The following is a 144,179-nucleotide window of genomic DNA, read 5'->3' on the forward strand; positions in this document are numbered from 1 at the left end:
AAGACCAAAAAAGAAGAGAAAATAAAAAACGTATGCAACAAATATTTTAAAATTAGCATAAGTGTATATTTTAATCCATACATCTCATTACTGATATGTAAATGGCATAAACCTAGCAATTGAAAGATGGAGACTTTCTTAAATTTTTCTTAAATTAAACATATGAGTGAAATCATATGCTATTTGTCTTTCTCCGACTGACTTCAGTCAAACATACCCTCTAGGTTCATCCATATTGTGGCAAATGGCAAGATTTCATTCTTTTTTTTTTTTTTAATTTTTTTAACGTTTATTTATTTTTGAGACACAGAGAGACAGAGAATGAACAGGGGAGGGGCAGAGAGAGAGGGAGACACAGAATCCGAAACAGGCTCCAGGCTCTGAGCTGTCAGCACAGAGCCCGACGCGGGGCTTGAACTCACCGACCGTGAGATCATGACCTGAGCCGAATTCGGACGCTTAACCGACCAAGCCACCCAAGCACCCCTGATTTCATTCTTTTTTATGGCCGAGTAATAACTCCATTGTACATATTTACCACCTCTTCTTTATTCATTCATCTATGGATGGGCACTTGTGTTGCTTCTATATCTTGGCTATTGTAAATAATGTGTAATAAGCATAGGGGTGCATATTTCTTTTCAAACTAGTGTTTTTGGGGGTTTTTGGGGGGGGGTAAATACCCAGTAGTAGAATTAGTGGATCATATGCTAATTCTGTCTTTAATAATTTTGAGGAAACTCCATACTGTTTCCCACAGTGGCTGTACCAATTTGCATTTGTACCAATAGTGTACGAAGGTTCCTTTTCCTTCACATCCTCAACAATACTTGTTATTTCTTGTGTTTTTGATTTTAGACATTCTGACAGGTATAAAATGATATCTCATTGTGGTTTTGATTTTTATTTCCCTGATGATTAGTGATAAAACAAAACAAATGAACAAAGAAAAAAAAAAGAAGAAAAATCAGACTCTTAAATACAGAGAACAAACTGGTGGTTGCCAGAGGGGAACCGGCCAGAGAGGGGTGGGGGGCTGGGTGAACTAGATAAAGGGGATTAAGAGTACTCTTATCTTGATGAGTATTGAGAAATGTATACAATTTTTGGCTCACTATATTCTACAGCTGAAACTAGTATAACATTACATGTTAATTATACTTAAATTTAAAAAAAGATGGAGATTATTCGATTGAATAAGAAAATAATGCTCAATGATATGCTATCTGTAGGAAAGTCATTTTAAATATAAATATGCAGATACATTAGATAGAAAATTAGAAAAGTAAAAACATAGAGAAATACATGCCATGTAAACATTAGTTATAAGAAAGCTGGGGTGGCTACATTAATGGCAACAAGACTTCAGAAAAAGAGTATTACTGGGGTGCCTAGGTGGCTCAGTCAGGTAAGTGTCTGACTCATGATTTTGGCTCAGGTTACAATCTCAAAGTTCATGAGTTCGAGCCCTGCATCAGGCCCTGTGCTGGCAGCATGGAGCCTGCTTGTGATATTCTTTCTCTCTCTCTCTCTCTCTCTCAAAATAAATAAATGTTAAAAAATTTTTAAAAAGAACAAAGAATAATTACCAGGGGAAAATAAGGGTGTTTGAAATGTTAATGTCAAAATGTTAATGTATATACCTTAATCCTAAAGATATACACACTTAACAATAATCTTAACAATAATACTTTAAAAGACATGCAGCAAAAGGATAAGCAAATCCACAATTATACTTGATGACCTCAACACTTCTCACAGTAATTGATAAAATAGAAATACTGTAAGAACATGGAATTTCCTTGGCATTGGATGAAAGCCATTCTCAACCAACTTGACCTTTGCGATGTTTATAGAATACCTCACCCAAAGTACCTGAATACATATTCTTTTCAAGGACACATGAAACAGTCACCAAAATAGACCATATTCTGCTGAATAAAATAAATCTCTACAACTCAAAAGATTTGAAGTCATACAGGTACATTTTTTTACCATAATGGAATCAACTAGAAATCAATAACAAAAAGATGCCTGGAAATGGCTAACAAAGCATGTTTAAATAATTCATAAGTCAAAGAAAAAGTCTTTGATATTTTGAACTGAATGAATGAGAAATCACCATATATCAAAATCTGTGGGAAGCAGCTAAAGCAAGGCTTAGAGAGAAATTTATATTATATATTTATATTTGAAAAGAAGAATGGTGTTAAAGATTTAAACTTCCACCTTATGAAACTATAAAGAGAAAAGCAAATTAAACCCAAAGCAAGCTGGGAAGAAAATAATGATGGTAAGAGCAGCAAACAATTAAAATGGAAAAAAATATATATATACATATATATGTGTGTATATATATATATATATATAGAGAGAGAGAGAGAGAGAGAGAGAGAAATTAATAAAGCCAAAAGTTTGCTCTTTGAAAATATAAGTAAATTTGATAAAACTTTAAATGATGAAGAGCAATATTTCTTCAAAGTTATTTCTGGGTAGAGCTTTTTCCTATGTGTATAACAGTACCATAATTTCAATCATTTGTTAATTTAACAAATATTTATTTATCACCTCTTATGTGCCAGGCACTAATCATTGTTCAAAACAAAACAAAAATTCCTGCTGACAGCCCAACCAACGAAATTTTAATTAGAGGCTACTTTATGAGAAGCTATACATAAGCTGTGCTTTTTGTAGAATTCTTGTGGAAGTTCTAGACAAACAAAATTGAATGTTTTCAAAATGTTTTGCACTGTACACATGTGGCCAATTCGACTTTTGTGGTAACTGGGTTTATATGATCTCCCCAAAAATAGAAACCTTGACAATTACCATCCCCTCAACACACACACACACACACACACACACACACGCACATGCCCTTTTCTATTGTAGAAAACAATTTGATTCTAAGGTGAGGTCTACAAGCCCAATAGGATTATCTATTCCTTGCATTTCAGTTTGGGAAGTTTCTACTGACATATCATCAGGCTCAATGATCCTCTCCACGGTGTTGTCCAGTCTACAATAAGCTTGTCAAAGGCATTCCTCATTTGTTACAGTGTTTCTTATTTCTAAAATTTTCTTTGGATTCTTTGAGTTTCCATTTATCTGATTACATCACCCATCTATTCTTGTATGTTGTCAATATTTTCCATCAGCTCCTTTAGCATATTAATCATAGTTATATTACTGTTTAATAATCTCCCAATCTGTTCTGTTTCTCCCAATCTGGTTGAGTCTAGTTCTGATGCTTACTTTGCCTTTCAAACTGACTGTTTCCTTGCCTTTAGCCTTGTTGTTTTTTGTTGAAACTGGCTGTGCTATATTGGGTAACAGGAATTGAGGTAAATAGCGCTTAATGTGAGTTTTTTATTACATGGCTAGGAGTTGGGCTGTGCTTCATGTTTGCTGTAGCTGTTTGTTCTAGAGGTTTCAAATACCTCTAGTATTTTTGTTTCTGTCTCCTGTTGTCTTTGGATTTCCCTAAGAATTCCTTGTTAGTATGTGATTTTGCAGTGCTTTCATCTGTACTCAATGTTAAGTGTGGGAAGAATTCCATAATTTTATATTTAAGCCTCTTTAAACCTCTTTGGGTTGTGACCTTCACAAGTGTTTCTTAGCTTCCTCATCTCTACTTAGGAGAGACTGGCAGGCTGGAGGAAGCTATAGTCAGAGAACTGTCCTTGCCTTGGGTGGGATATAGCTTTGGTACAATCTTTTCTTCTGGGAAGTAGGCCTTTATTAAGGAGAAGGCTCTAGATATATTTGATAATAATTATTAATCTTATCTGCTTCCTGGAGCCACAAGATATCTTTCTTGGTTTTTCATGGTGAGAACTTGCTGGAGTTCGTCAAAGCAAAACCCATGCAAGTGTTGGGGCTACCAAGACTGCAAACCCCGGGTAGTTTAACTCACGCCAGTCTGTGCTCAGTTTCCAACAATTAATCAAAATTAGTATTCAAGTATTCCTTGTTTATGGCTTCAGAGGCTCCTGCTCTAGATAAGTAGGTCTTGGCTGTTACCCCCTGGACTCACCTCTCCAGATTTCAGGGTTGTAGGTTGCCCTGTGACCTCAGTTCTTTGATGAGTCCAAGAAAAATCATTAGTTTTTAGTTTGTTGAAATTTTTCTGATAGTAAGGACAAGTGATAACTTCCAAGCTTTTACATTTTGGAGCTAGAACTGGAAGTCCTTTTGGTTATTAATCTTTAAGTACAATATTGCTGCACATGATGGGCTTCAAATTAGCTAGCACAAACTAAGTCGAGTTCCCACACTACGTTTAATTTTTTTTTTTAGTATTATTTTTGAGAGAGATAGAGAGGGAGAGAGTGAGAGGGAGAGCGCAAGTAGGGGAGGGGCAGAGTGGGAGGGAGACACGGAATCTGAAGCAGGCTCCAGGCTCTGAGCTATCAGCTCAAACTCACAAACCCCAAGATCATGACCTGAGCTTAAGTCAGATGCCTAACCCACTGAGTCACCCAGGCGCCTCATTTTTTTTAGGGACTTCTCTGTCATCTCTATAATCTTTGACTAATTTTTCTGACCCATTCTTGTTCTTAAATTCTTCCATTTAAAATGGACTGTAGTGTGTAACTGCCAGTAAAATAAACCTGATCACATCCTGCCATCATCTGTATGCTGGCTCATCGATACCTGGACCAGGTATTCCACAGCGGAGAAAGCTCTGTGTGGCCCATGCATTTTATTACCACAGTTTACCAACAGCGTCTGCGGGGTGTGAGGTGAAGGGCGCTGGAAGGACATGCCACCCGCAGTGCCTCACAGTTACCCAGCTAGGGAGACGGTGGCCGTGCCTCCCACTGCTAAAGGTGAAGGCAGTCATCAACTCAGGCAGAACGGGCTTTGAGGGCACAGTATGTTCTATGCATGGAAAGTGACTTTGGCCCCATGGAATAGGAGTTTGCGTATTTCTGTGTAAAGTTTCCACAGCTTCCCCTTGGCTCCCAAACCCACCCAAATCACACAATTTAGCCGCTTGAGGGAAATCGTGAGCGCCCTAAAAGACTACAAAGAGCTCGCGCCTGGATACAGAATCTGAACTTCCCGCCTGTTAATTAGAGCTGGAGAAGTAGCCCCTCTGCCAGCCTTCCAAGAAGCTCAATGCCCATTGGCTCTTCCTGCGTCCAATGAGAGACTGCGCCCTGCGCCGGTAGGTGGGACCCTCTTTGGCGGCAGTTGCCAGGAAACCGCATCAACATCAGAGAGCTGAGCCTCTGCTTTGGAAGCGGGAGGTGGTGGCCGCTGGAGCACGAGAGGGGGATTTTCATCTGCCAAGATGGTAAGCCGGTTGGGGGTCTGGAAACTACTTGTTTATCTATTGGTTTAATTGTAGTTTAGAGCCAGCTTGCACCTAAAAAGGATTTGAAGTGCCTAATCTGAGAATTAAAGTGGGAAACTCGTACAATTTGCTTTCAGAGGCCTCTTGTGCTATTGTTTAAGCAACGAACACGGTGGCTTCCAGCCTTTTCCCAAATTTCTGGCTGTTATTAGATCTGCCCAGTAAATATCTTTTTTCTCATATTGTGGAAATTTGGGAAAAGATTAAGAACGTTGAACGAATAACTGGGGGAAGAGAACTCCAGGAGAGAGTGAATGAATTAAGTAGCAGCGGCCCGACCTGTTAAATCTATATTAGGAAAACCTGACCAGTTTCTCAACGGAACTTGATGGCCAAGGGGTAAGGGAGAGGGGGTGGAATGGGGAAGGAGGAATTCCCTGTATTGCGCTAAAAGCTAGTTCTACAGAGCTTGACTACGGGTCTTTGAATCTTAGTACTGCGGCATATTTAAGCTGAGGAATCCTGGGTAAAGTTGCTTTTACTTTTTATTCTTCATCTATAAAATGGGGAGTAATAAAAGTTTACTGATATATCAATATATTAGCTACCACGCGTACTTTTTTTTATTTCTCTGAATTTAGGAAGGGGGCCAAAGGTCCTTTGTTTTTATTAGTGTTCCCTATTTTTGTAATGGGAGCTTACATCAGTATACTTTTAAAGTTTATTTATTTATTGTGAGAGCGAGGGAGCACAAGTGGGGGAGGGGCAGAAAGAAAGGGAGAGAGAGAACCCCAAGCAGGCTCCACGCTCAGCCGGCCTCAATTCCTTAGCGGGGCTCGATCCCAGGACTGGGAGATAATGACCTGAGCGGAAATCAAGAGTGGTGCATAACCCTCTGAGCCACCCAGGCACTCCACAGCAGTATTCTTTTAAAAATTAGATTTTGGAATATCAAAGTATGCATACTTTTCTTTTTTTTCATTATAGGCTTCTAAAAGGAGAGCTATGAACTTCAGTGAAAGACATCAGAAATTAGTAGATGTAAACTACTGCAAGAAATTGCATGTCCAATCACTAAGAAAGATACAGAATCAAGTCAGGGACCAAATGGTGCAGAACGAAAATGATGACCGTGTGGAGCGCAGGAGATTCCTCAGATTATTACAGAATGAACAATTTGAGTTGGATATGGAAGAGGCCATTCAAAAGGTACATTTTACTATTCATTCTTACATCATTTTTTTCCCTTCATTTTCTCCTTGGAAATGATAAAAATCAACTACTGATACTGGAATTGAATAGATAACAGCATCAGATAAAGTATGCCTCATTGTATGTCAGTCCAGTGTAGTGGTAAAGAACTGGGTTTTTGGAGTTAGACTGTTATGTCTTTAAATCCTAGTATTGCTGTATATAAGCTGTTGAACCATGATTTTACTTGCTGCCTCATCTATAAAACAGGAATTATAATAGTACCCACTTTGTAGGATTGTTTTAATAGTTAATGATTTAATACATGCAAAGCACTTGGAAAAGTACCTGGAACAGAGTAAGACACAGGTTTTCTCGTTTTTTTCATAAACATGAAATCCATAATTACTGAGTTTTGCTCATATAAGTAAAATTCAGTTGCATTCCATAAAATTCAAAAGAAAAAATTTCAGATTACCTTTTTTGAATTTACTGATATTAAACATGTTCATTGTTCAGTGGTAGAAAATGAACATGTATGTATTAAATTTGAATTTACTTGTATTTTTGATTTTTGAAATACTGACTTGAATTCAGGTACAGTACATATATATAACTCCTAAAATATGGAGATAATTTTTCAATGGAAACTTCTAAATATTTTACAGGGTGAAGGTGGTAAAAAAGGGAAACCAATAAGAAACAAGTTCTCATAAATGTGAAAAAGGTGTTCTGATATTTCACTATTTTTTGAGTTCCTGCTTTATGTTCAACATTTTGCAGGATACTGTGGGGAATGGCAAAAGCAACTTTTAAAAATGATATCCATCCCTCTGAATTTCAATTTCATAAAGCTTAGACATGATTTTCAACTCTGAGCAATAAGATCCTAGGGATTAGATTTTTTTTCCTATTTTTATTCTTATTTTTTTCTTTAATTTTAAAGAAAATCCTAGATATCAGATGCATCTTACAAAATACAGATATTTTCTAACATAGTAGCAGAACAATGCCATTATCTCACGTAATAGAATTAACAGTAAATTCTAGGTATCATTTAATGCCATCCCATAATCAAGTTTTGGGGATTATGTCAAAGTCTGCTTTTATAGTTGGTTTGTTTTAATCAGGATCCGAACAAGGTTCATATAGTATATTTGGTTGTTATGTCTGTTAGGTACCTCTAATCTAAAATAGTCTCTCCCTCATCCTTTATTTATTTAAAAAGAAATTTTTCTTTAACGTTTATTTATTTTTGAGAGACAGTGAGAGACAGAACATGAGTGGAGGAGAGACAGAGAGAGGGAGACACAGAATCCAAAGCAGGCTCCAGGTTCTGAGCTGTCAGCACAGAGCCCGATGCGGGGCTCAAACCCATGAACTGTGAGATCATGACCTGAGCCAAAGTTGGATGCTTAACCGACTGAGCCACCCAGGCCTCTCTGGGTCTCTGGCTTTCTACTCTCAGATCTTAGGAATCACTTGAGCTGATTCATTATCCTATTTGTTCTTTTCCTCTGGTGAATACAAGACTCATCTTGTAAATTTCTGGCTTCACACCCGGAATCAGCCATTGTACCAAAGAGCACTGTTATCATCTAATGGAAATAATATTTAGAGACAATTTTTGAGATAAATTTAGATATATAAGAGTTGCAAAAAATAGTAAAGAGAATTCCTGTATACCCTTTACTGATTTCTCTTTAAGTTAACATCTTAAATAATCATGGAACAATTATCAAAATGAAGAAATTAGCCTTGGTACAATATGTTAACTATAGTATTTATTCAGATCACATGAGTTTTTTCCATTAACATGTTTTCTGTTTCAGGAATACAAACTGCATTTAGTTGTTATGTTTCCTTAATCTCCTCCAATCTGTAACAGTTTTTCACTTTTCCTGTCTTTCATGACCTTGACAATTTTAAAGACTACTGCTCATTTATTATATTAGTTTTCTGTTGCTATGTAACAAATTACCACAAATTTAGTGGCTAAAAACATCTGTTGATTACCTCACGGTTTCTGTTGGTCAGAAATCCAAACATGGTTTATAGCTGGATTGACTGCTTGGTCTCACAAGGCTGAAATCCAGGTGTTGTCTGGAATATATTCTCATCTGAATCTTGGGGTCCTCTTCTAAGCTCATTTAAGTTGGTAGAGTGCATGTTCTCATAGTTCGAAGACTAATGCTCATATCTCTCAGAGATTGCTGACATTCCCTGCCACTTGATCCTTTCCACAACATAGCAGTCTGTTTCCCTGATATCCACAGAACAGTGGCTTCAACTGCTCTTTGTCATTTTGGGGCTCACCTGATTAGGTCAGGCCTACCCAAGAGAATCTCCCTTCTGATTAGCACAGTGGTTATTCTAGCCTTTCTCCTTTCCTTGTTCATAATTGCTTTCTCCAACAAAAAGAAACCTGGTTCTCATTATCTATAGTATATTTACTTATTCTTTCAACCCTAGTATACAAATAAAGTAGTCTCAGAATTGTTAACCTGCACCCCTGTGAACAACACATTTACTTACTACAGTACGGATTTGGATATAAATATTTTTTGTCCTTAGCCTTATAATATCTAGTCAGACGCTGTTTCCTAAAATTACTTATGTCTATTTCTACTGCATTTATGTGATTGTCTTTTTAAAAATTTTATTGAGGTATAATTGACATACATTATGATATTAGTTTCGGGTGCACAACATAGCAATTTGACCTTTGTATACATTGTGAAATGATGACCTCAATAAGTCTAGTTACTATCTATTTACCATACAAAGTTAATACGCTATTATTGACTATATTCCCCATCCTGTATGTAAATCCCCATTACTTATTTTATTACTGGAAGTTTGTACTTCTTGATCTTCTTCACTCATTTCACACCTCCACTCCTTCTCCCCTCTCATCTGGCAACCACCAATTGGTTCTCTATATCTATGAATTTGGGTTTTGTTTTGTTTATTTGTTTTGTTTTTGAGATTCCACATATAAGTGAAATCAAAGATAATGGTCTTTCTCTGACTTATTTCAGTTAGTGTAATACCCTCAAGGTCCATCCAAATTGTCACAAATGGCAAGATTATCTTTATGGCTGAGCAACATTCTTTTGTACTTACATACCACATTTTCTCTATCCACTCATCCATTGATGGACATAGGTTATTTCCATATCTTGATTATTATAAATAATGCTACATTTATATATCTTTTCAAATTAGTGCTTTTGTTTTCTTTGGTTGATACCCAGAAGTGAAACTGCTGGATCATGTGATTTTTTAAAAATTTTTGAGAGCTTCCATACTGTTTTCCATTGTGGCTGCACCAATTTATATTCTCACCACCACTGCATGAGGATTCCCTTTTGTCCACACACCAACACTTATTTCTTTCTGCTAATAGCCATTCTGACAGGTGTAAGGTAATAATCACATTATAGTTTTGATTTGCATTTCTCTGATGATGAGTGATGTTAAATATCTTTTCCTGTGCTGGTGGGCATCTGTATGTCATTTTTAAAAAGAATCTATTTAGGTCCTCTGCTTATTCTTTAATCAGACTGTTTATATTTTGTTTGTTTTTGGGTTTTATGACTTTATATATCTTGGATATTAACCCCATATAGGATATATGATTTGCAAATACTTCTGTCATTCAGTAGGTTGTCTTTTCATTTTGTTGATGGTTTCCTTTGCTGTGCAGAAGCTTTTTAGTTTGTGGTAGTCTCATTTGATTTTGCTTTTTTATTGCAGTTACCTCTGGAATCAGCTTTAAAAAAAAACATTGTTAAGATTAATGTCAGGGAGCTTACTGCCTATGTTTTCCTTTCAGACTTTTATGGTTTCAGGTCTTAGCATTCAAATTTCTGATCCATTTTGAGTTAATTTTTGTATATGTTGTATGATAGTGGTCCAGTTTCATTTTTTTGCATGTTGCTATCCAGTTTTCCCAGCAGCACTTGAAGAGTTTCAACACCACTTTTCCCCGTTGTATATTCTTGCCTCCTTTGTTCTAAATTAATTGACATATATGTGTGGGTTTTCCTGGGCTGTCTGTCCTGTTATATTGATCTATGTGTCTGTTTTTATTTTAAAATTTTTTTTAATGTTTATTTATTTTTGAGAGAGAGACAGAGCATGAATGGGGGAGGGTCAGAGACAGAGGGAGACACAGAATCTGAAGCAGGCTCCAGGCTCTGAGCTGTCAGCACAGAGATGGACGCGGGGCTCGAACTCATGAACAGTGAGATCATGACCTGACCAGAAGTCAGACACTCAACCGACTGAGTCACCCAGGAGTCCCTCTATGTGTCTGTTTTTAATGCCAATACTATACTGATTTGATTACTATAGCTTTGTGATAATAGTTTGAAATTTGGGAGCATTACACTTCTGACTTTGTTCTTTTTCAAGATTGCTTTGGTTATCTTAATTCTTTTGTGCTTTTATATGAATTTTAGAATTATTTGTTCAAATTCTGTGAAAATGGTGTTGATATTTCGGTAGGAATTACATTGACCCTGTAGATTGCTTTGAAAAGTACAGACATTTTATACCACTACTCCATGAGCACAGAATATCTTTCCATTTACTTGTGTTTTCTTCAGTTTCTTTCATGAGTATCTTATAGTTTTCAGTATATAGTCACCTTGGTTAAATTTAGTCCTAGGTATTTTGTACTCTTTGATGCAGTTGTAAATGGGATTGTTTTCTGATTTTTCTTTCTGATCTTTTGGTATTGATGTGTAGAAATTCAACAGGTTTTTATGTATTTTTTGTGTCTTATCACTACTGAATTGATTTATTTTAATAGTTTTTTGGTGTAGTCTTTAGTATTGTGTTATTTGCAAATAGTGACAAGTTTGCCTCTTCCTTTCCAATTTGGATGTCTTTTATTTCTTTTTCTTGCCTAATTACTATGGCTAGGACTTCCAGTGCTATGTTGTATAAAAGTGGGGATGGAGTGAGCATTCTTGTCTTGTTCCTGATCTTAGAGCTTGTCACCAATGAGTATGAAACTAACTGTGGGTTTGTCATAAGGGTATTAATTATGTTGAGGCACATTCTCTCCATAATCTGCTTTTCCTGAATCAAAATGATCAATGATTTTTATCTTTCATTTTGTTAATGTGTATAATAGTGATTGATTTGGGGTGTTGAATCATCCTTGCATCCCTGGAATGTCACATTAATCATGGTGTATGGTCCTTTTAATATGTTGTTGAATTTGGTTTGCTTAATATCTTGTTGAGGAATGTTGCATTTATGTTCATCAAGAATATTAGCTTGTAATTTTATTTTTGTATGGCATCCTTGTCTGGTTTTGGTATTAGGATAATGATGGCCTCATGACATGCAGTGAGAGTGTTCCCTCCTCTTCAGTTTTTTGAGAGTTTGAGAAGGGGAAATATTAATTCTTTGAATGTTTGATAGAGTTAACCAGTAAAGCCACATAGTCCTGGACTTTTGTTTTTTGGGAGGTTTTATTGATTCAGTCTCCTTACTAGTAATCTCCCTACTAGTATGTTGATTTTATTCTTGATTCAAGAATTCTTCTTGATTCAGTCTTGGAAGATCGTGTGTTAGGAATTTATCCACTTCTTCTAGTTTGTCTAATTTTTGGCATATAATTGTTTATATTACTCTCTTATGATCCTTTGCATTTCTTTAGTATTAGTTGTAACTCCTTTTTCACTTCTCATTTTTATGTATTTGAGCCCTCTCTCTTTTTTCCTTGGTAAGTCTAGTGTCGCGACTGGCGCGACAAACACCGAGGTCAGGGTCCTGAGGGTAGGGGAATGCAAGAAAAAAGAGAGAGAAGAGAAAGTTTGGGAACAGGAGGGTCCCCTGGGCTGATGGCCCAAGTGATGGCTTTATTGTTGCTGTACACAATCTTTTATATCCAGACTCTTATGGGTCAGTCCATTCTAAGAATAAACAGGTTTCACATAATCGCTGCCAACCAAAACATTTAGTTCTGTGTTTCTTGTGCATTTTCTAGACGGGTCACAACAAGACCTTGTTGATAAGATTGCTAGCAAAACACAATTCCCATGTTTGTTTCTATCTGACTCGGGGTAGAAAAAGGGAGGTAGCATTACTGCCAACACCTGCAGACCACAGGCTTCAGGAATTAACTTTCTCAGCCTTGACAAGGCTTTGGTATGCCCTTGAAAGTGGGGAAATGGGAGGGGGAACCACCGGGTTGGCTAAGTCAACAGGGAACATTGCTCGACCGGGTCTCAGCCTGGCACTGGGGCCCAGCCCCCCACAGTCTAGCTGAAAGTTTGTCAATTTTATTTATATTTTCTTTTTTAAGTTTATTTTTGAGAGAGAGATAGAATGAATGGGGGTGGGGGCAGAGAGAGAGGGAAAGAGAGAATCCCAAGCAGGCTCTGCACTGTCAGCATGGAGCCCAATCTGGGCCTCGAACTCACAAACTGTGAGATCATGACCTGAGCTAAAACCAGTAGTTGAATGCTTAACTGACTGAGCCACCCAGGCACCCCATTTTTATTTATATTTTCAAAGAAGTAGTTCATAGTTTCATTGATGTTTCCTATTGTCTTTTTTTGTCCGTATTTCATTTATTTCCACTCTGATCTTTATTATTTTCCTCCTACTAACCTTAGGCTTCATTTATTCTTACTATAGTTCCTTTTGGTGCAAAGTTAGACTGTTTAATTGAGGGTTTTGTTGTTTCTTCAGAAAGATCTGTACTGCTGTGTACCTCCCTCTTAGAACTGCTTTTGCTGCATTTTGATGTTATTTTCCTGTTTTCATTTGTCTCCAAATTTTTAAAATTTTATTCTTTAATTAAAATTTTTTCTCAATGTTTATTTTTATTTTTGAGAGAGAGACAGACAGAGCATGAGTGGGAGGAAGGGTAGAGAGGGAGAGGGAGACACAGAATCCGAAACAGGCCTAGGCTCTGAGCTGTTAGCACAGAGTCTGACAAAGAGCTTGAACTTGGAAATGGTGAGATCATGACCTAAGCCAAAGTCTGATTCTTAATTGACTGAGCTACCCAGGTGCCCCTGTCTGTAGATTTTTTAAACATTTCTTCTAGGTATTTATTTCTTCGATGCTCTTGTGGTTGCTTTGTAGCATGCTGGTTAATTCTCACATTTTTGTTGTTTTCTTCTTGATAATTGGTAATTCCATACCATTATGGTTGGAAAAGGTGCTTGATATAATATCAATTTTGAATTTATTTAGATTTTCTTTTTTATGTGGCCTAACATTGATCTGGTCTGGAGAATGTTTTATATGCACTTGAGAAGCATGTGTATTCTGCTATTTTTGTACTGAATGTTCTGTATATATCTATTAAGTCCACCTGGTTTAAGGTGTTGTTTAAGGCTGATGTTTCCTTATTGATTTTCTTATTTCTCTCAGATGATATAAGTAGGGTGTTAAAATCCCCTACCATTATTGTATTGTTGATTTCCCCTTTTTGGTGTGTTAATATTTGCTTTATATATTTTGGTGCTTCTATATTAGATACATATATATTTGTAAATTTTATATTTTCTTGCTTGATTGACCTCTTTATCATGAAATGCCCTTCCTTGTCTTTTATTACAGTGTTGGTTTTAAAGCTTATTTTGTCTGATATGAGTATAGCTATACCAGCTTTCTTTTCATTTCCATGGAATATTGTTTCCATTCCTTCACTTACAGCTCGTGTGTGTCCCTACTTCTGAAGTAACTCTCTTGCAGGCAATATATAGATGAGTCTTGTTTGTTTTTTGTTTGTTTGTTTATAATCCATTTGGCCAGCTGTCTTTTGAGTGGAACATTTGGTCCATTTATATTTAAAATATTACTGTTAGATCTGTACTTATTGCCATTTGGTTAATTGTTTTCTGGCTGTTTTTGTAGTTCCTCTCTGTTCCATTTTCTTTCTCTCTTTCCTTGTGTTTCATTGTCTTTCTTTAGTGTTGTGTTTAGTTTTTTTATTTACTTATTTACTGTAAGGTTTTGCTTTGTGGTTACTGTGAGATAATTTATGTATACAACATATATAACATCCTATCAACCTTTTAGGTTGATATCAACTTGAACTTAGTCCAAAATAGTACACTTTTACCATCTCCCCCATTTTATGTTTTTGATGTCACATTTTATCTCCTATTTTATGTATCACTTAATTATTGTAGTTTTCTTTTACTGTTTTTGTCTTTTAACCTTCATACTAACTTTATGAGTTAACTTATATACTACCTTCACTACATATTAAATCTTACAGAGAGATTTTTACTTTCAAATGTTTTCTGGTTGTTAATTAGTGCCATTTCTTTTCAACTTAAAAGATCCCTTTAACATTTCTTGAAAAACCAGTTTAGTGGTGATGAACTCCTTTAGCTTTTGCTTATCTGAAAAACTATCTCTCCTTCAATTCTGAGTGATAAACTTACTGGGTAGAGTGTTCTTGGTTGGAAGTTTTTTCCTTTTAGCACTTTGAATATGTCATGCCACTCCCTTCTGGCCTGCACAGCTTGGGCTGAGCAATCTGCTGATAGCCTTGTGGGGTTTTCTTTGCAACAAGTTGCTTGTACTGCTTTTAGATTTTCTTTTTTTTTTTTAATTTCTAAAAATTTTTTTAAAATTTATTTTTGAGAGAGAGAGAGACAGACAGAGTGCAAGCAGGGGAGGGACAGAGAGAGAGGGAGACACAGAATCCAAAGCAGGCTTCAGGCTCTGAGCTGTCAGCACAAAGCCCGATGCAGGGCTCAAACTCATGAACTGCAAGATCATGACCTGAGCCAAAGTTGGACACTTAACCAACTGAGCCACCTAGGGCACCCTAAGATTTTCTCTTTAATTTTTGACATATTAATAATAATGTGTGTTGGCATGGATCTCTTTGGGTTTATTTTACTTGGAACTCTCTGGGTTTCTGGATCTGGGTGTCTGTTTCCTTCCCTAGGTGAGGGAAGTTTTCAGCCATTATTTCTTCAAATAAGTTTTCTGCCTCTTTCCTTTCTCATCTCCTTTGGTATCCCTATAATGTAGATATTATTTCACTTGATTTTGTCCCATAGATCTCTTAATTTATCATCTTTTTTTTAAGAATTCCTTTTTCTTTTTGCTGCTCTGTCTGGGTGATTTCCAGTGCTTTGTTTTCCAGTTCTCTGATCCATTCTTCTGTTCTATCCAATCTGCTGTATAACCCTCTTCGTGTATTTTTCAGTTCAGTTATTATATTCTTCAGCTCTGATTTCGGTTTCATACTTTCTTATATCTTATATCTCTTTGTTGAAGTTCTCACTGTGTTCATTCATTCTTCTCCTAAGCTTGGTGAGCATCTTTATGCCTATTACTTTGAATTCTTTATCTGGTAAATTACTTATCTCGGGATCAGTAAGGTCTTTTTCTGATGTTTTGTCTTATTCTCTCATTTGGAACATACTTCTCTGTATCCTCATTTTGTTTGGCTGTGTTTGTTTCCCTCTGTTAGGCAAAACAAGTACTTCTTTCAGTCTTGAAGAAGTGGCTTTGTGTAGATGATGAAACTTCTCATTCACCATTGATTAGTTCTTGGTTGAATGTTTGTGATCGTCTGTGAACAGCCTGATTTTTATTCTTGATATGTCTGTGTTGTTGATGGTATGCCAAGACCTGTCTGTGTTCCAAGGAGAGGAATCTTATTCAGCACCTAGTTTCAGGCTGAATGGAAGCCAGACCCTCAGGCAGCAGCTTTTAATATATGCAAATATATGCAGTCCTGTGGGGCTACAATGGTAAACTCTGTTGGCCTCCAGATCTAGAGATGGAGGTGTTCTCTGGGCAACAGTTGTAAAAACAGGGCTGCAGATGAGTATATAAGCTTTCTGGGAGGTCTTGTTGAGCTGCAGTGAGGCCAACAGGATGGGCAAGAATAATGTCTCCCTACTTATGTTCCCTGGGAGTGCCTTTGTAGCTACTGTTTGTGTGGGAAACCTGAAGACTCTTTCATAGGCTGGAGCTCCAGGATAAATAGGCCTTTTTCAAGGAAGACTGGGCGTGCAGTGCCCTGGGGGGTTGGCCTGCCAAGAACTGTCTTCTGATGGTAAGAGTCCCTTGGAGCTCAGGACTTTCAGCCCTCTTGGCCACCAAGGCCAAGTGAACAAAGGGCATTCCCTGTGTGGTTTGCACACACCTGCTCCGAAAGGTGCGCTCACCAGGTTCAGAAAGGCAGGGGGGAAATGTCTTGACTGCATGTGACTGAAGGCTTCTGTGATACTGTGGGAGAGTGCCCTGTCTCTGTGCCTGTATGGCCCCAGGTTGGTGGCAGGAGAATGTCACAACTGCTCCCACTTGCCAGTCCAAGCAGGGTATGGGGGATTGCTATGACCGCTCCCACTGCCCAGCTGCAGGTAAGCAGCAGGATGTCACTGAGGCCACCTGTCCCACCAGCCCCAGGGAGGCAGTGAGAGGGTGCAGCATCCAGTGTGCTACCCTGGCAGGTTAGGTAGAGAGCACACAAAAGGAGTTAGCCTTGCCTCTGTCTCTGGCAGAGTCCCAACTGTCCCTTACTTCTGCAGCAGATTCCCCCAGATCAGCAAATGAATTCCCTTCAAATTGGTGCTTTTGTGCTTGATCCTGGGATGAGTGAGACTGTAGGTGAGCCTTTAAAATGAGAATCTCAGTTTCCTATAGTACTTTGGGTCCCTTGGATGTCAGCCCTGTTGGTTTTCTAAGCCAGACATTTTTGGTGCAGCTCTGAAGTGTTGGAGTGCCTAATGTGGGGCACCAACCCCTCACACATCTGGCAGAGGTGCTGGACTGGTGAGATCCCTCTCTGTTGTGTCTCCCTGCCTATTGGATGTAGGGTTTTTTGGCAAGACAGTGTCTCTACCCCTCTCAGTGTGGTCCTTTTATCCTTTGTTGTAGAGAAGCAGTTCATCTAGTTTTCAGATCCTTTTCAGAGAGAAATTGTTAGAAGGTGCAGGAGAGACATGAAGTATCCCCCAAACTGAGAAGGCACTTGGAGACCGGAAAATGAAGTAGGCCACTCCATACAGTTTACACAGTGTTTTACTTCAGGTAACTTACTGACAGGGGGATTGGGTGGAAGACTGACTATTCACAGCAACTGCATAGTTATTCTCTGCCAAATCCAGACCTTAGTCCACAAACCTTATAGAGCAAAGGGACGCATAGAAGGGCACTATACTGAGATCAAAAGGTTCACACACACCGCAGAGAGCTTGAATGTGTCTAATTGACAGCTAACTTTTAATTAGATCTTACAGCCTCACCTGTGCATCAGGAAGGGGAAAGACTATTATTTCTAAAAGATTAATGGGAGACCAAAACAACCTTCTCCCTATTTTGGTCTTGGTGGGCATTTCTAAGGTATGATTATTCATTTCCATGGAATGGCTACATGGAACCTGTAGCCCCAAGAAAGGTCATTGAGCAGCCATGAACAAGATGGAGGGCTAAAGATGGAGTCGGTATTGTCAGCATTCCTACACAAATGATCTACATGTAGCTGTAGATTTTGTGTGTCCATGGGAGGAGATGAGTTCAGGATCTTCCTATGCTGCCATCTTGGACCCCCTGATTTTTAATACAGTTAATTTGACATAGTCTGCATTCCATTATTCCCCCCACATGTGGTCGATTTCTTTAAAAATTTTTTTTATGTTGAAATAGTTACAAATTCTTGGGAAATTGCAAAAATCTTATGGAGAGGTCCATTGGGCACCATACAGAAGATTCCCCCGGTGGTTACATCTTGCATAACTGCAATATAATATCAAACTCTAGAAAATGATATTGGTACAATATGCATATATACCCATATGTCATTTTTTTCAAATGTGTAGTAGATTTACACAGCCACCACCTAATTCAAGGTACAGAACTGTTGTATCACCACCAAGACCTTATTCATGCTACCCCATTATAGTCATATATTTTCTTCACCACCACTGCCCTCCCCTCCCCCCCCACCCCGCTGCTGCCACCGACTATGCCTGGCAACCATTGATTTGTTCTCCATCTCTGTAATTTTGTTCTTTCAGGAATGTTATATAAATGTAATTGTGTGTGATTCCATATATATGTAGAGTTATATGTGACCTTTAGAGTAGATTTTTTCACTCAGTGTAATGCTTTTGAGAGTCATCCAAGTTGTTGAATTTGTCAATAGTTAATTCTTTTTTATTATTGAGTAGTAGTGCATGGCATGGATTTACTGGTTGATTTCTTTTTAAATTTGCATATTATAAAATTAATTCTCTCTGATGTATATGTAGTTCTATGGATTTTGACAAATGGATAGATTTCTATCTCTACCCTCCCAGTGTCATTCAAACACTTCTATCATCCCCAAAGTCCCCTCATGCTGCCCCTTTGTAGTCAGCCACTCACCCTACTCCCCAAATCCCTGGAAACCACTGATTTCTTTTATGTCCTGTTAGGTTCACCTTTTCCACAATGTCATAAAAATAACTGGAATTAGGCAATATGTTACCTTTTGGGTCTGACTTCTTTCACTTAGCAAAACAAATGTAAGATTCCATATTGTTGTATGAATTGTTCCTTTTATTGCTGAATGGTATTGTTGTATTCTAGTATATGGATGTACCACAGTTGTTCATTTGCATGTTGAAAAAAATCTGAATTGTTTCCAGTTTATGGCAACTGTGAATAAAACTGCTATAAACGTTTGATTACAAACTTTTATATGAACATAAATTTTCATTTCTCTTAGATAGATATCTGAGAGTAGGATGGTTGTGTCATATAGTAGGTGTATGTTTCACTTGATAAGAAATTGCCAAACCATTTTGCAGAGTTGCTGCATTTTTTTGCATTTCCTTGGGTGGTGTATGAGAATTCCAGTTGTTTTGTGTCATCACCAGTACTTGCAGTTGCTTTTTGTTAATTGAAATTATTATTTAGATAATTGTGGATTCATATGCAGTTGTAAGAAATAATACAGAGAGACCCAATATACCTTGCACCTAATGTCTCCTAATGGTACATCTTGCAAAACTGTAGTACAATATCACAGGCAAAATAACAGCAATGATACAATCCACCAATCTTGTTCAGATTTCCCTACTTTTACTTGTGCTCCTGTCTGTGCATTGGTGTGTGTGTGTGTGTATTTGGTTCCCTAACAGTTTATCACACGTGTAGGTTTGTATGTCCAGCACCACAGTCATGATCCAGGGGAGCTCCATGACCACAAGGGTCGCTCATTTTGTCCTTTCATAAACATAACCATCTCTTTCTTGTACACCATACCTCATGCCTGACTCTGGCAACCACTAATATGTTCTCCATTTCTATAATTTTGTCATTTCAAGAATGTTACCTATACAACTCAACAATAAAAAAACAAATAAACTCTTTAATGGACAAAGGACATCAATAGCCATTTCTCCAAAGAAGATACACAAATGAATAATAAGCACATAAAAGATGTTCAACATAATGTCATTAGGGAGATGCAAATCAAAATCGCAGTTAGGTATCCCTTCAGAGCCATGAAAATTGCTCTAATTCTTTTTAAAAAGGATAGTAAGTATCGGAAACGATGTAGAGAACTTCGAACACTTGTACATTGCTTTTGGAAATGTAAAATGTTGTAGTGGCTGTGGGAGACAGTTGGACAGTTCCTCAAAAAGTTAAATGCAAATGCTGTATCACTTAGCAATTCTTCTACTAAACCCGAGACAATTGAAAACATGTTCACACAAAAACTTGTACATGAATATTGAAAGCAATATTATTCATGATAGCCAAAAGGTGGTTGTTGGAAACAACCCAAGTGCCCATCCACTGATGACTAGATAAAATGTGTTCTATCTATACAGTGGGATATTATACAGACATAAAAGGGAATGAAGTACTGATACATGCTGCAACATGGATGAACCTTGAAAGCATTACACCAAATGATAGAAGCCGAGCACAAAAAGGCCACTTATTCTGTGATTCCATTTAAATGAAGTATCTAGAATAGGCAAGAACATAGAGATAGAAAGCAGATTAGTGGTTCTCAGAAACTAGTGGGTATGTGGAATGGTGAGTGACTGCCAACAGGTATGGGTGTTTTTTTGTTTTTTGTTTTTGTTTTTTTTTTGGAGGCGATGAAACTGTTCTGTAATGTTGAAACTTACATCTACACGAAAGCCTGCATGTGGATGTTTATAGCAGTTTTAATTGCCAAAACTTGTAAGCTACTAAGATGTCCTTCAGTAGATGAATGGATCGTTGATCCAGACAATAGAATATTAGTGCTAAAAGAAGTGAACTATCAAGCCATGAAAAGACATGGAGAAACTTTAAATGTGTATTACTAAGTGAAAGAATCCAACCTGTAAAGGCTTCATACTGCATGATTCCAACTATCTACCAGTTCTGTATGATAACTAATGGTAGATAAATATCATTACATATTTCTCAAAACCACAGAATGTACAACACCAAGAGTTAACCCTAATATAAACTGTGGACTTTGGGTGATTGTGTCATTGCAGATTAACTGATTGTAACAAACGTACCACGCTGGTGGGGTGTTGATAGTGAGGTGGGGCGGTGCATATGTGTGGGCTTTGGGTATATGGGAACTCTCTTATTTCTGCTCAGTTTTGTTGTGAACACAAAGCTGCTTCAAAAAAAATATCCACTTAAAAAAAGTTCTGAAACTAGATAATGATGTTTGTTGCACAACACTGTGAATATACTAAAAAAACACTGAACAGGGGCGCCTGGGTGGCTCAGTCAGTTGAGCGACTGACTTTGGCTCAGGTCATGATCTCGCGGTCCGTGAGTTCGAGCCCCGCGTCGGGCTCTGTGCTGACAGCTCAGAGCCTGGAGCCTGTTTCGGATTCTGTGTCTCCCTCTCTCTGACCCTCCCCCGTTCATGCTCTGTCTCTCTCTGTCTCAAAAATAAATGAACGTTAAAAAAAATTTTTTTTAAAACACTGAATTGGGAATTGTGAAAGGTGAATTTTATAATATGTGAATTAAAGCGCAATTGTAAAATAAGGAACGTGTTTCAAGAACATTATATAAATGGGCCCAAACAGTATATTGGGATTGGATTTTTTCACTCAGCTTAATTGCTAGAAATTCATCCAAGTTGTTGCTAGTGTCACTATTTCGTTCCCTTTTGTTGTCGAGCAGTCCTCCATGGTAGGATGTATCACAGTTTATCTCACTATTCACCTGGTAGCATTTGTCTGTTTATTTCCATTATTGGCTATTTTGAATAAATCTGTAAACATTTGGATACAGGTTTTTATTTATTTTTATTTTTTTATTATTTTTTAATATATAATTTATTGTCAAACTTGTTTCATACAACACCCAGTGTTCATCCCAACAGGTGCCCTCCTCAATGCCCATCTGTCACTTTCCCCTCTCCCCCACCCCCATCAACGCTCAGTTTGTTGTCAGTATTTAAGAGTCTCTTAGGGTTTGGCTCCCTCCCTCTCTAACTTTTTTTTTTCCTTCCCCTCCCCCCTGGTCTTCTGTTAAGTTTCTCAGGATCCACATATGAGCGAAAATATATGGCATCTGTCTTTCTGTGCCTGACTTATTTCCCATAGCATAATACTCTCCAGTTCCATCCACGTTGCTACAAATGGCCAGATTTCATTCTTTCTCATGGCCAAGTAGTATTCCATTGTATATATAAACCACATCTTCTTTATCCATTCGTCAGTTGATGGACATATAGGCCCTTTCCATAATTTGGCTATTGTTGAAAGTGCTGCTATAAACATTGGGGTACAAGTGCCCCTATGCATCAGCGCTCCTGTATCCCTTGGGTAAATTCCTAGCAGTGCTATTGCTGGGTCATAGGGTAGGTCTATTCTTAATTTTTTGAGGAACTTCCATACTGTTTTCCAGAGCGGCTGTACCAGTTTGCTTCCCACCAACAGTGCAAGAGGGTCCCTGTTTCTCCACATCCTCTCCAGCATCTGTAGTCTCCTGATTTGTTCATTTTAGCCACTCTGACTGGCACGAGGTGGTATCTCAGTGTGGTTTTGATTTGTATTTCCCTGATGAGGAGTGACGTCGAGCATCTTTTCATGTGCCTGTTGGCCATCTGGATGTCTTCTTTAGAGAAGTGTCTATTCATGTCTTCTGCCCACTATTTCACTGGATTATTTGTTTTTCAGATGTAGAGTTTGGTGAGTTCTTTATAGATTTTGGATACTAGCCCTTATTACCCAGAATGTCATTTGCAAATATCTTTTCCCATTATTTTGGTTGCCTTTTAGTTTTGTTGATTGTTTCCTTTGCAGTGCAGAAACTTTTTATCTTGATGAGGTCCCAATAGTTTATTTTTGCTTTTAATTTCTTTACCTTTGTAGATGTGTCAAGCAAGAAATTGCTGCAGCTGAAGTCACAGAGGTTTTTCCCTGCTTTCTCCTCTAGGGTTTTGATGGCTTCCTGTCTCACGTTTAGGTCCTTCATCCATTTTGAATTTATTTTTGTGAATGGTGAAAGAAAGTGGTCTAGTTTCATTCTTCTGCATGTTGCTGTCCAGTTCTCCTAGCACCATTCGTTAAAGAGACTTTTTTCCTTTGGATATTCTTTCCTGCTTTGTCAAAGATTAGTTAGCCATACATTTGTGGGTCCAATTCTGGATATAGGTTTTTAAATAAACATAAGTTTTCATTTCTCTGGGATAAATGCTTGAGTGAAGTTACTGAGTTATATGGTAATTGTATGTTAGCTTTATAACAAACTACCAAACTGTTTTCCAGAGTTGCTCTATCATTTTACATTCCCACCCAGCAAACAATTTCTCACCAACATTTGGTTTTCCATTATTTTTCATTTTAGCCATTGTAATAGGTTTGTAGTGATCTGTCGTTGTAATTTTAATCAGCATTTCCTGAATGCTAATGATAGTGAACATCTTTTCATGTGCTTATTCCTTCCAAATACAGAATTTAGTTAAGCCTGTAGATTCTTCTACCATTTTACCTGTGATACAAAAGAGAAACAAGTTAAATGGTATCCTGGAGAAGCAATCAGTCAAATTCAGAATGTAGGACATTCTACAGGCTACATGTACTAATTTCTACAACAAATAAATGGCTTGAGGGGAAAAATGTGTGTATGGGATGACTATTACAGAACTTATAACTAGATGCCACATGTGGACCTTGTTTGGATTTTGATTTGAAAAAGCAAACTAAAAGCATCTTTGAGACAATTGGGAAAACCTGAAAATGGACTACACCTTACTAAGGAATAACTGTTATTTAGACATGTTAATGGTATGGTTGTTATATGAGATGAAATTCTTATCAGATAGAGATCAATACTGAATTACTTATATGGTAATGACATATCTAGGATATGTTTTAAATAGTCTAGCAAAAAAGAACAAAGAAAAAAATGAAATTGGAGTAGAAGAACAAAGAAAAAAGGTTGACAAAATATTGGTAGTTATTGAAAATGAGTAATGCTACTTGAGGGTGTATTTTAATATTCTTACTACTTATATGATACTACTATATATAGATATCTGACATTTTCTATGGTAAAATGTTTGGGAAAGTGTTGATTGAAATAGCGTTTTGTATTTTAAAATAAAACACAAATGGTTGTTGCTCCGAAGGCACTTGAAGTTTTCTGTTACAAAACAGAGTCTTCCTTGAGGAAAAAATATATCTGATTCTGAAGGACAAATAATTGAAGTTTCTGTTTTAAAAAAATTCAGGCAGAAGAAAACAAAAGATTGAGGGAACTTCAGATTGAACAAGAAGAAAAATTGGCTATGGAATTGGCCAAACTAAAACATGAAAGTCTAAAGGATGAGAAGATGAGGCAACAAGTAAGAGAAAACAGGTATCTTGGCCTTTATAAATTTCAGTTATTTTGTTTTTGCCTTTAAACTATTTATGTTATGCTTGGCACCTGAAAGTGAAATTTCTTTCTTTGTATCATTGCACTTAGTTAATATTTTGTCTGGAAATGCTTACTGCTTTAAGTCCTGTATATATTCATTTGAGAAAAGAAGTTGTATTCAAAGTAGTGTTTAAGGTGAAAATAAATATCACTTTCTTATCTTTCCTCTAAATGTAATTTTTTAAATGACCTAAAAAATAGACTCATGAATCCTACTCTTAAGTGAAACCTTACATAATTGAATTTTCTACCCCAGTATTACTGGAAAGTGGCTGGTCAACTATGGGTCAACACCTCTAGTGATTGCCATAGAACTTCTTTTTTCATTCAGCTGTAACTCTGAATATCTTTCCCCCATATTGTTTCAAAATTAATTTCCTTGTAACTTTCATGAATTTATCTCATTTCTGCTATCTAATAAAAAACAAACAAATTTAGTGCTTATTTAGGATATCCTTTCATATTTATGAATCCCATAAATGTTTTACTCTATAAGTTAAACATCCTTCATTCCTTCATTTGTTTCACATATAGTATAATTTCAAGCTTCACCATCCTGGTTCTCTTCTGTAGATATAATTTACATGATTATTGGTCCTTAACAAAATATTACCCCCATAATTATGTGTAATGCTCCAGGGTATTGCTTAATACCCGTACTAGAGGGACTGTTAACCACATTGTTCTAAAATATGTTTCTTAATGTTGCCTAAGACAGAATTACTTATTAGGAGCAGCCATGTCACGCTGTTGGTTAAAACTCAGGGCTAACTAAATACCCATCCTATACTTACATAGTTGAATATAATAGAAATTTATTTACTTTGATAATTGTTACATTTTTTCTTAACTGAGCCAAACTTCCTGTAGGACTATGACCCATGGGTGACCTTCAGGGATTCTAAACTTCATTAATTTATATTTATATGTTTGACAGATGTACCCATGTGTGTTTTTCTGGGTCTATAACTTTTATCAAATTCTTTTACTAATTCTTAAAGATTTAAAATTGCCACTAATGTCTTCGTATTGTTCTAGTCGCAAACTGTCTTTTTGGACATTAATTCTCCAATCATATGAGCTATCCCTTGTGGTTTTATGTTATCTGAAGATGAAACAAATATTTCATCATATTTTTGTCTAATTCACTGATCTAAAAATGAAATGGAGGAACTTTCTACTTCTAGCAATTTTTAGACAAAGTGATTCCAATAATTGCTCCCTCTGAGAACAGGTTATCTGGAGAAAGTATAAAAGTCAGATCTGGGAAAGAAGAAAACCAGAATGGTAAGCTTGGCATTTGAAGCTGCATTTCTTTTGGAAGCTTTGCTGATTCCAAAAGTATGGCTGAGAGTTAAGAACTGAAGCAGAGCTTAGCCAATAAGCATATGGCAAGGTGTTCAACATTTTAATAAACTTTATGTTTAAGATTTTTGCACCTTTGTGTATGTTTTACTTCACTAATACAGAATTCAATTTGATTTTATTAGAAAGAAACAGATGAAGAGAGTCATGTGCAAGCAGGCCAGTGGAAAATATCCAGAATGAAGCACAGAGAGACAAAAAGATAGAAAAATACAAAAGAAAGCTTGAAAGAGATAAGGGCTTTCTATCTCTTTGAAGAGATATTGGCCAAGAATGTCCAAAAATGATAAAAGACATAAAGCCACAGGTTAAAACACAACAAATGTTGAAAACTATACCTGTACTTATCCTAGTCAAACTTTTGAAATCCAACAATAAATAAAACTATGAAAATCACAAAAGCAGCCCCTCAAAAGACTATTACGTTCAGAGGAGCAACAATCAGAAGTACAACTCGATTTTGAAAGTAACAGTGAAAACGCGAAGTCCATGTATTGAAAGGGCTGAAAGAAAATAATGGCCCATCTAGAATACTATATTTTTGAAAATTTTCTTCAAATTTAAGGCAGAAGTCATTCAGCTGAGTGCTTTTTCAAATAGCGTATGGTACTTCTTAGCAGTGTCAAAACTGCTAAGAGTTTTTAATTTTGTGCATAAGCCGTGATGGAATTGTGACTGACGTGCAGAAAGGGACCAGTTTTCTGATCAGTGTTTTCATCTGCAAATTGGCAGTTCTCAAATCAAGGAAATGTTTGCAGTGATATTCAAAATACATCCTAAGTGATTAAAAACCATGTATAGTAAGATTAGCCTCTTTAAATCTAAAAGAAATGAATTTTTAAAACCCAAGGTAAATTTTTAAAGCTCATTGACATTTATTTTGAAAATAATTGACTTTGAAAGTCATGAGATTCTTTGTTATTTGATCTTTGAACACATGATTTTTTAATCCAAGAAAATATTTAAAAGACAGTTTAATTTTATCACTGCTTTTACCTTGAGATGGGACAATCACTTCCTATTTTTATTTTTTTATTTTTTTAGTCACTTCCTATTTTTAGAAGTCTTTTTTAAAATTATACCACAGATCAATAATTATGTGTGATTAATAATTTCAGTTAGTTATTTAAAATTATTATGCTTAATTATATAATTAATTATACAATTTATAATTACATAATTAGCAGCTATACATGTACTATATAGTTAATATATAGTTTTATAAAAGCAAAAACAAGTATCTCATATATAATTGATAGTTAAGTTTAGCAAACACTGGCTCAAAGAGGAGACAGAGATAGGCTTCCTTTATTAAACACATAGCCACTTTGTTCCTGATGGCGGTACAGTTCGAACAGTCAAAGGTTCATAGCAACCAAGTGAATGCTGAATCAAGAAAAAGGCAACTTATAAATGGGAGCAAAGCTTTGTAGTTTTTTCATTTGTCCTTGCTCCATCCCCTCCCAGCTCTAAGGCAGTCTTGAAAGTAGTAGCCTATATTGTGAGTATCTGTCCCTCATTCTGGAGAGAGGAGAGCAGATCAGATCTTATTAGAAAATTATTATGTATGTATGTTTGAACCTACCTGGTAGCTACCTGTAGGATTGACACAAGATGCTCATCTCTGTTACACATAACTCCTAACCAACTCAGACTAGAAAAGCAAATTACATCTCTGATAAGATTTTAATATCCTTGGGGCGCCTGGGTGGCTCAGTCAGTGAAGTGTCTGACTTCTGCTCAGGTCATGATCTCACAGCTGCATCAGGCTCTGTGCTGATAGCTCTGTGCTGATAGCTCGGAGTCTGGAGCCTACTTCAGATTCTGTGTCTCCCTCTCTGTTTCTGCCCCTCCCTGTCCATTCTCTCTCTCTCTCTCTCTCTCTCTCAAAATAAACATTAAAAAACTTAAAAAAAAAGAATTTAATATCCAGAATATATAAATGATTCCTACAATTCAACAGTTTGGACATAGGCAAAGTACTTAAGAGATTTCTCCAAAGAAGACAGACAAGGGGCAATAAGCGCATGAAAAAAAAACACTCAACATCATTAAGTCATTAGGGAAATTGATAGGATAGCTTTAATAAAAAAATGGAAAGTAAATGCTGGTGAAGATGTGGATAAATTGGAACCCTTGGACATTGCTGGTAGGAACATAAAATGGTGCAAGCACTGTGGAAAATAGTTTGACAATTCTCAAAAAGTTAAATATAGAACTGCCGTATGATCTATCTAGGTAGATACCCACAAGGATTGAAAATTGAGGCTTAATCAGATATTTGTACATTAATGTTTAATGCAGCATTATTCACAATAGCAAAAGGTAGGAACAACCCCGTTGTCCATCAACAACTTTGGTATGTATATACAGTGGAATATCATTCAGTTATGAAAAGGAATGAAGTTCTGATACATGCTACAATATGGCTGAACCTTGAAAGCAATATGTTAAGTGCAGTAAGCCAGACACAACAGGATAAATTACTGTGTAAATCCACTTATGTGAAATAACTAGAACAGGTAAATTTATAGAGACAAAAAGTAGTAAGAGATTACCAGAGGCTAGGAAAAGAGAGGAATGGGAAGTTACTGCTTAAATGAGTACAGCATTTCTATTTAGAATGATGAAAAAGTTTTAGAAATAGTGATGATCGTTGTAGAACATTGTGAATGCAACTAACACCACTGAATTGTACACTTAAAATAGTTAAAAATGGCAAATTTTTCTTTCTTGTATTGTACCACAATAAAAAAATTATAATATGAAAACCCTCAAACTTATGGGGTTTAGCTAAAGCTGTTGCTCAAGAGTAATTTATAATCTGAAATGACTATTAGAAATGAAGGCTCAATCTGGATATTAGAGAATGTACACCAAATTTCCATCTGGAATGATTATAAAAAGAATGTAGGAAGAGAATAATAAGAGCAGAAACAAATGAATTAGAATGTAAACATAAAGTAGAATGAAATCCAGAATTGTGCCTTTAAAAAGGCTAATAAAATTGATTACCTCTGGTTAGAATGGTATAGTGTAAAAGAGAATGAATGCATAAATAACCAATTTTAGGAATGGATGATAAGATATCACTGTAGATCATACAAATGTTTACTAGATCATAGCAAGATATTGTGAATAATTTGATACAAATAAATTTGAAAATTAGATAAATTCTTAAATAGAACTATTTACCAAACTGGCATATGTAGAAACAGAAACATAAATGTTTCTATAACTTTTGAAGATATTACACGTATAATTAACCTTTTTAACAAAGAAACCTACATAGCTAGGTGGTTGGTGAATTTTACCAAACATTCAAATAATAACCCCGATCTCACATAGTTTTGCAGAGTGGGAAAAGAAGAAACACTTTCCAATTGATTGTAATCAGATCAGTACCTGAGTAGGGTAAGAACATTATAGACTAATTTTTCTCTTGAATTTAGCTACTGTAATCTGAAATTAGTTAATGTCAAATCCAACAGTGTGTGAGAAAGATAAAAATCTGACTAAATTTAACTTATTCTAAGAATACAAACTTGTTTTAACATTAGAAAATCAGTAAGTGTAATTCATCCGATGAACAGAATATAATAGAAAAACTGTATGAGCAGAAAAAAACCAATTGGTAGAAATCAACATCACTCTAAGATTAAAAGAGGATTAGCAAATTAGGAATAAAAGGAGTTTACAGTAACATCATTCTTAATGGCAAACATTAAACACTTTACTTATATTAAGAAGACAGGAATGCTTGCTATAACAGCTTCTCTTAATAATTGTATTGGGCACACTAGCCAGTGCAATAAGGCAAGAAAAGTAAATGAAAGTTGTTAGGATTGTCAGTAAAGAAATAGAACTTTCATTATTACCAGATGATATGATTGTGTATGTAGAGAATCCAAAAGAATCTATGTATAAATTATAAAAATAAGTTCAGCAGTGTTGTTGGATGTGAAGTCAATATACAACATTAATTGTATTTCTGTAAATTAGCAACAATTAATGAAAGTTTTAAAATAATTTGTACAAGAGCATAGAAAAGTAAGTAACTAATGAAAGAGGTGTAAAACCTCAACACTGAAGAAAAACTATTATCAATAGAGTTTTTAAAAACCTAAATAATTGGAAGGATGTGCCATGTTTATAAAATTGAAGACTCAGTATTGTAAACATGTCAAACTGATATATAAATTCAGTATAATCCTAATCAGAATCTCAGCCAGTATTGTTTATTATGACATTTGACAAGCTTATTCTAAAATGTATATGGAAATGCAAAGTACCTAGAATGGCTAAGACAATCTTTAAGAAGACCAAAATTGGAGACTTATTCTTTAGGATATGAATACTTATTATAAAGCTATAATAATTAAGATATTGTGGTTTTAGCACAGAATAAACAAATGGATTGATGAAATAGGATGGAGCAGATCTTTTCAACCAGAAAATTTAAACCCTAATGGCCTACGGCATTTGTAATGAATTAACTTACTTCCTGTGGATCTAAAACAATGCCTGCTATGTACCGTCTATGAGAGAATTAAAATATAGACTCCATTTTCTGTGAGGCTTAGTTCTCTTATGGAACCCCAGTTGAGGAATGATGGGATGGGATATTCAAAAATGGATCCATGCATATATGCACACTTAAACTTTATGACACTGCAGATCCCTGGCACTACAATGGTAGTGCAGAACATTCAGAAATGGACATCTTTATAAAATGGTACTGCATCAATTAAATAGCCATATATACAAAAACGAACTTGATTTTTTACCTCACTCTACACACAGAATTCAATTCTTGAATGATTATAGTCTAAAAGTCAATGGTGAAACAAAATTTTGAGAGACTAACAAAAGAAAATAACTTTATGTCTGTGCAGTAGGCAACATTTCTTAAAACATGACACAAAAGTCATTGACAATGAAGAAACAGATGGGTGAATTAGAAAACTTCTCTTCATCTAAAGAAACAGCTATAAGAGTAAGTACAGACTGGAATAAAATATTTGCAATGATTGTAACTAACAAGAGACTTATATTAAGAACATACAAAGAACTCTTCTGTAACAAGAAGTAGACAATTTAGTCTAAAAGTGGGCAAAAAATTCTTGAACAAAAACTTCACAGAAGATGAATGACTTCACAGAAATGATTCAAACATATGAAAAGGTCTGAGTTTCATTTTATTAGGGAAACAAATTAAAACCACAGTGATATTTTACCCACAAGAGTGGTTAAAATGAAAAAGAATGACACGACTAAAAAGTGTTGCTGGGATGTGTAGCAGTGGGGGTACTGAAGCACTATGAGTGTAAATCTCTGTACAGAGCATGGAAAGCTGGCATTTTCTATGAAATTTGAATACAGCCTACCCTGTGACTCAGAAATCTCATTCCTAGGTATATATCCAATAGAAATCTGTGCATTTGTCCTTCAAATGAAAGTCATTTATTTGCATGTTAGTTGTTTGGAATTTGATGCACTTTGTTTTGGAGAGGTAATATTATAAATTGGGATTGGGTATGTACATTGGCTTACTAATATTAGTACCTAGCTCTAATCCAACAAAAACTCTTGTAAATATGTCAGCTCCTTAGAGTAAAATATGTGGACTAACCTAGAAACTTAATCCTCATTTATATTATTACTTTTATGAAAGAAGGCAATCTTGTGTCCCATACATTTACAACTACAGCAGTGAGGGCAAGAAGGACACATCACAATACCAAGAATAGCTCTCTTCCCTACCCATGATTGTCTCTTTGGAGGTGTAGGGTACTTCTAAATTGTTTATAATTAGGTGAGTGCCTCTGTTCTAGTAAGAATTAAGATGTGCTTAAAAAAATTTTTTTTAATTTAACTTAATTTTTTGAAACAGCATGCACGAGTCAAGGAAGGGGAGAGGGAGAGGGTGACAGAGAATCTTAGGCAGGCTCCATGATCCACGTGGGGGCTCCCACGACCTTGGGATCATGATCTGAGCTGAAATTAAGAATCAGATGCTCAACTTATAGAGCCACCCCAGTGCCCCAAGATGTGCTTCTAAGTGACATCTAAGTACCCTTCTGACTCAGAATTCTCATATTCAGAAATATGACTGGCACATTAAAATGAAAAGTTGTGTATGGTATATTATTTTCCACTATAGTTAGGGAAGGGATAGATTGAAAAGCAGTTCAGAGGTTTTCTGAGGGTGATCCTCATTTTTAACAGGTAAGTAAACAAGCCCAGAGAAGTGAAGCAAACTTGCCCATGGTCATTCCTCTCCATCATTAATCATCAAAAAATAGTCATGGCTTTCAGAGTGTTTACAACCCCTCCACTATAGTTCTTGTAGCTCAATAGTGTCAGTAGCTGGACAGAAATTTTAACCAATATTGATAAAGCATCTTCTCTGAGTCAGGCACTGGCAAAAAGATTTTTAGTGATGATTATTGGAAATAAAACAGTTGTTTTGTCTGGAAAATTAATTATAATGCCTCATTTTCATTCTGATTTTTCTTTAGATGAAGAGAGAAAAGAGTATTAACTTTCAAGATATTTAATATAAATATACATTTAGAAAAAAATTATTTTAAATTTCAGGTACAGATTTTTAAGACGAAAATGTGGTCCTCAATTTTAAATTTCTGTCTTTTTTTTTTAAACAGTATTGAGCTCAGAGAATTGGAGAAGAAATTAAAAGCAGCTTACATGAATAAAGAAAGGGCAGCTCAGATTGCAGAGAAGGATGCCATTAAACATGAGCAAATGGTAATCATGTTTCTGGTCATTATGTTTTCTATATTTTTAGCTTCATTTAGAAAACCAACAATAGACCAATTTTTTGAAAATTGCTACATACTATGAAGAATTTACACTGCTAGATTTCTTAAATACTTTTATGCTTTTCAGATCCTTAAGGTATAGAAACTCAGAAATTATTCAATAGTGAGCCTTGTTTAATTTAATATTAGAGCCTTTCAGAGACACAAAGAATGTGGTTGCTGTTTAGAATGAATAGCTATACTCAGTAAGTCTGAGCATTCTTTGTGGTCTCTGACTGATAATTCTTTGACAAACCAATACAGTACAAGTTGTTAGTGTGATCAATTCATTTTAGAATGTTACTAGATTTTGCATTTGTTAAATGTTTTAAAAAGTGAACTATTTTATAATTTTAAGCAGGAAACTTTCCTGTTTTGTAAGTAGCTATCTCTATCTTTTTTCCTCTATTTATTCCCTTTTCTAACTCCTGACATACTGCCAGATTCAGGGCAAGAGTTACTCTTGGGCAAAGGAGTTTTAGACACACTCACTAGTGGTGCTACAGTAAATGTAAAATAGGGTTTATTGAGTTAATTCTGAAAAGCAGCGTGCACACCATCACGTGAGCCCTCATGGTCCCCTGGAAAGGCTAGACATCGATGAAAAGGTCTGATTGCAATAGTACACAATCTTAGAAGTTCTTTTCTCTCGTTTCTCTATTAATACATAGAGCATTTTGGTTGTAGAGTTTCCTCTCTCTTGGATCCCTTTCAAGGATTATAAGCTATTAAAAAGAAGAGGTAGAGGTAAATGTTGTGGCTTTTAAAGTTATATTTTAGGTTAAAAAGAAAAAAAAAGTTGCAGAAAAATCAAGTTGGAGAGAAATACACATCACAGACCGTCTTTATTTTTTAAAAACTGTATATTAACATATGTGTATATATTTCAACACATATATGTTGATGCACACATACAATTAGAGGAATAATATCAAAATACTTAACCAGCACAATGCAACATAGGCATCTCATAAGAATAGATGCTGGCCACAGTGATGTGCATGCATGTGTGTTAGTACAGGAAAAGTCTGAAGGGTTGCACAGCATGCTGTTAACTGGGATTGCCTTTGGCGTGGCAGGTGGTAGGAGAGCATGAGGAGACCTCATTTCCTAAGCCATGTAGTTCTTTTCTACCCTTTCAAAAATAAAGTGGAACTGGGGCAACTGGGTGGCTCAGTTGGTTAAGCTGAGCCAGGAGTTGGTCCAACTCTTGATTTTGGCTTAGGTCATGATCTCATGCTTCGTGAGATCAACCCCACATCCTTGTGAGATTTTCTCTCTCCCTCTCTGCTTCTCCCCTCATGTTCTCTCTTTCTTTCTCTCTCAAAATAAATAAAATTAAAAACAAAAATAAAGTAGAACATGAACAGTGTACTCTTTGACCAGTAGTTTGCAGTTTTATTCTGATCATTGAAGTTTTTCCAGGTAGTTGTACATTTAAGTCTGACTCCTGAAAGAATTGCCACTATTTTCTAAATAAAATGAGTCCACAAAAATTAAAGTCAAATAGTCTTACAACTTGACTAGGTGTCAAGATACCTAGGTGCCAATATGGGCTCTGTCTGTCTGAGCTTTAGTCTTCTTAAATCTGTGAAATGAGAACATTGTATGTCTATAAGTGTGTGGCAGTGTGTACATAAATGTTTTTGTCATTTCACATTTTTTTAAAGAACCCAATACAACACGTGCTAAGAAAGTAGAAGAGAAAGAATTTTGGTCAAGTCATATTAATAGTGTATATGTTAAAAACCTCAATTAGATTAGGAATGGCATTCACATTCACATTTTAATCTTTTCTTGTCTATTTGATGCTATTTGGTATGTGATCATAATGGTCAAGGGTAATAAAAATTGCCTCAATATATTTAATTTACAACTTATTTTGTTAAGTGATTTCAAAATGCTCAAAACAAATAAGAGGTTTAACCTAGTTAAGAAGTAAGATTGTCTCTAACTCAGAGGGAATGGTCTTGAATGAGTGAATTAAAAGCTACAGAAAACAGGCACAATGATATATGTGACTCTTTTAAGTTAAAGTGATTATAAAGGGCATTTAATAAATGAAAAATGAGAGACTTCAAAGGCTGGTGGCAAGAAAGAAAGTTTAGGCTGAGAGAAACTTCAGAGTTGCTTAGAGCTGGTTAATAGGAGACTTGTCTGAAAAAGAGTACAATCCTTACTGTAAAGGGCAGCTGATACATAATGGAGCTAAAAATTGCCTACATGAATTTTAAATAAAAGGAAAAGATTACTACTGCTTTTTTTAAAAACAGTTATTAATAAAGTGCTTCTAATTTTTTCAAATTTTTGCTGTTTTTCAAATGCGGAGTTTTTCTAATTTTCTCACACGTGGAGTTATTAGTTACACTTATCTCGTATTTCCTTGAGATCTACTTGAAGGAATGGGAAAGCATCTTTAGGGTTTGACTCATCATTCAAACCCTTCAAGTAACAGTGACTTACCTTTGCATTTACCTGGACAGATGAAAATATTTTATGCAGTACACTTTATAATATTCAATTTCACCTGTTTTGAAATATTCTATCATACTGCACTCACATTTGAAAGTAGAAAGATGAATTTTGTTTTCATAACAGAAACGTGATGCTGAAATAGCCAAAATCATGATGGAAGAACACGAGAGAGCAATAAAGGAAGAGAATGCTGCAGAGAACAAACGGAATAAAGTAAAAGCACAGTATTATCTTGACTTGGAGAAACAACTTGAGGAACAAGAAAGGAAAAAGCAGGAAGCTTATGAGCAGTTACTGAAAGAGAAACTCATGATTGATGAAATTGTTAGGAAAATCTATGAAGAAGATCAATTGTAAGTTTATCCCAGTTTCTTTACATGCCTAAAAATTGAGATGAGATTTATGTCAGGCTTGTTGTGAAGAGGAGAAGCACCTGAACAGTGCTGAATACATACTAAGTTCTCAGGAATTATTACGATCACATAAACGGAGTCCAACTCCTGTTTATCTTTGTGAGCATGATAATTATCTGGTAACAAATGCTTATTAAGTAACAGAATGATTAAACCTTTGTTTTTCTTAAATGTGCCCATATCGTGTCAGAGGACTTGTCTTCTGATCATTTCTTTGCTAGACAACTGAAGTGTAGTGTACTGCTAGGCTTATGTAAACAGGTTGGTGCCTTTCTGAAGTGAGAGGCATAAAACTTCATTAATAGGTTAGAGGAAAGGTATAAGTAGTATTTTACTTGGAAAATTCATACCTGTCATTATATTTAGCAGTACATAGTGGACACTCAAAATGTTTGTGGTATGAATGAATGAATAAACTATAAATAGAAAGGCTGTTTTTTCCCACATTATCAACTGAAGGAAATGACACATTTTTATATTTATATTATTTCTTGTACTATAAAACTGTACTCAACTATTGCTTTTTTAGGGAAAGACAACAAAAGTTGGAAAAAATGAATGTAACTCGAAGGTACATAGAAGAGTTTCAGAAAGAGCAGGCTCTCTGGAGAAAAAAGAAACGTGAGGAGATGGAAGAAGAAAACAGAAAAATCATAGAGTTTGCCAACATGCAGCAACAAAGAGAAGAAGATCGAATGGCAAAAGTTCAAGAAAATGAGGAAAAAAGGCTGCAGCTTCAGAATATGGTATTAAAATAGCCACTTCTTTAACATTGGAGAAATTCAGAAATACTTGATATAGAATTTGTTTCTTATTAATGTTTGTGTGTTTCTTTAAAAATTTAATAGCTGACTCAGAAATTGGAAGAAATGCTGCGGCAACGTGAAGATTTGGAACAAGTGAGACAAGAATTATACCAGGAAGAACAAGCTGAAATACATAAGATGAAACTAAAAGTAAGTTTTGGAAATGGAAAGAATGATTAACATAGAGAAGAATATCATTTTGAGATGAAGCAGTAGAAAAATAGTAGATTTAAACCCAGCCATATTGATAATTACATTATGTGTAAATAGCATAATCACTGCAATTAAAAGAGAAATTTTCAGGCTGGATAAAAAAGTCATACCTAGGTAACAGTTCACTAACTGCATAGAAAGTATGATTCAACTGTGTTATCTATAAGACACACAATTTAAATATGAAAACATATAGTTTAAAAACAAAAGGATGGAGAGAGATATACTAAACACTAATCAAAAGCAAGTGGTGTTGGAAATCATGGTAAATTCATCTAGAGGATATAATAGTCCTAAAGGGTGGATGAACCTAAATAAAGCTTTAAAATGCATGAAGTAAAACTGAAAGGAGAAAGAGACAAATCCATAATTATAGTTGAAGATTTCAGTATCCCTTCTCATTAATATATAGAATAAGTAGTCAGAAAACCACAGGATATATGTTCAACAACATCAAAAACCTTGACCACAAGTCAAGATGATTGGCCAGTTTTCTAATTGTGTTGTCAATTTATCGTAGAGTTTTGAGAGTTCTTTATGTATTATAGATATTAGTCATTTGTCAGGTATGTGGGTTTCATATATTTTCTCTTGGTCTATAGCTTGTCTTTTTATCTTTTTAACAGGGTCTTCTTCCAAGCAAATGTTTTCAGTTTCTCTGAGGTCCAATTTGCTAATTTTATTTTTTTTAGATCATACTTTGGTATCAATTCTAGGAAGTCTTTGCTTAGATCCTGAAGAATTTCTCCTTTTTTTCCTAAAACTTTTTGCCTTTTCCATTTAAGTCTGTGATCTATTTTCAGTTAATATTTTGTGTGGGATGTGAAACTTAGGTCAAAGGTTTTTGCTTTTAGATATTTAGTTGCTCTACATCATTTGTTGAAAAGATTTTCTATCCTACATTGAATTGCTTTTGCAACTTTATTAAAACACAGTTAAGTATATTTGTGTGGATCTGTTCCTGGGATCTCTATTTTGTTCTGTTGATCTATGTATCTGTCCCTCCACCAATACCAGACAGTTTTGGTTATTGTAGCTATGTAATGCTTCAAATTTGCTTTAGCCTTTTCATACATATTTAAAAAATTTTTTTTTAATGTTTATTTATTTTTGAGACAGAGAGAGACAGAGCATGAACGGGGGAGGGTCAGAGAGAAAGGGAGACACAGAATCTGAAACAGGCTCCAGGCTCTGAGCTGTCAGCACAGAGCCTGATGTGGGGCTTGAACTCAGACCGCGAGATCATGACCTGAGCCGAAGTCGGACACTTAACTGACTGAGCCACCCAGGCACCCCAGCCTTTCCATACATATTTTTGAATAATCTTGTCTCTAAGTACAAGTAAGTCTTCTAGGATTTTGAGAGGAATTGCATTAAATCTAAGTATCAATTTGGGGAGAACTGACGTGTTCACTGTTGAGTCTACCAGTCCATGAACATAGTATGATTCTCCATTTATTTAGATCATCTTTGTATTTTTCTTGTGTTTCATAGTTTTCATCGTACAAATCCTGTATGTGCTTTGTTTTTATATTTAAGTATTTCTTTTTTTGAATAATTGTAAATGGAATTTTAGTTTTAATTTCAGTGTCCACGGACTCATTACTAGTGAATTCACTTTTTTTTTTTTTTTTTTTTATATTTATCTTGTATCTCACAACTTTTTTTTATATTTATCTTGTATCTCACAACTTTGTACTGTAGGAGTTGTTTTTCTTTTCTTTTTTTTTTTTTTTTTACCTACCCAGTTATGTTTTCTGAGAATAGGGACAGTTTTAATTCTTTTTTATCTGTATCCTTTTTATTTCCTTTTCTTGCCTTACTGTTCTGGCTAAAACTTCTAGCATTGTCTACCACTGTGATGAGTAACAGTGATGAGATAGATATCGGCTTTCTTTGTTGTCTATCTTCAGGGAAAGCATTTTGTTAATTGTAGTTCTGTAGATAGATGCTCTTTATTAAGTTGAGGAAGTTCTCTTCTAACCCTATTTTCTGAAGATTTTTATCATGAAGAGATATGAAGTTTGTCAAATGCTTTTTTATATCTATAGATATCTATATCTGTCTATCTATATAGATATCTATTTATATCTATAGATAACGTTGTGTGTTTTTTCTTTACTTTGGCGGGTTACATTTATTTTTTTTTGAATATTGAACCAGTCTGATTACTGGAATAAATCCCACTTTGCATTGGTGTATAAGTCTTTTAATATATGGCTGGATTCTATTTTCTAATATTATGCTAAGGATGTTTTCATCCATATTCATGAGGAATATTGCTTTTTAGTTTTCTGTTTTCATATTGGTATCAGGGTATTCTGATCTTCATAAAATAAATGCAGAAGTGTTCCCTCTTATGTTTTCTGGAAGATTGTGTAAAATTGGTTTTAATGCTTTGTTAAAATGTTTGGTAGTCTTTTCCAATGAAACCATCTGGCCCTGGAGTTTTATTTTTGAGAGGTTTAAATTATTAATTCAGTGTCCTTAATAGTTATAGATTAATTCAAATGATCTTATTTCATATTTGGTTACTATTAGTGACTTGTGTTTGAGAAAGTGATCCCTTTTGTCTAAGTTGTCAAACGTGTATGTAGAATTATTCATACTGTTCCCTTATTATCCTTTTGATGTCTGCAGGGTCTCCAATGCTATCCCATGTTTCATTCCTGATATTGGTAATTTGTTTCTTTGTTTTTTTGGTCACTCTTGCCTCAGGTTTTTCAAGTTTACTGACTTCTTGAAGTATAATTGACATATAAACTTGTAAGATATTTAAAGCATTATGGTGATTTGATATATGTTTATTTTGGGGAATGATTCTCCCATCTAGTTAATACATCTATCACCTCACATAATTATTTTTTTAATTTCTTTTTGAAGAGAGCACTTAAGTTGGACTTTTAGCAAACTTCACTTATATAATACAGTGTTATTCACTTTAATCACCACATTTTACATTAGATCCTCAGGCCCTATGGCTGAACTTTGTACCCATTATCAACCTCTTCCTATTTTCCCTACCCTCCAGTTTATTATTTTCTGTCTCATTATATACAAAGATTAACTCAAAATAAGTGTGACAAACAAAAAGGCTGAAACTACAAAATTTCTAGAAGAAAACAGAGGAGAAAGTCTTCACCCTTGAGAAGGGTGAAGATTTTTTTGGTACAGTAAAAAAGGTATGATCCATAAAGGAAAAAGTTGCAAATTGGGTTTCATCAAAACTAACACTGTTAGGAAATTGTAAATGCAAGCCACAATCTGGGAAATAGTATTCTGTACGTGTATCTTACAAAAACCTTTTATTAAGAATATAAAAAGAACACTTATAACTCAATAATAGAATAATAAAGAACTATTTTTTTAATGAGCAACAAGTTTGAACAAAGACTTCATACAACAAATACATGAATAGCCAAGTATACAATAGATTGTTGGTTATTAGCATTATTTTTAATATTTTTCTCCTAAAACAAAACATCATTTTAGATAAACTGGAAAGAGTTACCATGTATTGATATCAAAACCCTTTTGGGTGTATATTCTTAATGATTACTGCATGTAAGAATGTAAAATATAGGGACACCTGGGTGGCTCAGTTGGTTAAGTGTCCGACTTGGGCTCAGGTCATGATCTTGTGGTTCGTAGGTTCAAGCTCCACGTTGGGCTCTGTGCTGACAGCTTAGAGCCTAGAGCCTACTTCGGATTCTGTGTCTCCCTCTCTCTCTGCCCCTCCCCCATTCATTCTCTCTCTCTCTCTCTCTCTCTCTCTCAAAAATAATACATTAAAAAATTTTTTAAATGTAAAATATGTACATTTCTTTTTAAAAACAACTTAATGTAATCCATTTATATATACCTAATATCAAATTACCCAAAAAAGTTAAGAATAAAATGATGGATGAAGGTGTAACAGGTATATATGGACCAAGGGGAAGCAAATAGGCAAGGTTAGCATCAGATAGATAGAACATCAAATGAATCCCAGATATCACAGATGAAAGGTACAGTTGACAATGAGGGTATTACAGGATAAACATTTAATCTTCTATGTAACATTGCATTGAAGTACATAACTTGAAAATTTTTTTTAATGTTTTATTTATTTTTGAGAGACAGAGAGACAGAGTGCAAGCAGGGGAAGGGCAGAGAAAGAGGGAGACGCAGAATCTGAAGCAGGCTCCGGTCTCTGAGCTGACAGCACAGAGCCCGACGTGGGGCTCAAACTCACAAACCGTGAGATCATGACCTGAGCCAAAAGTCTATGCTTAACTGACTGAGCCACCCAGGCGCCCCTGAGCGCCCCTGAAGTACATAACTTTAAAAGCTATTAAACTTCCAAAGAAAATTTACCAGAATAATACAAGGGGAAATGGTATTTATCATCACTAGAAATTAATTACAAATATTTTCATCTTCTATCTGAAAATCTAAAAATATTATTTTCAGTTATTATTGGTTGAAGAGGAAATTTGTAGGTGATTTAGAGGATGAGATTAGTACACATCAAAATCTTATCAGATTTATAAAACTGATCTCTGAGGCAATTAATCTTTTTAAAATTTTTTTTTATATTTTATTTTTTTAATGTACCTCCAAATTAGTTCGCATTTGTGCAACAATGATTTCAGGAGTAGATTCCTTAATTCCCCTTACCCATTTAGCCCATCCTCACTCCCACAACCCCTCTAGTAACCCTCTGTTTTCCATATTTAAGAGTCTCTTATGTTTTGTCCCCCTGTTTTTATATTATTTTTGCTTCCCTTCCCTTATGTTCATCTGTTTTGTATCTTAAAGTTGAGGCAATTAATTTTTAACAAGAAATACTAGAAAAAATTATCCAGGCAGCCAACTCAGTAACTTAGAAAAACAATACAAATTCAAGTATGGGGCAAGAATATGGAAGGGAATCATAAAGATACAAGTGGAAATTTACCAAAATCAGGAAAACATATTAGAATTAATTAATCCAATTATTTAGTATTGGGTGGTAAAGCTTTTACTCTGGAAAAACATACTAAAAAGGAAAGCAAAAACAAAACTAGAAAGACTAAAAGGTCTGTAAAGAAAAAAGATTAGAAAATAATGAACGGTCATTCAATTGTATACTTATAAAATGGGAAAATCTTAATGGTACTATTTTCTGCATTAAAAATATAGTGATTTCAAAAAAATGTAGAAAAAGCCAAAATAAGATTACTAAGAATATATCCCATGTGAAAAGCTTGCTGTGCCCTGCCTCATACCCTCTTAGCCTCACCTCTAATTTCAGTGACAGCTGTGGAGAACACTTGTGAGGGTTTACACTGACTGTGCTTGACAGTGTCCTAATGTGTGGTGCTGTTGGTGGGGGCAGGGAGTGAACACCCTCTGAGGCATCCCTCAGCCAACAGTGGACAGGAATTAAGGGATAAATGCTTCTTCCTGTCAGCCTTGAGGACAGACCTGAAAGGTACTTCATGCATTCCTCACAAGATTCTGGCAGGATTAAGCCACACTTGCCCACATAGTAACCAGTTCAGTGATGCACCCACGTGTTGGCTTTTCTCCCTTCCCTATTTCTCTCTGCTTTTCCCTCACTGCTGCTTCCTGAGATCTCTCTCTCTCTCTCATAAAATATGTATACGCAAATATTTGTGTAAGATTATGCTTTCAGAGGAGAACCCAGACCAAGATACCTCTAAAAGTTTCCAGGCTCAAAGTAGTTTTTTCAGCAAATTATTTCAAACCTGCAGTGAAGAGCTATTTCTCAAACCACATTATGGGCTTTAGAATGTAGAAAAGTTTGGAAAATTAGGCAGTTCATATTACATTAATATATATTCCTGATCCAGGCATATCAAAGAGTATAGGGACATTTTTCTAGTTGAAAAAAAAATACAGTGAATGGTGTTTTGTTTTGTTTTGTTTTGCTAACATTTCCCTGATTTTTAGCCAGATGTCTTTACCGTTGATTGGATTAAACTAAAATTTGTATGGGAGATGGATGCCAGGAAATGTCAACAGTTGATTTGGTTCTATGTGTATTTTTTGTGTGCAAGGTATTAGGATAAACTCTGGAGGAATTCAAAGCTGAGACAATATCTGCCTTCAGTGAGCCTTCTGACTTCTATATAGAATACATAGAGATGAACACAAACTATAATATCATAAAAATACTGTGCCCAGCATCCCAAAGAAAAATAATATATAAGATAAATAAAATAATAAGAAATAATATGCCTTCTAGGAATTTATTTTTAGTGAGGAGATAATGCATGTATCTGAAGTAAAATTAATGATGGGAAAAATAAATGGTATCAGAGGCCCAAAAGAGAGAGATGTATGAATTACAGTGACTTTCTGGAGAAGGTAGGTTTTGAACAGATTAGATAGAGGTAAGTGAAGAAAAAGAAGTGGAACATTCAAGATAATTAACAAATAGGTGGAACAAACAGCTAATATTCCAGATTGGGTGGCTTAAAATCCACTCCTATACTTTTTTGTCTTACTTTGTTATAAAAGCTATAGAGTTAAAACCACATTTCTTTTAGCTAGAATTCTTCATAGGACCTAGGTTATCTTCCAAGTTACTCTCCACCTCAAGGTGTGAAGATAGAAGTGGGCAAAATGAGGTCACAGTCACATGTAGAAGACTGGGTCTTTGGGAGTAGTTTTGGTAGAGTTACCATCATGGAATTTGAGCCATGATGGTTAACTCTACCAAAGACAGATGGTAACCAAGATGGTGGTTGTCTCCTTGGCCATCCTGGAAGTTCTCTCATAACACCTGCTGGCCTGTAGTAAATCCCTTATAGCTTCTGTTACCTGTAAGAAACCTGACCAAACGGCTGTTATTAAGGCAATATTTTGATTGCCTTGAGGATATGGCTTACCTCCTGGAAATCGTGTTTGAATTAGGCAAGGCAGGTTACAGTTGAGAAGGAATTGTATCAGTCCTAATTGGATAGATGATAAAGCAAAAATAGTAAAATGTTACTGATAGTAACTAGGTGTTAGGTAGATGAGTGATCACTGTAAACTTCTATTTTCCAGTTATGTTTGAAATTTTTCATAATGTTAGGAAAATTAAAGCTTGTAGGAAAACACTTGAACTGCTCCAAGTAAATTTGAATTTTCCTGAAAAACTTGTGCTTGCCACTTGTAGATTATTATTCTGAAAAATATTTCCCAGTAATTTGAATCATAATTTCAGGCAAGATTCTAGAATGATTCTTTGTGGGTACAAATTTCACAGACCACAGATTTAATGATCTCAGTTATGCAAAAAAGTTTTTATGTCAGCTCCTTTCAAAATAGATAGAAATTAAAATTTAAAAATAAAAGAAGGCAATCCAAAGTAACATGTCCTTTATCCAACTAGTGTTAATAGGGTGAGGGAAGGTGTTATCTTGAAAAGGCTTAATTTTTCAGCTTTATTTCATATTGTAACACTGCACTTAACCAAACTCTATCCACCCTTTCTTTATAAATCTGTTGTAAAGAAACAGTTACTGAATCAATGTTTATACGGATTGTTGTTTAGGAGGAAGCAGAAGAGAAATTAAGAAAGCAAAAGGAGTTGAAACAAGATTTTCTAGAACAAATGGCCCTGAAGGAACTAGTACTCCAGGCTGCAAAAGAGGAAGAGGAGACCTTTAGAAAAGCTACGCTAGCTAAGCTTGCTGAGGATGATCGAATAGAACTGATGAATGCTCAGAAGCAAAGAATGAAGCAGCTAGAACACAGGAGGGCTGTGGAAAAGCTTATTGAAGAGCGTCGCAACCAGTTCCTTGCAGACAAAGTAAGAAAAAGTGTTCATTTTTGTTATCACTGAACAGTAGTCAGCTCATCTATTCATCCACTCAGCATTTAACTGAGACCCTTTTATGTGCCAGGTGATGTTAGATATCTGCTTACTAGTCACATGGCATAGACATTTTCTGACCATTTATTTATGCATCTAGAATGTATTTATTGATGCTTTCTATGTGCTAGACACCGTTTGGTGTTGAGAACATATGTACAGCTAAGTCTATGACATCTATGATTTTATTTTATGGTCTTGGTTAAAGAAAATATATAAAAACAATCATTGTAAAGATATGCCAGGTACACGTGACAATAATTATACAGGTATGGGCATCTTGGTGTGGTAGACAGGGCACAGATCATGAGTGCCCTGGATGCTATTTTAAGGAAGGTGGTCTTTATCCAGGGGAACCCACTGAAGAATTAAGAAAGCTATCTGATAAGATCTGCACTTGGAAAGATGACTTGAGTAGTGGTACTGGGGGTACTGCCTGGAGTGAGACCAGAGACAGGGAGATCAGTTAGGACATTACTACCATCAGTCCATGATAGGTGGGGAAAGCCTGTGCAAATAGAGAAGGGGGCCATGTGAGAGATGTTAGGGAGATAGACTTGATGGGGCTTGCTGACCAGTTAGCTGGGTCTGGAGAGGTGAGAGCAGGATTATGCCTGCTACTACCACTAAATAATACTATTGCTTCCATCTTCAGTGAGTGAGTGGGTGATGTCCTAAAGAAAACAAAGAAAAATAGATTTCAAGGGGGTATATAATTCCATTTTGTCCACATTGATTTTGAGGCCCCAGGGGTTGATTTCTTAGTTGGAAATATGGATTTAAGAGTTGGAGATGGAACTAGGTTTGTGCCTTTGGACACATTGATTTATCTATTTTATGTTTGATTTATAAAACTGAAATAATACTTAATCTGCCACACCAGCTTGTTGTGCTTTAAGAACCAAATAAGAGGGGCACCTGGGTGGCTCAGTCGGTTAAGCGTCCGACTCGGGCTCAAGTCATGATCTCATGGTTCATGATTTCGAGCTCCGCGTCAGGCTCTGTGCTGACAGCTCAGAGCCTGGAGCCTGCTTCACATTCTGTGTCTCCCTCTCTCTCTGACCCTCCCCCACTCACACTGTGTCTCTCTTTCCTTCAAAAATAAATAAATATTAAAAAAATTAAAAAAAAAGAACCAAATAAGATAACGTATAAGTGCTTTGTAAAGATAAACACTCTAAATATGAAGAGTACAGATTAGGCATAGGGTAAATATTTTAAAATAATTAATATAAGTGGTAGTGTAACAACTAACATTTATTGAGCTTTTACATATGTCATTCAACTATTCTAAGCTCATTTCAAGCAAATAACTTTAACCTTTCAACTCTATGAGTTAGGTAGGTCGGGGTTTTATAGCAAGTAAGTGGCAGAGCTGGAATTAAGTTAATTGATATCCTAATGATGATCTTTTCCAGTATGGGTAGGCAGAAAGAATTCTCAGGATATTCTTGTAATCAATAGATACTGATCTGCTAGGCATTCTGCTGAGTATTGGTGAGAGAACCAAAATAAATACAAGTTAATTCTGGTACTTTCTAGTGTAGTACAAAAAATGGGGTATAGATTCCCAAAACTCTCAATTATATATAAAATTATACTAAGAATACATTTCTTAAATGTACAGTGTACATTTATAGAATTTGGTAGTTATAATTTACCAATTGTGCAATACAGTTGACCCATGAACAACACAGGGGATAAGTAAGGGTGCTGACACCTCCCCCAACCCCCACCCCAAAAATCCACATAAAATTTTTGACTCCTCCAAAACTTAACTAATGGCCTCCTGATGACCAGAAGCCTTCCTGATAACATGAAGAGTCAACTGGCACATGGGGTGCCTGGGTGGCTCAGTCAATTGAGCATCTGACTCTTGATTTCAGCTCACGTCATGATCCTAGGGTTGTGGCACTGAGTCCCACATTGGGCTCTGTGCTGTGCATGGAGCCCTGCTTAAGATATTCTCTCTCTCTCTCTCTCTCTCTCTCCCCCACTCCCTCTCCCCGCCTCTGTCCCTCTCCCCAGCTTGTGTTCTCTCTGTAAAATAAAAAAATAAAAAAGATTATCTTATTTTAAAAAAGTCAATTAGCACACATTTTATATACATATTATAAACTATATTCATATAATAAAGTAGCTAGAGAAAACAATCTTATTAAGAAAATCATAAGAGAAAATATCTTTATGGTACCATATTATATTACTGAAAAAAATCTGCAGGTAAGTGGACCCACGCAGTTCAAACCTGTGTTGTTCGTGGGTCAACTGTGCATTTATGGCAGAACTATGTGGGTTTTCCTGGAAATACATAAAAGATGAATAAAAGCAGAAGGCTATTCTAAGTTGGCAACATATGGAATTACCCACAATGAGAAACTTGAGTGATAGAGGAGTTTAGACATGATACAATAGGAAATTGGTGATCACAACATGGTCTTAGGAAGAAGAGAATGTAGTGATTCAAGAGTGAGGTGATGAGTACCTAGAATAGGTTAACAAAGCATGGGAGAAGCAAGAAAGGAAGAGTTTAAATATTTTTAAAGGAATATGAGACTGGTATGTTTTGTTTTGTCTTGTTTTGTTTTGTTGGTGGATCATATAGGGTAGACTGGAGGAAGGAGTCAAAATAACTCCAAGGTTTCAACTAGGAGAACTCAAAGAATACCAAGTGCTGTTATGTTTTGAGTCAGAGAAAATAGATAATTACTTCAGTTTATATCATGTTGGACTTGAAATAGAAATACAAATTGAAAATATCTTGAAGGCACTTGACTCAGAGGAGCAAAGCTTAGGTCAAGTTTTCCTAAACATACATATCTGGCATTAATTAGCACACAGAGATTCCAAGAATATATTATAATGAGAAACAATCAGAAGGCCAATGATGGAGTCTCAGCGAACATTCTTACTTAGGAGTAGAAGGAGGAGGAAAAAAACAATGACAAGACCAAGAGATGGTCAGAAAGGCAAGAGAATCTGGATGGTTGTAGTCACAGAAAACTAAGCGAGGTCAGCTCTTTTTTTTTTTTGTCTGCTCCATGAAGTGGGGAGGTGGGGGGGATACTTGGAGTTCAATTTTTAGGACTCTTCTATTCTTATTCATTTCATGCTTTTGTTCTGATGCCATATTTCTAGCTGTCTAAATGATATAGTTGGAAATTTTGTAGGTGCCTTAGAATTTAGTTTCCAAAAGTGAACATTCCACACAAACTTTTTACAGTTTCTGTAGCCTGAATCTTGGTTAAAGACAGCATATTCAGTCAGTCACCCAAGTCTATGACTTTGAAATCATCCTGGACTTTTCCCCATTCCTGTCTAATAATTTTTAGTCAGCCACCAAATTCCATTGACTTCATTTCAGTAATAAGTCTTAAATCCAGTTTCTTTTCTTAATAACTTAGTTCAGACATTTAATACCATTCCTATGGACTACTGAAATTGTTATCTACTGGTCACCATATGACTAGTCCATCTGCTACTAGTTATAATGGGCTTAAAAAATTCATTATGTCCTCCTCGTACTTAAACCTAAGTGGATTCCTACAGCATAAAATCCCAATTCCTTATCTTTGATAAATCAGTCATGATCTACTCTAACCTTTAAGGGTTAACCTTTAAGCACCTAGCATTTTGCTTGACAAGTGGTGAATAATAAATGTTTGTTGAATCAAGGAGGGTGATCAACAGTGTCAGACAAGCAGAGCAGTCAAGGAGGATGAAAATTAGAATTTTGATGAAAATTTGAAATGATCAGAAGGTTTTGAATACTCCTTGCCTAGAAAGAGGTAGAAACAGTGATAGACCGTCCTATCTCATGGCTTACAGAGGTAATTAGAAAGCTCCTAGAAAAGTTAGCAAGGCAACTATAAATGGAAATCACATAAAACCACCTAAAGCATAGATATTTCTACAATTTATGTCTTAATTTTCTTAATTTTTTCTAATGTAAATATTCCTAATATAAAGCTGTGTGCTAAAAGTGTCTGTGAGATTGGGTCACATTTTTCTTGCCCAAGAGCAAGGGTGGATTTTCATGATCATGGAACACATTAATCCTATAAGGTTCTAACTCTGTTTTTTTAGATTTCAGATATATTCCTAAATAGGTAACTACAATTCTGTCTACCTCTAAAAAAATCATATGGTTAGACAAAATATAAAACTCCCCAGGAAAGAGTTACCTAATACCAGCTCTATTGAGTTTGTCTAAATGGACAAATTGGTTTCATACTTTCTATTTACCCTAATTTACTATGAAAGTGTTTATTAGGATAAATATTTAATGTGTTTACCACATCCCAAGTAGAGAAATCTTATATTCTACCCCAACTAGAGACCATACATCATTGGACAAAAATCTAACAACTGACCTTTCCTCACAACGTTTCAGAATCTTTTGCATCTCCTTTTATAAAAGTCTAAGGGAATTCAGGGCTGGAATGGAGGCTGTATTCAGCCTTCAGGAACCAGGGTCATCCTAGCATTTCGCTGTGGTTTCTGTAGCCTATACCCTTTATCTTCATGGTCTAAATTGGATCTTCACCCTTCATGTTTCAAGTAGCAGATGGAAGAGTTGAAGAGAGACAAAGTGGGTGTATACGATTGATTCCTGGAATCTGCCATATGACACTTTTGCTTATAGTCCATTGGCAGAAACCAAGTCCTGTTGTGACCACACATGATTATAAGGGAGCCTTAGAAATATAGTCTCAAAACAAATTCAGGTATAACGATTCCATGGCAGATTCTATAACTTTATATCATCTTAGAAAATAAGTAAGAGCCACTCAACTCTTTGATTCAATAACAAGATGGGTAGAGAGTGTAAGTCTTTTCTCAGCTACCAATGCTTCTTCTGATTCTGTAATGCAAATAAGGTAATATCATAGTAGACAAAATAGTCTCATTAGAAGCCATTAAAGGCTTAAGTGGCATTGGATATGGCTGTGTCCTAGCATCCTTCTTTATTTGGTAACTATGAAGAGTTTTGAAGAAATTGTGACCCTAGGAAACTACTTATTGCACAGACCAGCTCAACATTAATACTACTTTAATTCTATGTAGGAATTCATCACTACTTCAGTGGCCTGCCTTTAGCACCCTTCCCTTTCCAATAGATTATTTGGATACAACGCTGTAAGAGTTCTTTTAAGCCCTAAAACTTTTAAAACTGGCCATCTCTTCCATAGCATGTGGCACAGAATTTTGGTGCGGTTACATGAGAGCATTCAGAACTGTTGCCTGAGAAACACTGGTTCTCCTGTTAGAACTCTTGCTGCTACTCCTGTGCTTCATATGGGCTCTTAACATTTTTAACATACATGGAAATATTTATCTTTTAGATATCCCTATTCTGTTTCATCCAGTTTTTGGTTTTGTTTTACACTGAAAGCTGCCTTCAGCAATTGGCATATGGTAAACATTACATAAATATTTGAATTAATTAGGAAGTCCCTTCTTTGTACATTTTTTCCTTGGTGATGAAGATACTGTCCTGAAGACATATACTTGCCTCCCTAAAATCCCAGCCATGCCTATTTTTTTGTATCCTTAAGGGAATAGTGACTGTAAAAAAGAGATTTGTATATATATAGTAAATATAAAAGATATATATACTACATAATATTTTCTGAAGTTAGTGTAAAAAATAGTTCAGTTTTATCTAATCCACTGCAAGATGGCTTTATTTGATGACTTCTTAAAAGATTAATGTATTCTGTGACAATAAAATTTCATTTACATTTCCAGCAACGTGAACTGGAAGAATGGCAGTTGCAGCAAAGACGACAAGGATGTATTAATGCAATTATTGAAGAAGAAAGACTAAAGCTTCTCAAAGAACATGCTACAAAATTACTAGGATATCTTCCTAAAGTAAGTGAGATTTAATTCAAGGTATAATCTTCCTAAACTCTAATAATGGGGAAAAAAAACAGAGGGCCTGGGTTTCACTTACTTGTGGCTGTTACAAAGCAGCAGTGGGATCGGAGGCAGTCATTGAACATCTGTCTCTAAAATTAGAGTTGGTCTTGGCACATTCTTTTTTTTTTTTTCTTAATATTTATTTTTGAGAGAGAGACAGAGTACAAGCAGCAAAGAGTCAGAGAGAAAGGAGACACAGAATCTGAAGCAGGCTCCAGGCTCTGAGCTGTCTGCACAGAGCCTGACTTGGTGCTTGAACTCATGGACTGTGAGAGCATGACTTGAGCTAAAGTCAGAAGCTTAACTGACTGAGCCACCCAGGTACCCCAAATCTTGGCACATTCTTAAAGTAGGAGCTAGATTTACTGAATTTAAATTTTAGAAGTTCTTTTTCCCTTTTGGTGTAGGAAGTCTAAAACTAAACTACCCTAAAGGAACTGTGATACTTTTTGTACAGGAAACTCTTGTAATTGGTAACACTGATAACAGACACATGCTTGAACCGAGTCCGAGACAGAGCTGCTGTATAATGGGAGGTTATAAGTAGGTACTAAGTAATCTATTTTTAAAAGTACTTCCAGAAGGTAACAGATTTTCATGTATAAGTGGGATACATTCTGACTATAAATGAAGTAACAATGGATTTTCCTAAGCCCCATAAACATCTGGACTCATGTAAATAAAATTTACAACCTTCAAATAGAAATGTCATTTGATATTTTATTCCATTGGAAGAATAAAGTGCTTATTTTGGGTTCAGTCCAGTGCTAAGGAAAGATAAAGGGAAATATATGAGTAATTATTGCTTGTCCACAGGATGTTATAGTCTAATTGGCTGATTGGATTAATGAATATGAAATGATATACTGACAAAAGCTATAAGAAATTCATTTCAAAAAAATTAGACTATAAATTCTGGAGAATCTCAGTTTAGATACTTTTAAAAGGAAATAAATGTGGAGATAAGGAGAGTCTAACAAACCTGTTCTGCCAAAATGATTTTAATCTTTTAGGTCCTAATGGCCCTAAATGACCTAAATTATTCTTTAGCTCCTTTAAATTACATAAGTAAATATTTAACAGCCTTTTATTGTGTACTATAAGGAAAAGAAAAGTAAATAAAAGCATCAAGAATTTCAAAGGGCTTGCTTAAAGGGCATGTAACTCCAAATCTGGAGTCTTTCCTGCAAGACAATGTTTGCTGATCAACCATAGAATGGAGGTGAGAGCCAATCCCATGCATGAATCTGGCAAAGCTCAGTCTCTTAACTCTGCTCTCATACCTTATGAAATTCTCATTCAGCCAATCCAAGCAGTGGTACTTGAGGTAGTAAAATAGAATTCCAGATTCCTATTACAAATTCCTATACTGGAGCTGATAAATAAAATCAGGAAATCAGGTCAAAGATTTCATTATACACAGAGTCATAATTTTCAGAGACTAGTGATATTATATGTAAACCTATGAAATAGATTTCATTATCTTGGAGATAACTTTACAAATTTTTGTAGTCTATATGTTAGTCTTAGAAGCATTTAGTTAAATATTCTGGCATTTGAAGTAACTCACAAAATATTTTTCCTGTAGGGAGTATTTAAAAAGGAGGATGATATTGATCTGCTTGGTGAAGAGTATAGAAAAGTATATCAGAAAAGGAGCGAAATTTGTGAAGAGAAGTGATACCATCAAGATTTGGTAAAACCTGGATTGTTTTGTTTTCACCACTAGATGTCAGTGTGACTTTTGTTTCACAGGTCAGTGATAGAATCCATAATCTATTTGGATTTTGTAAAGCAACTCTGTATTTCATCATTTGTAAACAATTATCTATAAGAAAATATTTGTTTTCTGATAAAATTAAATTGCAGAATATTTTTTATCTATAAAATTAATTGCTATTAGCCAAATTCTTGTTCTTGTACTGATAATTTGAAGAGCTGAGTTATACACCACATTACAACATTTCCTTTATATAAATACAATACAGCCAAACCCAGGAGCCTAACTTTTCCATACTACTCCTCCTGCTCAGAGCTTGGTATTTGTGTTTAGGGAAATTATCTTTTTCTTTCTACTATAAGGGAAAAGAATAGTAAAGAGTGAGGAATTTCAAAGTGCTTTATTGTCAATAAGAACTTAAATGACAGTTTATGTGCTAGTACTGTTTTTATTAACTAGAGCTAAATCACCAGAGCATAAAATACTTTATATAAAAGGGCAAGTGGCTCACAATTTTCTAATAATCCTCTATCAATTTTGTATCCACTCCAAATCTAAACAGGGAATTTGTTGCAATTGCTTTGATTTCATTATCAAATATCTTATTTATAAAGAGTAAAAATAAATCATTAAAACTTTAAAATGTATATGGGGCACACAGTCAGTTATACAGACTAATTAAAGTAGGTCACTTATCAATTTCCCCATTCAAGTGCCTTCATAAATTCCTCTTCGGTGAAAGACAGCATCTTGGCAGCTTCAATATGCATCTGTGTTTGTAACAAATCAATATTGTTTTAGCATTAAGAGTAGACCACAGGACAACACGCAGTTGATAAAAATGTGTATATAAATATGCTATCAAATGATAAGCTCTGTTGGAATGTGTACTCTAATTCCAATAAACATATTTGAAATAATTACATTCAAGGGTCAGCCTGTAAAAGCCTATTTGTCCATGGTGGTTACTGAATCAACCTGTTGAGAGAACACGTCAGTAGTATTTTAATACATAACCTTTGCAAAAAGGGAAAGTGGCAGAGCCATGGCTTCGAATCTTCTCACCACCAGGTAATTCATGTGTAGAGAAGGGAAGAGTGATTTGGAATCCATTTTCACTCTTCCGTGTTTAAAGAGGCAAACCAATCCAATAAGATAATAGTATATTATACTCTTGTATATACTTTCTATCATTAGGGAGTACCCATACTGTATTTACCAGTCCCATTTTCCACATTACTAATTTACCTGCCTGAAAATATCCATTTTCTTGGATGACATGTTATGTAGAAATCTTATTATGTATGTTCTATAGGTAAAATTTTGTACCTAAGCATATCAAACACATCTAAAAATATCTACAATTTAACTGTGTTTTTTTTAGAATAGACTCACCTTCTGCCTTTTTAAAACATCAATTAATTTTAACTGCTTCTTGAACCCTATCATTAATTCTCCTTTTTGTTTTTCTAGCTTCTTGTTTTCAGACTTTAATGCTTCAATTTTTTTGTGGTCTTCATTGGCTATATCCTGCACAAGGAAAAACAAATCCCATATAGTCTTCAAATTATAAAAACTATAGTCACTTTGTAATAACTACCTTTAAAATATAAAATTTTTGTAAATCTTCTTTGCATTACTGAAAAACTGACTTTGATAACTCATACATTTTAAGCATTTTAAATATAATTCAGTTCTAATTCCAGTAGTGGCAGAGTAACTTATAATGGACCAAACTCTTCTGAGGGTAACAATAACATATTTGAAGGCACAGATGAGTAATCAATAGTAAGCAGAAAGTGGAGATGATATGATCCTTGAAAAAAGGGAAATAAACTGACTGAGGTCCATATTCAACTGGCTTCTGAGAGCACTTTCCACTTAATGGGTTCACAGGAGATAGACCTCAAGGAAAAAGTAGTTTTACTGGGCTAAGGAATGAAAGAGCAGGGTTGCCAGGGTGGTAGAAATTTCCAGGTGGCAAATCCTGGAAAGAAAAGAGCCCTCAAAATTCCCTCAAATCCTTGGCAGATACCTAGATAGCCCACGTGCAGAGTGAGACCCCTAGGAAAGACAACATGAAAGGCAAGAGCTGTGGTCTAGAGAGCTGGGAAGAGAATTCAGCCAGTGGTCTGACAAGGCAGAGTTTGTAATTTTGGCAAAAATTACCTGAATGAGCTCTGCAGCAATTTCGACAGTGCAGAAAAAATATCTGTGAGCTTTAAGACAGGTCAGTAGAATTTATATAAGTATGGGAAGATCTTAAAGAAATATTAAAGGAAGTCTTTCATGCAAAAGGACAATGATACCAGAAGGAAATCTGAATCTACATACACATAAAAAAGTACCAGAAATAATAGAATATTAGACTTCTTTTCAAAATAAATCTCTGTAAAAGATAATTGACAGCGATATCACCAAGATTAGGAAGCTCCAGACCCTTCTCCCCCCAACAAATACACAGGGAAACACTGAAGATACAATATACTCCCCAATGTAACGTGAGAACTCTAGAAGCCAATTAAGCAGCAGTAACAACCAAACACCTAACCAACAAAAAGTCACATTCAAAATGATAGGAAATTTTATGGCCTTTATGCTCACCCTTTCCCCTTACTCTCCTGGCCTAGTGGAAAAAAGCCTCTAAATTCATGGAAAAAAGAGTGGAACTTACTTGTGATGTTCTGACTTGTCTGAGGATTGCTTGAGGGACTGTCTTGCCTGACTCAGAGCACTGATGGGAACTGCTACACCTGAGGGCTACTGGGGGTCTGCAGAACCATGAATGCCTAAGGGCAAGAGATTATGGGCAGAGGAATAAAATACAACATCTAAGGCCCTGAGAAGCAGCAGGGCTGAGACTCCTAGGAAATTAAGACGTTTAAATGACAAAAAGAGCTTTAAGACATATAGAAAATAATACAAAATGGTAGCAGGAATTTCTTCCCCATCAGTAATAACTTGAAATGTAAGTGAATTAAAGTCCCCATAGATTGGATTTAAAAAACAAGATCAAGTATATACTGTCTACAAAAGACTCACTTTAGATCTAAGGACATACACAGATTGGAAAATGAAAGGATGGAAAAAGATAATCCATGCAAATGGTAAGCACAAGAGGATGGAGGTAGCTACAATAATACCAGACAAAATAGACTTTCAGTCAAAACAGGTACGAGAGACCAAAAAAAGGCCATTATATAATAATAAAAGGCTTAATTCACCAAGGAGCTATAACAATTATATATGCACCCAACATGAGTTCCTAAATATATGAAGCAAACATGGACAGAATTGGTGGGAGAAAAAGAACCACTCTACAGTTACAGTAGACTTCAATACCCCACTTACAATAATGGATAGAACCAGAAAGAAGAGCAATAAGAATAGTACTTGAACAACCCTAAAGACCAACTGGACCCAAAAGACATATTAGAACATTACACCCAAGAAAAGCAGAATATATATTTTTCTTAAGTGCACATGGAACATTCTCCAAAATAGACCATTTTAGGCCACAAACAAGTCTTAGGAAATTTTAAAAGATTGAAACCAAAGTGTCTTTCCTGTTCACAGTGAAATGAAACTAGAAATCAATAGCAGAAGGAAAATGGAAAATCCATAAATACATGGGAATTAACATACTTTTAAACAACCAATGGGTCAAAGAAGAAATCACAAGACAAATTAGAAAAATATCTTCAGATAAATGACGATGAAAACCCAATATAACAAAAGTTATAGGATGCAGTGAGAGCAGTGCTAAGGGGAAAATGAAATGTATAGCTATAAATGCTTACATTAAAAAAGAAGATATCTCAAATCAACAATCTCACTATAACTAGAGAACTAAACCCAAAGCTAGGTGAAAACAGAAAATAAAGCTTAGAGCAGAGATAAATGAAATAGAGAATAAAAAAACAGTAGAGAAAAATCTATGAAACCGAGTTCATTCTTTGTTAAGATCAATAAAATTGACAAACCTTTACCTAGACTAAAAAAAAAAAAAACCCACGATGACTCAACTAACATCAGAAATGAAAGCAGGGGTCACCTGGGTGGCTCAGTCTGTTAAGTGTCTGACTCATGATTTCGGCTCAGGTCATGATCTCATGCTTGCGAGATCAAGTCCCACATTGGGCCCTGCACTGGGCATGGAGTCTACTTAAACTTCTCTCTCTCCCTCTGCCCCTCCCCTGCTCATGTTTGCTCACTCTCAAAAAAATAATAACAGAAATGAAAAAGGGGATATTGCAACTGATTTTACAGAAACAAAGCCATTTTGGAAGATTTTATTTTTTAATTTTTTTTAATGTTTACAAGAGAGTGCAAGTGGGGGAGGGGCAGAAAGCAAGGGAAACACAGTACCAGAAGCAAGCTTCAGGTTCTGAGCTGTCAGCACAGAGCCCAACATGAGCTCAAACTCACAAACCGTGAGATTATGACCTAGGTGAAGACGTTTAACCAACTGAGCCACCCAGGTGCCCCCATTTTGGGAGATGTTATTATTTATTTATTTATTATTTTTGGAAGATTTTAAATTAATGGGAGAGTAGACATTACAACTGATATCCCAGAAATACAGAAGGTAAGAGAATACTATGAACAGTGGTACACCAATAAATTGGATAACCTAGATGAAACAAATTCCTAGACATTCCCAATCTACTAAAACTGAATGATAAATACGAAATCAGTTCAGGAAATCCAAATAAATCTGTACCTAGTTAGGAGATTGAAGGAGTATTCAAAAACCTTTTAATAAGGTAATCCCTATTCAAAAACCTTTTAACAAGGAAATCCCTGAACTAGATGGCTTCACTGGTGAATTCTACCAAATATTAAAAAAATGAACATGAACCATCTTCAAATTCTTTACCCAAACTGAAGAGAACAAAAACACTTCCAAACTCATTCTATGAAGACAGCATCAGCCTAATACCAAAGCCAGACAAAAATACAACAAAAAAACTACAGACCTATATCCCTCACAAATGCTTACATGAAAATCCTCAACAAAATAATAGCACACAATTCCACAGTACATGAAAAGGACTGTACAGAATGACCAAGGGGGATATACTCCTGGAAGCAAGGATGGTTCAACATAATGAAAATCAATCAATGTAACACTTCACATTAACACAATGAAAGAAACACACAATCCTCTTGAATGATGTCAAAAAAGGATTTGAGAAGATTAAACACGCTTTCATGTTAAAAAACATGAAACAGACAAGGAACAATGATCCTACTTCAACATAATAAAAGCCCCACATGAAAAGCCCATAGCTAATATACTCAGTGGTAAAAGACCAGAAGCTTTTACTCTATTATCAAGAACAAGACAAGGATACCTGCTTTTGCCACTTTATCCAACATAGTACTGGAAGTCTTGGTCAGAGCATCCAGGGAAGAAAAATAATAAAAGGCATCCAAATTAAAAAAAAAGAAGAAGAAGAAACATTATTCCTGTTCACAGATAACACATGTATGTGGAAAACCCTAAAGATTCTACATGAAATCAGTTATGTTTTATATACTAACAATGAATATTCCTAAAAAGAAATAACCATTGTACAATAACCATTGTATTGTAACCATACAATAACCATTGTATTCAAAAGAATACAATACTTAGGAATAAACATAACCAACATGAAAGACTTTTACACTGAAAACTTGAAAACTGCTGAAAGTATTTAAATCCAAATAAATGGACAGATATTCTGTGTTTGTGGATTGGAAAGACTTATTTTTATGATGCCAATACTACCCAAAAGATATTTATAGATTCAATGTCATCTCTATCAAAATCCCAACTGTGTTTTTTTACAGAAATGGAAATATCCATCCTAATATTGATATGGAATCTCAAAAGGATATAAATAGTCAAACAATCCTGAAATGAATAACAACGTTGGAGGTCTCATACTTCTGGATTTCAAAACTTATTACAAAGCTACAGTGATCAAAGCAATGTGATACCTTCATAAAAGACATAGACCAATGGAACAGAATGCCCAGAAATAAACACATAAGGACAAATAATTATATTGACAAGAGTGCCAAGACTATTCCCTGGGAACGGACATCCTCTTTAACACACTGTACTTGGAAACTTGGTATCTCCAAGCAAAATAATGAGCTTGTACCTCTATATCATACTATCTACAAAAATTAACTCAAGTTTGGTTAAAGACCTAAATGTAAACCCTAAAATTATTAAACTATTAGAAGAAAACACAGGGGACATGGTACATGATATTGGATTCAGTTGTGATTTCTTAGGATGCCAAAAGTACAAGCAACCACAAAAAAATTTAAAAAAATACTACATTAAAGGACAAAATCAACAGAGTGAATGGCAAATCTCTGCAAATCATATATCTGACAAGGAATTAATATCCAGAACATGTAAAGAATTCCTACAAATCAGTAACAGAACAGTCAACCAATTCAAGTCCTTGCCTATTTTGTAGACCTTTCTCCAAAAAAAGATATACATATGTCTAGCAAGCACAAAAAAGGTGGTCAGTATTACTGATCATTAGGGAAATGTAAATCAAAGCCACAATGAAAAATAACCCCCTAATAAATATTAGGATGACTACTATAAAAAAAAATAAAACGAAAACCACAAAAAATAACTGCTGGTGAAAATACAGAGAAACTAGAACCCTCATGCACCATTGGTGAGGATGTAAAATGAGACAGCTCCTGTGGAAAAGCAGTATGGTTGTTTCCTGAAAAATTAATAAGTATCTGCCGTATGATCCAGCAATTCCACATCTGGATATATACCCAAGAAAACTGAAACCAGGGTCTTAAAAAGAGTAATTGTACACTCATGTTCATAGCAGTCAGTTAAGCAGCCAACTCGATTTCGGCTCAGGTCATGATCTCATGGTTCAAGGGTTCGAGCCCTAGGTCAGGCTCTGTGCTGACATTGCAGAGCCTGCTTGGGATTCTCTCTCTCTCCCTCTCTTTCTTAAGCAACCATCAGCTTCATAAGACTATGATAAAGGTAGAAGATGTTATATATACACCTAATGATAACCATAAATCAGAAAACAGTAAAAAATATGCAAAGAATAAAGAGAAAGGAATCCAAGTATATCACTAAAGAAAATCAGCAAACCATGAAAGAGAGCAAGACAAAAGTCAGAGAAAAACTACAAAAAAATCCTACAAAACAAGTAACAAAAGGACAATAAATACATACCTATCAATAATTACTTTGAATGTAAATGGACTACATACTCCAATGGAAACACAGGATGACAAAGTGGATAACAACAAAATCCATCTATATGCTGCCTATAAGAGACTCATTTTAGACCTAAAAATACCTGCAGACTGAAAGTGAGGGGATAGAGAAATATTTATTTTGTAAATGGATGTCAAAAGAAAGCTGGGATAGCAGTACTTAGACAAAATAGACTTAAAACACTGTAACATAAAGCAAAGAACACTATATATAATAAAGGGGACAATCCAAGAAGAAGATACAATAATTGAAAAATTTGTACACCTAGCATGGAAGAACCCAGATCCATAAAACAGTTAAAGACAAACATAAGGGAACTAATCAATAGTAACACAATAATAGTAGGGGACTTTAACATCCACTTACATCAATGGACAGGTCATCTAAACAAAAAATCAACAAAGAAATAGTGGCTTTGAATGACACAGGAGACTAAATGGACTTAACAGATACATTCAAAACATCCTAAAATAGCAGAATACACTTTCTTTTCAAGCACACATGGAACATTCTCCAGAACAGACCACATATTAGGGCACAAAACAAGTCTCAACAGAATTTAAAAGATCAAAGTCACACCATACATCTTTTCTGACCACAGTGCTATGAAACTAGAAATCAATCACAAGAGAAAATCTGGAAAGAACACAAATATCTAGAGGTTAAATAGGCTACTAAAAAGTGAATGTGTCAACCAAGGTATCAAAGAAGAAATAAAAAATTACATGTAAACAAATGAAAATGAAAACACAACAGTACAAACTCTTTGGGATATAGCAGAAGTGTTTCTAAAAGGGAAGTTTAGGGGCTCCTGGGTGGCTCAGTCGGTTAAGTGTCCTACTTCGGCTCAGGTCATGATCTCGCAGTCTGTGAGTTCAAGCCCCGCTTTGGGCTCTGTGCTGACAGCTCAGACAGCTGTGCTGACAGCTCAGAGCCTGGAGCCTGTTTCGGATTCTGTGTCTCCCTCTCTCTCTGACCCTCCCCCATTCATGCTCTGTCTCTCTCTGTCTCAAAAATAAATAAACGTTAAAAAAAAAATGTTAAAAAAAAAAGGAAGTTTACATAAATACAGGCCTATCTCAACAAACATAAAAAGTCTTAAATAAACAATCTAACCTTACACCTAAAGGAGCGAGAAAAAAAAAAGACCAAACAAAACCCAAAACCAAAAGAAGAAGATAATAAATGTTACAGCAGAAATAAATGATATAGAGACTATAAAAATTATAGAACAGATCAATGACACCAGGAGCTGGTTCTTTGAAAAGATCAACAAGATTGATAAACCTCCAGGGAGACCCATCAAAAAAAAAAAAAAAAAAAGAGGACTCAAACAAAATCATAAATGAAAGGAAAAATGACAACCAACACCACATAAAGAATTTTAAGAGAGTATTATGAGAAACTATATGCCAACAAATTGGACAACCTAGAAGAAATGGATAAATTCCTAGAAACAAATAACCTACCAAAACTGAAAGAAATAGAAAATTTGAACAGAATGATTACCAGCAATGAAATTGAACTAGTCAAAAAACTTCCAACAAACAAAAGTCCAGAACCAGACAGCTTCTCAGGCAAATTCTATTGAACATATTTTATTTTTTAATCTTTATTAATTTATGTTGAGATAGAGAGAATCCCAAGAAGGCTCCATGGTCAGCATGAAGCCTAATGCAGGGCTTGATCCCACAAATCATGAGATCATGACCTAAGCTGAAATTGAGAGCCAGATGCTTAACTGACTGAGCCACCCAGGTGCCCCAAATTCTATCAAACATTTAAAGAAGAGTTAATATCTAGTCTCCTCAAACTATCCCAATAAACATAATAGGAAGAAAAACTTCCAAATTCATTCTATGGGATTAGTATTACTCTGATACCAACACTAGATAAAACCACCACAGACACACACACACACACACAAACCCACAAAGAACTACAGGCCAATATCTCTGATGAACACAGATGCAAAACTCCTCATCACAATGTTAGTAAACTGAATCCAGTAATACATTAAAAAAAATCATTCATCATGATCAAGTGGGATTTATTCCTGGGATTCAAGGGTGGTTTAATATTCATAAATCTATCAACATGATAGAGCACATCACTAACAGGATACAAACCATATGATCATTTCCAAAAAGCTTTTGACAAAGTACAACATGCTTCATGATAAAAACAAAAAACTCAACGAATTAGGTTTAGAGGGAACATAACTAAACATAATAAAGACCTTATATTGAAATCCCACAGCATATATCCTACTCAGTGGTGAAAAACTGAGAGCTTTTCCCCTAAGGTCAGGAGTAACACAAGGATGTCCACTCTCATCACTTTTATTCACCATAGAACTAGAAGTCCTAGCCACAGCAATCAGACAACAAAAAGAAATAAAAGGCATCCAAATTGGTAAGGAAGAAGTAAAACTTTCACTATGTGCAGATGACATGATACTCTATATAGGAAACCCTAAAAAGTTCGCCAGAAAATTACTAGCACTGATAAATGAGTTAAGTTGAGGGATACAAAACCAACGTATAGAAATCTCTTGCATTTTTATACACTAATAATGAAGCAGCAGAAAGAGAAATTAAGCAAGGAATCCCATTACAGTTGCACCAAAAATAATAAAATATCTAGGAATAAACCTAACCAAAGAGGTAAAAGACTTGTACTCTGAAAACTATGAAACACTGATGAAAAAATTGGACATGACACAAAGAAATGGAAAGATATAATAAACATGGTCATGAAATGGGAGAACGAATACTGTTAAAATGTCCTTACTACCAAGCAATCTACAGATTAAATTCAATCCCTATCAAAATACCAACAGCACTTTTCACAAAACTAGAATAAACAATCCTAAAATTTGTATGGAACCATAAAAGACCCCAAGTAGCCAAAACAATCCTGAAAAAGAGAAACAAAACTAGAGGGAAGTATTACAATTCCAGTCTTCAAGTCATATTACAAAGCTCAAGTAATCAAAACAGTATGGTACTGGCACAAAACAGATTAATAGAACAGAGTATAGAGCCCCCAATAAACCCACAATTATATGGTCAATTAATCCTCAACTAAGGAGGAAAGAATATGCAATGGGAAAAAGTGTCTTTAACAAATGGAGTTGGAAAAACTGGACAGCTACATGTGAAAGAATGAAACTGGACCACTTTCTTACACCATACACAAAAATAAATTCAAAATGGATTAAACATGAGACCTGAAACGATGAAAAAAACCTAGAAGAGCAGCAGTAATTCCTGTGACATCAGCTATAGCAATATTTTTTCTAGAGATGTCTCCTGAGGAAAGGGAAATAAAGCTTAAAAAATAACTATTAGGATCACATCAAAATAAAAACCTTCTGCACAGTGAAGTAAACAATGAACAAAACTAAAATGCAACCTACTGAATGGGAGAAAGTATTTGCAAATGGCCTATCCTATAAAGGGTTAATATCCAAAATATATAAAGAACTTCTACAACTCAACACCCAAAACCAAATAATCCAAAAATGGGCCAAAGACATGAATAGACATTTCTTCAAAGACATACAGATGACCAAAAGACATGAAAAGATGCTCAAAATCACTCATCATCAGGAAAATGCAAATCAAACCACAAGAGGTATCACCTCATACATGCCAGAATGGCTAAAATCAAAAACACAAGAAACAACAAGTGTTGGTGAGGATGTGGAGAAAAAGGAACCCTCAATGCACTGTTGGTGGGAATGCAAGCAGGTGCAGCCTCTCTGGAAAACAGTATGGAGGTTCCTCAACAATTTCAAGATAGAAATACCATATGATCCAGTAGCTCCACTACTCAATATTTACCCAAAGAACATGAAAAGAATAATTCAAAAAGATATATATGCATCCCTCTGGTTATTTAAAATAACCAAATAGGTAAGCAGCTCAAGTGTCCATCAACAGATGAAAGGATAAAGAAGCAGTGCATATACACAATGGAGTATTATTAAGCCACAAAAAGAATGAAATCTTGCCATTTGCAACACCATGGATGGAGCTAGAGAATATAATGCTAAGTGAAATAAGTCAGAGAAAGACAAATACCTTATGCTTTCACTCATATGTGGAATTTAAAAAACAAAATAAATGAGCATAAGAGAGAAAGAGAGAATGAAAGAGAGAGACAAACTAAGAGTGAACTATAGAGAACTGATGGTTAACAGAGAGGTGAGTAGGGCAATGGGTGAAATAGGTGATGGGGATTAAGAATACGTTTATCAGATATGTGAGTACAGAAAATGTTTAAAATTGTTCAATCAGTATATTGTTTACCTTTAATATAACCTTGTATGTTAACTATAACTGAATTAAAATAAAAAACTTAAAAAAACAAAAACAAACACAAATTCATTATATGTCCACCATGAATTAAATTAGAAATCAGTAAAAAAAGTATCTGGAAAAATTACCAAATATTTGTAAATGAAACAACAAGCTTCTAAATAACTCATAAGTAAAAAAGAAATCAAAAGGAAAATTAGACAGTATGTGAATAGAATGAAAATGAAAAAATGACAAATCAAAATTTGTAGCTAAAAGAATGCATAGAAGAAAATTTACAATGTTAAATGCTTATATTAGAAAAGAAAGGGTTCAAATCAACAGATTCTGTTCCCATTTTAAGTAACTAGAAAAAGAACAAACTGAACTCAATTAAAGAGAGAGAAGGAAATAACAAATAGAAATCAATAAAAGAGAAAACTGAGGAAAAATAAATAAAAACCGATTTAGTAAGGTTCTAGTAAAGCTGATCAAGATGATACAAATTACCAATATCAAGAATAAGGAGAAAAAGAAATCTATGAGAATGTGGGAAGAACATCAATATAAATTCTCTAGTTATTCAAAGGACAATAAAGGAATAACAAAAAAAATTATATGCCGATAAATTTGACAACATAGGTAAAATGTAAAGATTCTGGATTTCAGGGATGATGGTGACGTAGGAGGATGCTGGGCTCACCACGTCCTGCTGACCACTTAGATTCCACCTACACCTGCCTAAATAACCCAGAAAACCGCCAGAGGATTAGCAGAACGGAGTCTCCAGAGCCAAGTGCAGACGAGAGGCCCACGGGAGAGAGTAGGAAGGGCGGCAAGGCGGTGCATGCTACACAGACTGGCAGGAGGGAGCCGGGGCAGAGGGGCAGCCTGCCGGCCAAGCAGAGCCCCCGAGTCTGGCTTGCAAAAGCGGAGGGGCCAGAGGGAGTATGTTCCGACAGCAAGTGGGACTTAACATCTGGGAGGTTATAAGTTAACAGCTCTGCTCAGAAAGCGGGAAGGCTGGAGGACAACGGGAGGGAGAGTTGCTGAGCCCCTGATGACAGAGCTCAGTTTGGCGGGGAACAAAGGTGCTCGCCAGCGCCATCTCCCTTGCCCATCCCCCAGCCGAAATCCCAAAGGGAACCGGTTCCTGCCAGGGAACTTGCTTGCACTGCACAAACACCCAACGCTGTGCTTCTGTGGAGCCACCCCTCAGGCGGTGGGTCTGACTCCCTCCCGCTGCCACAGGGCCCCTCCTAAAGTGGATCACGAAGGAGAATTGAGCTAAGCCTGCCCCTCCCGCCCCCGTGCACCTTGCCTATCCACCCCAGCTAATACGCCAGATCCCCAGCACCACAAGCCTGGCAGTGTGCAAGTAGCCCAGACGGGCCACGCCACCCCACAGTGAATCCTGCCCCTAGGAGAGGGGAAGAGAAGGCACATACCAGTCTGACTGTGGCCCCAGCGGTGGGCAGGGGGCAGACATCAGGTCTGACTGCGGCCCCGCCCACCAACTCCAGTTATTCAAGACAGCATAGGGGAAGTGCCCTGCAGGTCCACACCACTCCAGGGACTATCCAAAATGACCAAAGGGAAGAATTCCCCTCAAAAGAATCTCCAGGAAATAACAACAGCTAACGAACTGATCAAAAAGGATTTGAACAATATAACAGAAAGTGAATTTAGAATAATAGTCATAAAATTAATCGCTGGGCTTGAAAACAGTATAGAGGACAGCAGAGAATCTACTGCTATAGAGATCAAGGGACTAAGGAAGAGTCAGGAGGAACTAAAAAACGCTATAAACGAGCTGCAAAATAAAATGGAAACGACCATAGCTCGGATTGAAGAGGCAGAGGAGAGAATAGGTGAACTAGAAGATAAAATTATGGAAAAAGAGGAAGCTGAGACAAAGAGAGATAAAAAAATCCAGGAGTATGAGGGGAAAATTAGAGAAATAAGTGATGCACTAAAGAGAAATAATATACGCATAATTGGTATCCCAGAGGAGGAAGAGAGAGGGAAAGGTGCTGAAGGGGTACTTGAAGAAATAATAGCTGAGAACTTCCCTGAAGTGGGGAAGGAAAAAGGCATTGAAATCCAAGAGGCACAGAGAACTCCCTTCAGACGTAACTTGAATCGATCTTCTGCACGACATATCATAGTGAAACTGGCAAAATACAAGGATAAAGAGAAAATTCTGAAAGCAGCGAGGGATAAACGTGCCCTAATATATAAATGGAGACCTATAAGACTCGTGACTCATCTCTCTTCTGAAACTTGGCAGGCCAGAAAGGAATGGCAGGAGATCTTCAATGTGATGAACAGGAAAAATATGTAGCTGAGAATCCTTTATCCAGCAAGTCTGTCATTTAGAATAGAAGGAGAGATAAAGGTCTTCCCAAACAAACAAAAACTGAAGGAATTCGTCACCACTAAACCAGTCCTACAAGAGATCCTAAGGGGGCTCCTGTGAGACAAAGTACCAGAGACATCGCTACAAGCATAAAACATACAGACATCACAATGACTCTAAACCAATATCTTTCTATAATAACACTGAATGTAAATGGACTAAATGCGCCAACCAAAAGACATAGGATATCAGAATGGATAAAAAAAACAAGACCCATCTATTTGCTGTCTACAAGAGACTCATTTTAGACCTGAGGACACCTTCAGATTGAGAGTGAGGGGATGGAGAACTATTTATCATGCTACTGGAAGTCAAAAGAAAGCTGGAGTAGCCATACTTATATCAGACAAACTAGACTTTAAATTAAAGGCTGTAACAAGAGATGAAGAAGGGCATTATATAATAATTACAGGGTCTATCTATCAGGAAGAGCTAACAATTATAAATGTCTATGTGCCGAATACAGGAGCCCCCAAATACATAAAACAATTACTCATAAACATAAGCAACCTTATTGATAAGAATGTGGTAATTGCAGGGGACTTTAACACTCCACTTACAGCAATGGATAGATGATCTAGACACACGGTCAATAAAGAAACAAGGGCCCTGAATGGTACATTGGATCAGATGGACTTGACAGATATATTTAGAACTCTGCATCCCAAAGCAACAGAATATACTTTCTTCTCGAGTGCACATGGAACCTTCTCCAAGATAGATCACATACTGGGTCACAAAACAGCCCTTCATAAGTATACAAGAATTGAAATCATACCATGCATACTTTCAGACCACAACGCTATGAAGCTTGAACTCAACCACAGGAAAAAGTCTGGAAAACCTCCAAAAGCATGGAGGTTAAAGAACACCCTACTAAAGAATGAGTGCGTCAACCAGGCAATTAGAGAAGAAATTAAAAAATATATGGAAACAAACGAAAATGAAAATACAACAATCCAAAAGCTTTGGGATGCAGCGAAGGCAGTCCTGAGAGGAAAATACATTGCAATCCAGGCCTATCTCAAGAAACAAGAAAAAACCCAAAAGAAAATCTAACAGCACACCTAAAGGAAATAGAAGCAGAACAGCAAAGACAGCCTAAACCCAGCAGAAGAAAAGAAATAATAAAGATCAGAGCAGAAATAAACAATATAGAATCTAAAAAAACTGTAGAGCAGATCAATGAAACCAAGAGTTGGTTTTTTGAAAAAATAAACAAAATTGATAAACCTCTAGCCAGGCTTCTCAAAAAGAAAAGGGAGATGACCCAAATAGATAAAATCATGAATGAAAATGGAATTATTACAACCAATCCCTCAGAGATACAAGCAATTATCAGGGAATACTATGAAAAATTATATGCCAACAAACTGGACAACCTGGAAGAAATGGACAAATTCCTAAACATCCACACGCTTCCAAAACTCAATCAGGAGGAAATAGAAAGCTTGAACAGACCCATAACCAGCGAAGAAATTGAATCAGTCATCAAAAATCTCCCAACAAATAAGAGTCCAGGACCAGATGGCTTCCCTGGGGAGTTCTACCAGACGTTTAAAGCAGAGATAATACCGATCCTTCTCAAGCTATTCCAAAAAATAGAAAGGGAAGGACAACTTCCACACTCATTCTATGAAGCCAGTATTACTTTGATTCCTAAACCAGACAGAGACCCAGTAAAAAAAGAGAACTACAGGCCAATATCCCTGATGAATATGGATGCAAAAATTCTCAATAAGATACTAGCAAATCGAATTCAACAGCATATAAAAAGAATTATTCACCATGATCAAGTGGGATTCATTCCTGGGATGCAGGGCTGGTTCAACATTCGCAAATCAATCAACGTGATACATCACATTAATAAAAGAAAAGATAAGAACCATATGATCCTGTCAATCGATGCAGGAAAGACATTTGACAAAATCCAGCACCCTTTCTTAATAAAAACCCTTCAGAAAGTCGGGATAGAAGGAACATACTTAAACATCATAAAAGCCATTTATGAAAAGCCCACAGCTAACATCATCCTCAATGGGGAAAAACTGAGAGCTTTCTCCCTGAGATCAGGAACACGACAGGGATGTCCACTCTCACCGCTGTTGTTTAACATAGTGTTGGAAGTTCTAGCATCAGCAATCAGACAACAAAAGGAAATCAAAGGCATCAAAACTGGCAAAGATGAAGTCAAGCTTTCTTTGCAGATGACATGATACTATACATGGAAAATCCGATAGACTCCACCAAAAGTCTGCTAGAACTGATACATGAATTCAGCAAAGTTGCAGGATACAAAATCAATGTACAGAAATCAGTTGCATTCTTATACACTAATAATGAAGCAACAGAAAGACAAAGAAACTGATCCCATTCACAATTGCACCAAGAAGCATAAAATACCTAGGGATAAATCTAACCAAAGATGTAAAAGATCTGTATGCTGAAAACTATAGAAAGCTTATGAAGGAAATTGAAGAAGATATAAAGAAATGGAAGAACATTCCCTGCTCATGGACTGGAAGACTAAATATTGTCAAAATGTCAATACTACCCAAAGCTATCTACACATTCAATGCAATCCCAATCAAAATTGCACCAGCATTCTTCTCGAAACTAGAACAAGCAATCCTAAAATTCATATGGAACCACAAAAGGCCCTGAATAGCCAAAGTAATTTTGAAGAAGAAGACCAAAGCAGGAGGCATCACAATTCCAGACTTTAGCCTCTACTACAAAGCTGTAATCATCAAGACAGCATGGTATTGGCACAAAAACAGACACATAGACTAATGGAATAGAATAGAAACCCCAGAACTAGACCCACAAACGTATGGCCAACTAATCTTTGACAAAGCAGGAAAGAACATCCAATGGAAAAAAGACAGTCTCTTTAATGAATCGTGCTGGGAGAACTGGACAGCAACATGCAGAAGATTGAAACTAGACCACTTTCTCACACCATTCACAAAAATAAACTCAAAATGGACAAAGGACCTGAATGTGAGACAGGAAACCATCAAAACCCTCGAGGAGAAAGCAGGAAAAGACCTCTCTGACCTCAGCCGTAGCAATGTCTTACTTGACACATCCCCAAAGACAAGGGAATTAAAAGCAAAAATGAACTACTGGGACCTTATGAAGATAAACAGCTTCTGCACAGCAAAGGAAACCACCAACAAAACTAAAAGACAACCAACAGAATGGGAAAGATATTTGCAAATGACATATCGGACAAAAGGCTAGTATCCAAAATCTATAAAGAACTCACCAAACTCCACACCCGAAAAACAAATAACCCAGTGAAGAAATGGGCAGAAAACATGAATAGACACTTCTCTAAAGAAGACATCCAGATGGCCAACAGGCACATGAAAAGATGCTCAACGTCGCTCCTCATCAGGGAAATACAAATCAAAACCACACTCATATATCACCTCACGACAGTCAGAGTGGCCAAAATGAACAAATCAGGAGACTCTAGATGCTGGAGAGGATGTGGAGAAACGGGAACCCTCTTGCACTGTTGGTGGGAATGCAAATTGGTGCAGCCACTCTGGAAAACAGTGTGGAGGTTCCTCAAAAAATTAACAATAGACCTACCCTAAGACCCAGCAATAGCACTGCTAGGAATTTACCCAAGGGATACAGGAGTACTGATGCATAGGGGCACTTGTGCCCCAATGTTTATAGCAGCACTCTCAACAATAGGCAAATTATGGAAAGAGCCTAAATGTCCATCAACTGATGAATGGATAAAGAAATTGTGGTTTATATACACAATGGAGTACTACATGGCAATAAGAAAGAATGAAATATGGCCCTTTGTAGCAACGTGGATGTAACTGGAGAGTGTGACGCTAAGTGAAATAAGCCATACAGAGAAAGACAGATACCATATGTTTTCACTCTTATGTGGATCCTGAGAAACTTAACAGAAACCCATGGGGGAGGGGAAGGAAAAAAAAAAAAAGAGGTTAGAGTGGGAGAGAGCAAAAGCATAAGAGACTCTTAAAAACTGAGAACAAACTGAGGGTTGATGGGGGGGTGGGAGGGAGGGGAGGGTGGGTGATGGTTATTGAGGAGGGCACCTTTTGGGATGAGCACTGGGTAGTTGTATGGAAACCAATTTGACAATAAATTTCATATATTGAAGAAACAAAATAAATAAAACTTTCACTGTGCTTTTTACCACTGGCTGTATAATGTTCTACAATAAAAAAAAAAAAACAATGACTTCGAAAAAAAATGCAAAGATGCTTTGAAAGACACATCCAAATCACACAATAAGGTACAGATGGCCTCTATATAGAATACTTATGTATCTGTTAGAGAAACTGAATTTGAAATTCAAAATATTGTCACATGAACTAAGGATGATTTTCTTTTATTTTGACAAGATTAATTTTTTTAAAAAATGAAATTTGGTGAAGGCCACAAGGACAATATGTAGCCCACAAAACCTAAAATAGTTATTAGCTGGCCCTTTATGGAAAAAGTTTGCCTACCTTTGTCCTGTGTAGAATCCTAAGGATAGAATACGTGACTTTACCAAGTTTCAAGATACAAATTAAATCTATAAAAGTAAACTGTATTTCTCTATACTAGCAACAAATAATTGAAAACTGAAATTTTAAAAATTTACAATAACATGAGGAAGATTAAAAACTAAGGGGCAAGTGTGAAAAAAATGTACAAGACCTGTATTCCAAAAACTACAAAAAATTGCCTACAGAAAATGAAGAAGGCTTAAAAAGTAGATATGCTCTATTCATGATGTGGAAAACACAGTATTAAGATGTCACTTTTCCAAGTTGATCTACAGATTTAACGCAACTCCAAGCAAAATTTCCATACTACCAAAACCACCTATAGATTCAATGCAATGCCTCTCTATCAAGATTGCAGTTGCAGTTATTACAGAAGTAGATAAAACAATCATAAAATTTATATAGAACCACAAAAGATTTCCAAAAGCCAAAGCAATCCTGAGAGAAAAGAACAAAGCAGGAGGCATCACACTTCCTGATTTCAAGCTATACTGTAAGACTAGTAATTAAAATAGTATGGTATTGGCATAAAAGCAGACACATAGACCACTGGGACAGAATCAAGAGCCCGGAAATTAATCCATGCATATACAGTCAACTAATAATGGGAAAATGATAGTGTTTTCAATAAATGGTGCTGGGAAAATTAGATATTCACATATAAAAGAATGCAACTTGATTCTACCACTATCAGTTTAGTCCAAGCTACCTCATCTTTCACACTGCACCTCTTAACCAGCATCCATCCTTCCAATCAATTATCCACACAGCACAAAGAAATACTTTCCAGGTACGCATCTGATCATAGCAGAGTCTCCTTTCACCTTTTTCAAATAACCATACAGTGACTTTATACTACTCTTTGGGTAAAACCTGTAATACTTAACATGGCCTAAAGGATCTAGATGGTTTGGCCTCTACCTAATGTTGGAGGCCTCACTTTGCAACACTCCCTTGACATCCATCCCTGACTTTCATACCTTGTCTTTCTTCCTGCCACAGTGCCATTTTTTACATAGGATTCCTTTTGTCCATAATCTAGCATCTAACTCATTAATATTATTTAGAACTTAGCTTAGAATTACTTTTTAAAAAAGCATTCCTTGAGGTGCAGGGTTGGCTCAGTCAGTTAAGTGTCCGACTTCAGCTCAGGTCATGATCTCGTGGTTTGTGGGTTTGAGCCCCGCGTCGGGCTCTGTGCTGACAGCGCAGAGCCTGAAGACTGCTTCGAGTTCTGTGTCTCCCTCCCTCTCTGCCCCTGCTCGTGCTCTGTCTCTCTCAAAATAAATAACATTAAAAAAAAAGAATTAAAAAAAAAAGCATTCCTTGACCTGGTTACCTGCTGAAAGCACAGTTGCACCTTAGTTTTGCTTGATGAACTGTCTAACACACAGCTTCTTCACTATGAAGTGTGTGATTGTAAGCACCACATTTATTTTTATCATGTTTATATCTCTAGCCTCTAGTAAAAATCTGGCAGGTACCTAGAAGGCCCTCATAAATATTTCTGAATGAATTAAGGAAGAATTAGATATTATTTGTTCCTAAATGACATGGACTTGGTGACATGTTTTAAATGGATTACAAGCAAATCATCAAATGCCCTGTTTTAAGAATTCCAATTAAACCATCACAAAGTTGTTTTTCCTCATTCCTTCCTGCAGTGTGTTTCAGGGGCAATTATTATGTTTCAGGCACTGAGACCCAACAATGGATGAGACATTCAGGGTCCCTCCACTCATGCAGCATCTGGTTTAAGCTGACTGACTTTTCATTTTGAAAGTTACTCTTATTCTAAGGCCAGATTACTTGTTTCCTAACCTCTGTGGAGAATAAATATATCATTATTTTTAAAATAAATCTTTAACTTTCTTATGACTCTGAGGAAATCTTGTTCTATTTTATGGAAAATTTACTATTTCTTAAACATACAGACCTGAATAATTTTAATTACCTACCTATTTATATGTCTGAGAATGAGAAGCAAAGTACAAAGAATTAAAATGGAAAATAAAATATACCTCCTCACAAAACTTATATACAGACTAGACAACAAGGAAAAACCTAACAGCATATGCCCAGAGTCCTTCAAAGACAGAAGTTAGAAATAAAGCAAAGTAATTAAAAAATGAAAAACTTAAAGACATACACATATTTTTTCAGAAATCTGAAATAAGTTATGTCTAAGAACTCTGATCTTGAAATGCCTACTTCATAGCAAATCGTTACACAAAATGTTATCCCAACTGTCTTTAAACTCATCACCCACAATGCTGACTTGGGATCATAAATTTATCTTGGACACATTTGTTTTTACAGTGTTGAGGGTTTTAAACTGAGATTGCATACCAAATCCTCATTACTTGAATTTGTAAAATGGCTGATTAGGATTATTGCTGTCATGGAAACTAGTTTTTCCTTCTGCTTCTCTAATGTGTGTGCTAAAACAGACATCACATCTACAACCAAGAATTAGCAAATCCTGGCATATACATGGTTATTCCATTTTCTTCAAAATCCCTTCAGAGTGCACCAAAGTGAAAATAATACTCCAAGAGCATGCTAATTACTGGCAAGTTATAAAGATGACTTCCTAACTTGTTTACTAACTTCTATTAATAAATCCCTGTCATCATACTATCACTGATGGCTCTTGAACATGAACATAGTCTGATCACACAGCATAAACTATCTCACAGAAGATATCTTAAAACTCTTTAGTCACTGTAACATATTTGCCTCTGTTAAACATGTTAGAGGATTCATCAAGTTCAGTTTAGTTCTATGTTCTAACATAGTGTTACTGTTAGTTCTAATACTTGTTAAGTGTTATTAATTTAGTCCAAAATGTATCATCTGTGTCTATAATGACAGTGGCTCCTAATTTCATCACCCAAGTCATTGTTAAAGTATTCATTATTGTCCTAAGGGAGAGATTCCAATGGAGCATCAATTTTAGGCTGACATAGAACCAAAAACTAATAGCCAAAATTTATACAAGATTTTGATATACAAAATAGAGTATACAAAAAGTTTTTACACAACATGGATATGTGAGCCTTTATTTATTCAACAGACATTTCAGGGACTGAGTGCTAATTCTATGACCATCACTGGCTAGATACCAGGATACAACAGTCATCCTTACAACAACCCTATAATAGTGACTATCAAAATGTTGTCTCAGAAGCAGTGGCATCAGCATCAACCTGGGAACTTGTTAAAACTGCTTCCTTAAAGTAGTTACAACAGGCCTCACCCCAGACCTACTAAATCTGAAACTCTAGGGTTGGGGCCCAGCAATGTGTGTTTTAATAAGCCTCCCAAGTAATTCTGATACACGCTCAAGTTTGAGAACCACATAATTGCATTAATATACTGAAAAATTGAGGCTCAGAGAAGGAAGCAGACTTGAGGTGGAAAAGGGACATTTTCCTTTCATCTATCCCCAGAGATTAGAAAAATGTCTGGCACATAATATGTGCACACAATAAAGATTTTTGGATGGGAAAATGACTGAATCCTCTAAAGAGGTGTGCTATCATCCAATTATGGCAGTAGCCCAAGAAATATAATCCTAACTTATTGAAGATGTACATATTGATGATGAAAGTATTTCTTCTTTGAAGAGAAATGTTTGCCATGACATCAAGAATTATAATTTAAAAACTATTATTTTTGACTCTTGCATAAAAGAAGTTACCAAAGGTGACCACTACCCAAACTGTTCAATTTTTCCATACCTTGTTATTTTGCCTTGATTTACTTAACTCCAATTTATACTTTTCTGCCTCTTCTAGAGCTCTATTCAACCGAACTTCTGTAGCACTTTGATTAGTAGCAGCCTGTTTTTGTAGTCTTCTTTTATTTTCTAATTCCTGTACAGTAAAAGAAATATATGGGACATTTATAAATATATCACAAGTTCCCTCTATTATAACATTTTCCATTTCTCCCAAATTTTACACACACACACACACACACACACACACACACACACACACACACACACACACACAAACACATACAGCTGGGGGCGGAGGGCTGAAGACTGACTGACAGAAGTCTCAGGGAATTCTCACTTCCAAATTAGTAGTAGGAAAATATATCCTTAAAAATGTAGTTATGAATTCAACTTTCAAATTACTATTTGTTTGGAATTTTCTACTTCTTTTTATGTAGTATAGAGATTCTCTGTATTTATTTTATAAGCAACTCCTTGTAACTACAATTCTTCCTTTGAGAACCTCCCCAAAACACCCATGTAAGGCACAAACTCTCTCATAAACACTGTGTTTATGTAAACCTAACAAAGTATAGAAGAAATATTTGTTAAAAACAGAGCATTCTATGTTAGCCTTATAGGGAAAATCCCAACTCTGAGCAAAAACAACAGATCTTGTGGATTAATTTTCCCCATCTTGGGGTAGGTTTAGACTTGCATTTCTGCAAATATTCTAAGAGATGCTGCTGCACAGAGTCTACAGGCCACACATGAAGAAACATGAACATGTAGGATAAACTCCAAATTCTACCATCATCTGGCACTACAGTTTCATCTCCTGCCAGAAATGTTACCTTCAGATGTATCAGCAGTATGTGGATCTCTTCTAAACAGCTATGATGTTTCTTGCCTCTAAGCCTTTGCTCATGCTCTTGCTTCTGCCCTGATCCCTCCTGCCTACTCCTCATTTTTACATGCTTATCCTTTAAAACTCAGTGAAGGGTGTACACGAGGGCTTTACCTCCTCCAAGAAGCCTTCCCTCATTATCTTCCTCATTCTCCTCCTAGGCTGGATTAGGTACCCTTCCTTTAGAGCTTCTACAACACCGTGATGCACATTTATCATGGTACCTGCTGTGGAGAACTGAAACTATCCATTTACTTCATTTCCCCCACTATAATATAAACTCATTAAGGATAGAAATGGTCTTAATTTCTGTATTCCCAGAACTTTAATGACATGTTTATTCAATTAAATTTATTTTGTAATACTTAACTCACTCTTCTTTGCATTTCCTATAGTGCCTAGTACAGAGCTTTATATACAACAGATACTCAATAAATATCAGGGAATTGAAATGATGCAGTTAAAGCTACAGTTGTCTGTTTTCTTCTTTTATTAAGTTTTTTTTTCTCCTGGCTGCATCACTAGGTTTTATTTGAAAACTGATCTCCCTGGCTCTGAGTAATTAAGGGCAAAACAAAACAAAATACAACAAAACACATGCTGCTCTTTATGTAGGTTTCTAAACAAATCAAACTGTGTATGGATACCATCTGCTATCACCAGCCTTCTTCACAGCTTTGTGGGTGGTAGCTACAGTAAGAGCAAGCTTGATTTATCTCACTGTTCACATGGAAAAGGCAGAGATTCTCATTAGCTAGAAAGTCCACAATTCTAGCTGCCTCATTTCAGCCTCCTCTCGTAAGAATATGAGATAAATCTTTGCCCTTCTCTTTCCTCCTGGTGACTTTGTAACCTGCTTCATAGAGAAATGGAAACCATCCTACACCACATTATGTTCCCCTTTTTGTGAATCAATATTGACCTCCTGCTTGGGAGAAGTGAAAAAGAAAAACGGTAGCCATTAGAATAGTAAAATACGAAATAAAATATTCCTATACGAGTAAATCTACTAAGGGAAAACCTTACCAAAAACTTGAAAACATTGCTGTTTTCAGTCACACTCAAGGACTCTTTACAAAATGCATACAAAGTACCAATATTTTTTATATATGCTGAAAATAATAAAGTAAACCTATTGTTACCAAAGTTAAGCATTTTACATGTTGTTAGAGAAAATTTTTATGAAAGATCTCAAGCCCTTACTTTTACATCAGCTTTAAAAGAAAAATCTAGATAGCTTAAAGAAAATAAAATCTAACTTTAAAACTCAAAGAGTATGAGATCCAAGAAATAATTTGCCATCCTCTGATAACTTTTAAAGCATTCATAAGGCACTACAAGAGGGCAAGAATACAGAGAGGTATGTATCAGTAGCCACAGCACAGGATGAAATGTAGCAAATGCTTTAAGAGGAAAAAGTCGCCACAGTAATTTAGAAGAGAAATAATCACATGAGGACAACAAGTAAATGATCAGATAAGGTTCTAGAAACAGGTGGCTAAGGTACAAAGAGCATTAAACGTGGAGTCAGAAAACCTATGAACTGTGATAGATTCAGTTTCCACATCTGAAATTGGAAGTGATGAGATGTATATCTAATTACTTATGCAACACATTTATCAAGCACTTACTATGTGCCAGGTACTATTCTATATGAATGATGGGCACATGATAATTAACCAAAGTTCCTCCCTTCATAAAGCTTACCTTCTAGACGAAAAGACAGATGATAAGCACATACATATATACATACTCATACATAATATCTGGTAGTGATAAGGGCTATGAAGAAAAATAAAGAAGGCTTGGCGCCAGAAGCGAGAGCCCCTTGGGGCTCATCCTGCCCCCCCCCCTCATTTGGTCAGTGAAAAAACGGTAAGAGTAGTGGTATTTCACCGCTGGCTGGCAAGGCCGGCAGACCCTGCCCCGCCCCTTCATGGGGGGGGGGCGGGGACGCCAGGGGCCTCCCACTTATTTTTTTTTAATGAAATTTATTGTCAGCTTGGTCTCCACACAACACCCAGTGCTCATCCCAAAAGGTGCCCTCCTCAATGCCCATCACCCACTTTCCCCTCCCTCCCATCCCCATCAACCCTCAGTTTATTCTCAGTTTTTAAAAGTCTCTTATGATTTGGCTCCCTCCCTAACTTTTTTTTTCCTTCCCCTCCCCCATGGTCTTCTGTCAAGTTTCTCAGGATCCACATAAGAGTGAAAACATATGGTATCTGTCTTTCTCTGTATGACTTATTTCACTTAGCATAACACTCTCCAGTTCCATCCACATTGCTACAAAAGGCCCTATTTCATTCTTTCTCATTGCCAAGTAGTATTCCATTGTGTATATAAACCACAATTTCTTTATCCATTCATCAGTTGATGGACATTTAGGCTCTTTCCATAATTTGGCTATTGTTGAGAGTGCTGCTATAAACATTGGGGTACAAGTGCCCCTATGCATCAGCACTCCTGTATCCCTTGGGTAAATTCCTAGAAGTACTTTTGCTGGGTCACAGAGTAGATCTATTTTTAATTTTTTGAGGAACCTCCACAGTTTTCCAGAGCGGCTGCACCAATTTGCATTCCCACCAACAGTGCAAGAGGGTTCCCGTTTCTCTACATCCTTTCCAGCATCTATAGTCTCCTGATCTGTTCATTTTAACCACTTTAACTGGCGTGAGGTGATATCTGAGTGTGGTTTTGATTTGTATTTCCCTGATGAGTAGTGACGTTGAGCATCTCTTCATGTGCCTGTTGGCCATCTGGATCTTTAGAGAAGTGTCTATTCATGTTTTCTGCCCATTTCTTCACTGGGTTATTTGTTTTCTGGGTGTGGAGTTTGGGGAGCTCTTTATAGATTTTGGATATTAGCCCTTTGTCTGACAAGTCATTTGCAAATATCTTTTCCCATTCTGTTGGTTGCCTTTTAGTTTTGTTGGTGGTTTCCTTTGCTGTGCAGAAGCTTTTTATCTTCATAAGGTCCCAATAGTTCATTTTTGCTTTTAATTCCCTTGCCTTTGGAGATGTATCAAGTAAGACATTGCTACGGCTGAGGTCAGAGAGGTTTTTTCCTGCTTTCTCCTCTAGGGTTTTGATGGTTTCCTGTCTCACATTCAGGTCCTTTGTCCATTTTCAGTTTATTTTTGTGAATGGTGAAATAAAGTGGTCTAGTTTCATTCTTCTGCATGTTGCTGTCCAGTTCTCCCAGCACCATTTGTTAAAGAGACTGTCTTTTTCCATTGGATATTCTTTCCTGCTTTGTCAAAGACTAGTTGGCCATACTTTTGTGGGTCCAATTCTGGAGTCTCTATTCTATCGGTCTATGTGTCTGTTTTTGTGCCAATACCATGCTGTCTTGATGATTACAGCTTTGTAGTAGAGGCTAAAGTCTGGGATTGTGATGCCTCCCGCTTTGGTCTTCTTCTTCAATATTCTTTGGCTATTCGGGGTCTTTTGTGGTTCCATACAAATTTTAGGATTGCTTGTTCTAGCTTTCAGAAGAATGTTGGTGCCATTTTGATTGGGATTGCATTGAATGTGTAGATTGCTTTGGGTAGTATTGACATTTTAACAATATTTATTCTTCCCATGCATGAGCATGGAATGTTTTTCCATTTCTTTATATCTTCTTCAATTTCCTTCATAAGCTTTCTATAGTTTTCAGCATACAGATCTTTTAAATCTTTAGTTAGGTTTATTCCTAGGTATTTTATGATTCTTGGTGCAATTGTAAATGGGATCAGTTTGTCTTTCTGTTGCTTATTAGTGTATAAGAATGCAACTGATTTCTGTACATTAATTTTGTATCCTGCGACTTTGCTGAATTCATGTATCAGTTCTAGCAGACATTTGGTAGAGTCTATCAGGTTTTCCGTGTATAATATCATGTCATCTGCAAAAAGTGAAAGCTTGACTTCATCTTTGCCAATTTTGATGCCTTTGATTTCCTTTTGTTGTCTGATTGCTGATGCTAGACCTTCCAACAGAAGTTGGAATTCCAATGGAATTTGTCCATTTCTTCCAGGTTGTCCAGTTTGTTGGCATATAATTTTTCATAGTATTCCCTGATAATTGGTTGTATTTCTGAGGGATTGGCTGTAATAATTCCATTTTCATTCATTATTTTATCTATTTAGGTCCTCTCCCTTTTCTTTTTGAGAAGCCTGGCTAGAGGTTTATCAATTTTGTTTACTTTTTAAAAAAATCAACTCTTGGTTTCATTGATCTGTTCTGCAGGTTTTTTTTTTTAGATCCTATATTATTTCTGCTCTGATCTTTATTATTTCTCTTCTGCTGGGTTTGAGGTGTCTTTGCTGTTCTGCTTCTATTTCCTTTACGTGTGCTGTTAGATTTTATATTTGGGATTTTTCTTGTTTCTTGAGATAGGCCAAGATTGCAATGTATATTCCTCTCAGGACTGCCTTTGCTGCATCCCAAAGCATTTGGATTGTTGTATTTTCATTTTCATTTGTTTCCATCTATTTTTAAATTTCTTCTCTAATTGCCTGGTTGACCCATTCCCTGGTTAACCCCTCACAGGGATGGGAGGTGGGCCACTGGGGGCCTCCCACTTATTCTACACCTCTCATGTCTCTTCACCATGCCAGACTAGAGTCAAGGTCAACAGGGTCTTCTTTCCCCCCTGATTCCACCAAGCCTGTTCCCCTGGCTTTGGTTTCACTGGATAGTAGGTAGGGACAGTGGGAATCTTGTTCATCTATTCATGCATGTCACTAATTAGGTGATGAGGCATTTGGCTACCTTAAGAGAGTCATATTTACTCCCGAAATTTACATTTGGAAGGCTTCCAAATGTGGGGATGATTCTTGTAAAGATCTGGAGGGAAGAATTATAGACTGAAGGAACAATGAAAACAAAGATCCTGAGGTAGGAATCCATTCAGCATATTCAAAGATCACCAAGGTGGTATTGCTATTGAGGTAGGACTATCAATCTAGGAGGTTACTGGAATAGAGTAAGTGAACGACAGTAGCTGGGGCTTGGATAGAAGTGGTGAGTTTTTGATAAGTAGTTAATTCTATGTATTTTGAAGATAGAATTGACAGAACTTGTTGATGGGTTGGATGTAGATATGGGAAGAGAGAAGGAGCAACAGGACTTTTGGATTTTGGCCTGAACAACTTAATGTCTTTTACTGAGAAGGAGAGGAAAAGCATGTTTGCAGAGGGCAGGGAAGCAGGAGCTCCTTTTAAGATGTACGAAGTTTAACATATCAAGCAGAAGTATCAAGTGGGCACCAAAGAAGAGGTTAGAGCAAGAAAAAGAAATGTGGTGGTGATCAACATATGGATGGTATATAAAGCCATGGAAGTGAATGAGAGCATCTAACAACTGGATGTAGACAGAATAGTGAAGAGAGCCAAGGACTCAGCCTTGGGCACTTCAACATGTAAAGATCAAGAAAATAAGGACGAAAATCATTAAGTGTGCTATAGAAGTCAAATGAAAAGTATTTCAAGGAGTGAGTAATCAACCATGGCAAATGTTACTGAGAGACAAATTACTGAAAGGAATAATAACTGACTACAACTGGCAGTGTGGATTATTGATGATGTTGTAAAGAATGGTTCTGAGGCAGAGCAGAGATGGAAACCTAACTAGACTAGTTTCAGGAGAGAATGACAAATGAGGAATAGAGACATTGGGTATAAACAACCATTTTAACAAGCTTCACTATAATGGGGAGCAATGTTATAGAGCTGGAGGTACATATAAGATCTATGGAGGTTTTAAAAAATATATTGCATATTCTATAACATGTTTCTATGATAATATGAGTAATCCAATAGATGAATGTGATTTTTGAGAGAGAAAGACAGGATAATTGTAAAAGCAAAGTCCTTGAGTAGGAGAGAGGGTATGTGATCCAGTACACGGTAAAGAGAGGCATTTACACAGAAGAGGTAGGAATCTATTGTCATACATTAGGGGGAAGCAGAGTAGATGGGTACAGAGGCAGAGACATTCACAGATTTAGTGACAGGATGACAAAGAGTTATCTTTTGATTTTATTTTCTTAGTAAAACAGGGGGCAAAGTCATGAACTTAAAATGGGAAAGTTAGAAGAAGTACTGAAAAGTTGAGGAGAAAAGTTCACCTGTTTAATAATCATCTTGGGAGAGGGAAATGACTTCTCAGAAAGTTGGAGAATGGCATTACACCTGAGATTTGTAAAATAAATTAAAATAGGACCAATCCATTTGGCTGGTGTTTTTTTGTTTTGTTTTGTTTTGACAGCCCAAATTCACTGCACTTGAGGAAGCATGCAGTAGCAAGGACATTAGGTTTAACTAGGCTTGGGTTTTGCCCACACACTAGATTTGCAGGGAAATTAAGAATATACAATGGACAATTAAGTAGTGAACATGAAAACTAAGCTGGGAGGAAGGGAATAAAGAACTGGGGGGAGATACAGATCTGTATAATAAAAATGTATTTGAGTATACACAACTATCTTATGTACGTGATAGCAATTTGTAAACTACACAATATTAAACAAAAGGACCATTAATATAACAGCTCTACAGGACACATCTAGGCAAAAATTTAAAACACTTTCTTTGCAAAATAAGAACTTGAAGAAATTAAGAAAATGATTTTGAGTAATTTTGCTATAAAAGCAAAAAAGAATAAAGTATCTTCAAGAAATGATACAAACATCAATTTTAGCTGGGGAAAAAGATAAAAAGAGAGCAGACTTTTTAAAAAGTGAGTTACTAATGATAAGCATGTTTGTGTGACACAATCCATGGTCAGAGAAACTTGTGGATGTACCTGCTGACTTTAATTTGACCAAAACCAACATAAAACAGAGATTAAGTCTTCCACACATGACAAACAATAAGGATCTAACATAAAAACACATCATAAGCAACTAAAAGAAATAATCAAAACTTGTTAAATGACTATTTAGAGATCATGGAAAAGAGTAGGATGGTGATTCCTGACAGAAGGGAAATAAATGAAGTAGTCCTATAATCACCCCAGCATTCTGCCTCAAGGCAACACCCACACTTTGGGTACAAGGAGGAGAAAACACAAATAGAGCTCAAGGTCTGTTGAGCTGAGTAAGGAGACAGAGATGGGAGTTGGAGGAGACTGAAGCAGCTAGAATTTCTAAGAAGGGTTCAAGTAAGGAGGAACTCCATTAGGAAGGAACTTCAGGAATCCACATACTGAGGATTAGGCCACACCTGCATACAGAGAAACTCAACAAGGCCAGCAAAGAACAAGCAGGAAGTGTATATAGAACAATTCACGTCATTCAGACAAGGAACGAAGACATTTGAGCTCTAAACAGACAGAAGTGAGAGTCCATAGTGATAATCTAAGGCATTCAGTGGAGATTTTGGAAGATATCTTTAAGGGAAGCCTTGGTAGTAGAGTTGAATTATTCTTGGAGGCTACTCTAGACACACCCAGCCAAACTTAAAAACAGGCCTCAAAGGGACTATATTGAAAATTATCTGTTAAAACCCAATACTATCTTCAAAGAGCACACTAAACACAGACACTCAATAATATAACATTCACAATGTGTATCATCCAATATAAAATCACTAACCAATTCTAGAAGCAGGAAAATGTGATTGATCTCCAGGAGAAAAAATAGTCAAGAGAAACAAATCCATATCTGAGAAAAATGATGGATCCAGCAGACAAGGCTTTCCAAACAGCTATTTTAATTATATACATTATTATAATGAGAACATAAAGTGAAAATATAAAACAGAATCAAATGGAACTTCTACAGATAAATAATATATCTGAATGAACTTTTCACTGGGTTAAGAATAAGAACACATCAGACATTGAAAAGAAAAGATGAGTGAACTACTGAAGACATAGCAACAGAATCTATCCAAACAAAAAAATATAAAGGAAAAAGGCTTAAAAACATCAGTGACCTAATATCATTGATATATTATCAGTGTGATAATATCAAGTGGTGTAACAAAAGTATAACTGAAGTCTCAGGTCGGGGGAGAGAAAGAGAGGATAAAGAAAAAATACTGAAAGAAATAATTGCCAACATTTTCCAAATTTCAGGAACATTATAAACCCACAGATCCAAAAAGTTCGACAAACTTCAAGCAGAATAAACACATTCTCCACACAAAACTAAGAAAACACATCATTATCAAATTGCTGAAAACCAGTACCAGGGAATGTCTTAAAAGCAGAGATAAAAGATGTAAAAATAAAAAGGTAGACAGAGCAAAGAATTACTGTGAAATTTTTGTCAGAAATGACATAACCTAGGAGACAGTGGGATGTTATCTTTAAAGTACTAAAAGAAGACAAAAATTTTCAACAGATAATTCTATCTCTAGAGGAAAATACCCTTCAAAATCGTAAGGGTCCAAACACAAGTGCATACAAAATTGATGAAATATGAATAATACCTGTGGCGTGTACCAATGTTGGTTTCCTGGTTTTGATATTGTACTGTAATTATGTTCAATGTTATCAATGAGGGAACTGAGTGAAGGGTACACAGGACTTATTATTTTTCCAGCTTTCTGTGAATCTATAATTTTCAAAATAAAAAAAAATTAAAGAAAAGAGTCTTTTTTCAAAGAAACAAAAACAAAGAATCAGTAATTAGCAAACTGATACCACAAAAATGGAAAGAGTAGTTATTTCAAGCAGACATATACAAAAACAGATCTAAAGAATGAAGAATACCAGAAATGGCAAGTATAAAAGGCATTTTCATACGTTAATCTTTTTAAACTATAACTATTTAAAGAAATATTGGGGGCGCCTGGGTGGCTCAGTCGGTTAAGCGGCTGACTTCAGCTCAGGTCATGATCTTGCAGTCCGTGAGTTCGAGCCCCGCGTCGGGCTCTGTGCTGACAGCTCAGAGCCTGGAGCCTGTTTCGGATTCTGTGTCTCCCTCTCTCTCTGCCCCTCCCCTGTTCATGCTCTATCTCTCTCTGTCTCAAAAATAAATAAATGTTAAAAAAAAAAAAAAAAAGAAATATTGTGAGATCTATGACATTTAAAAGTAAATGTATAACAACACAAGCATAAAGGAAAGGAGGTAGAAATGGAGTATATGGTTGTGAGCGTCTTATATTTGAAATAGTATAACATGATTTGAAGGTAGATTGTGATATGGTAAATATGTTTTTTGTGTTTGATGTAATTTATGCATGCAAACATTTTTGATGTTTTTTGTGTTGAGTCTAACATAAAAATATAAAACAAAGATATAGCCAATAGGGGAAAAACCACAAAATACTAAAAAATATTTAATTCAGAAGAGAAAGGAAGTAACAGAACAGTTAGAAAAGCAAGATGATAGATTTAAATCCAAATATCAAAACCTGAATTAATGTAATTGGTATGAACATGCCAATGAGAGACGAGACCATCGAAGTAGATAAAAAAGCAAAACCCAATTTTGTACTGGCTATAACAAACTCATTCTCAGTATAAAAGGCAGATGACAAGTAAAAAGATGTATCACACAAACACTATGCATCATGAAGCTGGAACTACTACACTAATATCAGAAAAAGTAAGTCGACTTTGGAACAAGAAATATCATCAGAGATTTTTAAAAAGTATTTACAAAGAAGCATTAATCAAAACCACTACAATCCTAATTCTGCAGGCATCCAAAATAGAGACTGAAAATACATGAATCCAAAACTGATATAACTGAAAGGAGAAAAAGACAAATCCACAACTCTAGTCAGAGATTTCAGCATCGGCACCTAATAAATGATTAAGCACTTTAACAACACCATCAACAAACTCACCCTAATACTTGCAGAACACTCCACTCAACACAGCATACTATATATATTTTTCAAATTAAATGAAGTATTCATCAAAAGATGCTAAATGCTGGTCCATAAAACTAGTTGAGATAAATTTTAAAAGAATGAAATCATACAGGGTAGGTTCTCACACCACAGAATTAAATTAGAAATCAACAGAAAGACATGAAAAATGCCCAATTATTTAGAAATTAAACAATATACTTCTATACAATCCAATGATCAAGAAAAATTATAAAGGAAATGGGAATATACATTGAACTTAATGAAAATAAAAAGACAACATCAAAATTTGTGGAATGCAGATAAGGCAGCAGTTAGAGGAAAATTTATAGCTTTAAGTGCTTATGTAAGCAAAGAAGAGACAGATAGAAATTTGAGAGTTGCCAGCTAACATGGAGGAGCAGCAAGGAAGTTTTTTTTGCCTCTCTTGTCCCTGAAATGCAGCCAGATCAACACCAAACCATCTTGCACACCTAGAAAACTGATTTGAGGATTAACATAACAATACAACCTGAACCACAGAATTCAGCAGGTACGTGGCACAGAGACATGAAATGGGGAGAGAGAAGCCAGAGAGGGTAGGGAGCTGGTTTTGCTTGCAGAGAGAGAATGGAGAGTACAGAAAAAGCACTCCCCCCTAAAGCAGCTGGAGGGAAAGAGAAAGAGTAGAAAACCTGCAAGGGACTGAACAAGAAAGGGAGAAAGGAGAGGGTTTGGATACCTTTCAGACTGTATGAACAGGGGAGTACAGAGTCTGAAACTCTGCAGCTTGATACCTGGTGGAGCTCTAGTAGGAAGAGCGAATCCCCAGGAGAAGACAGTGAGGACCAAGGGGTCCTCAGGCCACATGGAGAGTGGCGGTTCCCCTGCTGGGAGGACATTTGATAGAGGCTGTGCGGCCTCCCCAAAGGCAAAGGTCCCAGGGGTTTCTGGAGAACAGCCATGTTTGCTGGTGTTGGAACAAGGACGTTGAGGGTGAAACCTGGTGCCAGATGTGTGTTGTAACTTCCCATAATCCTTGAAACACTGTTGCTACATGATTGTGCAAACTTTTTCTGGGGCAGGTAGGCACCTGGCTGTAGTCTCTGGGAATCTGCAGCAAAGCAGTCATGTGAAAGTTCCTGAGGGCAGGCCAGCACCTAGCCATTCCCCAGAGGGTCTGAGTGGGTCAAAGCTGCAGGGCCCTCAGAAGTGAGGGGTCTAGAAACACAGTCCCATCTGAGATAAAACTTAGGACAGGTGCTGCCTGGCAGGCTGATGGCTTGGTCACAGTATAGAAGTGGGGAGTTAACAGAAGCTGGAGACAAAGGAGGGGTGCTTGATTGCCAATGCTCAAGAGCACAGAGTTCTGATACTAGAGACAGGGTAGCTGGGTGATACCATTTTCACCCCTCTGTTGCTACATGTGCCACAATAATCCACACCAGTAAATTAAGCAGTGCCATCTACCAGTAAATTAGGCAGTGCCATCTAGTGGAGAATAGTGTCCTTACTCCAAGCCCTGTCCAACTGGGCCAACCGTTCTCTAGAGGACCACAAGTCTCTCTGCCTGCATAGTTCACGGACTATAAAGTGCTTCATAGTTGGACTTCTAGGGTAAACTGGACATAACTTTAATCATATTTCATTCTGTTCACTGGTCCATCTATCAATTTTTTTCCTTTTATTCTTGAACATAGGAAGAGAAAACAATTATTTTTATAAAGAAGATTTTTAATTTTTTCTACTATATTTTTTACTTTTTGGTAAATTTTTTGGTTCTATTTTACTCTCACCATTTCAATTTATTCTATTTTAGTGTATTCATCTTTTAAAATTTTCAAACGTTTTTTCTTTTCTTTCCCTTTTTTCTCTACTCTATCAAGCCTCTTTCAACAACAAGACCAAAACACATTTAGAATCTAGCATCCTTTGTTTTTTTCTGTGTTGCTTTTAATTAATTATTTATTTATTTTATTGTATTAATTTTCTTCCTGCAAAATGACAAAACGAAGGATTCACCCCAAAAGAAAACAGGACGAAATGACAGCCTGGGACTTAATAAAAGTAAGATGTATGAACTAGAATTCAGAATCACAATAATAAGAATACTACCTGGGGTTTAAAAAAGCATAGAATCCCTTTCTGCAGAGATAAAAAAAAGTCAAATCTAGTCAAGATGACATTAAAAGTGTTGTAACTTAGATGCACTCTCACATGGATGCCCCAGTGGCAAGGATGGATGAAGCAGAGCAGTGAATCAACGATACAGAGGACACACTTATGGAGAATAATGAAGCAGGAAAAAAGAGGGAAACTAAGGCAAAAGAGCACAATATAAGAATTAGAGAACTCAGGGACTCATTAAAAAGGAATAACATTTGAATCATAGGAGCTCCAGAAGATGAAGAGAGAGAAAAAGGGGTAGAAGTTTTATGTGAGCAAATCATAGAGGAAACTTTCCTAACCTGGGGAAAGACACAGACATTAAAATCCAGGACACAGAGAACTCTCATTAGATTCAACAAAAACCAACCATTGACAAGACATATCATAGTCAAATTCACAAAATACTCAGACAAGGAAAGAATCATGAAAGCAGCAAGGGAAAAAAGTCCTTAACCTACAAGGGAAGACAGATCAGGTTCACAGCAGACCAATTCACAGAAACTTGGCAGGCCAGAAAGGAGTGGCAGGATATATTCAATGTGCTGAATCAGAAAAATATGCAGCCAAGAATTCTTTATCCAGCAAGTCTGTCATTCAAAATAGAAGGAGAGAAAAAAAGTTACCCAAACAAACACTAAAGCAATTCATGACCATTAAACCAGCCCTGAAAGAAAATTTAAGAGGGACTCTCTGAGGGGAGAAAAGATGGGGAAAAAAAAGACCCAAAGCAACAAAGACTAGAAAGGACCAGAGAACACCACCAGGAACACCAACTCTACAGGCAACATAATGACAATAAATTACTATCTTTCAGTACTCACTCTAAATATAAATGGACTAAACGCTCCAATCAAAAGACATAGGGTAACAGAATGGATAAGGAAACAAGATCCATCTATATGCTGTTTACAAGAGACCCATTTTATTTTTATTTATTTTTATTTATTTTTTTAGTACGAAATTTATTGTCAAATTGGTTTCCATACAACACCCAGTGCTCATCCCAAAAGGTGCCCTCCTCAAAACCCATCACCCATCCTCCCTTCCCTCCCACCCCCCATCAACCCTCAGTTTATTCTCACTTTTTAAAAGTCTCTTTGGCAAGAGACCCATTTTAGACCTAAAGCCACCTTCAGATTGAAAGTAAGGAGATGGAGAGCCATCTATCATGCTAATGGTCACCAAAAGAAAGCCCTAGTAGTCATACTTATATCAGACAATCTAGATTTTAAAATAAAGACTGTAACAAGAAATTAAGAAGGGCATTATATCATAATTAAGGGGTCTATCCACCAAGAAGATCTAACATAGTAAAGATTTATGCTCCAAGTGTGGAAATACCCAAATATATAAATCAATTAATCACAAACATAAACTCATTGATAGTAATATCATACTAGCAGGGGACTTCAACACCCCACTTACAACAATGGACAGATCATCTAAACAGAAAATCAACAAGGAAACAATGGCTTTGAATGACACACTGAACCAGATGGACTTAACAGATATATTCAGAACATTTCACCCTAAAGCAGCAAATACACATTCTTCTTGAATGCACATGGAACATTCGCCAGAAGAGATCACATACTGGGACACAAATCAGCCCTCCACATGTACAAAGAGATAGAGATCATACCATGCATATTTTCAGACCACAGTGCTATGAAACTTGAAATCAATCACAAGAAAAAACTTGGAAAGATAACAAATACTTGGAGACTAAAGAACATCCTACTAAAGAATGAATAGGCTAACCAAGAAGTGAAAGAGAAAATTAACAAGTATATGGAAGCCAATGAAAATGATAACACCACAGCTCAAAACCTCTGGGACGCAGTAAAAGTGGTCATAAGAGGGAAGTACATAGCAATCCAGGCCTTTCTTAAGAAGGAAAAAAGGTCTCAGAAACACAATCTAACCTTATACCTTAAAGAGCTGGAAAAAGAACAGCAAATAAAACCCCAAAACAGCAGAAAACAGGAAATAATAAAGATTAGAGCAGAGATGAATACTACTGAAACCAACAAAAGTAGTAGAACAGATTAATGAAACCAGGAGCTGGTTCTTTGAAAGAAGTAACAAAGTTGATAAACCCCTAGCCAATTTGATCAAAAAGAAAAAGGAAAGGATCCAACTAAACAAAATCAAGATGAAACAGGAGAAATCACAACTAACACAGCAGAAATAAAAACAATAGGAGAGTATTATGAGTAATTATACACCAATAAATTAAGCAATCTGGAAGAAATGGACAAATTCCTAGAAACATATAAACACCAAAACTGAAACAGGAAGAAACAGAAAATTTAACAGACCCATAACCAGTAAAGAAATCAAATTAGTAATCAAAAATCTCTCTCAAAAAAACAAAACAAAACAAAACAAAAAAACATGAGCCGAGGGCCGGATGGCTTTCCAGGGGAATTCTACCAAACATTTAAAGGAAAGTTAGCACCTATTCTTTTGAAGCTGTTCGAAAAAACAGAAATGGAAGGAAAACTTCGAAACTCATTCTATGAAGCCAGCATTACCTTGATTCCAAAACTAGACAAAGATCCCACTAAAAAGGAGAACTACAGACCAATTTCCCTGATGAACATGGATGCAAAATCCTCAACAAGATCTAGCCAACCAGATTCAACAATACATTAAAAGAATTATTCACCATGACCAAGTGGGATTTATACCTGGGATGCAGGGCTGGTTCAATATCTGCTAAATAATCAATGTGATATATCACACCAATAAAAGAAAGGACAAGAACCACATGCTCCTCTTAATAGATGCAGAGAAAGCATCTCACAAAATACAGTATCCTTTCTTGATAAAAACCCTCAAGAAAGTAGGGATAAAGGATCATACTTCAAGATCATAAAATAGGGATAGAAGATCATACCTCAAGATCATAAAAGCCATATATGAAAGACCCACTGGTAATATCATCCCCAATGGGGGAAAAATGAGAGCTTTACCCCTAAGGTCCGGAACACAACAGGAATGTCCACTCTCACCACTGTTATTCAACACAGTATGGGAAGTCCTTGCCTCAGCAAACACAAAGGAATAAAAGGCATCCCAATCGGCAAGGAGGAAGTCAAACTTTCACTCTTCGCAGACAACATGGTATTCTATACAGAAACCCAAAAGATTTCACCAAAAAACTGCTAGAATTGATCCATGAATTCAGCAAAGTCGCAGGATGTAAGATCAATGCACAGAAATCAGTTGCATTCCTATACACCAATAATGAAGCCACAGAAAGAGAAATCCAGGAATCGACCCCATTTACGATTGCACCAAAACCCATAAAATACCTAGGAACAAACCTAACCAAAGATGTGAAAAATCTATACACTGAAAACTATAGAAAGCTTATGAAAGAAATTGAAGAAGACATTAAAAAAATGGAAAAATATTCCATGCTCATGGATTGGAAGAATATTGTTAAAATGTTGATACTACCCAAAGCAATCTACATATTCAATGCAATCCCTATCAAATTAATACCAGCATTCTTCACAAAGCTAGAACAAACGATCCTAAAATTTGTATGGAACCAGGTAAGACCCTGACTAGCCAAAGCAATCCTGAAAAAGAAAACCAAAGCTGGAGGCATCACAATCCCACACTTCAAGATGTATGAAAAGGCCAGAATCATCAAGAGAGTATTGTACTTGCACAAAAACACACACTCAGATCAATGGAACAGAATAGACAACCCAGAAATGGACCCACAAACGTATGGCCAACTAATCTTTGACAAAGCAGGGAAGAATATCTAATGGAATAAAGACCGTCTCTTCAGAAAATGATGGTGGGAAAAATGGACAGCAACATGCAGAAAAATGCATCTGGACTACTTTCTTGCACCATAAACAAAAATAAACTCAAAATGGATGAAAGACCTAAATGTAAGACAGGAAGCCATCAAAATCCTAGAGAAAGCAGGCAGCAATCTCTTTGACCTTGGCTGCAGAAACTAATTACTTGACATGTCTCTGGAGGCAAGGCAAACAAAAGCAAAAATGAATTATTGGGACCTCATGAAGATAAAAAGCTTCTGCCCAGCAAAGGAAACAATCAGCAAAACTAAAAGGCAACTGACAGAAGGGGAGAAGGTATTTGCAAAGGACATATTGGATAAAGGGTTAGTATCCAAAATCTGTAAAGAACTTACCAAGCTCAACACCCAAAAAACAAATAATCCAGTGAAGAAATGGGAAAAAGACATAAATAGACACTTTTCCAAAGAAGACATTCAGATGACTAACAGACACATGAAAAGATGCTCAACATCACTCATCATCAGGGAAATACAAACATCACTCATCATCAGGAAATACACAATGAGACACCACCCCACACCAGTCAGAATGGCTAACATCAACAACACAGGCACCAACAGATGTTGGCAAGGATGTGGAGAAAGAGGATCTCTTTTGCACTGCTGGTGGGAACACAAACTGGTACAGCCACTCTGGAAAACAGTATGGAGGTTCCTCAAAAAATTAAAAATACAACTACTCTATGACCCAGCAACTGCACTACTAGGTATTTACCCAAGGGATACAGGTGTGCTGTTTCGAAGGGGCACATGCATCCCAATGTTTATAGCTCTACTATCAACAATAGCCAAAGAATGGAAAGAGCCCAAATGTCCATCAACTGATGAATGGATAAAGAAGATGTGGCATATATATACACAATGGAATATTACTCAGTGCTCAAAAAGAATAAAATCTTGCTATCTGCAACAATGTGGAAGGAACTACAGTTTATTATTCTAAGCAAAATAAGTCACAAAAAGACAAATATCATGATTTCACTCATATGTGTAATTTAAGAAAAAAAAAACAAACAAACATAGGGGAAGGGAAGGATAAATAAGATAAAAACAGAGAAGGGACACAAACCATAAGAGACTCTGAAATACAGGGAACAAACTGAGGGTCACTGGAGGGGAGGAAGGAGAGGGATGGGTTAAATGAGTGATGGGCATTAAGGAGGACACTTGTTGGGATGAGAATTGGGTGTTATAGGTTAAGTGATGAATCACTCAGTTCTACTCCTGAAATCATTATTAAACTATATACTATATGTTAACCTGTATTTAAATTTAAATGTTCATTTGAATTAAAATGTTCTAAAATTGATCATGGTGATAGTTGCACAATTCTGTGAATATATTAAAAGCCACTAAATTGGGGGACACCCAGTGGCTCAGTCAGTTAAGCATCTCACTCTTGATTTCAGCTTGGTTCATGATCACATGGTTCATGAGTTTGAGCCCTGCATTGGGATCTGCACTGACAGTGCAGAGCCTGCTTGGGAATCTCTCTCTCCCCCTTTCTCTCTGTCCCTCTCCCACTCATGCTGGATGCCTCTCTTTCTCTCTCAAAATAAGTAAACTTTAAGAAAAAGTCACCAAATTGTATACTTTAAAAGGGTGATTTCAGGGTGCCTGGGTGGCTCAGTCTGTTAAGCATCCACCTTTGCCTCAAGCCGTGATCTCACAGCTCATGAGTTCAAGCCCCGCATTGACTCTTGCTGACAGCTCAGAGCCTGGAGCCTGCTTTGGAATCTGTGTCTCCCTCTCTCTTTCTCCCCTTCTCCTGCTTGTGCTCTGTCTCTCTCTCAAAAATAAATAAACATTAAAAATATTAAAAAAAATTTTAGAGTGTGGTGTGTACTATATGTGAATTTTATCTCAATAAATCTATTAATATTCTCCTATATATGGTGGAAGACTTTTTAGTAAACACTAACAAAATAAGTGAACAAAAGTGATGTCTACACAAACATGTAACTTTAATGTTTTATAGTGTTTTTAACATTAGGGCAGGAAAAATCACAAAATTATTACCTTTTCTACTGAAGACAGCTGTTGCTGTAATCCATCACATTTTTTATTTAGCTCCTCAAAAAGAGTTTTATATTTTTCTGTTTGAGACTGTTGCAAATTAATTGTTCGCTGCTGTCTCATACAATCTTCTTCCAAGTTTTTTATTTGAGACTTTAAATCCTGAATTTCATTTTCCTATAGTTATAAAATTACAGATTATGTGAAAAATACACAAGATTTGGTATCAAAACATAAAGCAGAAAACAAAAAGGAGTTTCCGATGATTTTTAATGAGATACTTATATCCATTTCAAGGAGAATAACAAATTGTGTTCCACTCTCATCTTCAAAAATAGAAGTTAGAAGTTTCATTTGTGTTTAATAGCTTCCATTTGTAAATCTTATACAAAAAATTCTAACTGCTAACAAGTATTTAAAATTTTTTCACTTAGTGAAAATTCAACATCTCAGAATAGAATATAAGTCAGTATTTACATACAATTTTTAATTCAAAAGTTAACTGTAAATTATATGTCAATAAACATTTATGGTAAAAATAATGAAACTGCTCCTAACATATCTTTAAATATAGAGCATTTAGTTTAAAAAACATACCTTCTTATTGCATTCATATACAACATTATCCAATTCCTCCTGCATAACACGGAGTTTGGCCTTTAGAAATCTGTTCTGTGCTTCTGTGGATTTAAATGATTACATTTATTGTCCTTCACTGAATCTAAGATGCCATTAACTGCAGACAGACCATTTTATGAGGAAAAAGAATGCTCAAGATGGCAAGTTTATCAGGAGACCCCTGTTTGAGAACACTAAAGACACTGAATACTCATACTATCAAGGTAAAGGAAAAACAAATCCACCCAACAGAAAGGAACTGTTCACATATCAACAGTGGAACTGAGTAAAGAGGGGAAAAAAACCCAAAAACCTCTCCTTAGAATCTGAACCACAAGCCAGTATTCACCCTTGCAAACTGAATTTGTCTTTACCAAGGTGGTACAAAATACCTCAGTCAAAATTTAAAGTGGTTTCAGGTTGGTAACATCCCCAGGTGTTTGGCAGAAACAAACACAAAACCACTCGAGCAAAACTCAACTTCAGTCTCAGCCATTGTAATTATAAAATACCATTGACTGTAACACACATGCCAATTTCATGGAAGTTATAATGTAGTCTATGTGCCTTAGAAGCAAAGAAATACACTAATACCTTACTGCTGAAGCTTTCTTGCACAAACTCTAAGATCTGCCTTTGCAAAGTATTTCGTTGCTACCTAAAGTTCTTTATTCAATGATATCAGCAGTAAATCTTTGATGTTTCTAGGTGTATACAAGTAAATAAAGTGACAACTGAAATTAGCACTCACTCCATAATTCATTCAATCATTCATTGAAAAAATATACATTAAGTCTCTACAATGTTCCAGACCTAATGGGGATAAAACAAGCTTTGCCTTCATGGATCTTATGTTGAGTAAACACCCTGAGTGGTCTCTGAGAAGTCATTAGAATATACCCCAGAGAATGCACAAAATCTCTTCATCCATACTCCTTCCAAAGCTCTTCTTTTTATTTTTTTTTTTAAGTTTATTTGAGAGAGAGAGAGTGCACATGTGGGCTGGGGAGGTACAGGGAGACAGGAAGAGAGAAAGAGAGAATCCCAAGCAGGCTCCGTGCTGTCAGCACAGAGTCTGACGCAAGGCTACATCTCCCAAACCATGAGATCATGACCTGAGCCAAGATGAAGAGTCTGACGTTTGACTGAGCCACCCAGGTGCCCCCAAAGCTCTATTAAATGCTTCCAGTGTTATCATGGAGATGATTAATGATGACTGGCTCTAACCCACCTAGATCTCTCCAGCCTCAACTCTCCTTCAAGCCTCTCGTGTCACTCCAGGTTAGCAGCACAGGATAGAAGGGAAATGATAAATTTAAAAATGTGAAGTTTGCAGTAGCTGTTCTCTAAGGGGAAAGGAGGAAGAATGCGAGAGCCTGAGTTTGTCCATCTCTTTCTCTCCCCAACTAACCTTAGTGTCATCAAGGAGTTGAGTGCTCTCATCTCTGTAGGCCACAGCATTAACCTCCCATCCCCATCTCCCTCTGACTTTAGTCTTAGAAAGCAGTATGTGCTACTAAACTACTTTTCTTATCTTTTCCTCTTGCCTGTAAGATACCCATTCATATCTGGAATAAGAGAAAAACTCCCCCAAAAGGGGAGATACCTAGGCCAAAGACTCTGGAAAGGGAATGCAGGGAGACAAAGTGGCAGAGAGGTGATTCAGCAATAAAAACCAAGTGGCAATATAAGGTAGTCTGTTGTATTGGTTCTATGTATCTGGGAGTGGGAATATTGTAACGGGACCACGGGTGACTATGTACTGAGAAACAGCCAACATGTGACCAGTGTGTCCTTGAAGGCATCTTGACAAAGACCTAAAGGCAGCTTCCTGCTTCCTTTATCTTCTCTTCTGACAAGTACACCCAGAAAGCTTAGATTTACTAGCCAGTAAATGTGATAAATTCATAAATGAATTGCTCATTTATGAATGAGTAGCATGTAGCACAATAATCATTATACATATAAATTGTTATTGTTTTCACAGAATCAGAATTTTAAAGATAACCTTATGACCATCTAATATAAACTGCTAAATTTTGAAATTAAGAAATTGCAATTACAGAGAGGCCAAGTGGCTTGCCTGAACTTACAATTATAGTTCAGTATTAACTCTTCATCTACACTCAACGTCTTATGTTTATAATAGCATAGGTGGCACCTCATAAATTCAACAGTTCTAGAGGCACTACTGATAATGTTTTTAGAGTATCTAAACTTATTATTATTTTTCAAAGTGATATGCAGAGAATGAGTTTATAAGAAAGAAAATCACATTCATTAGAAAACTAATTTGATTATTTTAACTGATGCCACATGAGTGATTCATTTATCCTTTTAACATGCCATAAGTAGAATACGGTAACAATCAATGAAAGAAATACAAAGACATTGGGTTTTAAAAAGTATTTTAATGTTTAATGATAAGCTATGGGGCATTTTAACCTTAGTTGAACAGTGGTCAATGAAACCAATACCATATAGTCTTTTTCATTTTTACTTTTTATAATGGAAAATGTCAAACATATAAAAGTAGAAAGACGCTGTCAATGAAAAACCACTTTCCTATCATCCATCTTCAACAACTGACTCAATTTTATGTCATCTATAATTCCACTCATTCCTCCTACCATCATGTCCCACTAGATGATTTTGAAACAAGTGCAAGATATCACAATACTTTTTTTAAATGCAAAAAAATATTTCCCAAATATCTGTTTCTAAGTAATTGTGATATACAGATAAAAATAAACAGAAGAAAACTTACCTATTCCAATGTCATTACTAACACCACAAAAAATATCATCATCGATATAATCAGGTAAGCCTTCTTCCTCCAGTTGCCCTTCAATTTTACTAATTGTTTTAGCAAGAGAAAAGTCTGAGAAATCCTCTGGAATGGCAACATCATTGGCAGTCTGTACATCAAAGTATTTCAATTTTATACTATAAATAAACATACACACACATATACATACTCATTATATATTATATACAATGTCAACACACAAAGGAAATATGACTTTTATCCAAATAAAAAAGATCAAAATTATTAATTAAAAAATTATTAATTTTGAATTTATGATGAAACCTATAATTGATACTTCCAAGGATTATATTATAAAAGACTTGGCTGACTTTCAATCTTTATGAATCACACGGCCACAGAGCTAGAGAAGGCTTATGAAACCAGTTTGTCTACACATTGCCTCCAAACAAGTAAACATCAAAACTAAGAGTGCTGAACTTGGCCTCCCAAGTTAGATCCAGACTGTGGATTTTAACTTATATGCTGCTGAAGAACTATATAAAGTGATATTGTGTTTAGCCATAATTCTGCAAACACTGAGAATAATACCTCTTAAGAATTAGAGTGAACATTTATTAGCTCAATCAAAATCAACTTTTTTTTCCACCTAAAGAAACACATTCTAACCAGAACCAAAATCAACCAAAAATTGGATTTGCTTTTCTTAACAAGAGAAGAAATATGAAATAAAAGTCACTAGTAAAGGCATTAAGGAATGGGCCAAGCCTAACCCATCAAGTTTATGATTCCAAAAGCCTTGTTTTTAACTTTTTACTTAATTTAAAGCCTAACTTTCTTTTAATACATAAGCACAGACTTCAGAATTCTATTTATAAAAACAACCTTTTCCTTAAAAAGTAGTTTTGAAGTCTGAAAATAAGATAACCAGTTATGTATGCATGCATGTACTGATGTACGCAGTATATGTTCTCTTTTCTTCTATCAATTTATTTATTTATTTTAATGTTTATGTATTTTGAGAGAAAGAGACCATGAGTATAACCAGGGGAGGGACAGAGGGAGGGACAGAGAGAGAGAAAGAGAGAGAGAGAAAAAGAGGGAGGGAGGGAGGGAGGGAGGGAGGGAGAGAGCGAGAGAGAGCGAGAGAGAGCGAGAGAGAGCGAGAGAGAGAGAGAATCCCAAGCAGGCTCCACGCTATCAGTGCAGAGCTCAATGTGAGGCTCGATCCTACGAACCATGAGATTATGACCTGAGCCAAAACCAATTTGGACCCTCAACCAACTGAGCCACCAGGCTCCCCTATCAACCTATTTTAGATTTATTTTATTTTCCTTATCCCTTCACTGTATTTTTTCTTTTATTCAAAAAACAAAAAAAGTTATTTAGCCTATTAAAAGACACCAACATTAACAAAGATTTTTCCAGGATTATAATGCAGTATCAGTTTGGATAAGTAATAGACACTTAATAATTTACTGCGAATAAGAAGCGTGTTGGTACAACCCATTGTAGGTATGACCTTCCTTTTCCAGAAGGTTTCCTATCCTAGATTGCCTCTTGGGTCCCCTTTTCAAGCTTAAACTACTAAGAACCGTCTTGAATTCTTTATCACCAAAAACAATAGAATGTAAATTATAATGATACTATAGTCTTATTTAGAGCCTACCAAATCACTCTGTATGTGAATACACACAATAATGTATGGTGTTCTATTAAATGTTCGAAAAAGTAGACTAGTCTGAGAGAACTAAGCAAAGACACCTATGTTCTAGACTCAGTTCTAAGAAAATATCTCACTAAAAATAACATTTAAAAATTTGAAATGTGGCGATTTTGCTTAAAAGAACTGTGTACAATGTTTACTAACTGCTGTAAGACATTTCTGAGTTGAGAATGTTTTAAATTACTGAATGTAGATAAGATATATACGATGCCAGGTATAAAAAGATCTGGAGAAAGAGAAAGAGCTTAATAACTAAAATCATGATAGTATGAATCATAAAACTAAAAAAATAGAAAGTAATACTTTTAAAACTGTACTATACCTTGAATTTGTTTTCCTTCCTTTATTTGTAGAGTGTAGTCTGTTTTGAATCTTGTTCACTGCATCAACATTTTTGGTCTTTGGCTACATCAAAGAATTTAAATTATTGATTAATTAGATTCTAATCATTTGCCCTGGAAAGCAGTTTTGTAATACAGAGAACTGCTAGTTTACTACACAGAAGAACTCCTATTTTCATGGAATTATTGAATTGTATTTTAAAGAATCCCAGAAACTGTATAGCTGGAAAAGACCTAGATATCACTAGCACCAACAGGTTCAAAGATAAGGAAAATAAGTCCCATAAAGCCAAGGATATTCAGCTGGCTAGTGGAATATTAAACCGGATGTTATGACTCACAGAACTGAGTTCTCCTCACTGATTATTCCCCAGGCAGGCCTTCACATAGGCTGTTTTCTTGGCCTTGATATCTGTGGGTGGGGAACCTGTAGACCTCAATAAGCCCAGCACCTGTAATAGTCATCTATACACTGCAAATATTTAAATGAATGAATAAACCTTTCAAATTACCTTCTTAGTATATAAATAATTTTCATTTTTGGGTCGAATACCTGGTAAATTTCAGCTTCAGAGGGAAAACAAACTCCTTAGGTTACAGATTCATTTTACTCAGAATTTCTTACAGTATATAACCAAATTGTTCAGTGAAATTATGAGACAAAAAAGGATTCAGCTTATTTTATAAGTAACACATCATGAAGGCATCTCTTCTAAGTATCAAGGCTTATAAGAAAAGCCTAAAAAATAACCTAAATTCTATACAACGTAATTACATTTACAGCAAGTTCAATTTCATACCTTAGTTTCTGAATGAAGATGAACTATCCCTTCAGACAACAGACCTCTACAGACCAAAAATAAACATTATACATTAATAATAGATGATACTAAGCTGAGACACAATAAAAGTCAACAGTAATTACATCTGAAAGGGAAAATAGACAACTACCAAGTAGACTTTGCTATAATTCTAGTTATGCGCATGTTAATTTATTAACACAAGAAAATTGCTTTGGTTAAATAATTCACCTTTAAGAAGTTATAATGTAATACCAATATTTTTGTAGGAAAATGAAGCACAAACTTTAACAAATTAAAATCATAAGGAGTGATTATTGCCACACACAGGGATTATCTATTTTACAAAATAATTCACCACAAGGCTTTTTAGTGTGAGCCCGCCCAGTGTTATCCTTTGTTTAATGCATTTAAATACGTGGTCTGTATTTGTTTCTCCCATTACACTGTGAAATCCATGAAGGTAGGAATCATGTCTGCCTTGTTCACTGCTCTATGCCTAGTACATGGTGTAGTACATGGTATATAGGTTCTTAAATTGTCACCAAGTAAATATTTGCTAAATGCATGAATCTAAAATACAATTCATTTTTTAAACATTTTAACTTCACATTTTTTTAATTGACATACAATAGTCTATTAGTTTCAGGTGTACATCATAGTGATTCAGTATTTTTATACAATACAAAATGATCTCCACAATAGGTCTAGTTGCCATCTGTCACCGTACAAAGTTGTTATAATATTACTGACTATATTCCCTGTGGTGTACATTACATCCCTGTGACTGACTTAATTTATTACTAGAAATTTGTACCTCTAAAATACAACTCATTTTTCTGCGCAGTTTTCAAAATATGTTTTTATTTAGTACAAAGAGTGTTTATGGGGTCTGCACTCTCTGGCCCATGGGCTGAATCCATCCACATCAACACATTTTCACATTATCTATGGCTGTTTTCACACTACCAGCAGCGAAGCTGAGTAGTGATAAAAACTGTAAAGCTGACAAATACAAAAATATTTACTATCTGGCTCTTCACAGGAAGATTCTGCCTACCCCTGATCAATTGTCTAGATCATCCCCATTACATATATTATTATTTCTATATCTTGTTGCTATTAAAAAACAAAACAGGCACTGGGTGTCTCAGTTGGTGAAGTGTCCTATTCTTGATTTCGGCTCAGGTCAGGATCTCATGGTTTGTGGGATGGAGCTCTGCGTGCAGCTCTTCACTGACTGTGTGGAGCCGGATGGGGATTCTCTCCCTCCCTCTCTGCCTTTCCCCCACTCACATTCTCACTCTCTTTCTCCCAAAATAAATAAATAAATAAATAAATAAATAAATAAATAAATTACTTAAAAACAAAACACTTCATCATATCCCCCTGAGAACTCATTACCAGAATAAGGACATAAAAACAAAATTACTTTCTATCAGATGTCACCTACTGAACTAGTTACACATAGGTTATTTCAATATTAAATACAAAAATATACTTAGATAGATATTATATACAACCTCTCAAAGAACCAGAAATAGCTTTGCAAAGAATAAAAAGAAGGCTTTAAAACAGCTTAAAATTACAGACTAAGAATCATTCTCACATATGACATTAAAATGTTACCAAATTTTATACAAAATTTTAGCTGTCCTCTTCCATGGCCTTCATATCAAAAATATTTGCCATTTCCTTACATTTTCTGTAGCTTCCATTGTTCCTTCCCAGATACACAAACGTATCAGCCAAAAGACATTTAACGGTTATCTGTCTCCCTCAGGTTTAGCTGAGTGACATTACTTTGCTAGTGTATTTCTGTGAAAAATGAACTAAAATACAGTATTCTAGTTACTTTCATTACATTTCTCCATGAAAGGTTTGTACGTAACATGACTGAAAGGATTTGTGTGGTAAACCTTGCTTCCAACAGATCGAAGGATATGTATCCCATACTGTTAAGAAGCTAGATTCTGGTTTTCCAACTGTATTGTTTGGCAGAGTAACCTTGGATGTTGAAGACCTATTATAATGTATACTGCCTGACCATAATCATTTAGGTGTATTATTCTCCAAGCTAAAATGGATTGTCTCTCTACAGAATTACCTTCCAGATTCAGCAATTCCCAACTAATAGTCAAGTACCATGTTTAAAAGCCAATTGTTCAAACAGTAGTATTTTTTTAAAAAGTCACCTGACCAAGGTAAACAGAGGTGTCATCACCACTTTGCACTTAAGGAAAATTTTGTGAAAGAAAACCAACAGATTTATCTTTAGGCTTGTGAAATCAGTCTCTCACTTGCTTCAACAGAAACTAGGCATTAGCAGTCATTACCATCACTTCAATCTATTCATTTACTTGATAAAAGCCATGCCTCATCTTCTGTAATCCAAATTTTGGAATTTTGATAGCATCATTTCCCATAAAGTATCAGAAAGTGTTATATATAATAAGGATAAGTTGTTTCACGTGTGTATGTCAAACGATGATATAAAAAAATTTTTATGGGAAAAAATTTTATTAAAAAAAATTAAAATGCACCAGGCATTAACTCCTTGGAAGCAGGACCTGGTCTGTTATCACTGTATCACCAGTAGCTAGACCTGGCATGGATGGTGTTCAAAAATTGTTTCTTTTTTTTTTCAGAAAGATTTACTGATTTACAGTAAAATATACTCTTTTTAGCTATACAGCTCTATAAATTTTAACAAACTTTAGATCATATAACCATAACAACCAAGACAGAGAATGTTTCCATCACCCCCAAAAGTTCCCTTGTGCTTTGCAGTTAATTATCTCCCCTCCACAACATAAAACCACGAATCAGATTCTGTCTCTATAGTTTTACCATTTCCAGAATGTCAAATAAAGGAACATAGGGATAAGGGAAAAAAAAGAGAGAGAGAGAGAGGCAAACTAGAAAATAGACTCTTAACTACAGAGAACAAACTGATGGTTACCAGAGGGGAGGTGAATGGTGGGGGGATGGGTGAAATAGGTGATGGGGATTAAGCTGTGCACTTGTCATGATGAGCACAGGGTGATGTATGGCAGTGTTGAATCACTATATTGTACACCTGAAACTAATATTACACTGTATGGTAACTAACTGGAATTTAAATAAAAACTTTAAAAAAATGGAATCATACAGCATACATATATTTTAGTCTAGCTTCTTCACTTAGCTTCTATGTTGCTGCTGCATCAATAGTTCATTGCTTGTTACTGCCAAGTAGTATTCCATTGCATGGATATAACATAATTTGCTTATCCTACCTGTTTACTACTTGATAGATATTTCAGTTGTTCCAGTTTTGCAATTATAAATAAAAGTGCTATAAACATTCGCATAAAGGTTTTTGTTTGGACATGTGTCTTCATTTCTCTTGGGTAACCAGCGAAAGGAGAATTGCTGTATCATACGCAGTATTTTTGAGTAAATGAATGATGTCCCAATATTTCAAGTATGAGCCAACTGTACTACTGCTTAAATAACACATTTCTTTTCTGTTTCTAAGCCTTCTAAGGTGTTTAAACATTAGACCCTCTTGGGGCTGTGCTGCTTTCACAGCCTGCTTCTTCATCTCAGAAGAATGGGAGGACGCACAGCTGTTTTAAGATTTAAACAGTCACAGTTTTAGTCTATCACTCAAAGTTTCTTTGCCAATAAAACTCCCTCAAAAACTAGTGGATTTCACACCTATTTGATTCCAGTTAGTTCTGTGTGCCATTACCACACCTACAGTTCTCTCCGAGACTGTATTTCTTTAAACTGAACACCTCATCCTCCTCCCCTTCTCCTTCCTGACTTTAAAAATGGCTTACTTTGAGGTTGTCAGGCTTCTATGGGGAAACTACAGCTTTAGTTAGATCTTTGCACTGAGCCATTTTACCCAATTGGAAAGTTTCACTAGGTGCCATTGAAAATGATCCTTGCCCTGAAGAATCTTAATCCACTGTAAAGTTTTATCAATAGCATGAAGCGCACATCTTTAGTTTGACTTTTACTTCAAGGCTGAGCTTTAATAGGCTTTTGTTCCTCAAAGAATTTCTCTATATCATAATTTCTCTTGTCAAAAAGCAGCTAATTCTACAAAGCAAGAGTCATCAAGACAGTGAGGGAGGGCATAAGAAAAGATATATAGATTGGGACGCCTGGGTGGCTCAGTTGGTTGAGTGTCCAACTTCAGCTCAGGTCATGATCTCATGGTCCATGAGTTTGAGCCTTGCATCAGGCTCTGTGCTGACAGCTCAGAGCCTAGAGCCTGCTTTGGATTCTGTGTCTCCTTATCTCTCTGTGCCTCCCCTGCTCACACTCTGTCTTTCTCTCTCTCAAAAATAAACATTAAAAAAATTAAAAAAAAAAGATATATAGATCAATTGGGTAGAATTGAGAGTCCACCAATAAAACCATGTGTCTCTGGTCAGGTGAGTTTTGACAAAAGTGCCAAGACCATTCAGTGGGCAAAGAATAATACAGCTAATAGTAACTAACAGCACATACTACTAATATTCTGTTTTCCAACCTCTCTCCCTAACGCACAAGTTCATTTGACACCTGTTCTGCCTTCCCATTTAGCAAAGGTGGCAGTTTTACTAAATCCACTGCTGGTACATTTAATACAACTTCTCTATCTTTCCAGGATCAGTTTCCTCACTGGCTACCACCTAACTACAAACCTAAAGCCACACTTTTTTCTACCATAAGTTCCATATGGTCACCCAGAGACAAGGCTGGGAGATTTCATCAACTGGATTTTCACTGATCATGGCATAGAAAGACTCAGCTTGAGGTTCAAAACCCAACTCCTATCTGTTGGCTTCGAAGAGAATAGTCTGACTTTTGCTCATAGCAAGAAACTTAGAATGTTGGGTGATCATTATTGCCTCAGCTTTAAGATTTTATAGTTTTATTCACATAGATCTTTTATGTTTCCTGTTAAATTTATTCCTAAATACTTTTTGGGTCCCTATTTTTTTCTTTTAACATACCTGAAGTCCACATGAAATTCAAGGGAAAAAAGATCTAATATATTTTATTTTTACTAATTTATTTATTTTTACCTAATTTTCATATGCAATTTTAAAAGAAAGTATAGGATGTAAGAACAGGTTCGGAAATCTTACCAACTGTGGTTTGCATCTCAGTGAAATCACATATTATCTATATACCCTTGGGCAAGCTCCTGAACTTTGCTAAGTTCTAGTTTCCTCATTTTTAAAATGAGGACAATAACATTTATTTCAAAATAGTACTCTGAGAATTAAATGAGATAAAGTAGGTAAAGGGTTTACATTGTGTCTGGCTGATATAAGCTCCCATTTTATTACTACATTATACATTACATTATTCTTCCAATTATAAATTTCCAATACTTACATGCAAAAAGATCTTACATAAAAAAAGATCCAAATGCATCATCAAAAAAATGGTATTTGAGATTTAACTTACTTTAAATTGCAATCCTCTTCCTTTTCATATGATTTAATTTGTGTTGAAACAGGCCTCAATTGGTCTTCTTGCTGATCTCTCTAGTTAAATGAGTAAAGGTAAGTCATATAAACAAAAATCACAAAACCAGGATATGGTTAAGTGCCTTTCTGATCGTTAATCATTTCAGAGTTGTCCATAGTTTCCATGAAATCCAGGCACAGAATTTGAAATGTTATGGTATGAATATAAGGTTTGGAACAATGTAATTTCGCCTTTCATTCTTTTTGGATTAAGAAAGTCAATTTTAAATTTTTTTTTTTTTTAACGTTTATTTATTTTTGAGACAGAGAGAGACAGAGCATGAACGGGGGAGGGTCAGAGAGAGAGGGAGACACAGAATCTGAAACAGGCTCCAGACTCTGAGCAGTCAGCACAGAGCCCGACGCGGGGCTCGAACCCACGGACCGCGAGATCATGACCTGAGCCGAAGTCGGACGCTTAACCGACTGAGCCACCCAGGCGCCCCAAGAAAGTCAATTTCAAAGGAAAAATGTATCAATGCCTTATGTGATCTTATCTAACTCCTGTTTCCCCACTACATTAGTCTTCCAACTTGTAACATACAAAGGAAATTAGGCTCACAGGAAATGAGAACATAAATCTGTTTAATGGGTAGAAATGCTTATCTCAAAATAGGCAAGACTTCAATGTTAAGAAGATCATGAAGCACTAAAGTACTAAGTTTTTTGTAATGATGTATCAAGAAATCAAAGTGAGTAAACAAAAATTCAAGGGAGCAAAAGTTATATCCATTAGCTTCTGTGGGGCAGCAATGTCTTCTCCCCTTTCCCAGCCCTTCCTGGGCTTCTACTTTACTCTTTTTCGGGTAGAGGTAGATTGTCCTTATTAGAGGATTCTTGGAGCAATAAATCCCTCATTTTCCTATAATATGGTTTGTTATTTTCCTACTCTAGACACTGGCAAAAACTAAAAGATATCATAAATATTTTACTAAAAGTAAATTTTTAATTACAAATGAAACTAGCAAGTCTATAACCATTATCTGAATACATTACCTGAAAAGAATGTGATGTGTGTGTATGTATGTGTGTATATATGTGCATACATGTATATTATATATATATTATATATTATATATGTGTATACATAATACATTATATATATACATATTATATATATGCGTATACATAATATTATATATAACATATATTTATTATTTCAAAACTAACGAATAATGAAGGACTGTATAAGGCAGTTCAAACAAATTATTCCCTATTCTTCACTACCCTCCTAAGGGGGATGGGTGAGAATTTAAAAGAAGATGTATTAAGTAGAGTAAAAACTGAAAAAAGTTTGAAAGCAGCCACTTTATTCCTCTAAGGAATAAATAATGGGAATGTTGATGCATACGGAGCTGCTTACATTAGGAATAAACAATTTGGTAGCCAGAATGGGGCAAAATATGCTTATATTGTCTAGTGATAAAACTTCACTACATTTTCTCTAACTATAAAACTGACTACAGTCTAGCCCTAAGAATCTGAGTTACATCCAACTGCAGAATTTAAGAAACAAATTACCATCTGAGTGTCAGTGATGACTGTTATCCTTTATTCAACTTTTTTGCAGAGCCCATGTTATTTCTATCCTTACTGAATTACCAGAATTAATTATATACATCTACTCTCAAACATTAATTTTAAAGTAGTGGGAAAGATTACTAAGTATGAATGTTCTTACTAATTAGATGACTGGAACATCAAACAGAAAACACTTTTTCAGTGGCTTTTCAAAAATGCGTGCATATCAAAAACATATACTTGCATATATATACATACACCTATTCATATATTCATGTTCATTCTGTGATAATTCATTGAACTAAAAATTTATGTTTTGGGCACTTTTAAAAAGTTAAAAAAAACTAGCGCTCACATGAAATTAGTAATAATTGCATATTTACTTACTATTACTTTCTCAGCTTGTCGAACCAGATCAGCTGTTTTTGCCTCCAATTCTGCATTTAAACGCCTAAAGGCAGAAAATAATTATTATTTGGTATATACTCAAAATTCTAACAAAAATAAAAGCAATTAAATTTCAGTAACTACACTTTAGCTAATCAAAAAAATGCCAAAATACACACATGACATTTTTATCCTAAAATTACCATTACTTTAGAACTCTTACCTCCAACCACTCATGATTCCTTATCTTTTGTGGTAGAAATTCATACAGTAACTCGTGGCCTCTCTGGCCCTCACTTCAGGTGGAATGATTATTTGGGTAGAACAAACTGGATGGGTTCAACTCAGTTTCACTCTCCATCTTCGTGGGATCAACTCCAACTGGGGACAGGAATAGGGCAGGGCGGGGGAGAGGCCTGCTTTGGTCTGGGGTGTTGCTGCAACTGGGGAGATAACTCTGGGTTTAGTGAGCAGACCTAATGTGGCTCACACCTCAGCTACATACTTCAGTATCAGCTTCAGAAACAAAGGTGACTGTTTTGGCCTCCACTTGCCACTCCTTCCTCCACCCCCATCCCTGCCTCACCCCACCACATCTACTTGGAATCTAACCAAGAATAGGAATACTATTTGGCTCCATTTAGATGGGAAGAATGGCAAGAATGGCAATATCACTGAAGGAAACTCTTTTTAAAGAAAAAAGTGCTCATAATCCTTCCACCATCATCCAATTGTTTTTATTTTTCATATTCCCTTCTAATTTTCATCTATACACACAATTTCATACTATGCTTTCCTACAAAAAACAGAAGGAATATGTATCTCCACATAATCTTTATAATTCATGCCTTAAATGGCTACACAATTCTAATGAGTTGCACTTAACAAAATGTACTAAACTGTTCCTACTGTTAAAGATTCTTTTTCACTTTTAAAGGTTAACACTATAATAAATATCTTCAAAAGCATGTAACTTTTTAATTTTATTCATAGGTCACATTTCTAGACCACCTAGTCTCTTTTGAAATTACATGAAGGGAATATGTTGAGCAATTTTTAAAATGAGATATGATATTGTTTGTTTTTCTTCGATATGTGATTCAGAAGAAACAAAATTCAGACAATCCCCACCCCCCAGTAAAAAAAAAAAAAAAAAGGAAGAAGAAGAGAAGCAATACTACATTCCTTATGCCTTCCTAAAACAGTCTAATGTTGTAAGAAATATTTTTACATCTTAAGATCAGTTAATCAAAAGAAAAATAACTAATAAAGACTTAAAGTTGCATTTAAGATGCCATTACTTGATTTTTCACATTTTCTTAAGAATCATGAGAACTTAAATAGAAGCTTCTGGTCAATATAGTTTCCTCAGGATGACTCCGAACACTATTCTGCTCCAAACCATGGATGTCCAAATGGACATGTTGGATAAAATGTAATGAAGGAAATATTGCTAAACTCCAACTCAGGCAAGGAAAATACCCTGACACTAAAAATAAAGCAGTAACTCAAAGTGAGAGCAGTAAACAGGAACAGAAGCCAAAAGAGTCTAACAGCTAAAAACTGATGCATGTGTGGGAGTCATGAAGGACTACACCTGTGAAACACAGACTATAAAACACTACCCATAACATTAGGCAAATGGGAATGAAACTGGAGTCATGGGTGGAAAAGATTCTCTTGTCAGTGGTCAGAGCAAATTCATCTTTCCCAGATGGTGTGGGGACACTGTGCCAAATTTTAGTGTAGAAAGGTACACCGAAAGCAGTGAAAACTCTGATAAGCTAGGAAAGGTAAATGTGAAATCAACCTATAATGACATTTATTCATGTAGAACATATGGAGCTCTCTCAGAAAGCAAACCCTGCTAAAAATAACCTCACAAACATAACAAACTGCATAAAGAAGTTACCAAGACAGAGAAACGGCAGACACGACAAAACTTATACCATAATAACTAGATTTTCTAAATCTATAAATAAAAATCTAAATCTAAAATCTATTTTTAAATATTTTAAATCAGGATTTTTCATTTGCCCACTCCCCAAAAAGCAGGAATAGAAACTATTAGGCAAGAGCTAATATTTTTTTTTAACAAAAGAACACTGAATTTAGAAAAGAACCAAGTAGAAATTACATTAACAAAAACACAGTCATTGCACTTAAAAACTCAAACTCAATGGTTACACTGAACAATCAAATGAACTGAAGAGGAAATGAATGAGAGATAAGAGACAATGCACCTAAAAGGAGATAAAGAGAAGCAAAACGATAAAAATACAAAAGAAAGGTTAACATGCATTGAAGAGAGACTGACAAAGACATATGTACATCTACCTAATAGAAGCTGCAGAAGGAAATCCCAGAAGCAGGAACATCAATATTCAAATACTGAGAATTTTCTAGTACTGAAGAAAGACATGGATCTCAAGTGGAATTAAAATAGTGAAATTAGTCAGAGAAAGACAAAAATCATATGACTTCACTAATATGAGGACTTTCAGAGACAAAACAGATGAACATAAGGGAAGGGAAACAAAAATGTTATAAAAACAGGGAGACAAAACAGAAGAGACTCATAAATATGGAGAACAAACTGAGGGTTATGGGAGGGGTTGTGGGGAGGAGGGATGAGCTAAATGGGTAAGGGGCACTAAGGAATCTACTCCTGAAATCATTTTTGCACTATATGCTAACTAATTTGGATGTAAATTTAAAAAAATAAAAAATAAAACAAGTTAAAAAAAAAGACTGTAATCTGGGCACTAAGGTTGGTGTTATTAGAATGGTTACTGTTTCTAGGTCTTTTCATGGACAAAGCTAGGAAATAGTGGGTGGGGGGAAGGGGAGGAGATGTTTTGTTTATTTATTATATATTTATTTATTTATTTTTAATGTTTATTTCTGAGAGAGAGACAGAGCATGAGTGGGGGAGGGGCAGAGAGAGAGGGAGACACAGAATATGAAGCAGGTTCCAGATTCTGAGCTGTCAGCACAGAGCACAACACGGGGCCTGAACTCACAAACCTTGAGATCATGACCTGAGCCGAAGTCGCTCAACCGACTGAGCCACCCAGGCACCCCTATTTTGTTTTAAAAATAAAATAAATCATAAGTTCAAACATTCTTCCAATCCAAATTCAAGACTACAGAGTTTTTACTTAGCCTCTTTTATGTTACATTCATATCTCCTTTTCCCACTCTGATCATTCTGGTTCTCAAAGTCACTGGGGATAAAAGAATTAAAATTATTATATAACAAACATATATCAAAACATATATATATAATCATATAACAAACATATATCAAAAAAGAAAACAGGGGCACCTGGACGACTCAGTCAGTAGAGTATATGACTCGTAATCTCAGGGTTGAGCTCCATGCTGGGATTAGAAATTACTTAAAATCTGAAAAGAAAGAAAGAAAGAAAAGAAAGAAAGAAAGAAAGAAAGAAAGAAAGAAAGAAAGAAAGAAAGAAAGAAAGAAAGAAAGAAAGAAAGAAAGAAAAAAAGAAAGAAGGAAAGAAAGAAAATTAGCCCACACCTATATATGTCATAGTGAAATTACAGAACTTCAAAGACAAAAATAATCTTTAAATTATCAAAGCAATTATTTAAAAAAAAAATAGTCTACCAGCATGATGTTCTAAAAAGCTGAGAGTAGACAGTTTATCAACATCTCTAGATTCCAATAGACAATGAAGTGTTAACTTCAATGGATTGCAGAGGAAGAAAACTGACCATTTAGAATTCTATGTCCAGCTAAACTACCATAGAAGAATAAGTGTTAACAAAATTTTCAAAAAAGACTGCAGACTCAGAAAAAGTAATGAAGGGTCTACACTTCAGGAAGGAGGAAGCTGGACCTAGAAAAAAGGTCACAACAGGGAAAAAAATTAGAAAGCATGATGATAAATCTAAATTAGTACAGAACATAAAAATAACATTAATGATAACCTGGAGAGCAGGAATGTTCAAAACTAAGAGCAAGTCAAGTATTATCTAACTTGACAGATAGAAGGAAACCAAGTTAAAGCATTTTAAGGTCTTCCCAAACCAGAAAAAGAAAAATAGAGATACAACAAAAACTTCAACCCAATAGAAGACAGAAAAGAACAAAGGGATAGTAAAGAGGAAATACAAAAAATAAAATGACCCAAAGAATTTCAAATTAATGACACAATAATGTAAATAAATTCACTTATCAGAGGCAGAAATGATCAGACAGGATATAAAAACAATGTTTTTAAAACTAAATGATATAAAAAGCTTGTAAATAAAAGAATAAAAAATGGAACTAATAATGAAAGGAATAATTCATTTCATCTGGAAGATTTAAGGAAATCAAACAATATAGTGTCCAAGCAAAAAAATGAACACAATTCTATGAAGAAGTTTTTAAATTATAGTTATAGCTTATTTCAATACACCTCTAACAGGAATCAACAGAGGTAGCAAGAAAAAAAAAATGGTGAGGATACTGATATTATGGAAAGCCAAATTAATTTGCTTGAGCTAAGAGATTAATCAACAAATAGCAAATATACTTTCTATCAGAGAATACATGAACATTTACAAAAACTGAACATGTATCTATTCAGAAGTAAGTTTCAATACATTTTCAAATATCATTAGTATGTAATTCTCTGACCATAGTGCAATTAAACATAAATTTTAAAATTATAAAAATAAAGCAATCAAACAATCTATATGCCTGGGAACTAAAAAACTCCTAAATAATCACTTATGGAAATCATAAAATATTTAAAACAAATAACCACAAAAGAAATAAATATCAAACTAGGCCCTGAAATACAAATAAGCTGTAGGTGGAGAAAAATTTACAAAAATTAAATGTATTTATTAAAAAATTAAAAACAAAACTAAAAATGAAACTAAAGTAAATTAAAAATAACTTTTTTGTTTAAATTTGAGACAGAGAGCATGAGCAGGGGAGAGGGGTGAGGGAGAAAGAGAGTCTTAGCAGGCTCTATGCTCAGTGTGGAGCCCAACACAGGGCTGCATCTCACAATCCTGTAATCATGATCTAAGCAGAAGTCAGGAGCCAGTTGCTCAACTGAGTGAGCCACCCAGGTGCCCTAGTAAACTAAATATGAACTAAATTACTAAACTAAAGAGTAAAAAAAAAATCCACCACAATTAGAAGAGCTAGGATAAAGACCAAATAAAAAAACATAGATTAGCAGCAAAATCAAAAGCTAGTTCTCTGGGGGCATCTGGATGGCTCAGTCAGTTAAGCATCTGACTCTCGATCTCTGCTCAGGTCTTGATCTCAGGGTCATGAGTTCAAGTTCTGTGTTGGGCTGGGCATGGAGCCTACTTAAAGAAAAAAAAAAAAGCTAGTTCTCTGAAAAGACCAATAAAATAGACCTTCCAGCAAGACTGCAAAAAAGAAAAGGCAAAAATAAATGACACTAGAAAGCTTCCATAAGATGTGTGTGTATAAGGTAACAAACACGCACAAGACTTAAAATACACACACACACACACACACACACACACACATCAGACACATATACACATAATGGAACATTATTCAGCCATAAAAAAGAATGAAATCTTGCTACCTGCAACAACGTGGATGATGGTAGAGAGTATTATGTTAGTGAAATTAAATCAGAGAAAGACAAATAACATATGATTTCACTGATGTGGAACTTAAGAAACAAAACAAATGAGCAAAGGAGGAAAAAAAGAGAAAGAGAACCAAGAAATACTTAACCACAGAGAACAAACTGATGGTTACCAGAAGGGAGGTGGGTGAGGAGATAGGTCAACTTCGGGATGGGCATTAAAAAGCACACTTGTGATCAGCAAAGAGTGGTGTATGGAAGTGTTGAATCACCACACTGTACACCTGAAACAAATATAACACTATATGCTAACTATACTGGAATTAAAAAAAAATAGTAATAAATTAACTATTTCTTAAAAAATAAACATATTAAGAGTATATTTATGTTTTTATATTATAAATTTACCTTTTTAAAACATACATGAAGTGGACACTTTTCTAGAAAACTATAAATTACCAAAATTTATTCTGGAAGCACTAGTACATCTAAATTAATGATTATTCATTTATGAAACTGAAATGATAGGCAAAAAAATTCCATCAACAAAAAATACATCAGACTCAATTTCAGTTTTAATCAAAGGATAGATGATCCCTAGTTACAAAAAGCTTCCAAGAACAGAAAAAAACAAAAAGGAAAACTATTCTGTTGTTTCATGTGGCTAGGATAATATGGGTATCAAAATCAGAAAGGAAAAGAACTAGAAAAAAGTATAAGACCAATTTCATTTGTTTGAAGATGCAAAAAACCTACATAAAATTAGAGCAGTCAAATCCAGCAGTCTTTAAAGGAAAATAAAAAATCTGCTTAGTAGTTCAAAGTGTTAAAACATTAAATATGGTGGGGGAGGGCATTTAGTCACCTAAATTAATTAGGGAAAAAAGTTTTGATAGGATTTAACATTCATTCAAAACAGGAATTAAAGGAAACAATGTCCTTAAACCTAATAAAACAATCTAGTAAAACTCTATTATCAAATTTCATACACAGTGATAAATTAACTGGGCTCCTTAAAATCATAACCAAGATAAGGATGCTCATCATAACTTTTTCTATTCCATACTGCAGTGGAGGTGCTAACCAGACTGATTTAAAAAAATGCATAAGAAACTGTGAAGACACAAAACTATCCTCATCTGCATTTAATATAACAATGATTATAAAAAATCCAAGGGACTCTATCTACACAACGACTAAGAGAGTTCAGCAGGAGTGACTATATATAAATACAGGCGTAAGATCAACATACAAAATCACCAATGTTCCTACACATCTAATCAATTAGAAATATTTTAAAAAGCCATTCATTATAGCCACAAAAACTATAAGGCACCTAGAAATAGATTACATATGTGAGGGTTTAATGTAGTAATATAAAATATTAAAGGACACCAAAAAACCCCAACCCCTGTATAAATGGAGATGTATCAATATTCATGGAAAGAAAGATTCAATACCATAAAGATGCCAGTTCTCTGCCAATTAATCTATAAATCCAATGTCAGTGGTATTTATGGGTATGGGATGTGGGGAGGAGTGGGGCTTGCCCTACCGGTTATCAAGACCATTATAACAGAGGTCACAGAATCTTACTGTTTAGATTTCTAGTTTTATAATATACACAAGAAACTTGGAAAACCTACTGACTTGAGTAATCAGCACATTCTTTAGTATATTCTCTCAGATGGTGATTATTTCCTGAAAATATCTAACAGCAGTTGATTGTAGACCATTCTGGATTGGGATCCCGGCAAGTTCTGTGTTCTGCTGAGTGGAGACATCCCAAATATGCTTAATATCAAGAGCGCATGTGGCAAAATACTTTGTTATTACCTCTTATTCTTGCCCATAAGAATGGCCAGATATTTTACTCTTCTGCATGGCACAGAAGTGATCTATAGCTTCAGGCAGAGCCAGGAAGCCACTCTGTTCATATATGCCTCAGATTTGCACACCTGAGTACAGGTAACAGAACAAGCAACAACTGGCCACCTTTACCACAAAATGACTTTTGTTAAAATAGAATAGCTCCTATAAACGTCTTTAAGAAGACTTGAAGCAGGACCATAACAACATACCAGAGCTAGATGCAAATTATACCCCTAAATAAGTAAATGAATTAACCTAATCAGTGCAGGTATTTAGTGCTATCTAGAGTATAATGAAAATAACCATTTGGGGTTGAGCACAGCTGATTCAGACCTGTACACAGACAACAGATGAGTTACTTAGGTAAACTCCTGAAGTGAATTAATAGGCCCATTTCATTAAATAGAGGAGAATTATTATCTTCCTACATGTTATGGCAAATTAACGAGTACATGTCTAGTTCATCAAGAGAGTTCACTTCAGTTTTAACTTTAAATATGCTTTAATTTTAAGTACAGATCATATGGTAACTCTATGTTTAACTATATGATGCAGTACTATAATGTTTCCCAATTTTAAATTAAATTAGATAAATTAAAAAGAAAATGAGTTGGTAAAATATAATTTTTTGTAAGGGTATATGCAATGACAAATAAAAGACGTGGTCTCTTACTTTAAAGAACTTACAGCCCAGTGGAAGAAACAGACAAAAAGTACACTAACAAATGAATTTGTAACAATTATGCTAACTGCAAAGAAAAATTAGTAAGTCCCTATAAAAAGAGTAACTGGGGAGCTTACTTTAACATAGTTCAGGAAGACCACGCGGAGCATTACAGGTGGAAGGCATATGTGTGATTGTCCTCAAGGGAAAAGTCTGAGAAGCTTAAAGACCAGTGAGGCTCGAAATTGGTACGTAAAAAAGAGAGGGCACCAGATCAAACTAGAGACAGGAGCCAGATCAGACAGCTTTTTTGATTTTTTGATTTTTATTTATTTTAATATGAAATTTATTGTCAAATTGGTTTCCATACAACACACAGTGCTCATCCCAACAGGTGCCCTCCTCAATGCCCATCACCCACTTTCCCCTCCTTCCCACCCCCCATCAACCTTCAGTTTATTCTCAGTTTTTAAAAGTCTCTTAGGGTTTGGCTCCCTCCCTAACTTAAGACAGTTTCTAAAGTGCAACAGGGAACCACTGCAAAGTTTCAAGCAAGGGAGTGACATGATCAAATTGAATGATTACTCTGGGTCTGTGTGAAAACTGGGGCATGAAGGCAGAAATGATCTAAAAATGAAAGCACGTGTTGTCAGAATAGGTATAATTACACTGAGTGCAGATAAGGAAATGCTCCTCCCAACTCCACCAAATGTGGATGAGAACGGGAATTCCAACTTCAATGAGAAACACGCTTTCAATTTAAAAACCAAGAGAAATTTACATAACTAAACTCTAGGGACTCCAAATTAAGTGGATTTTCTTAAACTAGAAACTGAAATATTGGCAATTCCTGCTATCCTACTCACAAAGAGCATTATCATTTTCCTGATGAACATGTTTACTTGGGGTAAATTCCCATCCCCTTCAAACACTGACGATGCAAGCGGAGAAAAGATGAAGAAAGACTAGCGAATAGGATGATGAAAGGAGAGTGGTAAACAGTGAGTAACCCCGAAGACCCCGTCAGTCACCAGGAAAGTACTTGCAAGCAGCCTCATTTGGGTAAAGGAAAGTAGGAAAAGCTGAACGGCTTCTTACTTATATTCTTCCTCCCGGGCAAGTAGGTCACGTCGAGGCGCAGCAGGTTGCTGAATACGCTGCGGGAGCGGAGTGCCTGGAACGCTCCGTCTCTGTAAAAGAGAAAGGGACTTTCAGACCCGAAGTTAAATGAGGTTCCGCGTTCTCAGCCCGCTGGAAATCTAGTCGCTACTCGCGTGTCTGTGTTTGAACTGACCCGGGGACCGACACTGCGCCCCGCCATCTTTCACGACCGACGCTGTTACCGAGGCAACGAACTCATCTTCCCGCGAGAGTTCCCGCATCCCAGACAGCCTACCGCCCTGGGCGCAGACTCCGTCTAGTCCTGGACTCTAGAGCTGTCTGAGACTGGGGTGGGGCATGAGGGCTAGGGAATAAGCACAGAGGAAGCTCTAGCTGTGGACTGAAAGGGGGAACCCTGATCTGCACTGCCCCAGTAGCCCAAGAAGCCAGCCTACTGGGTCGACATACAAATTGTGAAGTTGGGGTTGGAAACATTTCAATCAAGGAAGGCAGGTCCGTTTCTAAAACTCAGAAGCAAGCTAGTAAAGCTCCTTCTCTGTTGTGCTTTTCCAAACTTACTAGCCAATTCGACCTCCACCTGGTTTTTAAAAAATGAACTCGTTATTGGGATTTTAGGTTCTAATTTCTCACAGAGCATCAGCCAGCCTAAATTCATGTCCTGGCTCTGCCGCTTACTAGTTGTACGGTCTTGGGTAAATCACTCTGTATCTTGGCTACTTCACCTGTAAAAGGAGAATAAAAATAGTTCCCATCTCATAGAGTTACAATGAGGAGTAAATGAATTTGTGATTAGGATTGTGGCTGAAACACAGCAAGCAGTTAAATTTTCCAGCTCTTTTGGAATAAAATTGAGAGTTCAAAAATAAACCTTCACATGTTAAAAAATAAAACTGCCAGTTATTTTACCAGCAAAAATGGGTTTGGGAATAGCAGAGAACTGGAATCTGGAACAAGCAACCTGCAGCAGAACCACAGGCAAATCCACAGAACAAAGGAGAGGACTGCTCTTATACAGGAAAGGGGGATGCTGGGAAAGCTGTTATAAACAAAAAGCCTATTGGAATAAAAACTGGGAGTTTGAAGTATAGTTGCTATTCATTGGCTGAGCTGTGACAGTCTGTTATTGGCTGGGCTGTTGTCAGGCTATGGGAAACACCCTTCCTCCTAAGGAAGTGTATCCATGTGCAAGGTCTATCTCTTCCTGTTAGATTTGCAATTGTTAAGTGGTAGAGTTTAAGAGCTTCCCCCTCCTGGTCTCCTGACTCCATTCTCAATAAGGTTTCCTTTTATTAATTTTTACAAGTGTCAACATTTGGCAAGGATGCCAAGACCATTCAATGGGGGAAAGAATAGTCTTTTCAACAAATGGTACTGGGATGCAGAAGAGTTAAATAGGACCCTTATCTCACACCAGGTATAACAATTAACTCAAACTGGATCAAACACCTAACCTTAAGAGATAAAATTATAAAGCTCTTCAAAGAAACTGTAAGTGAAAATCTTCATCTTGAATCAAGTAATCATCTCTTAAATATAACACCAAAAACAAACCACAAGAGAATAATCAATAAACTGAACATCATGAAAGTCAAAAACATTTTGTTTTGGGGCATCTTGGTGGCTTAGTTGGTTAAGTGTCCACTTCAGCTCAGGTCATGATCTCACACTTCGCGAGTTTGTGCCTCACATTGGGATCTGTGCTGACAGCTCAGAGCCTGGAGACTGCTTCAGCTTCTATGTCTCCCTCTCTCTCTGCCCCTTCCCCACTCATGCTCTGTCTCTTTCTCTCTCTCAAAAATAAACATTAAAAAAAACATTTTGTTTCAAAGTATACCATAAATAAAGTGAAAGACGAACAATAACAAGTGTTGGGGAAAATGTGGAGAAATTCAAACCCTCATACACTATTGGTGGGAATATAAAATTGTGCAGCCACTTCAGAAAACAGTCTGGCAGTTACACATAGAGTTACCAGATGATCTAGGAACCAACTCTTAGGTATATGCCCAAGAAAAATGAAAACATACGCCCTCACATAAAGTTGTACACAAATATTTATATAACAGCATTATTCAGAATAGCCAAAAAGTGAACATAACCTAAATGATCATATGCTGATTAATGAGCAAATAAAAGTGGTATAATAATAAAATGGAATATTATTCTGCACCCAAGAATGAAGTACTGACACATACTATAATACGGATCAGCCTTGAAAACATGAAATGTGAAAGAAGCAATTCATAAAAGGCCACATATTAACTGAATCCATTCCAATATGACCACATATTATGTGAAATGTCCAGAATAGGAAAATATATATTGACAGAAACTAGATTAGTGGTTGTCCAGTTTTACAGATGATGGAGGATTGGCTAAGTTGCAAGGTTTTCATGGGGGTATTGTAAATATACTAAAATTGATTGTGATGATGGTTGCACGACCTTTTGACTACACTAAAAGCCAATGAATAGTACAGTTTACATGGGTGAATCATAGGTATGTGAAATACATCAATTAAGTTGTTAAAACATTAAAAAAATAAATTATTAAAATGAAAAGATCAAGGGATGGAGAAAAGTACACCACACTAATGCCAATCAAAAGAGAGTTGAAGTGGCTGTATTAATTTCAAGCAAAGCTGACTTCAGAACAAGGAAAATTATCAGCAACAAGGAAAAGCATTACATAATGATAAAGAGGTTAACACTCCATGGAGAGGCAGCAATCCTTAATGTGTATGCGACAAACATTTTAGTGTTAAAATGCATGAGGCAAAAACTAACGGGATAAGATACGGATAAGTCCACTAATATATTTGGAGATTTTGACACCCCTCTTTCAGTAATTGATAGTTTAAACAGGAAGAAAAACATTAAGGATGTAATTGCTATTAATCATCTTGATCTAATTGACATTTGGAGAATACTCCCTCCAACAAGAGCAGAACACACATTCTTCTCAATGTCACATTAAACATTCATCCAAATAGACCACATCCTGTATCAAAAAATGCAAAATAAAAAAATTTAAAAGAATATAATTTATATTAGTTTCCTAGAGCTGCTGTAACAAAGTATCACAAACTAGGTGGCTTAACACAGAAGAGGGACACCTGGTTGACTCAGGTGGTTGAGCATCCGATTTCAGCGTGGGCCATGATCTCACAGTTCATGAGTTTGAGCCCCATGTCAGGCTCTGTGCTGACAGCTCACAGCCTGGAGCCTCCTTCGGATTCTGTGTCTCCCTTTCTCTCTGCCCACCCCCCAGCCCCCGCCCTGCTCATACTCTCTCTCTCTCTTTCAGGAAATGAATAAACATAAAAAAATTTTAAATAAATTCATTTTAAAAATTAAAAAACACAGCAGAAATGTATTGTCTCACAGTTCTAGAGGACAGAGGTATAAAAAAGTGTTGGCAGGGCCATGCTCCTTTTGAAACATATAGGGGAGAATCTTTCCTTGCCTCTTCCTAGCCTCTGGCGGTGGCTGTCACTCTTTGGCATTCCTTGACTTGCAGGTGCATCACTTGAATCTCTGCCTCTGTAATCACACTGTGTTCTCCCCAAGCGTCTCTGTCTTCACATGGCATTTCTTCTCATAAAGACTGCCAGTGTATTGGCCAAATACACTGTTTTAGTGTCAATATCAGTCTACCAGTAGTGATGCTATCAGTCAGGAATGCCTGGGGGACTCACCTGGACCCATACCACTTGTGGCAAGCCCCCACGGATATTTCCCCAACCAGAGCCAGTGTTGTGGCTGGACTGACCTTTATGGTTCTTATTATGAATGTAAGATACACCCCAGCAACAACCATGAAGGAAAAAATGAGGTTTATTACTCACAAATCCTGGAGGGTACACAGCATGCCTAAGGGCCATACAAGGGAGGCTGCAGGTAGAAAGGGAGTACAGACCTGGGATTCTGCCTTTATCAGGGTTGAAGACGGGTTGCCTAAGGTTTCCTTGATTCACTTCTATTGGTGAATTTTCAAACCTAAGAGTAAGAATTGGGGCATGGAAAGGGGAAAGGGGTGTGGACACTCAAGCAGTCCGTTATCTAGGTTTCCTTTATAAAAGGAGAAGTCCATGGATAGGGGAGGCCTCGCTCCTTATCTAGTTATTTAGTTAGTAGCTGTGTCATCCAGCTGGCAACATGTTTATTCGAGATGGATGTCTTTGAAAGGGATGTCTTGGCAATCAAAAGCTTAAGGTCAGCCACTTACTACAGACCCACCTTAAATGACCTCATCTTAACTTGATTACCTCTACAAAGACCCTATTTCCAAATAAGCTCAATCCACAGGTTGGGGAGCATGGCTGAGGACTTGAACATATCTTTTGAGGGGACAAAATTCAACCTATAACAGGATCATACGAACTATATTCTCAGCCCATGATAGAATTAAACTAGAAGTCAGTAACATAAAAATAGCTGGAAAATCTCAAAATACTTAGAGATAAAACACAGACTTCTAAATTATATATGAGCCAAAGAACAAGTAGCAAGAGAAATTTTAAAAACATTTTGAACTAAATGAAAACAAAAATACAACTTATCAAAACTTACTGGAAGCAGCAAACCAGTACTTAGAGTACTTAGCATTAAATGCATATATTAGAAAAGATGAAAACCTTAAAATTGACAGTCTTAGGTTCCAACTTAGGCAATGAAAGAAAGAAGAGCAACTTAAGCTTAAAGAGAGAAAAAAACAAAAGAAAAGGGAAAAAAAGAAGTAAAAGAACAGCAATCATTGGAATTGAAAACAGGAAAACAATAGAGAAAATCACAGAAACTAAAAATCTGGTTCTTTGGAAAGATTAATAAAATCAATAAACCTCTAGTCATGCTAACCTAGGAAAAGGAAAGAAGACACAAAATAAATTACCTATTCTGTGTTATTTTATGTGATGGTTAGTCAGATATGACCATGAGAGGAGTCACAGGAGAGAAACAGGTGGCAAAGAATGCCACACAAAACTACAGGGGAAAGCCTCTGGTGGTAAGGAGACAGAAAACACAAGCAAGAGGGAAACCTAGGCTAGAGCTTTTATTGGGGTTTCTGCAGGAAAGGCAAGGCAGTTTAGGGTTGACTAGTTTGAATAATTTCAGCAGGCCTTGGGGCATAGGAGCTGTCCCTAGTTGCCTGGTATCTGGTCCTGGGACAATTAAGGCAGAGGAGTATTGCCTCCTGGGGTGTACAGGACAGGTAAAAGAGATATGACTCTGGATTGGTTAATTTGCATACCAAAGGCATGCTCCTGGCTGAGTCCTTTGCTATCTCTGAGAATTGGCTTAACCCCCGGAGAGACAGTCTTTCCCCAGGCAGAAAGGTTTTTTAAGATGTCAAAACACCATAATCCACAGAAAAATTAAAAATATAAATGATATAATACCAGGGTCAGAAATGGAAATGGGATCATCATTAGTTATCTCATAAACATTAAAAGAATAATAAGAGAATACTATAAACAACTCTATATTCACACATTTGATAAATTAGATGAAATGGACCAATTCCTTGAAAGATGCAAATGACCAAAACTCAGACAAGGAGAAATGTATAATTTGCATAGTCAAGGACTGAGTCACTAACCCTCTGAGAAAGAAAGCACTAGGCTGAGATAGTTTCATTGATGAATTCTACCAAATATTTAAAGAAGAAATGGTACCAATTCTCCACAATGTCTTCTAGAAAGTAGAAACAGAGCGAACACTTCTAATCATTCTATTAGTCCCTAATACTGAAAAGCAGTTAAACACATTATAAGAAGAGAAAACAATGGACTGATATCTCTCACGAACATAAACACAAAAATCTTCAACAAATATTAGCAAATAGAATCCAACAATGTACAAAAAGAATTATACACACAACCAAATGGGAGATTTATTCCAGGTATACAAAAATAGTTAAAACATTCTACAATCAATGTAATTTAGCATATAAAGAAGAAAAAACACATGATCATAAATATTGATGTGGCAAAAGCTTTTAGAAAATCCAACAACTTTTATGGTAGAAAATTTCTTGGCTAAAATTCTCAGAGCAGAACATCCGCAACTTGATAAAGAACATCTACAAAAAACCCACAGCTTTCATCATACTTAATGGTGAGAAGCTGAATAGTTCCCCCTAGAGGGGCACCTGGGTGACTCAGTCGGTTGAGTGTGACTTTGGCTCAGGTCATGATCTCACTGTTTATGAGTTCGAGCCCCGCATAGGGCTCTGTGCGGACAGCTCAGAGCCTGGAGCCTGCTTCAGATTCTGTGTCTCCCTCTCTTTCTGCCCCTCCCCGACTTGCACTCTGTCTCTCTGTCTCATTCTCAAAATAAATAAACATTTAAAAAATAAATAAATAAGAAAAAAAGAAAAAAAATGAATACTTCCCCCTAGGGCCTGGAACAAGACAAGAATGTCCTCTCTCACCATTCTTATTTAATATCATACCTGAAGTCCTAGCTGATAATAAGACAAGAAAAGGAACTAAAAGGTATACATTGGGAAGGAATAAATAAAATGTCTTTGTTCAGACATGATATAAGTGTCTATGAAGAAAATTTCAAAGAATTACTGAAAAAACTCTTGCAGTTAATAAACAAAATTGATAAACAAAAGGCGGTATACACACACATATATATGTGTATATATGTGTATATATATTTATACATAATGAAATTTGGATCCATGCTATAACATGGATGACTTTGAAAACATGTTAAGTGATAAAAACTGGACACAGAAGGACAAATATTACATGACTCTATTTATACAAGGTGCCTAGAATGGGCAAATTCAGAGACAGAATATAGACTAGAGAGGGAGAGAGGGACTGGGTAGCTACTTTTTAATTAGAGAGTTTCTGTTTGGGATGATGAAAAAATTCTGGACGTAGCTAATATCGATCATTGCACAACATTGTGAATATACATAATGCCACCAAATTTTAGACTTAAAAATAGTTAAAATGGTATATTTTATGTTATATATATTTTACCACAATAAAAAATATTCCAGTTGAGGAGCATCCTACAAAATACCTGATCAGTACTTATCAAAACTGTCAAAATCTTCCAAAACAAGGTAAGTTTGAGAAACTGTCACAACCACAAAAAGCCTACGGAGACATGACAATGAAACATAATGTGGTATTCTGTATAGAATATTGGGACAGAAAAATCTATTATGTTAAAAGACAAAGAAATCTGAATAAACTATAGACCTTAGTTAATAATGATGTATCAAGAATGGTTCATTAGCTTTAATAAATGTACTATACTGGTAGAAGATGTTAATGATAGAATAAACTGGGTGCAGGGTATATGGAAACTCTCTGTACTATATTCTCAATTTTTCTGCAAGCCTAAATATGTTCTAAAAAATAAAGTCTATTATTTAAAAAATAAGCTAAAAGAGACTTCTTTAACAGAATTGTGAGCTAGATTCTCTTCTTGTACAACAACCAGATTCTGTTAAACAAGCATATACGCATTGCTTAATTTGCAGAGGTAAGGAAAACTTCTGTGTCCTGCTGACATCTGCCACTCCAGCTCTCTGCCCTCCCAAATGAACAAAACGGATTCTTGTGAATAGGCAATTAAAAAAATAAAATGAGCTGGGGTGTCTGGGTGGCTCAGTTGGTTAAATGTCTGACTTTGGCTCAGGTCATGATTTCATGGTTCATGGGTTCAAGTCTTGCATTGGGCTCTGTGCTGACACTGCAGAGCCTGCTTGGGATTCTCTCTCTCTCTCTCTCTCTCTCTCTCTCTCTCTGCCCCACCTCTCAAAGCAAACAAAGAAATAAACTTTTTAGAAAAAGTTTTTAAAAAATAAAATGGGTTAACCTGAGAAAATGCCCATAAAAGGACTGTGCTCAGAAAGCAAGGTTGAGATCATCAGTAATATGGAAGATCTGAACCTGAGACCCTTCTTCTAAGCTACTGAACTAACTGATAAAGACTAAAATAGCTCCAAATTGATAATGTACCTAGGCTCCCAACAGAATCAAATACAAAGCCTTTTCAGAGGAAAAATATCCCTAATTAAGCCCACCAGATTCCTGGATTAAGATCAACAAAATGTGAGTGCACCATCAAAAATAACCAGGCATAAAGGAAGCAAGCAAGTCACCATGAGGGAGAAATCAAAAGAAATAATAAATATTTATAATCCCCAATAAACTCAGATATAAAAATTTTTATCAGTTGTGAAATGTAGAATATTTATTTAGAATATATTTAAAGAAATAAGGGATAGAATTATAGTGATGATGAAGCAACAAAGGACTCTCAGGAATCATCAAGTAGATGTGACAAATAATTGTATGACACTTTTAGACATTAAACGCCTTTTTGTTGAAATGAAAACACTCAGTGGATAGGTCGAATGCCAGATTATACACAAATAATTTGTTAACCATAAAATATCTAGGAGAACTATCCAGAATGAACAGAGAATGACAAGGACATGGTAAATATAAAAGAAATGTTAATCATAGGAGTCAGACTGAGAAGATCTGACACGTACATAATCAGATTCCAAGGACAGATTTTAAATATCGAGAAGCAACATTACAAAAGTTAATTGCTTAGAATTTTTGAGAATTTAGGAAAGACATGAATGTATAGATTCAAGAAACACAGGAGGATAAAGTTAAAAATCTATTCTTAGACCTGTTATACAACCCAAAAGTTTTTTTTCAAGCATCTTTAAAATAGCCAGAGAGAAAAAAGACAACCTACAAAGAAGGAATTAGACTGAAAGCAGATGTTTTAATAGCAACAATGGAAGCCAGAAGACAGTAAAATGATGAGTGAAATCCCAGGATAGTAAGCTCCATTATAGTGAGAATTTGGATCAAGCATAATGGATGACTAATCACCAATTAATCATTAATGATTGGCTACCTTCTCTCTAGCCCCCATTTTCAAACTGGGTGGGAGAAACCTTTATTTTCTGAGTGGAAGAGATAGAGGGTGTGGAGTGATGAAGAAAGGGGACATAAAAGCTGTGTGAGAAAAACTAAGCACCCAATCTCAGGACACAGAGAAGCAGAGGCTGAGTCCTTTATTGCCAGTATTCTTACAATCTACCCTCCTTTGATTAGAATGATTAAATGGGCCCCAGCTATATAGAAGATTACTATAAATTACTATAAATGCTGTCACTGTCCTGGAAGCTCTAGTCAGTGAGACAGGATCCAGAATTGGCATCACTGGTGTTTATTTTGATTCAGACCGCCACCACCAAGTGGTGCAAAACCACAATCAGGATGAGCAAAGATTTTAATTATAGAGCCAGAACACTAAAACTTCTAGCCAGCCAGCTAGACAGACTCAGGTGACTCCTTTCTTTAATTTCCACAATAATCCCACTCTTCTTTGTATATAGTTCCACATTTTCATCTTCCCTAATATTGCCATATTGTTTCCATATTCTGAGGGGATTTTATTGTATCCTCAAAGGGATCAAAGAAAATTTCAGTCTAGAACCATGCACTCACTACTACTATATTGTAAGAGTGAGAGTATAATAAAGATATCTTCAGATAAATAACACTTAAGAGACTCACCACCCACATACACATACTAAGGGAACTTCTACAAGATGTACTCAGGAAGAAAGAAAATCATACCATAAGAACACTTTGAGATGCCAGAAGAAATAGTAAGCATATAAAATGGTAAACAGGCATGTCAGTCTAAATAAATAATGTCTCTAAAATGGCTACTACTAATAATGCCTAATATGTAGAGATTAAACATTGGATTCTCACCATACTGGGAGGAGAAAGGAACGTCTTCAACCTGATAAAGAGCATCTCAAAAAAAAAAATCTGCATCTAACCTCATATTTAATGATAAAAAAATAAATGCTTTCCCCATAATATGAGGAACAAGACAAGAACTTCCATTTTTACCACTCTTATTCATAATCATACTGGAGAACTGAAGTTCCCTCCTATGCAATAAGGTAAATTAATTTATCAATCTGGGAAGGGAGGAAATAAAAGTGTCTCTATTCACAGATCACATGATTGTCTATTTGAAAAACCCCAAAGAATCTACCCCCAAAGGTCCACGGAAATATTTAGAGATATTAGCAAAGTTGCAAGATACAAGTCCAGTACACAAAAACTAGATGCAGTTCTAAATACTAGCAATGAACAATTGGAAATTGAATTCTGAAATGCAGTACTATTTACAATAGCACCAAAAGAATGTGAAATGCTTAAGAATAAATCTACCAAAATATATGAAAAATCTATAAGCTGAAAACTGCAAAACGCTGATGAAAGATACCAAAGACCAAATTTATGTAAAGAGATTCCAAGTTTATTAAGTAGGAGACTCAATATTGTGAAAAATACCAATTCTCTCTCATCAACATTCCAGCTGGATTTTTGTAGAAATTGATAAACTGATTATAAAACTTGTATGAAATGACAAGGAAACTACAGTAGCCAAAACAATTTTGAGAAAGAACAGCAATGTTGGAGGACTCACAATACCTGATATTAAGACCACAGTGATCCCGACAATATAGTACTGAAAAAAAAATATGTATAGATCAATGGAACAGAAAAGAGAGCCCAAAAGTAAACCCACACATTTCAATAAAAGTACAAAGGTATTCAATGGGGGAAAGGATAGTCTCTTTAATAAATATTAGTGGGATAATTATAAATCCTTATTTTAAAAGTTAACTATGATTCCTACTTCCCACCATATAAAAAACAATTTGGATGTGACTTATAAAGTTCAACATATAGTTACCATATAACACAACAATTTAGGTAGTTACCCAACACAAATGAAAGCACGTCAAACACAAAAGACTGTATGCTATATGATTCCATCATATTAAATTCTGGAAAAGGCAAATCATAGTGACTGAAAGCAAATTGATAGCTGTCTAGAATTGGAGGTGAGATGAAGGCATTGACTGGAAAGGGCCACAGAGAAATTTTAATTGTTGGAAATGTTCTCTAATCTTAACTGTGGTGGTAGATACATCACTATTCATAAATACCCAACCTCATTAAACTACCCAATTAAAATCAGTGAATTTTATTGTGCATACTTTATTTCTCAATAAAACTGTGGGAAAAATGATTGGTTAAGATATTCCTAAATATTCCAATTCAGTTTGACTTGCTTGACTCACTTTTCAACGAAGAGTCATCAATGTCCACCCTTCTCCATACAGTATTATTTTCTGTATCATCAAGTGTGGGTTATGAAGCACTTATTAAGAGTGCTCCACTATTTTCTCCAGAATTCTCTTCCATGTCTCTGACACCCATTCTGCAGGTTCTGATGTAAACACTGAACCATTGATAATTATAAGCAAACCTTTTATGTTTGGCTGCTTGTCTGACTTTAACTGCGAGATGCCTTCTGACTTCAGATATATTAAAATGTGAAAAAAGGAGAACATTTTGGAATTAAAATGTGGCAGAGGCAAACAAGGTTTTATTATTATGTAATAATCTATCCCCAATAATGCTTTTTGGTCAATTTTATCTCATATTAGTGTAACTAACTTGGCTATCTTTTGATTAGTCACTTTCATCAGTCTATCTGTTCCTCCCCTCTCTTATTTCTGGAACTCAGCCCAACTTTGACAATGCAAGGGCTCTAGGGAGCCAAACGTGGTGTTCAGCAGAGTCCAGGATACCTGCTGGAAGAGGGGTAGATACCTTGCAGAGGAGTAATAGTACCTTTAAGATAAGACCTGTTTGTAAATACAAGAAAGATACCTCTAGGAGCCCCCAGAAATACTTGAAGGACACAAAAGTGGATAGTGACTTCTGTAAGCAGGTAGAGCAAAAGCCAGTGACATCTGAATATTAATTAAGGAATGACTCCTATCTCTGACCCCAACAAACATAACTCAGGATACAAATGTGCCAAGTATATACATGTAATTAAAGCCAGGAAAGATTCCACTAAAATGTTCATGGAAATTGAAAACCTTTTTAAAAATAATCTGGATTTTCTAGTCACTACAAAGTACACATATTACTTTTGTAATATTTAGAATGCTAAAAGTAAAATGAAACAAATATGAGGTTACCCAACTAAAATACCATGGAAAAACTGAGCAATAGGCAGACTGAGAAAAGCCCTCTGGATTTGGCAAGAAAGAAGCTACTGGCCTCAAGAAGGGTATTTATAGGAAAGTGGAAGAATTAGAAGCCATGTTAGAAGGGAATGAGTAGAGGGCAATTACTGTCAACAATATGTTTGAGGAATTTGGTGCCAAAGGATGGTCATATCCTTCTCTTAAATCAGTCCATATCCTAAAACCTGAAGCTTAGGCCTGACCAACTGAATTGATTCATGCTGCTTTCTTTACATGTACCAATTTAAATGTTTATCACATCATCTCTTTTTGTTAGATTTCTTTCCACTTTTTATTAGATTTTATTTTAAGTAATTTTTTTTAAAAAAGTTTTATTTATTTTTGAGAGAGTGCAAGTGGGGGAAGGACAGAGAGTGGGACAGAACATCCAAACTGGATTCTGCCCTGAAAGCAGGAAGCCCAATGTGGGGCTTGAACTTATAAACTGTGAGATCATGACCTGAGCTGAGCTCAACCAACTGAGCCACCCAGGTGCCCCTTAAATAAGTAATTTTAGTCACAATTTTAATCATCCTCAAAAATTTCTTTTAATAATTTTTTACTCCTTTCAAATTAATATGAATTTTAAAGAATTAGTTATGCACAACTTATAAAGCATAGGTTATATTTTTCAAAAGTGCCTTCTATTAATTTAGAGTGCTAATGTGATTTATATTTTTCCCCAGTGTACTATAGAGATATCAGAAATTGGGCAATAATTGTTAGTTTCATTATTTCATTAAAAAATATCCAAAGCTGAACATTTCTTTGTGGCATCCTTAGGAGTTGACTATTCATTTTTCAATAGGCTAGTCACGGTTTTCCTTAAGGGAAATAACCAGAAACAAAAACAACAGCATATACATTAATTTAATTAAAACAAGCTTATATGGGGGCGCCTGGGTGGCGCAGTCGGTTAAGCGTCCGACTTCAGCCAGGTCACGATCTTGCGGTCCGTGAGTTCGAGCCCCGCGTCAGGCTCTGGGCTGATGGCTCAGAGCCTGGAGCCTGTTTCCGATTCTGTGCCTCCCTCTCTCTCTGCCCCTTCCCCTGTTCATGCTCTGTCTCTCTCTGTCCCAAAAATAAATTAAAAACGTTGAAAAAAAAAATTAAAAAAAAAAAAACAAGCTTATATGTTCTGAGTACTTCTCAACATACAATAAAATTTTACTGCAAACAGTAAAATAAATCAAGTTTACATTAAAATGTATAAAGTAGTTATAAGCGGATAAGAAGAAAATAAAACCAGTCTAGTCAGGGTAATAAGAGAAGAATTACGGAAACAACTTAGTCTTAATTTATCTCTTCTTGGTTATAAATTCATTAGAAAAACCTTAAATGTGTTTTCCAGCTTCAGTTATTAAAGAACTTTATAACACAAATTCATACAGGAGAAGTTCTCACCTTTTCTTCACCTATAGAAAAAGCTACTGTTATTAAAATCTGTATCATCTCTCCAATACTTTATGATAAATATCGATGCCTAAGTAAAACGTATCTGTTTGTTGAAATTATTTGCTTTAAAATTACCAGTAAAAATTTTAATTTAAGCTTTAAGAAACACTAATCTAATGCTATACAATAATATACTATAGAATGGTCAACTTCTTATAAGAATCATCTTCAATACACAAAACGAATAGTCAAAAAAAATTTCTTTCTATCTCACCATTGTCTCCAAACTTGTTTATATAATCTATGTTGGGAGGGAGATATGATTTTTGGGTGTTCTTCCTCAGCAGATTGACAACTGGCCGCAAACAACAAGATGCATTCACACACACCCCCTTATTCTTTGTTATGTATTTTTCAGCAGCTGTTCCCTACCTTCAAACATTGTGTAATTAATGTCAGATGAGGTCAGACAAGAGTGTGTTAAATCCATAGCTCTTCTAGAGCAAAAGCAGAACATTAGCTGTAATTACTCAAAATCTTCTCTATGTCAATGTTTATGTACAATAATTATTAGATCTTGTTGCAGAGTTGCTCCATACTTTGATCTGTCATCCTTCAAATGGCAGAGATCTCCTCTAGTCCTGCCCTGATAAACCAATCTGCTAATGTTTTCAATAATACTAAGTGACTATAAGTGTCATCTAGAAGGCAAGTCATGGGTGACACATATCTCTCACAGTGCCACTTTTAAATCGGAGGTACTTTGTGATACACTTTTCAGACAGTGCTTCTGGAGCTTGAAAATTCACAACTAGTCATCCATAATTCAATTCCACAAATCTTCAAAAAAATTAGGAATGTTTAGATGTTATGTAGTTTTGAAATATGTTTCACAGTAATGAAAATGTATGAAACATAGCATTCTGCTATGGAAACATTGTGAAAGCAAACATGAATTTAAAGGATGTTGTGAATTCTGGATCTTTGTACAATAAAGTTCATCACTATGAGTGTGACCTGAATAAACATTTGCAGCTGATTCAACAGTATAGATCTTGTAACAGGATAGATAAAAGTCTTAAGCGAATGGGTAGGATGAAGTTCATTGGAATTCAGTTAAATGTGTGAAAAAACAAACACAACTTGGAAATTGTGTCTAAGATACCCGTAACATTAGCTGGAACGGAATCCCGATCTATTTAAGATTAAGTATTTTTAGGGGCGCCTGGGTATCTCAGTCAGTTAAGCTTCCAACTTCAGCTCAGGTCATGATCTCATGTTTCATGGGTTTGAGCCCCATGTCAGGCTCTATGCTGACAGCTTGGAGCCTGGAGCCTGCTTTGGATTCTGTGTCTCCCTCTCTCTCTCTGCCCCTCCCCTGAATGCGCTCTGTCTCTCTCTCTCTCGCTCTCGCTCTTGCTCTCTCTCAAAATTAAACATTACAAATTTTTAAAAAATTATTTAAAAAGTATTTTTAAAGTTCAGATGAGATCGTACTACAGAATCATAATTTTAGAGTAGTACATAATCTGGCATAAGCCCCTCATTTTACACTAACAAGGAAGCCAATTTCTAGAGAGATTTAAAAATTCATTCAAGGTTACATGGTTCATTAACAATAGATTTAGGATTAAAGCTATGTTTTATGACCCATCCCCACTGCTTTTTTTTACTACAAAAAAAATTTTAGGGGCGCCTGAGTGGCTCAGTCGGTTAGGTGTCTTACTTCCTCTCAGGTCATGATCTCATGGTTCGTGAGTTCGAGCCCCACGTCGGCCTCTGTGCTGACAGCTTGGAGCTTGGAGCCTGCTTCCTATTCTATGTCTCCCTCCCTCCCTCTCTCTCTTGAAAATAAATAAACACCAAAAAAAATTTTTAGTCATATTTTCATTATAACCAGTATGTAACCAGTATAATAGTTTATTTTCTCTAATGTGTTTCAAAATAAAAATTTGACCCTTCAAAATGTGAAAAGTACAAGGTTATGGAAAAAAAGCCTATCCTGATGTTATATGTATAGCAAATATAAAAAGCATAAAAATAAAATACTTGTTATTTCAGGGGCGAAAACTGAGCTGGATAGAAAAATCCATTACATATAAAGCTGTATGTTAGCTTTAAAATGATTTTAGAGGAAAGGAGATTGAAAAATTGCAAAAGTTAAGGCAACAATATGATCAAATTTGTGATTAAGGAAGAGCTAAAATGTGTAATAGACATTATGGGGATTCAAGAAGGGAACACTTCTGGAGTTCTTGAGAAATAAGACCTACTTCCTGGGGAAGAAAGGATTTGGTTTGCACCATAAAGAACCTTAACATTTGGCAATTACTGAGAAACAAAAGAATTATGTGGATGTGGAGTGATGGAAAGAAGAAATGGGGGTGTCTTCTAGAAATTCAGTGGAGGTCTATGGATGGAGGGCAGTGAGTAATAAGGTGCAAATGATAATCAGAAAACACTGAAGGCTCTGGAACCGGGGAGTGTATGATAATTAGGAATAGGAGGAGAGAAACTATGTGCAGGGGTGTTAGCTAACAAACTATTTTAGTAATACAGACATTTAAAGTATTTGAAAAAAACAAAATTGTATTTTGAAAGACAATATAGTATTGTACCAAGAACACCCACTTTAGACTCAGACAGATCTAAGGTTTCCTGGATCTGCCACCAAAGAGCTGTGCAACTTTGGGTAATTAACTTACCTACCCAGAGCCTCAATTTCTTTACTTGTAAAATGAAGAAAACCATTAGTGTTGTTATGACAATCAGTGGGTGGTAGATACAATTATTTTTAAATACTCTATGATTCACAGTTTTGTACATTTAGACAAAGCTTTGCTGTAATTAGATTCTGCCTTTAGGAGGCTTTGTAGCCATAGTTGTTGAAATGGACTATCTTGCAGGTAGTGAATTCTTCATCACTTTTCATAATCACAGTTATGAGAGCCAGAGGTAGTAAGTGACCTGGCAAGCAGGTATAGCCCTATCATGAGAGCTTCAGCTTAAGCATGGTGCCCTTGTGCCCAATAACTGGCCAATACCAGCAGAGATTTCCCTTAGAGAGTTTGAAAGAGACTCCCACTGTGAAAGAGTTATTTCATTGTTATTGACAGGAGCAGTAGCAATAAAGACAGTAAATGAGTGGTGGAGCACCGGAACTGGGAGCAATGAGTCTTTATACTTTACTGGAGGCAACAAACAGCAAGCTGGCATAAATTTCAAACAAAGTTACTTTGCATCCATGATATCCTGTTTATTGCCATAATGTGAATTTATCTCTTAGAAAGGTGCATAAAATCTCAGTAAGACTTACTCATGAATCATGGTTAATAGCCACAAATTATTTTCATATTTTTATCAAAGAGAGGAAAATATTCATTGTACACTAAGTGCCTGAGGTTTGGAAGCCTGTGAAGGGAAAACTGACTAATGATCTTCCCAAACAGTGACCCTCCATAAAGCTATGGAAATGTTTTACAGTTTGTGTTCTTCCATCATACACACTCCACTGCCATATATGCTATACTATAAAATTATTCAAGAATAATTAACATACAGTGTTATATGAGTTTCAGGTGTACTATGTATAGATTCAACAATTCCATACATTTCTCCTATGTCCTATTCTTGCCTGGTCTTGGCCTCAGCTAGCTATCAGTTAATTGACTGTCTTCTAAACTATTACCCTTCCCACAGATATTTGTACTGAATTTAAATGAATTTGAATTTGAATTTGAATGAATTTAATGAAATGAATATAAAATTACGACTTTTCTGGGACCAGGATTGATGTGTCCCCTAGCAGAAATAACTTTCATCACTGAAGATCACTAGATTAAAGGTCAGACTAATCCAGTTTTAAGGCTATTCCAGATTAAATGCATAGATTTTTAAATTGGTTGGTGCGAATGGAATGAGAACCCTCCAGGCACCTGTAGACTCAGTATGTGGCTGTCTTCTTCTCTAACCCCTGTCATCAGTGCCTGCTCAACAGGATAGATTCTGCTTCCATTCCTAGTTTTAATTGTCATTCCCACTGCTAAATCTGGAATCTTTCCAAGGACCCCAGTCTACTTGGCTATCTCCATAACCATCCTATACTTACTAGGCCAACAGTTATATTGGACTTATCCCCTTGAACACTGTGGTTTTAATACCTGGACACTACATACCTACCAACATGAAGAGAATAATAAAAATTATACACTCACATACGCTATATTTACTAAACTTAGGGGCACCTGGGTGATTCAGTCAGTTAAGCATCCAACTCTTGATTTTGGCTCAGGTTATGATCTCACTGTTTGTGATATTGAGCCCCACGTGGGCTGACCGGTCTATCTCTCTCTCTCTGCCCCTTCTCCCTACTCATGCTCTCTCTCATTTAGACTCCTGTTTGCATGTCTTGCAATATCTAGTATATTTTAAACAGAGTATCTTTTTCACATTTTAACGTTTATTTATTTTTGAGACAGAGAGAGACAGAGCATGAACAGGGGAGGAGCAGAGAGAGAGGGAGACACAGAATCTGAAACAGGCTCCAGGCTCCGAGCTGTCAGCACAGAGCCCGACGCAGGGCTCGAACTCACGGACCGGGAGATCATGACCTGAGCCGAAGTCGGACGCTTAACCGACAAAGCCACCCAGGCGCCCCTCTTTTTCACATTTTAAAGAGAAAGATTTCCCTCCCCCCTGTTTTTGAGAACTTTCAAGTTATTCTGGACCTCATATCCATCTTGTTTACCTTCTCATTTATTTTTTGTTGCAAAAAGGTGGTTTTATTATACCAGAGGCCTGGGACCTGTGGGCAGCAAGAGCCACACTGGCGTTGTGAAGAGTGACTGGTTATATATTATGGAGTTGGGGGAAGTAAAGGCCCCCTTCTGGGGCCTCCAGAAGGACTTTCATATGTTAGGAGGACTCCTAAGATATTTTAAGACTTGTATTATTGCGTTTTCTTAATCCTGGTCTACAGAGAGATGATAAAGCATCCATATTGGAACTAAAGGGGAAACTATTCTCCTTGAGTGATCTCCCAAGACCAGACCCCATCAGCAAGAGGAAATCCAGACTCAATGCCTTCCCCCTTTGGATCTGTCATAAAGGGAATGTTTTCAATATTTGCAGGACTTTTTCAAAGTACAATTGTTAACGCCCTACTGGAAGTCAGGTTGAAGAATGTAGAGAAGACTCCAGGTTAAATGGAAGAAGAGTTCTAATGACCTAACCTTGAGTACCATTACTGAGAAGGCTTAAAAATTTAAGTGAAAACATGAGGCAGAAACATCAGAAATAGAGAAATCAACATTTGCGATTTCTAAATGCATGGAATTTTAGGTGAAAAAGATGACTCAGCCTCCGACCTGGGACACCAGGCTTACCTGAGAGCTGGCCACTTCTTCTTTCACCTCATCCTCTAGATCTCTTTCTCAGAAGATAGTTGTGGAGAAATCACAGCTGCATCAGGAGAAAATGCCCTTAAAGGCACCAACAGAACATCTTCACCAGAAAACTGCTCACTGGCAGGCAGGACTTTGAAATGCCCAACTTCCTAGTTTTTTGTAGCAGGAGCTTTTCAGAAACAAAGACTTCCTACTTGGGGACCAATCTCTGAGTTTTCCTTCTATACTTTCAGGGGCTTCCTCTCCCACAGACACCCACAAATTCTACTACAGCATAGGAAGAGTGTGCTGCATTGACTTAATCCTCCCACACTCATGTAGAGGAGACCCTGTTACCTCTCCTTGAGCAAAAGCCTGCACTCAACTCCTATAAATTAATGGGAAGCTTTGCCAACTAATACTGGCCTCACCTGGAGCACTTAATTAAATCAAACACTGTGGATGGTGTTTCCATCCACACCAATTTACAAAATCTGAGGAGGGGGGTAATAGCAAGGATGGGTTTTGAAACTCCACAGGGGATCCTATTTGGAATCATTTGGGGGAAGTAAGGAAGGCTATGGTTATTATCCAGACTTAAATCCATTTCTTCTTCACTTATCAGAGTTTCTGGACATTGGAAAAAAGAGTGTTACAAATTTAAGAGCCTAACGCACCTTCAGCTCTTCAGTCAACCTTTTCAGTGTCTTCCTAATTCCCAATGACAAGGCTCTGAGGAACCACAGGGATCTTCCCCATCCTCCCTCTCAATTGGCTTGAAGAAACTACTCTCCACATTGGGAAAAAAAAAATCTGTCTCTGTCCTTATTGACACCTAAGCTACACTCTCAGCCCTCAAACCCAATGCTACCAAGCAGCCCCTGCCTCACAGAACTGAAAAAGTTCAAAGAATATGGGTCCCTCTCTATGAAGTTACTCCTTTGTGTCTCAGTCTTTTGAGCATTACACACCCATTTCTCCTTAGTCCATCTGCCCCAATTCATTTACTGGACTGACATTTCTTTGAAAAAATGTCATGTCAGAATTTCTTTCTCCCAAAAAGGGGAAAAATATCTAGAATTTGACAGTAGTAACCACATTAGGAAACAAGGGGAAATGAATGACATTTCAACGTGTAAAAATAAATAAACAAATAAATAAATAAACTTAAAAAAAAAAAGTGTTCTCATTGTCCAGGCCCTCTTGTTATACAACCAAAAGACTGGCAGTTGGTGTTTCTCTTTTCCCTTCAAAGTTTGAGGTTAGCAGTTTTATAGATGAGGGCAGTCCTGATCATAAACCTGACTGCATTTGCACAAAATAGTAGAGTTAGCCTATCCCTTCCTGCCATAAACCTCAGTGCTCACTTCTCTGCCTTACTAACAAATGCCTTTTGTGGCATTTTCTTTTCCAGGATAGGGCACTTTTGTCTGCACTAAAAATCTGTCCAGGCAGATATCATTTCTTCTCAATGATTTTCTTAGTGGTATCTGTGAACTCGTCTTCGACCTCATAGTTGGCAGACGCTATTCCTGTTATCTTGACATTTTTTAAATTAAACCTCTTTCTAAAATTATCAAACAATCCTTTGCTGGAATTAAATTCTCTAGCTTTAAATCCTTCACTTTCCTTTTGTTTTAAGTTGTCATATAATGTTTTATCTTGAATCATATTAGTCTATAGGTGTGCCTTTCTTATAGCAATGCCGCACCTACCTGAAAGCTGCATTTTCAATATGAGATTAAAAAGTATTTTGTAAAAATTGCAAGGTTTTTCCACCTGCTGGTGTAGCTTCAGTGATGATTTCATGGATTTCCTTTTCTTTTTTTCAATGGTCCTTAACACTGGATTAATTTATCTTAAAATGGTAAGCAACCGCAGCTGTAGACCTCAATCTATAGTGCATACCAAGAAGCTCAACTTTTTCTTGCAATGTCATGACTCTGCTTCTTGGGAGGACTTCCAGCATCACCAGTGGCAATTTGTATAGGTCCCCTGGTATTATTTAAGGTTTATGGTATTGCACTAAACACAACGAAAAATACATGAGAACCACAAGAGACCACTTTTTACTGTGATATGCAATTTACTGGAAAGACAAACAGCTCATGCAGAGATGATTAGCATCACATGGCATTTTAAGCAAATAGTCAACACCTGAGCTCACCGCAGTAGCAACGGGAGGTGGCTATGAAATTATTACAGCAATACAGTATGTAGTACACTTAATTTTATGCAGTTATGATTTAATACGAATCTTAAGCTTGTCAACTGTGAATGGCACCATGTACACTCTGTGCATAAATTCTGATAAACTTTAACTTTTTATAATAGATTTGTGTATATTTTATGGTAGTAAATGATAAATAAAATGGACTAGCACCTATATATATTTGATGTATCTATGACATGCCTATCTTTTTATTAATTTTCTCAATATTTCTAAGGTTATGTGGTTTGTATGCAAGTTTTTTCAAATTGTCACAAATCTCTAAACAATTTTCCAGTATATTGATTGAAAATAATCCATGTATAACTAGACCCATGCAGTTAAAGGGTCAACTGTATATGCATATACACACAGTAGATGTAAATGTATTTTCACTTCCTTATGATTTGCTTAATAACATTTTCTTTTCTCTAGCTTACTTTATTGTAAAAATATAGTATATAATGCATATAACATACAAAAATATGTTTTAATGACTGTTTATGTTAGTAAGGCTTCCAGTTAATAGTAGGCTATTAGTAGTTAAGTTTTGGGGGAGTTAAAGTTATGCAGATTTTAGACTGTGGGCAGTTGACCCCCCTAATCCCCATGTTGTTCAAGAGTCAATGTGTATCTCTATCTCTATCTCTATCTCTATCTCTATCTCTATCTCTATCTCTATCTCTATCTCTATCTCTATCTCTATCTCTCTATCTCTGTAGTGTCACACAGTGCTACAAGATGTATATATATCAACACAGAATGTTTGACAAAATAGTTAGTCTATGCACCAGATCTTGTATAACACACAAGGAATATAAAGATAAATAAACTAGGATCTCTGAGCTCAAATTCTTATAGTCAGTTGAAAAAGAAATATACACATGAATAACTTCATTAAAAGTTCTCTAAGCAATGTTGACACAAGTTCCTATGAAAGCCCAGAGGAGAGACACCTAATCAGCTCTTATGTAGCTAACTAACTTTCAACCTGAAAGAAATGAAAGAAAGAGAGGGTTTCTGTGGGGAGGTAATGTCTTAACTATTCTTGACAGATGAGCAGATGTCCTTTTGGTAAAAAAGAGAAGGAAGGACTTGAAATTCTGGTATGGCTGAGTAACCTACTGGACCAACGCTGTTGCAGATAACTATAAACTCTGAATGCAATCACCTGTAGGAACTGGAAGGTGACCAAAACAGACGATTTATGGAAGAAAAATTATACTTGAGTGTAGGGCATGGCATAGAGTGAATTTCCCATTATTATAGCTTTAGATGTAAAAACAGCTGCAGTTGGCACAACAAAAAATGTCTAAAACTCTGACAGAAAACCCAGTCTTTCTGGTTTGAAGAACCAGAGAACAGAGTTTGGAACAACTTGAAAAGAGCACCAACCAAGAAGAGCCCAAAATTCTGTGTATAAACTGTACCCAAAGCTCTAGTTGACCAGTGAATTACACGTGGTTGGGAAGATTTCAACCAGCTCATCTAATAAAGGATGTGAGATTTGAAGTGTTTCCTAGGAGACAAAGTTTTCGGGGTGAGTGTGACCAACTTTATTTCATTCTAAAACAACTCTTTGGGGGAATAAAATAAGATCCAGAATCTCTACAACATTAGTATTAACGTTGTTCAAGATACAACCCCAAATTACTTGACATATGAAGAAACAGGAAAATGTGACCTATTCTCAAAATAAAAACCATCAATGGTAACTGACCTTGAGATGACCCAAATGTTGGAATTAGCAAACAGGGAATTTAAAACTCCTATCCCAACTATTGTCAGTGAAAATTTGAAAACTTCATTAGACAGGCTGAATGGAAAAATAACGATAAAGGAACTTCAGTGAACTTGAAAATTAATCATTAGAAATTATTCAATCTGAACAATGGAGAGAAAAATATTAAAAATATGATAAGAGATTCAAGAGCCTATAGGATAATATCAGTCATTCTAATATATGTGATATATGAGTTATTGAAGTCACAGAAGAAGAGATTTAGAATGGGACAGAATGTGTAAAGAAATAATGGCTAAAAACTCCCCAAATTTGATTAAAGAAGTAAATTTACAGCTTCAAGAAGCTCAGTGAACTCCACACAGTATAAATATAAAGAAAATAATGCTTAAACATCATAACCAAATTTCTGAAAACAAAAGAGAAAGAAAAAATTTTAACATAGTCAAAGAAAATTAATGCAATGGAGATCACCATATAGAGACACAGGTTATTATGACTTCATCCCCAACTCACAAAACGAGCAACTCAAGACAACACTGAGAGAATCCTAGAACACAGAGTGAAGCTGAAGCACCCCACTGTACCTCAGAGACCAAGACAGATTGCATTAGAAGGGTAAGAGAAGTGCCTACACACTGACCATATGTCCCTACACCAGACCAGTGCAGCACCATACAGAAAGGTCTCCCCTGAGCCTCTGGTTCCTCCAGTGAGAAAAGAGAACCCAGGGAAGACAAACAGTGCTCCCAACATTCTGCATCACTTTGCAGGAGTCCCTACTCTGACCTCACTCCACAGGGATTGCAAGAGAATTTGTGGGGTGTAGCCAAAGGGAATCTGACTGTGACAGAGAAGAAAGGAGGGTTTGCAACAACCAGCACACATATCCTGCCAGATTGAGTTCATATTGGCAGTGACCAAGTAGTAACCCCAGCCAGTAACTATGTTAATCTGCAAAACCAACTCAGGGTTGTACTCTGATCAGGGAACTCGGTGGGGTGCAGAATTTTCTGATTGAATTCTCAGAGAAGTTATTTCTCTGGCTTTAGAGTCCACTTTGCTGACGTGCTGAGTTAAAGACCCATACACTATACAGAGTATTTTCTAGTTCCCTACCAGAAGAGCTAGTGACAACTCATGGAAACTGTCTAGCCCAGTAGCACTTGAGCCAAGAATTAGGTATTAAAAGCTGATTCCCCCAGAAAAAAAGCCAGTACCAGGCATAGAAAGTTTACACGCTATGCACAGGCAGGAGCATTAATTTGTAAACAAGGCTCAGGGGAGATAGTGGTCCCTCCCAACCAGAGAGTATGTTTGGGAAATTGAGAGTAGCCAGGACCAGCTTCTACCACTTCCACCCAGACAAGGGGGCTGAGACCTAGTTTCACTTACTGTGGAGAGTGCCTTCCAGCCCCATTCAACCAGAAGGGCTGCCAAAAACACCTGGAAGCTGTACATCACAGTGGCACTCAAGCCAAAGAAGGAAAGACAGAGTTGATGGTTTGCAGAACAAAGTCAGTGGCCATGTAGAGCCAGTGAACATAGGGTATAAATCAACTTAAGTTTAGACAACAAAGAGATTTACCAGTTTTAGAGCTGCTTCTCCTGGTTTGAACAGTCAGGGAATCTAATTTGTAGCTCTTCCCATCACTGAATACACCCTTCAGACTTTCAGATCAGGGAACCTAACCAAAATGCATAAGAAGCCACATAGTCCATTTAATAGTCCTTCATACAGTGGCACTTGAACAGAGAGCATAGCTCACAGTTTCCCCTATCTGCAGAGCAAAATCAGTGGCCTCACCAGACCAGGGAATAAAGCACACACTTTGGCCTGATGTAGGCCCCAAACAATGAGCCGTATAGGCCCTGGGCCTTGGCCTGCCACCCTGCCATGGTAGGGAAGCTAACTTATATCCCCACCTATTACCGAACATATTACTCATCTGCAGCCATCTACCAAGCCTGACCAGATTATTCAGACAATTACAGAACCCATACTACAGACACACTTGGGCAAGAAACCAAGACAGTAGTTTTATCCAATAGTTCTCACCAATGGCATAGCCCCCCATCCCTGTCTTCAGAGCTCAGTTGCCTCACCCAAAATTAGACCATAAAAATTAGACCATAATATTAGATAACCTACCCAAACACATTATCATCAGACATACTCAGAAACCCAAACTAAGCTGACTGGTGAAGAACTATTTCTGTTAAAGCAAACCTGTAAAGTCTGGAAGAGGAGCCTCATTATTTAAATGTACAGATGCCAAAATAAGGAATCAAGAATCATGAAAAACCAGGTAAATATGAATACACCAAAGGAAACTAATAAAGCTCTAATAACTGACCAAAGAAATGAAAATATACTATCAGACAAATAATTTAGAATAATCTTCTAAAGGACATTTAGTGAAATACAAGAAAACACAGACAACTAAAAAGTTAAAAAAAAAAACAATGCATGAACAATATAAGCAGTTTGACAAAGAAATAGCAACTGTCAAACATAACAACAACACAAATAGAAATTCTAGACTGGGCCATGCAAAAAATGTAGACTGGACCATGCAAAAAAAGAATCAGCAACTTAGAAGATAGGACATTGGAAACTACCCAGAGCAAAATAGAAAGAAATACAGAGAGAAAGAATGAAAGAAAGAAAAAAAGGAAGAAATCAAGGAAAAAAAGAAAAAATGAAGAAGCTTATAGGAATTTATAAGACATAATGAAAAGGAACAATATTCACATTATGGGAATTCCAGAAAGCAAAGAGAAAAGGAAAGGGACAGAAGGTATATTTAAAACAATAATGGCTGAAAACTTACCAAATCTAGGGAATGGACATCCAGATCCATGAAACCCAAGTAGGTTGAACTCAAATAGGACTACAAAGACACTTTAAAATTAGTATATCAAAAGTCAAAGACAAAGAAAGAATTTTAAGAGCATCAAGAGACGAAAGAGAAGCAACATGCAAGAGAACCCCTATAAGATTACTGGCACATTTCTCAATAGAAACTTTCCAGGCCAGGAGAGAATCAGATGACATATTTAAAATATTAAAAGAAAATAACTGTCAACCAAGAATTCTATCCCCAGATAAGTTTTCCTTCAGAAACACAGGAGGGATTACACTTTTCTAAACAAAGAAAAGTTGGGGGAGTACATTACCACCAGACCTGCCTTACAAGAAATACTAAAGGGAGTTCTTTGAGTGGAAGTAAAAGAATGCTAATTAATATTATAAAAACACAATAAGGTAGCAAAACTCTCACTGGTAATGATAAATATATAGTCATAATTAGATTCTGCAATGGTGGTGCATAATTTACTTACAACTCTAGCTTAAAATGTTTCTAAATTAATGTAGTAAAAACACCCACAAATACAATAATCTATTGTTACACAGTACAAAAAACATGCAAATCCTAACACCAATAACTTAAAATGTGGGGGGAGAAGTAAAAGTGTAAAGTTTACAAGTACTATTGAAGTGAAGTTTTTATTAGTTGAAAATAGGGTGTTAGAAGTTTAAGACACTTTATGGAAGCCTTATAGTAACTAAAATGAAAATCCTATAGTAATTATATAAAAGAACATGAAAAAGAAGTCAAAGCATACCCATACCAAATGACATCAAAACACATAAAAAAGCAGGAAAAGAAAAAAGGACCAATGAATATATAAAATAATCAGAAAACAATTAACTAAATGCCATTAGTAAATAGTTACCTGTCAACAATTACTTTAAACATAAACAGATTGAATGCTCCAGTGAAAAGACACAGAACAGCTGAATGGATTAAAAAACCAAGGTTTGGAGTGCCTGGGTGGCTCAGTCAATTGAGCGTCCAACTCTTGATTTTGGTTCAGATCATGATCCCAGGATCGTGGGATCAAGCCCTGCATATGAGACATCACCCAGAAAATGCCAGGATGGCTAAAATCAACAACACCAGGAAACAACAGGTGTTGGAGAGGATGTGGAGAAAGGGAACCCTCTTGCACTGTTGGTGGGAATGCAAACTGGTGCAGCCTCTCTGGAAAACAGTATGTATTTCCCCAAAAAGATAAAAAAATAGAACTATCCTATGATCCAGCAATTGCATTACCAGGTATTTACCCAAAGAATGCAAAAATACAAATTCAAAGGGATACATGCATCCTGATGTTTATAGCAGCATTATCTATAATAGCCAAATTACGGAAATAGTCCAGTGTCCATCGACTGATGAATGGATAAAGAAGATGTGGTTTATATACACAATGGAATATGAATGAAATCTTGTCATTTGCAGTGATGTGCATGGAGCTAGATAGTATTATACTAAGCATAATAAGTCAGTCAGAGAAAGACAAATACTGTATATATGATTTCACTCATATGTGGAATTTAAGAAACAAAACAAGTGAGCAAGCGTAGCGGGGAGAGAGAGGCAAACCAAAAAACAGACTCTAAACTATAGAGAACAAACTGATGGGTGCTAGAAGGGAGGTAGGTAGGGGACATGGGTTAATAGGTGATGGGGATTAAGGAATGCACTGTGATAAGCACTGGGTGTTTTATGAAAGGGTTGATTCACTATATTGTACACCTGAAAGTAATATTACACTGGAATATAAATAAAAACTTTTAAAAAAAGCAAGAAGATGCTACTTGAAAATAAAAAAAATTTACCATATGATACAACAATTCCCCTTCTGGGAATATATCCCAAAGTAATGAAAACACTAACTCAAAAAGAAATCTGCAGACCTTTGTTCACTGCAACATTATTTATAATAGCCAAGCCATGGAAGCTATCTATGAGACCCACTGATACATGAATGGATAAAGAAATTGTAGCCTAGGGCGCCTCGGAGTTTCAGTCAGTTATGTCCAATCCTTGATTTCATCACAGGACATCATCTCCCAGTTTGTTAGATCCAGCCCTACAACAAGCTCTGCACTCACAGCACAGAGCCTGCCTGGGATTCTCTCTCTCCCCCTCTGTCTGCCCCTCCCCTGCTCTTTGTCTCATGCACCCATGCATGTGTTCTCTCTCTCTCTCTCTCTCTCTCTCAAAATAAATAAATGAACACTAAAAAAGAAATTGTAGTATATAAAAATACAATTGAAAGTATTTAAAAACACAGAAATCCTACCATTTGTAACAACGTGGTTGAACCTTGAAGGCATTATGCTAAGTGAAATAAGTCAGACAGAAAAAGGCAAATACTCACTTAAATGTGGAATCTAAAAGAAAAATAAGAGCCAAATTCATAGTTAAAGAGATCAAACTTGTGGTTACTGGAGGCAGAAGGTGGAGGAAAGGGGAATTGAAGAACGGTGGTCAAAGGCAAAAATTCCATTTACAAGATAAATAAGTATTAGGATATAATGTACAACATGATTACTATAGCTAACAGTGCTATATG

At 36.0% G+C, this 144,179-nt stretch overlaps 2 protein-coding genes across 3 annotated transcripts; one reads left to right on the forward strand and one right to left on the reverse strand.

Moving 5' to 3' along the window:
• Positions 1-5,201: 5,201 nt before the first annotated feature.
• MNS1 (meiosis specific nuclear structural 1) lies at positions 5,202-52,379 on the forward strand. The gene is made up of 10 exons (XM_007081880.3): positions 5,202-5,302; positions 6,290-6,511; positions 24,192-24,319; positions 32,410-32,512; positions 35,164-35,393; positions 35,983-36,199; positions 36,302-36,409; positions 44,001-44,258; positions 50,073-50,198; positions 51,835-52,379. The coding sequence occupies exons 1-10, from the start codon at positions 5,300-5,302 to the stop codon at positions 51,925-51,927; spliced, it is 1,488 nt and encodes a 495-aa protein (XP_007081942.1). The 5' UTR covers positions 5,202-5,299; the 3' UTR covers positions 51,928-52,379.
• On the reverse strand, positions 52,348-116,108 carry TEX9 (testis expressed 9). Of its 2 annotated transcripts, XM_007081879.3 has the most exons (12): positions 116,067-116,108; positions 115,871-115,962; positions 106,643-106,706; positions 104,673-104,752; positions 99,219-99,264; positions 98,400-98,482; positions 96,352-96,530; positions 93,564-93,646; positions 92,970-93,143; positions 74,253-74,387; positions 53,362-53,496; positions 52,348-52,736 (listed from the first exon to the last, which is right to left on the reverse strand). In XM_007081879.3, the coding sequence occupies exons 1-12, from the start codon at positions 116,091-116,093 to the stop codon at positions 52,662-52,664; spliced, it is 1,173 nt and encodes a 390-aa protein (XP_007081941.1). In that variant the 5' UTR covers positions 116,094-116,108; the 3' UTR covers positions 52,348-52,661. The 2 variants fall into 2 exon arrangements, with proteins under 2 accessions (XP_007081941.1, XP_042844729.1); XM_042988795.1 differs by lacking the exons at positions 115,871-115,962; positions 116,067-116,108 and adding an exon at positions 106,866-107,021.
• Between the last annotated feature and the right edge of the window lie 28,071 nt (positions 116,109-144,179).

This window comes from Panthera tigris, chromosome B3 (assembly GCF_018350195.1).
Source record: "Panthera tigris isolate Pti1 chromosome B3, P.tigris_Pti1_mat1.1, whole genome shotgun sequence".
Classification (NCBI taxonomy): Eukaryota; Metazoa; Chordata; class Mammalia; order Carnivora; family Felidae; genus Panthera; species Panthera tigris.

Bases quoted from the DNA above. Each gene is read 5' to 3' on its own strand.
- MNS1 (XM_007081880.3), top strand. The intron at 24,320-32,409 runs GTATCTTGGCCT...TTTTTTAAACAG, and splicing joins CAACAAGTAAGAGAAAACAG to TATTGAGCTCAGAGAATTGG. The intron at 36,200-36,301 runs GTATTAAAATAG...AAAATTTAATAG, and splicing joins GGCTGCAGCTTCAGAATATG to CTGACTCAGAAATTGGAAGA.
- TEX9 (XM_007081879.3), bottom strand. From the start codon at position 116,093: ATGGCGGGGCGCAGTGTCGGTCCCCGG. The intron at 104,753-106,642 runs GTAAGTAAATAT...TCATTTAACTAG, and splicing joins GACAAGCTGAGAAAGTAATA to AGAGATCAGCAAGAAGACCA. The intron at 99,265-104,672 runs GTAAGTTAAATC...TTTGGTCTGTAG, and splicing joins GAAGAGGATTGCAATTTAAA to AGGTCTGTTGTCTGAAGGGA.